Genomic DNA, 144,179 nt, shown 5'->3' with positions numbered 1-144,179 from the left:
CCCGGAGGCCTCCTGTTGGGGCCCGTGGGGGTACCCATGGGACCCTCTTCACATCCATGCACAGTGTGACAGGCACCAGGGGGTGCCCACCACAGGGAGCACGGTTGTCCGCAACCACCCATTTTTAGGTCTCGCCTTGCTATCGCGTAAGCAATCGTGAAGCGGTACTATTGTAAGGGGGTTTTAAAAGTGCTCCCAAAAAGCGGATTGCATGGCTAGCACGTGCACAATCACGCGCATCATGCCCTCATGCAATCCGTTTGGCATCGCACTTCAAAGGGTCCGCTCCCCCGCCTGGAATGCGCTCCCCCGCCCCCAGCTGCTATTCACATGCGCAAACGCTTGTTGTCTCTGCTCTCTCCTCGCTTGTCCCTTCGCCCCTTCCCCGCCATTGCCTGTCCTTGTTTTAACCTTCTGCTCTATTTGTTCCTCCCTCTCCCCGGCTCCTCTCCCACCCTGCCAATTGCTTTGCTTTTCCGCCCATAAGTTTCCTCCCTCGTTGCTCTGAGAGAAAGCGAAAGTAAGTGCCGGCGCATCCGTTGAACAAAGCGCTGCACCCCATGGTACCATGGTCTTGGCGGCAGCTGATTCAAACGCAACGGCCCGGGACCTCTCATTGCAGCTCAGCTGAATGTGAGCTGGCCTGAGTTAGCTCAAACGGCAGGTTACTAGACGAGCAGAGGCTGTGGGCGGCTAACTTGAAAACGCAGCTGCTTTTATGGCTGTCGCTGCAAATTGAAGTAAGTGTGTGCCCAAGGCAAGCCCTGGATACATAAAGTAATTTGTTGACGTTGCGGGCAAATGTGCTTGCCTTAATTCTGAACCTCTGCCTGCCAGTAGCGCCCTTTGTTAGTTTTCACAGCCATGGTTAAGTTTCTTATGTGCTGCTGTGCTTGTAGTCGGCATTCTTCGTGTACGTGTAGCGGCTAAAGTATTCAGTACTTCATGACTTGTTTGTGATCTAGATGGCAATCAGCAGATAAAAACGTTGATCATGAACAGCTTCACACATTTAACTTTTTCTATGCACTCCCAGTGTTTTGAAAGCTTTTGAATACTGCTGCACAGGGCTGGATGTAAAGTGAACAATCTAACTTCTTGACCACCACTCTCGCTACCTAGTCTCCCCTTCCGGTGCCCTTCCCCCACCACCACCTCCCGTCAATTTTTTTTCGTGCTCCTATTACATGACATCCTGCTTCCTTCTTTTCTAAGTGCACTGCAGGCTCATCTTTGGCTTTTTACCTGATCCGCCATGTTTTACTGTACAAGGTACACCACATCCAGCCACAACACTCTAAACAAAACACATAGGTAAAACACATTTCCATTTACAACGCCAAAAGCTTTAACTCTCACAAATGCGGATCATCAGATCTGACCTTTTGTTTCTCTGCCAAGCACCGCACTGCAGACCCATCGACGCGTCTTCTGCGCATCACATTGTTTTCCTTGGAGTGGGCCCGAGGGTCTTCGGAAACCCTTCGCAGCCTGCCATTCACATTCGGCTTGTTTTATAATGTCGTGAATCCATTGACATTCTTTAAATTCTAAGGGTTAAGCCAGTAGCGTGTTGTGTGCAAAGAATCCTAGTTGGACACAGAACCAAAATTCATTCCTCCCGCTCCCCCAGCCTAGCCCTGCCCTCGTAGAGTGCACTTATCGATCTTGTTTTAGAATAGCACACTATACAATTCAAAGCTCCTGCCTCTTGCATCACGTGTTAATTTCTCACTTCCAAAACTTTTACAATGGAATCAAAAAGGTGTATTGCTGTAGGGTTTAATATTTGACAAACCAATGCTGTTTTTCTTTAAAGTTATGATTTGCCAACAAAGAGTTCTAGCTGCATTTTGTACATTTAAATGTTGTGACCCTGCATCTCTGAACCACTCAGTATTGCTCAAACGACAATATTGTTTAAGCATGTAGCTGGACCTGCATTAATTAGGGTTTTTTGTAGAGCACTAGTAACGCTTTTAAAGTAATATCACTTGAGACAGCCATCCACTTCATTAAACAAAGAGCTTGAGTGGCAGAGTAAGGCCCACCCTGTCCCAAACGGGCTGGCAGCTACATTTACTATAGCTCAAAGTGCCTTCATTGAAAAGCATGCGAGGCCTGTATAGAAGTGACCAGTACTACCAGTTCTTACGTCCAGCACAGTGTTTCATCTGGTAGGCAGTATGCCAGTTTTTAGGTCTCGCCTGAGCCAGCGCTTTAGCGCTGCCTCGCGAGAGCTTTTGTAAAAGGGGATCTGGAAGTGCAAAGCAGTGCTTTCAGGCCGCCAACTACAGTGCATGTGCGCCGGGCGCGCGCACCATTTGGCAGCCTGCGTGATCATTTCGCGGCCGCCGCTTTGATGTTCTCAGTGAGCCGCGCGGCCACTGAGAACATCAAAGCGGCGGCCGCGAAATGATTACTTTCACTTTGCATGCATTCTTTCGTTGTTCTGCCGTGGCTGCCTGGTGAGCACTTTTCTTTATTGAGCTTCTCCTACTTTGGCACGATGACGACGTGCTTTGATTACATTCAGTAAGCTGGCCACGCCCGCTTTCACTTTCCAAGCGCAGCCGGGTCAATGGCGGCCGTTTGCAATGCCATTTTTCTAAAAACGTTTTCCAAATAGATCTGATGAACTGAAGACTGCAAGGCACCCGATTGCTCATCCTTCAGATGGTCGCCTGCTTTCAGAAACCACAATAAATGCCGGGGGCTCATATTTAAGAGAAAGAGGGTGCCCGGCATTTATTATCCCAATGTCCCACCCACCCCGTCGCTACAGGCAGCACATGGGCGCCCGCTTTCAAAAACAACACGGGCGCCTGGCATTCATTATAAAAAATACACCACCCACACCGTCGCTAATTAATGTCGCCCTTGTGTCTGGCCCCGCCTCCTTGTTTACTTCGGGATGAGTTCTTTGTCGTATAATTTACGTTATGTGGGATTTTCTTTGGGGCACACGTTTCCATCTGCACAACGCTAGTTTGCTAAACTCTTTTAAGCCTACCTTGTGTGTTGCCTTCCCTATCACCAACTAGGACGTCGGCTGGAATGGGGGAGCTTCCCTCCTGCATACCGCTAATCTTCATGCTGAGCTGCACAGCAGTGAGGGGCTGGGTGCCCCTCGAGGACTTCTACCCCTTCGGGCTGGAGAGAAGCAACGTGGTGACCTGTAAGCAGAATGATTGCGGCTCGGGTTTGCTTGGCATCTCGGTGCCCTTCCCCTTCTTTTGAAAAATAAATGCTGGACTGTATGTAAGTTCTGGTTTCCATGATTATGTAACTGTTAGTGATATTTGTTTACAAATCTCATCCTGATATACCCATGGGAGAGACAAGAGTTTACGGGGGCTATAGGATAGAATCTCAGTTCTATTGGAGGTGGAGTTTCTCTTTCCTCAAGGAAATAGTCATTTCTTTGAACTACGCCGCCAATCCTGCTCAGTGCGCATGCCTGCTCTGGTGACTTAGTGAGCAGTAAGTACTAACCCACCACTGCAGAGGGTGGTAAGATTTCATTCCACCCACAGCCTCGTAGCAGTGGCCAGGGCCAACCGAATTTTTTATGAAAGCCAGTTCAAAACGGAACTTACGACCCAATAGAGAAATCTGCCTTTGGCATTCTCAGTCTTTATGTTTTTTTAAACGCACAGAAAACATACATTTTCACACTGAGTTCGCAGATCAAAATGAAACCAGCGAAGCTGAACTGTGAATGCTGGGAATACTTGTCAAAAGTTTTTATTTTACTCTGACAATCCTTTTCTCATCATATTTCTTCCTGCTCAGTGATCCTCCTCGCATGTCAGGCCCATCACTGCTTAATAACATCTCAAAAGCAAACAACCCCAAAACAAGCATTTGCAATGCAATAGGTCTCGCATTTACGCAAGCTTAGGCTATTGGCTTTGTAAATGACAACGCCTTTTATTTAGGTTTTAAAAAGCAAACAAAACAAAAAAGGCATTGTCATTTAGAATGTCAATAGCTCAAACTCGGATAATTGCGAGACCTATTGCATTGCAAATGCTTTTTTCAATGGGAGCCTCTGTTGTCGGTCGGAAAATAGGCTCCCATTGAAATCAATGGGAGTCTGACTGAACGGTGTTTAGAAACATCGTAATCGGTCGGTTGAACTACCCAAATCCAAGTTGGTCAGAACCACTTTCGACAAGGAGTCGGGCGGAATACTTTCCAACCGACATTGTAATGAAGCCCTTTGCGGGATAAACAAGAACAGATGATAAATCACTCTAGATGCTACAATTTAATAAGGACATATGTGTTCCGGGAATATCCACAATATCTCTCCAGTCACGGCTGCGGCCAAAATCCAGTGGGGTGTGGTAGGGCAGCAGCTGCAGCGGTGGGGGGAGGTTCGAATAAAAAATAAACACCTGATCCTACGGCTGCCTCGCACTTCGGTGCTTCTTCTTGCCTGCAGCTGCCGACACTCCCTATGACAGTCTCCTCAACCAATCCAGACGCTGCTGTCATACTATGAGGGCAGTGCCTGGATTGGCATGAGCAAGCTGCAAAGATGCTCGACTCAGGCACTGGGAGTCTGGCACCTTTCTCCACACGGCTGAAGAATACAGCCATTTATTTTCGCCTATTATATTTGCTCTTTTTTTAGAGCCATCAACTATTGCTACAAATGGCTCCGATTAAACTTCAAGTGGACAATATAATATTGTTTTTAAGGCCAGGCAGCACTTGTCAGGAAAAAGTATTTGAAATCTTTTCTCTTTTCTAGATGTTGGGTACATACAAGATTATTAAATTAAAAACTGAAATAATACTATGTAGCTGCCCATCTGAACAATTGGTGCCTCAGCTCCAAATCTGTTACAACGATCGCTCAAAATACTACCTTGGTCAGAATGCTGCCACTAAAATAAAAACCACTACTGCGTAACGTTTTTCGTATAGCAGCTTTAAATAAAATGACAATACAGTCTATATTCGATTCTGTATTTCACAGTTGCACCCTGTGTTTTATATGCAACTAGGGAAAAAGAATCAATGATTTATCTTTTATGGCAATGTACTAGTTCCAGATTGATACTAAGCACTTTATACTGTTCTGCAGCAGAAGGAGGGCTAGCATTACAAAATTTCCAAATTTCTAAACTTATTAATATGCATATTTTGCATAATATTCAGCCACATTCAGAACAGTGCACTATCCAACTCCCTATTACGATAATGAATTAATGGAGATTATGCTAAAGGATGAAAACATAAAGGATATTTTCAGATCCACAAAATCATCAAAAAAGTGTATTGTATTGCAATTCAAAGGTTTCTAAAGATAAAAGTTCAGTTTCATAAGAATTTTGCTATTCCACACTTCAATGCTAATTATCATCTCATAGAATTGGTAAACAAAAATCTAGCGGTTATTGATCAGGGAAAATGGCTTCTCCATAATAACTGATTTTCTCTTTGGTAATTCTTAGACCTGTCAGCTTTGGGGTGGTTTTCCCCCATACATTTTGCCTTCCTCCTCCATTTTTGCTGATCTCATTTTTGCTGACCTTCGAACTCTGCATCCCTTACCACTGCTAACCAGAGCTAAAGTGCATGTCCTTCCTTCTTAAAATGTGGTAATGTAACTAACATTGCCTTACACCCAAGTTGCATATTTAATTTACTAGTGGGCATTCAGCACTGATTGTGTGCCACCCACTTAAGTAGTCCTTCAAACGTGTCTCAGGTCTACCACTGCAGTCTGCATGCTCAGTTTAAATGACCATTTTGACCTGGCCAAATAAGCCTTTTGCCAGGCCAAAAGCTTTCTTTTTAATATGCATAGGTCAACCCTAGGGTGGGCCCTAAACAGCCCAGAGGGAAGGCTTAGTTTTATATGCCCTGTGTAGTAAAGTGCCTCTTTTGACATGGTTAACCCCACTTTTTGCCTGTCACATGATGTTATTTTAAATGAAAGTGCGCTGGGTGACTGCTAACCAGGTTCCCAGTGCCAGGGCTTTTTCCTAAAACCGTACCATGATTGGCACGACTTCAGTAACCCCTGTAAGTCCCTAGTAAATGGTACCCCTGTTACCCAGGGCATTGGGACTGAAGAGGGTCCACAAGGGCTGCAGCAAGAATTGTGCCACCCTAGGGACCCCTCACCAAGATCGTGCAAACTGCCATTGCAGGCTGTGTATCATGGTGCAGAGAAAACTGAAGAGTCTACATGGCACAGATCCCTGTGTGCCATGCTTCCAGACCCTGCATGAGGTATGGGTAAGTCTCCCCTACTGCAGACCTTACTGCCCTAAGGCATGGTGCACTATACCACATGTGTGATCATATCTGCTTGAGCAGATATGACCCTACAATACCTAAGTCAATTTGTGGATACTGTAATTGCACAGGTAAGGGATATAGACTACATGGAATGGACACCCATCATTAACGGTTCCGCAGCACCATGATGGCGTCACTGTACCTACGGATGTTTGGTGCCAAACATCTCATCTTACTAAATCCACACTGATGCCAGTGTTGGATGTATTAATAAATGCACACAGAGGGCACCCTAGAAACCCACTGAAAACTTACCAAACTATGGTTTGGTCTCCGACTCGTCTTAGCCAGCCTGCCGCCACCAGACATGTTTCTGACCACATGGGGTGAGAGCCTTTGCTCTCAGAGGCTGGGAACAAAGCCTGCTCTGGGTGGAGGTGCTTCACACCTCCTCGAGGCTGGAATGGCATACCAAGTTAGGAAGCTTTAAAGGTGATGCCACCTTTAACATACAACCCAGACATCTCCACTTAGTGGAGGGTGCCAAACCCCCTGTCCTGCTCCTCTTTTGGCGGGAGAACAGGAGAGAAAATTTATTAGATTATAAGGTGGGCCCACATTTAGTCAGTGCCACTTTTCCAAATCTTTCATCTGGTGTTGGAGAGAATTAGCCTACCAGGATCAGGGCTATGCCCACTTTCCAACGGAAGCGGTTATAGACGGGTGTAGTCACCCTAAAGTTATGAAGTCCTTTGGCTAATACCCGTTACTCACTTTAAAACCCCTACATTTAGTATTTAGGTGGCATCCCCAGACCTTGAATTTTAGATGGACCTAAGAAGACAAACAGAGAAAAAAGAGCGGCTGCACTGAGAACAAAGTACATGCTGCAGAATTTTGGCACAAAACCCTGCCTGCTGCGTAAAGGACACCACCATCGTGGGCTGCTGTCTTGTCCTGCTACTGTGAGGTCTCCAAGAACCCTAGAGCATCTACAGCCCTTTGACAATCACCAGAGAACTCCCTTGAAGGCACTGAACCAGCAGAGTCCAGCTTACTGACTTACCGCTCTCCGGCGATGCTGATGCAGCAACACCAGAGGAGGTACACTATCTCCGGAGTGGCAGAAATATCCCCCCCACCATGTGAGAGGAAACCAGTACTTAGCAATACGTAAGGTACCTGCCCCCCTGCAACCAAGATGAAGAGTCCAATCCAGACTCCAACTGCCAAGGAAGCAAACACCCATTGAGGGATGTCGAGACACCGGAGACCTACTCAGTGAGTATTCCAGAATTGCCCGTGCAGCCTGCCTGCTCCTGACCATAAAGACCATCTTGATGCACAGAGCCTGGCTGACCTACCTGCTTTGCACCTAGCCTGCCTAGCAACAAACATACTGTGCTCCCGTGGTCCTGAGGCCCTTGCATCTCAATTCCTCATTTGGGGTCCCCTAGACTTACATGTAAATCCCCTTGTACAGCCTGTTTTGAGGAGGCCCCCTTTTCTGTAGTGCCTGCTACCAACCAATCTGGGATGTTCCCGACAATGTGCTGGTGGTAATTCAGACCTTGCCTTGTTCCCAACTAAAACCCACAGGTGAACCCCGAGAGCCCAGTGTATGATTTTCAATGATTGAACTATTTTTTCCATAGACTTCTATTGTGTGAAATTGCGCACAACTATAGGTGTCATTACGATGGCGATGAACCCGCCACCGGCAGCCTGGGAAAACAGTCCTCCACGGGCCCGGTGCAGGCAATCATTATGATTGCCTGGTGGACCCACCCTGCATCCAGAAACTGGTGGCGGTGCACCGTCTGCCAGATTAGGATGGTGCATCCCCGCCAGGCTGTGTAGGGTGGTTCAACTGCCATTCACAGGCTGGCGGGGATGTACTTTGGGGGCCCATAGCGGGCAACCCTTCAGCAGGGGCACTTAAGTTTTGCACTTGGGGAGCACCTATAGCACCCCCCAACATTTCCCTGCACCATGTGGCAGGCACCGTGTGGTGCCTGCCACGTAGTGCAGGTAAATACAAGACTTGCATTTTTACCATTGCGGCGGGTGCATTGTGAGTGCACTTGCGAGACTGCCGCCCAGGCACACATTTATGCATACTTTGACACACCCAGACACCCACTGATGCATACACAGACACAGTCAAACACATACTTATGCACACACTAACATACCCAGGTGCACTCTGACATATAGTGACACAGTGGCACATACACTAATGCATAAATTGATACACCCAGGCACACACTGACCTATACACTAAGACACCCAGGCACTCACTGATGCATACATGGACACACCCAGACACACACTGATGCATAAACTGACTTACCCAGGCACACAGTGATACAGACACTGACACACCCAGGCCGACACTGACACATACACGGCCTGCCCAGGCACATACACATGCATACACTGACACACCTAGACACACACTGACACCCAAGGCACGCAATCCTGCATACACTGACACACCCAGGTACACACTCATGTATACACTGACACTCCCAGGCCCTCACGGGCACATACACTGACACATCCTGGCACACACGTATGCATACGCTAACACACCCAGGTACATTCTGATGCATATAGTGACGCAGCTACACATAAAGGGGTCTATTAGGATGTAGGGCGGTGGCACCACCGCGGCGCTGGAGGTGCAGAAAAATTAATTTTTCCGCCTGCCAGCAGCGGACATCACGCCCGCCATATTAGTATGGGCAAACATAGGCCAATTCCTGACAGCCGCGGTGCGACGTGCACCGCCAACAAAGTGCGCCCGCCACCACGACGGTGGGAGCCAATGGAGACTCACCGCCGTGAGGAATGATGTCCGCCCCGCTCCACAAATTAGGATGACTCAAGCAAGCAGACGCACCGCAGCGGAGACTCCGCCCAACCAGAGATGGCGGAAGCTCGACAGCGGAGTGCGAAACCAGAGTCCCGGTCACAACCGCCATGGACCCAGCTCTACACGTCTTTCCGGTGCTGTACCTGCTACATCACCAGGAACTCATGGACCGCCGCGGATACCGCCGCAGGTACGCAACAACACAAACCCAACACACAACACATGGCCTGACACAGGGTCCAAATCCACATCAGACACTCTAGGGGGGACAGGGACACATCCACAAGGGCACCCACACATCACCCACCTGCCACAAAGTCACCCCACTGGATCCTGGACACATAGCTACTGCCACCATGCAGCAATGTCCCGGGCACGTCACCGCAGCGGCGAACACAAGCAAATACATGCGCACAATGCAGAAGGCAGGGCCAGTGCCAGGCATGGGCAGGGCACAAAGACCACAGGGCCACACCCACTCCCACCACACACTAGCACACCCCATGGAGGCACATGCCATGTGCCACTCCTGTGCACCCCATACACAACAACAAGTCAGGGCAATACACACCCTGCACCACACAACAAACAATCATAGAGACACACACTGCGGGAGTGGCTGCACAGGAAAACACAACACACAGCACAATAGCACAGGGCCAGGGAAACACACACAACACCACACTCAGGGAAATATAAATGAGGACAAGCAACAAATAAACACATACAAGTAATTAACAACCAAATGGACACAGCCTGCACAGTCACACATACAAATACTCAGACTGACACACAGACACATACACACCCCACATGCCAACAGCAATGGAGCACAACAAATAGGGAAACCAAAGTGGGCTGCACACAAATGGAAGGCCATGGAGACACAACAAGCATGTGTACATCACATCAACACAAGGAACAGAGCACAACACCCTCATACCATCAAAGCACACATGGCTGGCACAGTCAGTGAACTCAAACCACAGACGGCTCAGTGCAACAACACAGGGAGACAGCAAGGCAAACCACATACAGGCACAAGGATAAAAGGAAGGCCCTGAAGTCAAACTGTGAACAGCCACACATCCATACAACTACCCCACACGAGCACACCAGCAGCACTACACACAGGGCCCATCTACACACCTCAGGACTGACAAACACCAGTAAGAATCTACACACATACCCCTTTCACACCAGCAGCACACAACACCAGTGCCAAACACACTGAAGGCTGGCAATGCTTGACATTCAATACACACACAAACAACCACACACCCTGGGCTCAGCCACAGACATCACACACACACACACACACACACACACACACACAGGGATGCCACCACAAATGTGGAAACAAATGCAACAGACAAACACATAACCCAACAGAAACACACACAGAGCCACAACAACAACAACAGACATGCCATTTGCAGCTAAACTGGGGAAAGGCAATGGGAGCACAGACACAACAGGAACCTCATCACTCAGGAACAATGCACAGACAACATACCACAACACCCACAAGAAGTGCACCATCACAAAACAACACAGCCACAGCAAACAAACAGATGCACAGGCAGAACAATCACATAGCAAACACAGCAGGACATCAGGGAATGCACACCAGGAAATCACAAGGCAACATACACACACAGCACTGCATGCACAACAAGCGGTGTGTGCACACCAAGCATACCAGACACACACAGACATCAGTGACAGAACAGCAACCCACACAACACCATACAGCACAGCACAAAGACAACAGCACACCCAGGAAGTGAAGCAATAACACTAACAACACACATACATACAACACAACACCCAATAGATGCACAAGTCTGGGACACAAAGGAGGAAACAACTTGACCATAGGACTGGGCAGCACACACAGTCGAACTGCAATGGAGCAACCTTGACTGACAAACAGCACCAGAACATCACATATGGCCCATTGGGGAAATGCCCTGAGTGACAAATTGACCCTGGACAAAGAAGTGGACCACAAAGCACAGTGGCACAAATTAAGTCATGGGGAGGCACACACACACACACATCAAGGAGACAGCTCACACTAAAGTGAAGTGTACTGCATGTCAGTAGGGGACATGGCAGGAGTGTACCATACACAAAGAGAGGGAGTGCAGACCCACAATGGGTAGGCAGCTGAATGCACATATAGGGGAGGGCATGACAACACACACAACATGCCACACTGGAGGCAAGAAGGCACCATGTGAAAGCAAGGCATAGAAAACACAACCACAATGGCAGTGCGGAGCATCGGGTCTGCACAGTCCCCACAAACAGCAACAAGACACATGGATGTGCAACAAAACACAACACAGACTTGCCAGTAATGCTCTCTGCATACTTACAAGTGACAAAAACAACAAGTAGGAGTCAGACAGAACTGCAAGGACACACCAACACACTGCACAGTGCACAACATACAACTCACACATGGGCATACAACCACATCCACAGGGATGAACAATCAAAACAACAGGCACAGAACTCCCGGGTGACACATGTGTAGTTGACATTGCAGAGGCATCTACACATCAACACTCCCCACAAACTCACCCCCTTCACACTGCACACTACCTAGCCATCCAAGAGCACAAATGGAAAGTAAGCCATGGGACTAGGATGACTACCCATCACAAGATGACCACACACATACACCACTGGGCCCATATAAAGGAAGAACACACATACATGATGACCCTGGACAGCCTGCCTGCAATGCTGTGTGCAGAAACCCACTCTGTGCTGGCAGTGACCCCCCCCCCCCCTTGACATTTGTACAATAGAGCCAACATGAACCAATCAAGTAAACGACTACTGCTAACCATTCGAAATTGACACCATTGCCACCACAAGTATCTGGGTCAGAAAGAAATAAAGACCCTGTCACCCCTAAAAAAAGAGAGTAAGTGAGCCCAAACATTGACCATGTTGAAGTGCCACACAGACCATGTGGCACAGTAAACCATTTATACACAGCAAAATAACTTTATTCAGTAAGGACACTGACAAAATAGGCAACAGGAGCAACTGTCTTTATTCACATATTGCACAGATAGGTACCATGAGAAGAGCAAAGCAAGGCACAAGATGCAGAGCATGTCCATGAGAAGCTGCACAGGCAGGGGGCACACAGCAGTGAACGACAAGGCCAGTGGGCAGGACAAAGTGCAGACTGAGTCCATGAGAAGCTGCACAGGGAAGAGTTCAACACAGCAAAGAGCACCAAGGCCAGTGGCCAGGACAAAGTGCAAACTGAGTCCATGAGAAGCTGCACAGGGAATGTGTGCGACTGTACCTTTCCATGGTCAGCAACACAGTCAGGGGGCAACAATGTGTAGTACAGGGCCACCTGTGTGAGAGACAGGTGTGTGAGGGTGACTAACACTCAGACTTGGCTGTCAGGCGGACTGGGAGCTGGCTGTGCCTCGGGGACTGTCGGGGCACTTGACGGGGGAGAGAGCGGAACAGCTGAGGTAGAGCTATCAGTGGCTTGGCAAGCCGGAGGGCTGCTTGGACCAGGTGGTGTAGTGGCACGTGGAGGTGGAGTCATGCAGGCAGGAGACACGGTGTGGCTGGGAGATTGTGGAGGGGTGCCCTTCCACTTCTTGGGAATCCTAAATGGCTTGCCTGACTTTGGATCAATGGGAAGTTGTGTGGGTACAACAGGCACACTCACCACCACTGCTGCAGCAGGTGCAGGCACTGACAGCACTTATGGTGATGTGCTGGACCCAGTGGAATGCTTTGCCTTGCTTCGCCTCTGCCCCCCCTTCCCCTGTTTACTAAGTGTTACCCCTACTGTGCCCTCCGGCCCCTGCTTCACTGGACTTGGAATGGGAGTCGAGGTGGTTGGTGATACTGCCTTGGAGCCCTGTCTAGGTGTACCCTTGGCATGCACCACCTCCTTGGTGGGCACAGACACTGTACGATTATCTTTGTACGATGCTTTAGGGGCAGGACAGTCCTTGGATGGGGATGCCACTGAGGCATGTGTGCCTGAGGTCTGCTGCTTTGCTGTTTGTCCACTGGTGTCACCTGACGGGCTTTTCTCCCTGTGCTCTGGGGTGCCTTTGGTCTTCTGTGGGGATGGTGTCTGTGCCCGGGACCGCTTGGGTTGCTGCTGCTGTGTGCTCCGTGTGCTGTATCGTGACTTTGATATATGTGGACCTGGTCACTATTGTCAGACGTGGCGACTGCCAGGGGTGTGGACAAAGGGACTGGAGCTGGACTGTGAGTATGTGCCTGTTGCAGGTCAGATGTCACTGTTGATGACAAAGCCTGGACTGTCCGGTGCAGCCCACCCACGTCGGAATGTATGCCCTCCATGAAAGCAACCACCTGGGCCAATTTCTTGTCATGGTCAATGAAGGCATTGAGGAGAGCTGTCTGGCCTCCGCACAGCTGGCGCAAAAGGTCCACAGACTCAGCACTGATGGCAGCAGGGGGGACAGGGGCAGGGGCAGCGGTGCCAGGGGTGAAGGACACTCTTCCCCTCTTACTGAGGCAGACACGGGCAGCACCAGAGGAAGTGGCTGGGAGGGTGGGCAATGGCCGCTGTGTGGTGGAAGTCGATGCAGAGTCCCCGTTCCCTGTGCCCTCCAACATGGATGCATTCCTGCTGGCATCGGATGATGTGGTGCTTTGTGTCTCAGGCTGGGACTCCTCCAGCAGATTCCTGTCCCCCTCTGAGGCGCTGGTGACATCTGTGTCCCTGGGCTCCTGGGCAGCTGTGGTGCCAGTTTCACCCCCACTGGTGTCCATCTCCTGTCTCTCAATGACCACAGGAGATGCTGCATGAGAGAGAGAGAGATGTAGGGTCAGGTCAGTGACAGCAACAGAACAAACATATGCAAGCAATGCATTACAAAAGATGACCACATCTACATGTTGCACACCACCCTGTGCAATCACAGCGTGCCAACTCACTATATAGACTCAAGCAGTGCGTGGAAACTGGACACTCAGGCATGAGTGAGCCATGTGATGACCACACAGCACAACACCCTGCTTGTGGCTCTGTTCAACCAGACACACAACTAGCTCTAAGCACACCTAGGGACATAATGGGGGCTCACTACTTATTGCCAATGGCAGATCTGGATGGAACAGGAGGGGACAACACAGACGCAGACTACAACATGACAGTCCACAATGGACATTAGCCCATGCCACCCACCATATTGTATTGTGGGGACAAGAGAATGGTGCACATTGCTGTCAGATGTGGAGGCCTCCCCAATCTGGGTGCATGCAATGGACGCATTGATGTACACACAGTCAGATTGGGCACACTGCCGTTCCCTCCTATGGGATTCTCAAGACTACACCAATGCAGAAGAAACCTGAAGAGCACAACTCAGAATGTAATGTGAAGGCACAGCATCCAAATCACCTTTGTACGTACAGGTAGGGCAAATGGACGCCACAGGCACCCAGGCAAGCAGCCACTTACATGCCACAGCATCACACTACCGACATCACAGAGGCCAGCGCTGGCACAGGCTCTGTACATATGCAGCCACTCCCAGCCAAAGTCAGATTCCCCAAATGCTCACCCCTGGCTTGCTGCTGATGCTCCTTCAAACGTGCATCCAGCTCAGGCTGTGTCACCGCCAAGATGCACCCCATTAGTGGTGTCATACTGCGCCATAACAGACGCCCAGTGCGAGGAAGCAGCCCCAAGGTCATGTCTGCCACATTCTTTGCCAGCCGGCTGATGTCGTCCAATCTCTTGTGGCAGTGGGTGCACCATCGGTTTGAGACCCCCAGAGCTTGCACCTTCGCTGCAATGGCCCATCACACGGCCTTATGGTCGTGTACCTTGAGCTGCTGGCATGGGAGACAAGAGGGGGAAATGATCAGTGACACAGTGCCATGTACCGACATCTATCAGTATAGCAGCAAGATACAAAATAATCACATATCCAACGAAATTGGCAATCAGAGACTATAGTACAGCTCACATGGGACACCTGCATGGGAAAAGCTGATGTTATAGCATGCAGGTGTGAGGAGGAACACCGTCTCTGTACATCTCACGCACATGCAGGATGCCAGCACTGAAACACCCATGTAGCCTGCCCACACTCCAGTCCATTGTTGGCTTGAGCAACACATACATCACATGTCAACCTGTGTTTGAGGGTGAACTCAGTGTGTCCAAGACTGCGCAGCCATCAATGTCCCTGTCCTGTGAATAGATGAATGTGTCATGGTGGTCACATTGAGGCACACAAATACAAAATGTCATTCACAAGGGCAGTTGTGTGCAAAATAAAGTGCTGAGATGGCCCATAGCTGGAGTGCAATGTGAAAAGACTGATGTCATACTTTGTAAGTTGAGTGAGGTGTCCTTGTATTTGTAGGCGGGGACTGTGCAGGCCAGCTGGGCTCACACTGAGATGGACTACAGGGGCACACACAGCCATCCAGCCAAGCAATCACTGTCCTGACTACAGCATGAACAACCTTCTGTGTCACTGTATGGCTGACAACACAACACAGGTCACTCGTACATACATGTGCAGGGAGGGAAAGCTGTGGCATTGGGTACACACACCCTCCCACTGGAGACAGCATGTCAGGCAGTGCATGACACTACCCCACAATCCCAGGCACATACTGTATCAGTCTGTTAGAATTGGGAATCTCTATTTGGCACAGGTATGCACTTGCGACAAGCAGGGACTCTCAATTCTAAGTCAGAGTAAGGGGATCACCCTCTCAAATAACCCCTGCTCACCCTTTAGGTAGTGTGGCGCAAGCAGTCAAGACTATTCTCAGGGTGTCATAGGTTAAGCATTTGTGAACACATACAGTAATACAATGACACACCACAAATGGACACCAGTCAAGGTTATATCAAAAATAGGTTTCGTTATATAAGGCTTAGCACAAGACCAGAATAACGAGTAAAATGACCACAGTATTATTTTAAAGTTCAATGTTCTTGTAAAAAGGCTTAAAATACAAAAATAGGCTTCTTTTAGTCAATTCTGCTTCTTTTCAGGCTGTGTATGGTTCGTGCCTGGGTGAGCGACTCGTCCGCATTAAAAAACAAGGAAAGTATGAGTCAAACAATCGGTGCGGACTCCGGGGTCCGTGACGCGCACGCTGCGGTGCGAACAGAACAAAGTACCTTAAGTTTGTGGGGTCCGCGACGGACAGTGCGGGACAAGTTGATGGGTCCGGGTCGTAGCTCGGCAGCGTATTCGGATGCTGGTCGGGTCGCGGCGTCAGGACGCGGCGTTGGTACGGGACCTTCAGGGATACGTGCGGATGGCCCGGATCAGCTTGCAGAGTCCGTGGCGTTCGGCGTTCGAGCCGTACCTTCGGTGCGGATAGGCAGCGACACTTCTCGGCACCGTACAGCGTACGGGGAGGATCAGCGTGATGCGGCTTCTCGGCTTTGAGTACGGCACGATGCAGTACGTTAGCAGCATACGGACCGTACCTGCGGGACAGCGAAGCTTGAGTCCGGCGTACAGGGTTCGGCAGCCAGTGATGTACGTCTTGAATCGGCGGGGAAGGTTAGGTGCGATGCGGCCGGGAGGGATACTGCGCGTACTAATGCTTTTGGATCAGCGTAGACGCACGGTGCCGGGCGGCAAAGACACGGCTTCGCGGCGGATGGTGTATGAGGCGTACTGGGGCCAAATCTAGCGGGAAACAAGGAAGAATTGTCCAGGCAACTCAGTTTTGGAAGGCAGATGAGTCCAATGGTCCTGGGACTCAGTTCAGGGGGCAAGCTCTTCTTCCAAGCCCTTGGAGAGAGTTGAAAAACAAAGTGCAAAGTCTCTTTCAGTCTTTTCCTCTCCTTTCTCAGCAAGGCACCAACTGCAGGCCAATCCCCCAGGTCAGGGAAAGTTACTCCTCCTTCAGCTTCTTCCAGGTCCTTCTGGTCAGGCAGAGTTTCTTCGTGGTTCAATCAGGATCTGATTTCTTAGGAGCAAGGCTCCTACATTTATACCAATTTTCTTTTGTCTTTACAGGCCAGGGGGGCCTTTGCATAATCCCAGTCCAGTTCTTTTCAGTGAGGAGCACTTTGTTGTTGGGACTCTGGCTTCTTCTTTCAGCAGGCAGGGCAGAGACATCAGACGCTCCCCAGAGGGTGGAGCCAGCATTGTGCTGGCAGAGCACTGCCCTATTCAGAGTCAAGGTGCACTCCTCCCACCCATCCTGGTGTAATCTCTCTATTCACCACCTGGTAGCCCCAGCCTGGCTCCTGGAACTTCCCAGCCCTGTCACTCAAGCTACACACAAAGAAGATAGCCCTCCCCTCCAGAGGCGGACTGAGATGGTTAGGCACGCAAAGGCTAACTTTCTAAAAGTAGCATTTGCAAACCCAGGATATTAAAATAACCTTTGCTAAAAGATGTATTTTATTATTCAGGCATACTAAACATGAATTTCTACCATGCTTCCTGAGCCTGCTAGGATTATAGGGTGTTATAATCTAGCAGCCCATTCTGGCCTATGGAGAGCAGGTAGCCTTACAATAGTGAAAAACGAAAATGGCTGTAATTCACTATTAGGACATGCCACACACCTCAGGGCATGTCCTACCTTATCCTTACAATGCACCCTGCCCTAGGGCCTACCATAGGGGTGTCTAATATGAAGGTAAGGGAAGGTTTAGGGACTGGCAAGTGGGAACACTTGCCCAGTCAGCATGACAGTACCAGACTGCATGCAGGTTCTGCAATGGCAGACCTTAGACACATTTTACCAGGCTGCTTCTGTGGGTGGCACAACCAGTGCTGCAAGCCCACTAGCAGCATTTGGATATACAAGCCCTTGGCACCCCTGGTGCACTCTACTAGGGACTGATAGTAAAAAAATTAGCCAAACATGGAATCCAATGAACATCAACATTTTACCATAGGGAGAGCATATGCACCTTAGCACTGGTCAGCAGTGGTAAGGTGCCCAGAGTCATAAAACAGCCAACACCAGGTCAGAAAAAATACAGGAGGAAGGCAAAAAGTTTAGGGATGACCCTGCAAAAAGGGCCAAGTCCAACACAGTCCAACTACATGTGTGGCCCCCCTGCCCTACCACTGTTGAAGACTTACCACGACATTTGGGGCACCATATAGCCTTGGGTACTGTATGAGCACCTCGTCCACCAGGACCTCCAGCTCCTCGCTCGTGAAGGGACTTGCACGGATCTTCTCTGTCCTTGCCATCACTGTGGACATGAGACAACAGCGGCGGAATTGAATGGTGAGGGGTCTCCGGCAGCAGTCCCTGGAAGCAGCAGCAGGTGTGGGGTCTCAGGCAGCAGTCCCTGGAGGCAGCAGCAGGTGAGGGGTCTCAGGCAGCAGTCCCTGGAGGCAGCAGCAGGTGAGGGGTCTCAGGCAGACTCTTGGAGCAGTGGAAATGTGAGGCTCACTCCCACACATATATAGCTCCCTGGGGTCGTTTCAAAGGTGCCAAGCTGCAGCAATTGGTGGTCCAGGTCTGCCTCTTTCAAATGCATCCAATGACCGCCTCCGCGGTGGCAGAGCACGCCTACCGCAATCATGGCTCCCTTTGGCTATATGGGCATGCTCCATGGCGGTGACACAACACTGGGGCCCGGGGTGCGCATCCACAATTTTAGTGGCGGAGCATGCCAACCGCCATTTCCACATGTCTCCATGTCTATCACTACCGCACTTGTGTGTTGGGGGTGCTGGTGACACACCGCCATGGCCAGGCGGTAGCTACCACGATTTGGGTGCCATACATTGACACGAGGCTCCGCCATTCAGGCGGCGGAGCATGCCAACCGCCATTTCCACATGTCTCCATGCCTATCACTACCGCACTTGTGCTGGTGACACACTTCCGGGGCCAGGCGGTAGCTACCACTATTTGGGTGCCATACAATGGCAATGACCATCTGTCAAACATCAACAGTGCACAGTGCCAACATGTTCAATGGCACATCATTGTGCACACGATGCCAATGTTCAATTTACTCCACTGATGGCTACACAAGCCATGTTTGTGTGTGTGTATAGTAGATTGGCCTGTACCCACTCACATGTCACTTATAGATTTGATGTTGGTGTAGGCAGGACAGTGTTGTTCTGGACTGTACACATGTCAATTTGTTGAGGTCCAGTGACAATCACAGCGATACTCGTCTCAATGAGTGATGATCTATTTTGCATTGCCTCTCATGTTTGCTCATGAACACATTCGTCATTCCAGCACCGACTGTGGTCATTGTGTGGTGGATGTGTGCCAGGTTGTAATGACGCATTAAGGTGTGACCGGTACAGCAGCTAAGTATGAGAAAGTGGTTTTGATTAGTTACGCATATGCTGGATGCTATACTCCCAGGCGTGCCCATGTGAAATGTGGCCATATCCCTATGTGCATTCACATTGACCAAGGTGGTGTTTGAGGTACTTGTCTTGTGTAAGTTGACAGGTGTGGCCTTTGTGTACATGAAGGTATCCCTACATGTAAGCTGGTCTGTTACTCACTATAGATGTCAGTCATTGGTGTCGTTGTGTCATCCAGAACGTGATATGCTGTGCACATCTCATGATGTATTGCATTGACATGTGTCCATTGAGATGTCAGTCATTGTTGTCGTTGTGTCATCCAGAACGTGATATGCTGTGCGCATCTCATGATGTATTGCATTGACATGTGTCCACTATCATCTCAAATAGGAGGAGGCCAAATTTGACTCATCACTTGACGCTGCTGGAGGACATGGAGGATGTTGCGATCATACAGAAATGCCACCTGGACAGAGCCACCCTGAAAACCCTATGTGATCTATTGGAGCCCCACCTGCAGCCCCACAGGACAAATCCAACAGCTTTCACCCCTATTTATAAGGTGATGGCAGCCTGCATTTTTTTGCCACTGGATCATTCCAAGAGACAGTGGCCAGCTCTGGTGGGATGTTACAACCGATGTTCAGCATGGTGCTGCGTGATGTACTCTCCGCCATGGTGCTATACAAGGACAGATACATCCATTTCCCCAGGGGTGCTGAATTGCCAGCTGTGAAGGGAGAGTTCTATCCCCTTGGACTCATCCCCAATGTTGTTGGGGCCTTTGATTGCACCCATGTCGGTCTTGTGCCACCACAGGCAAGTGAGCACATTTACCGCAATCGCAAGCATTACCACTCCATCAATGTGCAGGTGGTGTGCCTGGCAGATACGACCATCTCGCACGTGTGTGCCAAATTCCCAGGCTCTGCCCATGACTCCTACATCCTGCGGAACAGCATAGTGCCCCAGATGATGACTAAGCTTCTTCCTGAGCGTGCATGGATTGTGGGTGAGTATGCCTAGTCGTGTGACGTGCTGTGTGTGTGACCTGCTGCACTGAGCCTCTATGACGTTGCAATGTCTATTTGTGTTTGTCATACCTAGGTGACTCGGCATATCCCAACCGTCCCTGGTTGTTGAGCCCACTGCGGAATCCCAGGTCCCCGGCTGAAGTCCGCTACAATGAGGCCCATTCAGACACGCCGTGTGGTGGAGTACTTTTGGCCTGCTCAAGTCACGTTTCTGATGCCTGTACAAGACCGGAGATGCACTGGCATACTCAGCAAGGAAGGTGTGTCAGATTGTAGTGGCATGCTGCATGCTCCACAACCTAGCCATTCACAAGGAGATTCCCCTGCTCCTGGATGATGGTGAGGACCCAAGGCCCCAGCCTGCAAACCAAGCCGTGTCCAGTGATGAGGACAGTGGAGAGGAGGAAGGAACAGCTCATCACCCACTACTTCACTTGACGGTGAGTGTCAATGTGCAACATACCCATTGTCTGATGATATTGCTGTTGTCGTGAAGGGGCATGTGAGAATTGTAGCATCAGCCAGTTGTAGACTCTCTGGTGGTTGGAAATGTTTCTGGGACATGTCATTTGGGAATATCAACAGGACGTGTATGTTGCCACTTGGTGGCAATAGTGACATGTGCATGTTGGGTTATCCTGATGGTAGGGGTTGTGTGATGTCTGTGATGCCACACCCAGACCAGTGACAGTTGTTCTGTTGTGTTTCCCTAGGTGCCTTCGACTTCTCCTTGCCTACATACAGCCCATGTTCCTGGTACATTGTGATCATGTTGAAGACTGTACATCCTGCAATAAAGACGGAGCAGACACGACAACATGTGTGTGAGGATACAAAATGCGAAGTGGGTCGCACACCGCTTGTCATACTAGCAAATAGCCCCATAGGATTCTGGAGGATGTAGTGACAGCGGCGGGTACACCTATGCCACGAGTAAAAAGTTTAAAATGCCATCCCTGGACACGTGTTTCGAGGTAATTGCCTCTCGTCAGCAGGGAGCAGGTACGTATGCGGGGTGCTGTAGACTGCCAAAAATTATCAGGTCTAGTACCTCTCACGGCGCGCGGGTGCGGGATCCGGGCTCGTCAACCCATAGCTCAGGGAGCTTTAAATACGAAATGCGAAGTGGGTCGCACACCGCTCGTCATACTAGCAAATAGCCCCATAGGATTCTGGAGGATGTAGTGACAGCGGCGGGTACACCTATGCCACGAGTAAAAAGTTTAAAATGCCATCCCTGGACACGTGTTTCGAGGTAATTGCCTCTCGTCAGCAGGGAGCAGGTACGTATGCGGGGTGCTGTAGACTGCCAAAAATTATCAGGTCTAGTACCTCTCACGGCGCGCGGGTGCGGGATCCGGGCTCATCAACCCATAGCTCAGGGAGCTTTAAATACAAAATGCGAAGTGGGTCGCACACCGCTCGTCATACTAGCAAATAGCCCCATAGGATTCTGGAGGATGTAGTGACAGCGGCGGGTACACCTATGCCACGAGTAAAAAGTTTAAAATGCCATCCCTGGACACGTGTTTCGAGGTAATTGCCTCTCGTCAGCAGGGAGCAGGTACGTATGCGGGGTGCTGTAGACTGCCAAAAATTATCAGGTCTAGTACCTCTCACGGCGCGCGGGTGCGGGATCCGGGCTCGTCAACCCATAGCTCAGGGAGCTTTAAATACAAAATGCGAAGTGGGTCGCACACCACTCGTCATACTAGCAAATAGCCCCATAGGATTCTGGAGGATGTAGTGACAGCGGCGGGTACACCTATGGCACGAGTAAAAAGTTTAAAATGCCATCCCTGGACACGTGTTTCGAGGTAATTGCCTCTCGTCAGCAGGGAGCAGGTACGTATGCGGGGTGCTGTAGACTGCCAAAAATTATCAGGTCTAGTACCTCTCACGGCGCGCGGGTGCGGGATCCGGGCTCGTCAACCCATAGCTCAGGGAGCTTTAAATACAAAATGCGAAGTGGGTCGCACACCGCTCGTCATACTAGCAAATAGCCCCATAGGATTCTGGAGGATGTAGTGACAGCGGCGGGTACACCTATGCCACGAGTAAAAAGTTTAAAATGCCATCCCTGGACACGTGTTTCGAGGTAATTGCCTCTCGTCAGCAGGGAGCAGGTACGTATGCGGGGTGCTGTAGACTGCCAAAAATTATCAGGTCTAGTACCTCTCACGGCGCGCGGGTGCGGGATCCGGGCTCGTCAACCCATAGCTCAGGGAGCTTTAAATACAAAATGCGAAGTGGGTCGCACACCGCTCGTCATACTAGCAAATAGCCCCATAGGATTCTGGAGGATGTAGTGACAGCGGCGGGTACACCTATGCCACGAGTAAAAAGTTTAAAATGCCATCCCTGGACACGTGTTTCGAGGTAATTGCCTCTCGTCAGCAGGGAGCAGGTACGTATGCGGGGTGCTGTAGACTGCCAAAAATTATCAGGTCTAGTACCTCTCACGGCGCGCGGGTGCGGGATCCGGGCTCGTCAACCCATAGCTCAGGGAGCTTTAAATACAAAATGCGAAGTGGGTCGCACACCGCTCGTCATACTAGCAAATAGCCCCATAGGATTCTGGAGGATGTAGTGACAGCGGCGGGTACACCTATGCCACGAGTAAAAAGTTTAAAATGCCATCCCTGGACACGTGTTTCGAGGTAATTGCCTCTCGTCAGCAGGGAGCAGGTACGTATGCGGGGTGCTGTAGACTGCCAAAAATTATCAGGTCTAGTACCTCTCACGGCGCTTTTACACTCGTGGCATAGGCGTACTCACCGCTGCCACTACAGTATCCAGAATCCTATGGGGCTATTTGCTAGTATGACGAGCAGTGTGCGACCTACTCTGTTTTTGTATTTAAGCTCCCTTGAGCGCGTTGGGCTGACGAGCCTTGGTACCGCACCTGCGCGCCGTAAGAGGTATTTTACCTTTAATATTTTGGCAGTCTACTTGGCACCCCTCACACCTACCTGCTCCCTGCTGACGAGAGGCAATTACCTCGAAACACGTGTCCAGGGATGGCATTATTTTTTACACTCGTGGCATAGGCGTACACACCGCTGCCACTACAGTATCCAGAATCCTATGGGGCTATTTGCTAGTATGACGAGCAGTGTGCGACCTACTCTGTGTTTATGTGTGTGAGGATATTTTATTTACAATGGTGCGATGTGAGGGGGGTGTACATTTCCATTGGGGGTGGGTTGGAGCAATTAGTTGACAGTTGTGGTAGATGAGATAGTCGAATAGTCACCACATTGGTGTGGTGACCCAGTCCATCATATGCAGTCCAGAGGCTCAGCTGTTCCTCATCTAAATATGCTGTGGTAGTAAACAGCACCACAGCATATTTAAATGAGGAACAGCTGAGCCTCTGGACTTCATATGATTGAGGGCATCTTACTCTTGAAACGCGTTATGCTACATTCTTTGACTGCTGTCGTTGGAAATAAAAGCAATTTTGACACTTACTTTCCGAATATTGGGCTTCTGTATGCTGCAACTACGGTATGACTTGCGTATGGAATATATATATATAAATATATATATATATTACAGAGTCAAGAGACCAGCAGCTGGGTTGCAGAAGACTGCACCGCCTACACAAGTCACAACAATAGGTTTAATATTGCCCGCCTCAGATGGCCAGCTGCCATATGACCATAAATCACAAAGTTATTCACAGGGGTATGAGAGGCAATATATTTAAGAGCTCTGTAGTATGTGCATCAAGTATACAAATAATTAATGAGTCCACGTCGTTGCTTGTATTCTTTCGTTTGTTTTTATTTGTGATGTGCTTCAATAGAGCCAACGCGTTTCGCCCAGATATGGGCTTCTTCAGGGCAAGGCAAGTAAAACGTTGGGGCGCCTATGGTAGAGTTCACATCAATGGTAGGTATGGTCCATTCTGCGACCAGAAGAATATGGGCTAAAGACACCTCCCAGCGGTATGACTGACGTGATCCAAGATAAAGAAGGACACTGTGTTCTGCTTCCTAGGGGCTGATCCGTGGTAGGGATATCGAAATTTATTTTGAGGAGCAAAGTTCTGTGTACGGGGAGCCTTCAGCGCCGGTCCGTCCTCTTAGGTCGTCACACTGACCTATATATATATATTTTGCTTCAAGCCTCTGTAACGAATGCCCTGCAATCCACACTGCGATCCAAGGGCAGACAGAAGAACGGCACAACAGAATCCTTTGCGACGAGGTGCTTTATTTAAGTTTCATAAGCAACCAAATGTCATGGAGCCATAAACAAGCAAAGTGCAGAGTGCATAACATCCAAAGCTGACCTACGCCTTCTACTGGGTTTTATTTTCACTGAATAAACAAAGTTTACAGGGATGATATAGTTAGGAAATAGAATTACAAAACCTTAGAAATACAATGGGAATAATAAAGGTTACAGGGACGTTATAGGCTGACATTTGACAGCTTTATTTAGATGAGATAACTATAACTTACACCCAATCAAAGTACTGCTTATGATCTCACATATGACATCACTCATGACATGGTCATTGACACCACTTATGATATCACTTATGACATCTCAAATGACATCACTGATGACATCCCATCCAGGGCACCCACTTAGCAATGTTGAGGACCGTGGGAGGAGCCTCAAGGCCTAAGGAGGGAGCCAGCATTGCATTGACACAGAGGGAGCTGCTAACATGCAGCTCACTCTGTGTCAAAGCAATTGTGCTCCACTTTGAGCAAGCCAGAGCAATACGTTCAAAGCAGATCACAGTGTGCTATGGCTTGGAGGGAGAGGCAAAGCTCCCACCAAGCCATAGCAAACATCTATGTCCCAGGGGTGGGCACCCCGGGACATAACAGGAGCCAGCCCTGGGGTGCAGGAGGGGGGCCACATGGCCTTCCTCCAATATTTACTTTAGCTCCGGGGATCTGGTGGTCCCCAGGACCAGGGGTCTACAACGGACCCCCTCCATTAATTTATTTGAGCCCTGAGAAGGTGGTGGTCCCAGGGGCTGCAGGGAGGCCACATGGGCCCCACAAATCTTTAGGTCAATTGCCCAGGGAGGTGGTGGTACCCAGGGCATCTGGATTGCCAAAAAGGCACGCCCCACATTTATTTAAAATTAAGCCCTGTGTGGGCCCCTGAATCAAATTTTTATGTGCCCTCTGGAGGTGGCAATCTCACGTTTGGACTTCCAGATTGATTAATAAACATAGCCCCCCGGGATCTGGCCAACCCGTGGGCTTCATAGAAAAGACACACAGAGCCCCTGAGTCTTTTTTTCCAATGTCGCCACGGATCCATGTCTCAACCCACAAATTTGTGCCAAAATTGAATTTAAAAAATGGCTTTAACCTGTGGAGGTGTCCATATCAGGAGTGTTAAGGTACTCGGCTTCTAGACAATTGAATTTCAGCAGGATTTGTGAGTCTCCTGAAAGGACTCATATCCCCAGATATCTATATTTTTTAAACTCACATATCTCTGAGACTACTGAATGGATTTCTACCAAACCTCAAAAAACAGTTTTGGACATACATCTAGCATTCTGGCAAATATGGTGTAGTTCCGTTATGCAGTTTGGACTGTAGTCATGTTAAAAAAATGAAGAATCCCCATAGACATAATACGGAGAAAAAAGGGGAGTTTTGTTGAAAATTTCGAGAAGATTCAACAAACGGCGCCAAAGTTATTAACAAAACAAAAACTATTTTCCTATGGAAACTTTGGTCCTAGCTATAACTACGTACTGGCTATCGCTCGTAGGTTATATATATCTATCCTTGCAATATAAAACTAGTAAGGTGCGTACTTCAGCAACTGTCTTGAAAGTTTTGGGGTGATTCGTCAAATGGCAGGCCGAGAAAAAGGGAGTCCCAAATGCGTTTTCCCCACACAATGTTCCATAGCGATTTTAGACACAACTACATCCAGAACTGCTGAATTGAATTACACCAAATTTGGCAGAAAGGTAGCTGTTGGTCCAGAAAGGAGCCTGTTTGTAAATTGGTGTAAATCTGTTCAGTAGTTCAGAAATATTAAGGCAAATCCAAATTTGTACATATAGGGTCACAGATCCTCCGAGGATCCGACAGACCTCATGCTCAAATCTGATTGGCTGTCAACCAGGAAGTGTTGGCAGCCATCTTGGGACAATAATTGTTAAAAAAAAGAGAAGGGGGTAGGCTAGGAATACCCTGACCCCCTAGGCCTCCTTGGGGGGAGGGGTCCCATAGGGAGCCCACCTAGGATAAAAATCTTTTTTTAAATTGTTTGGCAGGAGTCATACTGGATCCGCAGCTCCCACCGAAAAACTTAAAAAACTGAAGTGTGGGCTCCCGCTCTTCTAATATAGAAGCACTTACTTCTGTAAAGTACAAATCATTCAAGTATGCTTTCTCTGCAGTTCCACCTTATAAACGTATCTGGTGAAGACGCTCGAGGAACAATCAGATTGGCAAAGTTACAGACACACAAGGTCACTGGAAACATTTCCTTGGCGTCTTTTATGCAGCTGTAGTGTAGGACTATACATTTATCCAACGAGATAGCGCTTACTAATCAGACAGAAGAAAGTACTCCAGTTGGGTGGAGGAATTGCACAAAACAGGAGTGTATTCTTGGATAAATACGCTGGGCAGAATTCATTCTGGCATGATGCTCATTTCATTGAAATGAAACCTCAATGGGAAGCACTTACAGATATATGCTAAGCAGGTGCGCATGTTGAAGCTCCACTTCTATATAGTACCAATCATCCTAACTTCGTATGCATGGCCAAGGCAAAGCAAGTGTATTTTTTCTGCATTTCCACTGAAAAGTCATTTGTACTCTGAGATAGAGGTGTTTGCATCCTTGCTTTTCTCGAGAGCATTATCTCTCATAGTGTCTGTGATGAGGGGCTTCTTTCTTGTAATCTTCTGCTGAGACCAGAGATCATGTTCTAAACTGTTCAAAACTAGAAGTGTATAAATTTGCCTAGAAGCCTCCTCCAGTTGGTCCCACCCCAAATACATTAGTGGTATGCAACATCTTCCCGCCCCTTTCACGGGATGATGGACAACTTACTAAAAGGCCCCCTGACTGCATTTCCCACCGATTTTGGAGATGGGTTCTTGATGCATAGGAATACAATCGCATCACCACCAACAAAAGAAGCACTTACATCTGTAAAGTACAAATCATCTAAGTGTGTTTTCTCTGCAGTTCTACCTTGTAAAGTTATCTGTTGAAGATGCTCAGCAACAATCACATTGGCAAAGTTACAGACACACAATGTCACTGGAGAAATTTCCTCTGAGTTCTTAAAACAGCTGTAGCATAGTAGATGCACTATACATTTACCCAAAAGGGTAGCATGTACTAATTCGCCAGGAGAAAGTACTCCAGTTGGGTAGAGGTGTTGCACAAAATTGTGGCCTCTTCTTGGATAAATATGCAAGGTATGATTCATTCTGATTCATTCTGGCATGATGGTCATTACACTGAAATTAAACAGGTTACAGTTAGGAATTACATTTAAAAAATGTTGAAATTCACTAAAAAAAGCAACGGTTACAGGGACAGTATAGTTAGGAATTAGAATTTAAAAAACCTTAGACATTCACTGAAAAGACAAAAGGTTACTAAGATGTTATAGTTAGGCTCACATTTCACTCACACAAAACCAGTGAAACTAAGCAGTTACCTGAGCTATCAATAACTTACACCCCCGCAATGCACTGCTTATGATCTCACATATTACATCACTCATGACATGGTCAGTGACATCACTTATGACATCACTGACAACATTTCAAATGATATCACTCATGAAATCATCCAGTGAGTGTGTGTGTTTTCTAAAGGTTTGAGTGTTAAACTTAAACCTAAAGTTAAACATATATACCAAGGTACTACAAAACTTAAAATAGTATTCTTTCTGTACTACTACAGTAAAACTTTTAAAAAAAATAGGTCAATCCATTTCAGCTCCTTCCTGGAAAGTTTTGGGGTGATCCACCGAGTAGGTGCTAAGAAAAAGCAGGGATTCCAAAACACAACTTCCCAATGCAATTTTCCATAGGACAATTGAATAGTGATCCCTTGATAACGGCTGAACGGAATTACAACCTGTTCCAGAAAGCATACTTTTGTGATGTGGGATAAATCTACTCTGTGGTTTTTGGGAAACTAAGGTTAAAAAACTTTATACATCTGGATGTTTGGGATTGCAGTTCACTTGCAAGAGTCCAGGGATCATGCAACTTCAAATAATAGAGCAGGGTTTTTTTTCCTTGTCTGCTACATCACTCATGTGGAATCTCATCATTTTATTAGCTGTTTGCAACATGAAGAGAAATGTAGAAGCTACCATTGCAGGACACAGGGACATATTCCTTGTGTCCTGAGAATTTAACAAAATGAGGTATAAGGGGCAGGGTAAGAGTACCCTAAACAACTGGATGTTGTGAGGGGGTTCCAGAGGGATGGGGGATTCCATGGGTGTTCCTTGGCACCCAGAATGACACCTGAACTCCTCTGAGAGTCCCACGGGAGCAGAGGCCCCCACGAGTGTCTTGTAGGTTCAGAAAACAATGTACAAAAGAAGGTGGTGGGCCTGAGTGTCTACTTTGGGTTGCCACTGACAGATGAAAGTCATGCATGGCGGTGGGGTTGACTGTCTGCAGAGAGTTGAATGGGGTATCTGGCCACACTGGGGGTTGGCTGGCTGTAAAATTCACAAAAAAACAAAGGTTGAAGTGATGTTATAGTTATGTACGGTAATATTATCTTAAATAACTCGCACCCTCGCCATGCACTGCTTATGAACTCACATATTACAAAATTGATTACATGTTCTGTGACATTTTATTTTTATTTTATTTATTTATAAAGTTTTTTATAGCGCAAACAAGATCCCAGAGGATATCAGAGCGCTTTACAATAGGATGGAAGGTCGGACATAAATGCAAGATCGACATCAAATAATAATAGGCAACAAGACTGAACACATAATTACAGGACAATTGCGTTAGGGAGATTATTACATTAAGCAAGTATTTATCAGGTTACGAAGGGTGAACCAATATGCGGTAAGAAAGAGCAGTAACTAATGAAGGTACAATGGTTGAAGGATCAAAAACTTCGAGCAGGTGAACTAGCCCAATTAAGGTAAGAAATTGTTCATTAGGAATCTTTTGGTTTCCAGTTTGAAAGCTGTCGTTGAGGAGATTCTACCTACTTCCGGTGGAAGAGAGTTCCATATCTTTAGGGCAGCACCAGAGAAGGCTCGGTGATACGTTCTCTTTTTGCTAATCAAGTGTGGTTTCAGGAGGAAAGTGTTAGCGCTTCTTGAGGCTCTGTCACCACAGGATAGTTTGAGCGTTTGCGCTAGATATCTGGGAGTTTTGAGATGAAGGGCTTTGTGAGTCAGAACTGCACTCTTTAACTGAATTCGGGCTTCATAGGGCAAACATTTAAGTGACTGGGGATATGTCTATGATGAGAGGGGTGCAGTTGAAAGCAGTGAGGTGAGTTGATTCAGCCAAAGGTCTAGCTTGGGGATATGATTCGGAGGAGAGATGAGCAGGAACTCTGTTTTGGAGGTGTTGAGTAGGAGATAGTTCTCGGTTACCCAATTTTGCATATACGTTAGAGTAGTGTTGAATGAGATGATGTTATCCAGGGATGAGATTTTCAGATATAGTTGCGTATCGTCGGCATACATATGGAAGAATATGGCCGTGGAATTTAGTGAAAAGGCTAATGGTTCCAAGAAAAGGTTGAAGAGGATTGGCGATAGGGGGGCCCTTGGGGGACACCCATGAGTACTGGAGAGGGTTGGGAGAGGGAGTGGTTTGCCTTGACTATTTGTGATCTGTGGTGGAGGAAGGACAAGAACCATTGTAACACCAGACCAGAGAAACCCATACTGTTCTTCAGAATGGATAGGAGGTTGTCGTGATTAACCGTGTCGAATGCGAAGGAGAATTCAAGGAGGGTCAGGAGGCAGGATTCATTTTGGTCAAGCATTTTTAAAATGTCATCCAAAATGCGAGTCAGTGCTGTGCCCCCTCCGAAAGCTAGATTGATGCTGGTCCAGGAGTTGGAAGCTCTCAATGTGAGCACAAAGTTGGGATTGAATGTATTTTTCAAGGAGTTTGGCTAGGGTGGGGATGTTGGAGATAGGGCGGAAATTATTGAGGTCAGCTTTGTCTGCATTAGGTTTTTTAGTATAGGCTTTTAGGCAGTCGGGGATCATGCCTTGTGATAGAGAAGCGTTTACAATCCTTGTCTAGGTGGGGATGAGTACATTCTTGATTTCTTTGAAGATGGCCAGTGGCAACGGGTCAATGAAGTGGTTAGACAGTTGATATTCTGAAGGATCTTGTTGATGTCTTTTTCACTGAAGGGGGTCAAACTGTCCCATGACGCATTGTTCTTGGTATTTAGACTGATAGGTTTGTGCTTTACTAAGAGGTCAAGGGATGGGGCAGAACCAGAGGAAGGTAGTAGGGCCTTTTTAAAGGCAAGCTCAACGGTGATGAGTCTTGATTTCTCAGTGAAGGAGGCAGCAAGATCATCACATGAGGGTGGGCTGCCTCCAGAGTCAAAGTGGTTTGGACCCACCACTGATTGCTGTTTAACCAATTCGAAAGGTTTCTTAGGACGGTTAGCAGCTTGATCGAGTTGGAGTCTGAAATAATCTTCCTTAGTGCTCTTGATTTGTTTGTTGTAGAAGCTCCTAACCTCTCTAAGGAGTTTTAGTTGGTCCGAGGAGGGTGTGGCTCTCCAAGCTCGTTCAACTGCCCTAACGGTACGACGTTCCATGTTTAAATTGTCGTTGTACCACGGCTTGGACATTTTTGTTGATGCATGATGGTTGAATTGTAGGCGTCGGTAAGAGACTGAACCTCAACCAAGTCAGTTTGGGAGGAGGAGGGGGCAGATTTAAAATGGGCAGCTAGTTCATCTGAGTTTATTGATCTGAGATCCCTTTTCCAGGTTGTTGATAACATTACTGATGCCAACTGCATTGACAACAGCACTGTACAACCACATAGTATACTTAATTGAAATAACTATAGCTGTTAAATTTTACTGCTTTTTACTTTAAAATGTTAAGTTTCAACTGACATTTTCACCTAACTTTAATGTCACTTAAATCTTGCCTACCACTCTGCAAACAAACGTCGACATGTTTCAGCTGAAAAATAATTAAATTAATTATTACCCCGGCTTTCATCAGGACTTCACATGGAAAAAAGATCCCAAGGGTACTAACCATACCTCCTTAGTCCAGGAGCAGAGGGTAGAGACCCTTCTCAAAGAATACTCCCTACAAATGTCGGGATGATTTCCGTGGGGAACCGAGTTCTTTGTAATTCAAAACTTGAACTGGCGGGGAAGTGAGGACAACTCCCTATAGTCACACTTACATAAAGGTCTGTTGTCGCTGGCACACTTTTCCCTCCCGGTGCCGTGTAGCTTTCCCATTAATGTAATTATTTTTGGGCTGAAACATGTCGAAAACATGTCGACGTTTGTTTGCAGAGTGGAGGGGTAGGTGGCTCATTATAGTCTACCATACTACCATCCACAGGTCTAGCATTTGACCTTTCTTTTTAATTTAGGCAGGGAGTCCAAAATAGAAGTTAAATTGAGGACATCCTGGTTCCATTTTTAGATTACAGCTTCCGCACCCTTTTTTTCACGTATAAGCTTGCCTCTTTTACACTTTATGTGCTGTATTGTCTTCCTCCTGTCTATTGCTTCACCTCCAGCGTTGGCTAGCAAGGAGGTGTGTTAGCAGCCCTATGATGAAGCATGACACAGCGTGCTGTGTGTGAGGGCAGTTTTAGACACCTGGGTATCTTCCCCGTCACCTATTAGATTATAGCGATCTGGTTGTATGAGTCCCACTTCTTTGTGTGTGTCTAGTTTATTATAGGAGGTCAAAGTGGGACATATATTCCTCCTACCCCTTGCCTTCGTATGGTGAGTCAGGGTGACTACTCATGGCATGGAGTAATGTGTTGCCGGCAGTGGCTTTTCTGAATAACCTAGTGTGTAGTTTGTTGTTGCATACTTCTACCCTTGTATACAGAAATTCTACACCTTTACTGCTGATGTTACTAGTGAGTGTAAGGTTGTAAGTGTTGGAAATTAAGTTTCTTGATCAACTCACTGGCATCTGTCTCGGTGCCCTTCATGAACAGATCATCTATGTACATGAGCCATAGTGTCACTATGCTGAAATCTGCTGCTAAGGTGGAGTCCTTCCTGATGGTTTCTTCCCATGCTCCTGGGAACAGGTTCGCGAAACACGTCCCTTTGGCAGTACCGAGAGTTTGTTTGAATATACTACCATTGAACATGAAAAAGTTATTCATGAGACAGTATCTGATCATGTCATTGAGCATTTTAGTATGGTCAAAGTGTCTGACTGGCCTTCTAGATAAATATTTGCCACACGTACTGATACCTTGCTCATGTTCTATGATGGTATATAAGGAGTTGATATCCATGGTGATCAGCAGGTATACTATTTGCCATTCCATGTCGTGGATTTTGTTGAGAAAATCCTTTGTGTCTCTGACATGGGAAGGCAAAGTGATCACTTGATCCCTCAGAAAGTGGTCAACATATCTGGAAAAATTTTCCAGGCAGCTGCCTCGAGACAATACGATAGGTCTGCCTGGAGGGTTCAGTAAGTTCTTATGTACTTTGGGTAGAAGATACAGAACCGGCAATATATGGGGTAGTCCTTTTTGAGGAAGCAGTGTTTCTCCCATTCTCGAAGGCCTTTGTCCCTCCAATCTACCACCATACCCCATATGCCTGTGATGCTGTCACTATACTCAGTTTTACTGCTTCTAATGTGTGATTTGGGGTCATTCAATTGATGCATGGCTTCGTCAATGCACATGTTTCTACTAAGGAAAACAATAATGCCACCCTTACCAGCAGGCTGTATGACGATGGTGTTGTCATTGGCAAGGTCTTTTATGGCATTCTTTTGAGTCATGGTGAGATTGTGCGCGACCCTGTTGGACTTGGTAAACCAAGTTTTATGCCTAAATTTGAGATGCTGATCCGTTACCATATCCTGGCATGTTGTCAATGTTGTCATGGGTCGTGTTAGGAAGGAAAGTGGATTTAGGTTTAAAACTCGTGGATGCTGCTTTGTCATATGTGACGTGAAGATCATCAAGAACATGAAAAACATTATCTTTCCCATTGTTACCCCCACCTTCAAGTTCTTGTAGGGTGACTAAAGTGTCTATGTACCCAATGAGAAGTTTATTGCAGGTTGTATTGCCACCCCTATTGGTGGTTTCAAGGGTGGTTAAAGGTTTCAGTTTGTGCCATTTCTTCAACTACGCGTGTGTCGACATAGTTAGCGGGCACTGTAGGGCAGAATGATAGGCCTAAACACAAGGTTCTTTTCTCAAGGTCACTGAGCGGTCTATCTGTTAGGTTGATAATCGATTTATCATGTCGTCATCCATTCTGTGTTGATTTTGGGGCGAGTTGACGCGTGCCCCTTGTTGGCCTCTTTTCCTTCGCTTCTGCTTGAGTCTCTTCCTCCTCTTTTGTTTGCCCCTCAGCCCCTTCCTCTCCCTCTCCCCATCTGATTGGGGTTCTTGTCTTTTGGTCTTGGTTTTGGTGTCAGTCATGATGTTTGCCGGCCCCTGCGCAGGAACCGGTACTCGCCTAAAAAAGTCTTGGGCCGCACAGTGGTATCATTTCATCAAGCCAACTAATGGCTTATCGCTCCCCCCATCCATAATTGCACATTATTACATCTAGGCACAGGAAGGAAATCTGCCTATGCTGTGTTCTCTCACTCGACACAAGCCAGAGACCCTTAACCTCTCTAAAGGGCAATATAAATTATAATAAACCTGCCGCAACAACCATAAGGGAATTCTCTTTCCTAAGCAGTAATTGCCGGTCCCTCCCGAAGCATAAAACCGACATATTCGAACTTCTGGTCAATGACTAACCTGGTGCCTTATTCCTCACAGAAACATGGCTGCATGAGAGTTCCGGCCCAGATGTAGCTGCCGCCCTGCCCCCTAACTATGCTATAGTCAGGAAGGACAGGGGCCACAAAATAGGTAGGGGCATAGCCATCATTTTTAGAAAGGATTTCCAGTGTAAATTTGAGCCTTTAACTTTTACGAATTGTGAAGCAGCATTATTCAAACTGGCCTTAACCCCGAATTTTACCCTCTCTGGAATACTTTTATACCGCCCCCCCGGGCCCTCTGCTCCTTGGGCCTCATCCTTTCCCAACCTTATAACCCTCCTACTCATGAGCTCTGCCAATTTCTCAATCCTGGGTGATCTAAACTTACACCTGGACGACCCAGTATGTAAAATAAGCACTAATTTGATCTCTGATTTGGCTGGCCTAAACATAAACTTTCTCAATTCTGGCCCCACGCACAAGGCAGGCCACTTACTAGATCCTATCCTCACCAACCTACCCAGCATTTGCTGCTCCTGTGCGCTCCCCCTATGTTGGTCGGACCACTTTATCACCAGGTTCAATCTGGTACCCCCTGACAACTCTGTGTTAGCTACTCCTACCTTAAGGACAATAACAAGAGATTGGAAAAAACTTGACCTGACTGCCTTAAACAAAATCTTGTGCACTAACATGCCCATCACCAAACATAGGGTGAATATGCTTTCAGACATTGTGCAAAAATGGATCCTCGATGCCATAGACATTTGTCTTCCTCTTTCTAAAAAAAGGATCAATAATCATCGCACCCCAGCGCCATGGTTTACTTACACTCTCAAAATAGAGAAAGCCAAATGTAAAGCGTTGGAACGTAGATGGAGAAGGAATTATGCTCCCGAGTCTAAAATTATCTATAAAAAGGCCAAAAAAGTTTACCACAATCTCTGCAAATCTGCCCGTGCTGAGTATGTTTCAACAACTATCTCTGTTGCCCTGAACTGCTCAAAAACACTTTTTAGTACGGTAAAGGAGCTCGCTGATCTGCCACCTTAGCTAGGCACCCCCCCACTCAATAAACGACAATGCAAGGACCTTGCATCCTTCTTCGTCCAGAAAGTCAAAAAAAATTACTTGGATATTGTGAGCGCGTGATGCGACAAACCCCCTCCTGTGCAACCTGCTAGCTCCCCACAAACCGTATCTGCACTACCTGTAGCAGACTCTACCCTTCCTGGCCAGGACATGGGGCCTTGCGCCCACTCTAACAACCTGGACACTTGGCCCCTACTTAATGCAACCTCCTTTACAAGACTCCTTGATAGTTTAAAATCTGGATCACCTAAGGACCCCCTGCCTATCTCTGTGCTCAAGCAGCTTGAATTACCATCTCTGCTTGCCATTATGGACCTTTAAAATACCTCCTTACTGGAAGCTACAGTTCCTCAAGACTGGAAGCACGCCATGGTGATCCCACTCCTAAAAAAGGCCAACGCCAACCCCGATTTACCCTCCAATTATCGGCCTATCTCCTTACTACAAACTTTTTCCAAAATCTTAGAGAAACACATCCACTCTCAGCGCTCAAATTTCGTCAAAACTAATATACTCCTTCATCCATCACAATTTGGCTTCAGAGCTGGTTTCTCTACAGAAACAACTTTACTGGGGGTAAAGGAAAGGCTGCGGCATCATCTGGATGCTGGTGATATGGTCGCCCTCATTCTACTTGACCTAAGCACGGCATTCGACATGGTATCCCACACCATACTAGTAAAAACCTTAAGTTCTCTAGGCAACAGCTCTCTCCATGGGAAGTTCGGCCGGGCCATCCCCCCTGCAGCTTGGCTTGGGTAAAATTGCATCATGGATGCAGAATAACTCACTTAAGCCCAATGGAGAGAAAACTGAGGTCCGGATCCTTGGAAAAAACAAAGATCTCTGGGGCTCACAACTCCAGCCCGATGAAATGTGAGTACTCCCTCAGCCCTCCAGTCCAGTCCACAACTTAGGTGTCATCATCGATGACTCGCTCACTATGCACCATCAGGCAGTCAAGGTAACCTCCACTTGCTTTACCATCCTAAAGTGGCTAAAAAAGATCATCTGGATGCTGCCCAGAACAGTAGTCCAGGCTCTTTTTACTCCGAGACTGGATTACGGCTACGTTCTCTACCTCGGATCCAACAAGGAAGTGACTCGCAGGCTGCAGATGGTGCAGAACTCTGCGGCAAGACTACTCTACAGAGTCCCTAGAGCTACCGCCGTCTCTAGTCATCTGCTGGACCTACATTGGCTGGAGTGGAGAACCGAATCAAGTTCAAAGCCCTGAGCTGCATGTTCAAAATCAAAACTGGAGTTGCCCCTCAATAACTGCAGTCTCAACAGTTTCCTATGGAAATTAACACAGAGATAAAGTGTTTTCGGCCCCCCACTTTTTCTTGGCCCCTGCTTGATGGATCACCCTTAAACTTTCCAAACAGCTGCTGAAGTGAGTGGGCCATTAGTTTTGAAAATGTTGCAAAGATTCTTCAAATGGCACCAAAGATATTGGTAAAAGAAGAAATATTTTTTTAACAGAAACAAGGTCTTAACTATAACTACCTACTGGCGACTTCAATTGCTCTATTTCTGATTAATCAATTTGATTTATTAACTTCCTTTGCCCACTTGGGCGTCATTGAAAACTTTTCTGAAACTTTACTATGTCTATGAACCATTTTGCCCTGCAATGTGTATGACGATATAAATACACTCCATAATGGAGACTCACCTGTTGATGAATGCGAGAAGCTGAAACGCGTCCTGTGAGACCGTTTTTGTGTTTTGATACTGACCCGTGAATAAACCCCTTGGATAAGCTGTGAGTGCCCCACCTTCGTTATTGAATATCAGAAGGACCTGTGCAATTTTGGCATTGATGGCGAGGCGCGTTGTGAGGGACCACCCACGCTCAGGCGCAGTCAAGCAGAGCCATAACAGGAAGGAGACAGAGCTCAACCTGACAGCCCCGGCACAGCAAATCGGAGCGAAGCATGAAGGGAGCCAGCACCAAAGGTAGGAGGACCGTTAAAGGTGGTCGAAGGACAGCCGATATGGAGCATCACTGTTTCGGAGGGGAGTGGAGCCAGAGTGAAGAACTTCTACTGGACTGCAGAGTGGGCTGTAGCCGGTGAGTGTTTGATTCTGTACACTTCAGCCGCTATTGCTGAGACTTTGAATCTCGGGGAGGAAAATGAACGAGGCAGCAAAGGTCAGCCACGATTTTCTCCAGCACAGCTGGTCAAAGTACTGGTGTCGGCACAGGAGGTACACCGGAAAATAGTGACAATATTTACATACAATTCAGACTACTCGAGAAAATGAAAAAGACAGAACTCACCAAATGGTGGGAGTGCGAGTCCCTGCAGAAATATTTGGATGTAGGGAGAGTGCTGAGAGGACTGAGGATTTTGACAATGCCCAGCCACGAAAATCCCAATCCAGAGATGCTTAGAGAATGGGCAGAGCATAATGCTAATAGTTCTGCGGGCATGATAAAGATTCTCCTAAAATATGCTGCGATTAATAGTGAAAAAATATTAGGAGAGATGAAAGAGATGGAGGACAAGATTGAGAAGGACACCAATCAGGAGCTAGTCCAGTCCATGTTAAAAGCCATGAATTATAGGCTAACTGCAGTAGAAAATGACATTGTCCAGAAAACATTACGAAAATTCAACAGGGATAGAATTGACTATCAACCTGCCAGATATATACTTTTGCAAAATGTTTTGATAACTTGAGAAGACAAAAACTCAAGGGGTTGATTAAGTCTCAACAGGAACCCCCACAAAACGATGCAAGTACGTCAGATACAGACCACCAGGAAGGCAGGAGAATGGGTGGCCATACTTCTCTACAAGATGATTTTTTAAAAGTTAGACCGGAGAACAAACAACAGACCTTGGCGTGGAAACATGAGACAAAGAGGCAAAGGAAGAGGCAAAACAGACAAAGCAGACAAAGAAAAAGAGACTACCGAAGACAGCAGTGGGAAAGTAACAAGGAGCAACTGACGCTATTAAACAATCAATCTAAGACGGTAATAAACCTTTTGATATGAACTGACGGATGAAGATCAGAGAAACCTGGCTCTGGGATTATCCTTTTGTGAGCCTAAGAAATTTGACTATGTAGAGACAAGGATTGAACTTTTTAAATTAATTTGAAAACTTAAGTTGGCTAAATTGTATAAACTAAACCCCTGTGTCAAATTACCTCCACTGCTATGAGAATCCCTGAACAAAATCTTGTAGTAGGTGATATACAAGTTATGCAGGAGCTGTGGGAGCTAGAAGATGCACACTAGGGCCCTATTGAGCATGCCCAGATAGCAGAAAGGTTAGAAAATGAGGGGGTCTGTGTGTCCGAAGAAGGAGGTTCAAATCTTAAACCCAGATCTAAAGCCCTACCTCCTACTCTCAATGATGACATAGACAAATTATCAGCCAGTGTTACAGCTGAAATTAAGGAGCTGAGGGACTCCAGTGAGACAGAGAGGCACAAAACAAACCTCAGTTTGAGAGAAACTATTAAACAAATATCAGAGAATCATGAGGTTGTGGTCAGGAACGCAGACAAACGGGGAAATATTGTCCTATGGTCTAAAAAAGCATACATGACTGAGGCATATAACCATCTGAGGAACCGAACATGTGACAAAAAGGTAAACATTGCCCATGTTGAAGAAGCAGAGAGAGGATCACTGAGAGGCTAATTCATTGGAGGAGTGAAGGGCTCATCAGTAGCGATGAGTATAGCTTCTTGAAAATTGACAAATCTAAGTTACCAGCCTTCTATCTCATCCCTAAGATTCACAAAGGTGCCACTAGACCACCAGGTAGACCTATCATTGTAGCGCAGGAAAGTCTATTTGAAAATGTCTCCAAATATATTGACACTTTCTTGAGACCTTTTGGAGAAGGGTTACCATTGTATATAAAAGATACCACAGATTTCCTTAAGCATCTACAGAATACTCTGTGGGAAGAAGAATTTTTACATATGACATTGGATGTCCAATCTCTCTATATGAGTATCAAGTATGAGGAGGGCATAAGAGGAACCAAAAACCTTTTAAAGGAATGGCACATTAGGTTTAACAAACATAATTTGATGCTAACCAAAATGATGAGATGGTGTTTGATGCACACCATTTTCTTTTTCAATCATGACATATTTGAGCAGCAGCAGGGGACTGCCATGGGTACTTGCTTTTCCCCTAGCTTCACGAACTTACACATGGGATGGTGGGAGGACCAGGTACTGAACAGTCCCCCACTGGAGAAATGGAGTAACAGAATTGTTACTTGGCTCCGCTTCATAGATGATATTTTCATCATCTGGCGGGGTGATACAGGCACAGCTGAGGAAATTGTCAATGAAATTAATGACAACAGCCTGAATATCCAATTTACGAGCCACATAAGCAGGAGAAAAGCAGAGTTCCTGGATGTCAAAATAGAAGTGGTCTATAATGAAATTGTTACTTCTTTATTCCGAAAACCTAGTGCAGGAAACAGTTTGTTACATGCACGGAGCTTCCACTCTAGAAGTCAAATACAGAGTATACCACATGGTGAATACTTAAGAGCTAGAAGAATTTGCAATTCAGATAAGAGCTTCACCTTTGCGAAGGATGAGATGACACGTAGGTTTCAAGAAAGAGGGTACCACAAACAAGCTTTATCCAAAGCTAGTGAAAGAGTAGAGAGAATACCTAGAGAGGCTCTTCTATACAAATGTAAGCGTAGAGCAGAAAATAAATTGGAACACCGTTTCAGCACCACATACAACACCACACATGAAAAACTTAGATCGATACTACACAAAACTGCCATTTACTGAAAAGTGACTCCATCATAGGCATGGATATACCTACAAACCTATTGATCTCATATAAAAGAGCTGACTCGATCTGTGATCGGTTGGTGCATAGTCACGTGAGAATAGTAAAGAAAAGCTGGCTTCATCCTATTTAAGACTTTTTCTGCTGCAGCAAATGCAAAGCCTGCAAAAACGGGGAGAATCTCAAATAATTCAGTGTTAACAACAGATTCCAGAAGATCAGACAACACTACACCTGCAAGAGTGATTGTGTAGAATACACAATAAAGTGTGGTTGTGGGAAGACGTAAGTAGGCAGCACCACTCTACAGGTACATAGATGCATCTTACAACATCTGAGAGCCGTCAAGAACAATGACCAAAGTTATGCACTAGCCAAACATTGCCATACATGCCAGAATAATGATACTAAGAACATTAAGTACAGTGTGATTGATGGTATGAGTGATGAAAGGAGGGGACACAGAGAAAAAAGACTCAGGATACCAGCAACTAAATATATCTTGGCACTTCACAGTATGGAACCAAAAGGGCTCAATGCTGATGAGGAATTGTATGTTCATCTTTGACTACTAAACTGCTATAATGATGAATGTGCTGTATTTTGGAGAAAGTTTTGATTGCCTGGAACTGCTAGCAGTTTGAATTAGTTCCATTTTGAGTATATTGCATTGAGAAAAACTTTTCTACTTATTCGGTGATATGTCAACTAATTTGTTTATTATTTGTGTTTTATTTTTGCAGATTTTAGAGAATGCAAGTGCATTCAGAGTAGGCATGAAGACCAGAAAGCACCAAGTGAAGCTATTGCACTCTCGGGCCTTAAGTCACCTGCTAGCTATGAGTCTAGTAAGACTGACATTTACTCTTCAGCTAGTGAACTAGTGAGCTTTGTTGATTTTGTGTATGGACTCAACCTGTGTCGAACACCATTATGCCTACTTGGGCCAAATTGTCAATCTTTGATTGCTCTATTTCTGATTAATCAATTTGATTTATATATATATATATATATATTGCAAAGGTCAATATATTGTTTGATATTATATATCAAAACAATTCCCTTTCAGGCATAGAGTGACTCATAAATTATGCAAAAAAGAAGCAGAGAACTCTGGGTAGTTCTCAAGTTTAGGTGGAAAGCAGCTCCAGTATAGAGCACTCTCAACACCAGCGACACTCTAAGTTTGCTCACCTCAAATGTCTGCTTTTCTATCGAAGTACTTAAGCGTAGGATTAGGACAGTACCATCTACGCCGAGATAGAAAGGGACAAAGTCTTTTACCATTTCAACAGCAACGTTTTTAAGCATAGGATTAGCACAGTGCTATCCTTGCCGAGCTGTAAAATGGCCAAAGCCTTTTACCACTCCAGGTACAGTATTACAGCTTTGGATTGGTAAATACATTCCAAGCCAACCTGAAATGAATAAAAGCAACCCCTGACATGTGTTTCGCTCTCATTAGAGCTCTTCAGAGAGGTACAGCTTTGTCCAGACACAAGGGAGCACCCAGTATAAGTCAAAACAATTCCCTTTCAGGCATAGTGAGAGACGAAAAAAAACCTGGAGCTGCTTTCCACCTAAACTTGAGAACTACCCAGAGTTCTCTGCTTCTTTTTTTGCATATATATATATATATATATATATATATATATATATATATATATATATATATATATATATATATATATATATATATATATATATATATATATATATATATATATATATATGTATTACCTACTGGCGGTCGCCAGTAGGTAGTTATAGTTAGGACCACGTTTCCATAGGAAATCCGCAACATTCTATTTTGAATAACTTTGGCGCCGGTTGACGAATCCTCGCGAATTTTTCAAAATAGGTGGGGCGCTACGCTCCGCTCCTACCCTGAAAGTCTCGGGGGGATTCGTCAAGCGGGGGCTGAGATAAAAGGGGGGTCCCAAAACGCGTTTTTCCCATGCATTTTTCCATAGGACCTTTAGACACAGCTACAGCCCGAACGGCTGAACAGAATTACTTGAAATTTGGCAGAGAGGTAGTCCTCAGGTCAAGGAAGTGCCTTTTGTAGGTTTGGTGTAAATCTGTTCAGTAGATCCTGAGAAAATAGCATTTAAAAGCATATATATATGTGGGCGGAGCCTAACCACACATCTCATCCTGAGATCTGATTGGCTGTCAGCACTTCATCCAAGAAGTGTTGGCAGCCATCTTGGGACCAATATACATGATAGCACCTCATTAAAAAGCATTGCAGTTAATAGAAGGTTTTAAGACTTTAGTTACATTATAAATCATTTGTTGATGGTACCATACTCATTTTAGGAATTGTGGTATGTTCTAAGGTGATTTCACCATGTGAAAAAGACTTCTGCTGGGATATCATGATTGAGAGAAAAATATTTTCTCATGCTTTTACCACAGAGGTTTGGAAGGTGATCTATAGGCTAAACTGAGAGCTTATTTTCTGTAAATTCACATTATCTTTCTCAGTCATGTGAGAATGAAGTCTGACATTCTCAGTAAAACATGTACATCCAACAAGGGCAGAGACTGTCAGTTGATTCCTTTGTGTTCTACTGCAGCTTCCCAGAGTGTTCCAAAGAACTACTAGAGCGCTAACAGTCCTACTTATGATAAACGTATGGCACACCTGAAGCCATCTTGCTTTGATTAAAGTGGTAACTCTTAAAACATTTAATTTAAAAAGGAACAAAATGAGGGGGTTCATTTTTCAATAAAAAGTATGATTAGTGCTGCAGAAAGAAAAATTAGGGAACATTTTGAATGACTTCTCAAATCCTCTTCTATTTCATTAAAAAATTCTGACATGCAGACTGAAACATGCACTTTCAATACCAGCAGCAGTTTTCCCTGGTGAGCAGTAGCTTTACTACAGTGATCTAATGAGCAAAAAGAGTGCTAACATTCTGAATTTATGGCAAATGTGTGACACATCTGAATGCCTTCTTGATGGAATCAAAGTAAAAAACTGAAAGTATTTCCTACTGAGGAGACTGCAGTAAATGAGGAAATTAGGAAACTTCATAACAAATAAGTCTCCCAAGATGGCCACCAGAGACAAAAGAGCCCAAATGTAGCCCAAATATCACCCAGATGTAGCCCAAGTATAGCCCAATGACAGAATGTCCCAGAATGTTCTTAAAAACAACTAGAGCGCTTACTGTCTTCATTATGACAAAAGTATGGCACACCTGAAGCCATCTTGATTGGAATAAACTGGTAACACTTAAAACATTTAATTTAAAAAGGAACACAATGAGGAGGTTCATTTTGCCATAGAAATTATGATTAATGCTGAAGAAAGAAAATGAGGGCACATTTTGAGTGACTTCTCAAATCCTCTTCTATTTCATTAAAAAATTCTGACATGCAGACTGAAACATGCACTTTTAATACCAGGAGCAGACTTCCATGGTGCAGTAGTTTTACTACAGTGATCTAATGAGCAACTAGAGTGCTAACATTCAGAATTTATGGCAAATGTGTGACATATCTGAATACCTTCATGATGGAATCAAAGTAAAAAACTGAAAGCGTTTCCTACTGAGGAGACTGCAGTACATGAGGAAATTAGGAAACTTCATAACAAATAAATCTCCCAAGATAGCCACCGGAGACAAAAGAGCCCAAATGTAGCCCAAAATCACCCAGATGTAGCCCAAATATAGCCCAATGACAGAAGTGTGCAAAACACTTATTATTTTGTGTTTTTGCAGTGTTATATAGTGCAGACTTGTCAGGTATTGGAGTGCTTTACATGAGCATTGGTTACATCACACAAGAACACATTCATTTTGGTTGTAGACATGGGGAGACTAAGTGATTTGACCAGAATCACAGAATGCAGAAACTTCAACCTGGTTCCCCAGTTGCAAAGTCTGCAGTTCTGGAAGTAACACCACATCATCTCCCCTAAGTGCAACATTTAATCAAGTGGTCAACTGGATAAAAAAACATAAAGATAACAAATAATTTAAAAGTGCTTTGTCGCTATTTGAAAACTCAGAAAATATGTCCTTATTTTAGCCTTTTAGAGCACTAACCATAATTTTGATGCCAATAAGACCCTCTCATATATGTAATTTCTAAAGGAAATGCTCTAGGTATTACAGTTTTGATTACATCAAGATGATGTCAGGCGTTCCACACTTTTGTAATAAATATAGAATGTTAGCAATCTAGTTGTTCATTAGGATACTGTTGAGAGGCAGAGGCCAGGGGCACGGACTCTGAAAATTGAAGGCAGGTAGGAGGGTGCAAAGGCAACAATTTAACCACACTGAGCAGGCAGGAAGGGCCGTGGAAGCACAACAGACTATGGAGGGCAGTGGAAAGGGGGGCAGGGGCAACAAACCAACAATACAGGACTTGCAAGAGAGGCTGTTGGAGGCAAGATCTATTACGGGTCAAGGAAGCTAGGGGCGGTCCCCAGATCCCCGGGAGCCACCACAGAACTGAGCAGGAGAGTGAGTCAGGGACAAAAGGGGCACCTTAATTTGAGCCGGGGTGCCTAGGAACGCTTGCTCCAAAAATGAAGAAAACAGACATATGAGACATGGAATTGGAGGCAGAATACAATGGCAGTTTAATGAGAAGATGCAACTTCAAAGAAACCGCAGAATAGAGACATAAAGTACAAAATACAGAATCCAGATAATCATACAGCTGTCATGATATTCTCTGTATCTCAATTAATGTACTGACAGAGAGAGAGAGAAAACACATCTATAAATGCATCATGAGAAACAAGTTACACCAAGGAAAAAGTTACCTAGGAACACTCACGTTTACTCTTAGAGCAAGCATTCCTGCAATTACAATACAAAATCTTTTAAATGCAAAAGTAAAGAGAACAATGGTTAAACATAACATGACATTTCATATAGGTAAAATAGAATAAGATACTTCAAGCAAAGCAGAGCAAGACATTTTAAGCAAAGGAAGACAAGAGCTCCCAGCTCTTGGGGAAAACCTGCACTGCCTGTTAACCTACATACAGACGGCGAGGTAGTCCGTCGATATCTGTGGGTGCTCCCTTTTTATATCATTTTGTGGGCTCCTTTGCACGCTACATCTACCTACGTATGCTACCCAAAAGCTTCGTCTGCAGATTTTACCAGACATTTCGTCATTTACCCACTTAATGCTGACAATGGACTGGGTGAAAAGGTCAGTCTCTCAGGCCAATCGCTTATCGTAAGTTCCATAGAGCAAGCAGAAAATAATGGGTATTGTACGGGAATTCAATATATTCATGTATAAAATCTCCTCAGTTCTCCTAACTTGACGCTCTGCGGTTGCCACTTCCTTAAAATCGGGAAACCTGCCCAGGAAGCAAGTACCAGTCCAGGATGCAGCCTACTGTATGTCGACAGCTTCAGGGGGATGTTGAACTTTGATACCGAGCACGGAGCACTCGGGTAGGGTGGGGGCTACTGGTTTGGAGCAGAAGGCCTCGCAGACCTGCCTTCAGACTGCTATACACTAAAATTGCAGAGCTATGGTCAATTTAACAAAGAGGCCTACATATTGAACAGAAGGGCCTACACAGGGGTTTTATACTGGCTGAGTGGTAAGGATGTCTCAGGATAATTATATAGCAACACAGGACCCGCTGGTCAATTTAATACGGCCTACAAATGCAGCTGGCAGGGCAAGGACAAGGGTCTCATACTTCAGGTGTGGACAGAACGGGCCAGGGGCCCCCTGTGATACAAAATCTACCCTCCTTCAAGCCTGTGGCAATGTAATAGACCATTGTGGGCAGAAGGAAGAGGCAATGGTAGTACAACCATACATGCCAACAGACCCGATTCAGCCAGGAAACGTCCAATGTTTTTAAGCTCAAATGGGCTTTATTTGATCTGTCTCCTGTCTACAATATCCTCTTTTTCAATGTAACTCAAAGGGGAAAATCAATACCCCAGTTTTTTTTCAAAATCTCCCTCTTACCAAGTTCAAAATGTTCGCAAGTATGGTACATTGGATCATGGAAGGAAATGGGATAGGGACATGGACTTGGATAACAGAGGACAGGAGGGACATGGAGAGGTGCACCAAACTGACCCTGCAGGGCAGGCATCAGGGTTTGCAGCAGCACAATACACCACACAGGGCATGCAGGATGGGAGTGCAGCACAACAATCCATAGAAAGCAAGAGGGAGGGGACAGGACCATGCACATGGACAACAGAGAACAGAGGGGCAAGAGGCAATGGTAGCTAGCTGACCATAATGGACAGACAGGAGAGAAAGCTGCAGCATAACAGACCATAAAGGGCAGGAGGGACGGATCAGGGGCATTACAATGGAACAGACAAGCCAGGAGGGAGGGAGTAGGGCTGGGGGCAAGGGGGCAGGGCAGGAGCAGCAAGATAGCCATGGAGGTCAGGCAGGATGGGCACTAGAAGCAAGACACACCATGAAGAGCAACAGTGAGACTGTGATGGCATACACACAGACCATGGAGGGAAGGTGGGAGGGGGTCAGGGGCAGCTAACTGACCACACAGGGAAGGTGGGAGGGGCCATGGCAGCACAGAAGACCATGCATGGCAAGTGGGAGGGTTAGTGGCAGCACAATGGCTATGATGGGCAAGAAGGAGGGTGGAGGGGCATGCACAAAGGACGATGGAGGATAGAAGGGAGGGTCAGGACCTGTGCACAGACAAGAAAGTTCAGGGGAAGGGACCTCACAACAGACCACACGGGGCAGGCAGGAGGAGCAGCTGCAGCACAACAGACCAGGGAGGGCAGAAGGGTGTGGCAGTACAATGGACCATGTAGGACAGGAGGAAGAGGATAGGGGCATGGCATGTGGACAGGCAGGGTGGAGGTGGCAGGGACAGGTTACAGTCATCTGACAATGCTAGGCAGGTGGGAGGGGAGTGGCAGCTCAACAGAACACTCAGAGTAGATAGGAGTGGCAGGTCCATGGGACATGGTGGGCAAAAAGGATGGAGCAGGGGCATGCACAAAGACATCGGAGGGCAGAGGGAAGGAGAATAGGGGCAGCAAGCTAAGCACAGAGTTTATGCAGGAGGTCAATGATGGGGCATAGAATTGGGCAATGGAGGGCAGGAGGAGGGGACTGGTACATCATACTGAGGGCAGTGGCAGCACATCAGACCATGCATGGCAGGAGGGAGGAGGCTAGTCCATGGATTCACACAACAGAGGATAGGGAGGAAGGGGATGGGGCAGCAAGCTAACTGTTCAGAGAAGGCGGGTATTAGGAACTTTATTGTTTTTAAAACATTGTGTCTGTGCGAACTACTTAAAATATGAACAAGTATGCAGCATAATCTCACTTTTATTCAGGAAGAAGAGGACGTTTGTGACTGTGACTCCGGGCTCACTTGGCAGAAACACCCCCTGACCCTCCACCCCCTATCGCAAAATGTAATGCCCGTGAAAAGGGTAGGTGAACACAGTGTTATATAGAACATAGTCCTGAGAGCACGATTGAAAATGAAAACTAGATATAGTGTATGGTATAAACTATGCACCAAAAAGTGTGATATAAGATGAACCGGGCGTGAAATATAATATGCAATACATTGTGCGCAATGACAGATTCATTGGAGAGCGCGAGATAGCACAGGCACTAGCGCGTGCTATGCGATATGCGCCTTGGAGTGTAATATGCACAGGGCAGTGTTGTGTAACCTAACTAGTCTCTAAAGTTGTAATATAAAATATGTGCTGGGGAGTGTAAGGTTGCATATGCACTGTGACAAAGATATGGATCCCAGATTGTAATATGTATGGCATAGCACTGTGCGTTATAACATAGGCATCGAGAAAGGCACGTTAGATGGGGCAATATAACCCGTGCGAAGACAAGTGTGGCATGACATATTCACGGGGTGGTGTTACAGTGCACATGGGCTAGAGAGTGTCATAGCATATGCATTAGCTAGTGGAATACAACACAGAGGTGTGTGGCACACGGCAGGCAATGGTGGGTGTAACACAGCATTGGGCTCTGTCAGGAGCGCGCTGTGACTCTCAAGTGATGTTCGTCCCCTTTCCAGAGAGTAAAATAAAAAGTATTACACATCCGGCAGTGGATGTGTGTTTTATTAACCGTGAGGGGGGTTTCTTGCATAGTTTTGGTCGAATTTATGTCGAATCCTCTTTGAATGGCTTGGTGTGCATGTGTATTAAATGTGCCCGTCAATAGCTACCCATGTTTGTATAAATAAACGACAAGGGTGTCTACCGGGATTAGGCACGGTAGGGCATCAGACATGTCAGAGCTTCACTAGTGGTGTAAATACATTCCACGTGGATTCATTGCATGCATAGTCGCCTTTTAATGAATATCACGCAAATCGTCATGGTGATAGGTACGTACGGTTTGTCCAGCATGTCCTAGGTGTGTCTATAAATATATATTTTATAAAAATAATAAAAAACAGTGGCCGGCCCTGGGGATTGGGGTCAAAAAAATATAATTAGGAGACTGGCCCTGGGGGATGGGGTCATCAGGGCCAATAAATTAGAATAAGAAGGGGAACCAAACAGCCCCCCTTCTTAAAAAACTAAAATAAATAAAAGACTGGCATCGTGCCGGAGGCCATGCCCCCTCCGTGCAGCACTCTGCAAACGCGCCCCCAACAGGTATCTCCAGTATGCGCCAGGGAGCTGCGCTGCAGCCAGGTGTTCTGAGGCCAAGCCCCTTTTTACACCTCTCTGCAACGCAGCTCTGTGGCGCTTACTGGAGGTACCTAGTGGTCTAGTTTGACCCTAGGGACCCTTAGGATTCAAGGGGACTTAATCTCTCAACTTAGAACAGCCACAGGGCGCGTTTACACAGTGGTGAAGGGAGGGGACGGGGCCTGAGGTGACGTGTGCAAACACGCACTATGGCACGTTTTAAATTGGGGATATAATTTCCCTTCAATACTGAGGGCCCCTGGGGGCTAACTAGCCCACCAAGTGCTTCCAGTAAGCGCCACTGAGCTGCATTGCAGAGAGGTGGTCCAGGCCGTGCCACTTTTTACACCTCTCTGCAACGCAGCTCTGTGGCACTTACTGGAGGTACCTAGTGGGCTAGTTGGACCCTAGGGACCCTCAGGATTCAAATGAACTTAATCTCCCAACTAAAAATGGACACAGGGCGTGTTTACACAGTGGTGAAGGGAGGGGACGGGGCCTGAGTTAACGTGTGCAAAAACGCCCTGTGGCCAGTTTTAAGAGGTAGTTTTAATCCCCATGCCCTCTTATATACTAGGGGCTTACAGAGGAGGTCATGCTAATCACAGGGGGACCCCAACGCATAATGTTCCCTAGTGTATGTAGGTGTTTTCACTGTATTCTAAGTGTCTTTTAACATAGCACTGGCTCTAGGACTGGTTAGTCAGGCTCAGTTACCACCAGTATCCGTCTGAAAAAGTTGAGGGTACAGGATGATTTTGCAACAAGGCTTCTTTCTGCTCTTCTTTTTGTTCTTTCTGCACGTTATCCTTCTTCCTGCACTTATCTTCGTATTTGAGGACTTCTGTTGCTTCTTTCTGCACTTCTTTTGTTTCTTTCTGTGCATTTTTTCTTCTTTCTTCACATGTCCTATCTCTGTAGGCATAGTTAGAAATTAGCATTTAAAAAACCTTTGAAATTCACAGAAAAAACCATAGGTTTCAGGCACGTTATAGTTAGGAATTAGCATTTAAAAAACCTCAGAAATTCACTGAAAAAACCATAGGTTTCAGGGATGTTATAGTTAGCTGGACTTTTCACTTGTACAAAACCATTGAAATTCCCCCGTTATAGTTAGTTCAGCTAACTATAACTCGGGCGCCCGCAATGCACTGCTGATGACGTCACATATTACATCACTCATGACATGGTCAGTGACATCACTCATGACATCACTGATGACATCTCAAATGACATCACTGATGACATCACTGATGACATCATCCTTGTGATAGAGTGGCAGACCTCCTCTCACCCTAATATAACCTTTGATACACACATTCAAAAATAGAGACTAAAATTTTCAAAACAATGGACATACCAATACCAGTTACAACAACCTCTTCAGTAATTCTAAGATCCACATACACATCCACTCATTCACCAACAGTCCTATACAGTCACTCATACATGTACTCACTCATCATATGTACTCATACACCTATACATCCTGTTACACAATGCCACTCATCCATAGAGTTACTCACACACATAGTCACTCATGCTAATAAAGAATCAAACATACATTTACTTGCATATACAGTTATACACACACCACCATACTTACTTCTACGGAAACTTACACATACTTAGTCTTTTAAACAATCACTTATAGAAACACATACTTATTCATACAGGAACTCTTTCAATCTCTCACTCTCACATATACTCACATATATACACCAATAGTCACATATACTAGTTTAAAACATATGTAGTTACTCATAAAGACACTATTGAGACAGTCATTCACTCACTAACACACCCATACACACACTCATCCACCCATACAGTCCTGCACACATGCTGTGTTCAAAACATACAAACAGTGAGTCACTCATTCATGCACCTATGCACTACGTAATACCCCCCACCGAACCATCCAGACACTCAGACTGATACTCAAAAAACCAACTAATAACCTATATAGACACCCATGTAGCTACTCACCAACCCATGCAGCCACTTATACACAAAGTGAGAGACTGATACAGATATTTACATATTTAAACATTACTCACTAAGCCATGTATTCACTATGATACACATAATCAGTCAGTTACACAATCAATTTTTCAAAAACAAATCATCCATTTAGACACTTATATACCCATTTATTCTTCCATCGACCTTGAGATATACATATATAAAACATATTTAATTTTCAGAAAAACACACATTCACTGGATGATGTCATCAGTGATGTCATCAGTGATGTCATTTCAGATGTCATCAGTGATGTCATGAGTGATGTCACTGACCATGTCATGAGTGATGTAATATGTGACGTCATCAGCAGTGCATTGCGGGCGCCCGAGTTATAGTTAGCTGAACTAACTATAACGGGGGAATTTCAATGGTTTTGTACAAGTGAAAAGTCCAGCTAACTATAACATCCCTGAAACCTATGGTTTTTTCAGTGAATATATATATATATATGTATATATATATATATTTTTTTTTTTGAATAGTCGATTCCTGGTCAAGGAAAGAATCCACACGAGCCCACTTAGTCAGCAAAGCAGTTTATTCCTCACAGGGCAGAAGAGGACGACGCGTTTCGACCACGTCCGTGGTCTTGGTCACATGACCATAATCTCCATTTGCACCAGTTAAGAAGAGTAAGTGCACTTTTTTTAAACATAGACATAGAAGAAATAAACAAATCGTGTTTTGCTTATGTAAATAAATCATATCAATGCAATTTGCAAAATAATCATTTAGAAATGTACAGAAAGTAATCTAACAATACAATTCATTTCATTGGTAGTTCATATTATTAACCAGTTGGTGCAAGAGTGTGGTGTTGAATTCATTTACAAACGATAAAGGACTAGTGCCTATTGGTAAACTATGTGACAGATTCAATATGCTTTGTTAAAGGAAGTTTTTCTCACAAGTTGAAACGAACAATGTGATGAACGGTCTAGTGCCCTTTAACAACTATCCAAATGTCGACTTGGAGTAGAGGTGACTCCGGTGCTCGTAATTTTATCACAGATGTGAGATACAGGAGGATTCATAGTGGTGTTCCTGTATAAGATCAAAAAGACAGATCTAATTAATAACAAAGTTTAACAAACCATAAACAGACAAGGCTGTATTTTACTCACACTGGTTGCATATGGTTTTCTATAATTACTCAACCTGTACATTCAATGAAACATAAGCAGAAAAAAGAAAAAAGTACATTATTGTTTTTTTGAAGTTTTTAAAACCAAGGGAAGGGAGGTATGGACAGGGCGTGAGTGGCCTACCAAGGTTTCCATATTTCAGTATGAGATAATATCTCATTAAAGGTGGGAATAAAGTTCCTCGTCCTGATTCAGGCCATCCGGAAATTTGGTGCCTGCTAGGAGGATGAGACGTGATTATAGTTTGCGTAAAGAGGCAATACGGTTCCCTCCTCTGGGGTTGGGTTTGACTGTATCCAATCCAAAATATTTGGCTTTGGTCCAGTCGGCCCCATGTTCCTTCGAGAAGTGTCTTGCAGTGCTGTAAGTTTGATCGCAATTTGTAATTGCTCGCCAGTGTTCTAGGATACGTTTTTTGATCGGAAAGGTAGTCGATCCGATATACCATAACTGGCAAGGGCATACTATTGCATACACCACAAAATCAGTATTGCATGTAATGAGTTTCGGAATTTTCCAGAGTGTTTTAGTTCTTTCAAGTGTGGCTTCTAGTACATTGTTACTATTTCTACAGGCCTTACAGTTCCCACATTTTCGGAAACCCTTCGTTTGTTGTAGCCAGCTTGTTTCTTTTGTTTGTAAATGGCTATGTACTAGCATGTCTTTGAGAGATGGACTTCTCATGAATGTAACTGATGGAGTGGCCCCTATTTCGTTTTTCAAGATTGGGTCCTGTTTCAGGATATTCCATCTGTTTTTGAGGATACTTTGCATCTGGTTGGATTGACTGCAATATTTAGTTATAAATCTTACTGTTTTTTTAGGAGTGGTCTGATTCGTTGAAATCTGTTTAATTTTGTTAAGGATTTCATCTCTCGATTGACTGTCCACTCTTTTTTCAGCCTGCAATATTGCTTTCTTGGGGTACCCTCTTTCCTTGAATCTCATTTTCATATCCTGTTTGGTGTTTTCATACAGTGAGTTCGTACTACAATTACGCTTGGCCCTCAAAAATTCACTGTAGGGGATTCCCCACCTGAAACTCGGTGGATGTGAACTGGCTGCATGCAGGATAGAGTTTCCTGCTGTTTTTTTCCTAAAAAGATTAGTGCTGATTCTGCCGTTATCATTACTGAGTTTCAGATCAAGGAAATCAACGCATTCTTGGCTATAATGTCTGGTGAATTTGAGATTGACATCATTCTGATTAATACAATCAATGAACAGATTAAGTTCGGTTTCTGTTCCTTCCCACACAAAAAAGATATCGTCGATGTATCTCAGCCATTTTGATACACATAGAGTCCAATGTTCAGTTTGTTCATTCCAGAGCACCTGCTTCTCCCACCAGCCCACCATGAGGTTGGCGAAGCTGGGAGCGAAGCAGGTGCCCATAGAAGTGCCTTGTAGTTGTTTGTAAAATTCTTTCTCAAACATGAAAACATTCTCCTTTAGACAGATATTGATCATGTCCAAAAGCATGAGTGTGTGTTCCAAAAATTCTATTCTTCGTTTTTTGAGAAAGAATTTGCAGGCTTTTACACCCTCATCATGTCTGATGCTGGTGTATAATGCCTCTACGTCCAGACATACCATCCAATGATTTAATCCTAATTTAACATCCTTGATTTTGAGTATGAAATCTGTGGTGTCTCTGAGATAGGATGAGAGGTCTTCGACAAAGGGAAAAAGAAAGTGGTCTACATATGTGCTAGTATTTTCAAGTAGACTATTTTTCGATGAGACAATAGGTCTCCCTGGAGGTTCGGTCATGTCTTTATGTACCTTTGGAAGAAGGTAAAGTGTCGGGATTGTAGGAGTATTATTCGTGAGGAATTGTTTCTCATCCCATGAAAGTAGGTCTTTGTCATGCCAGACTTGGAGTTTGTCATGATAGGTTCTTTTCAGATCATTAGTGTATTTCCTGTCTACTTTACAGTAACATGTTGGATTGTTCAGTTGGCGTAATGCCTCATTAGTATACATCACTCGTGTCATAATGACAACATTACCTCCTTTGTCGGAGGGCTTGATCACTATTTCCTGGTCTTTTTGTAAACTTTTGACCACCCCCCACTGATTTTTGTATATCAGATATATATATATATTATCTACTGGCGGTCGCCAGTAGATAGTTATAGTTAGGACCGTGTTTCCATAGGAAATCCGCAACATTCTATTTGGAATAACTTTGGCGCCGATGGACGAATCCTGGCGAAATTTTCAAAATAGGTGGGGCGCTCCGCTCCGCTCGTATCCTGAAAGTCTTGGGGGGATTTGAAAAAGGGGGGGTCCCAAAACGTGTTTTCCCCATGCATTTTTCCATAGGACCTTTAGTCCAAGCTACAGCCCGAACGGCTGAACAGAATTACTTGAAATTTGGCAGAGAGGTAGTCCTCAGGTCAGGGATGTGCCTTTTGTAGGTCTGGTGTAAATGTGTTCAGTATTTGCTGAGAAAATAGCATTTAAATCAATATATATATCTATAAGCGCGCTCCGAGCGTGTACGGTAAGCTTACCGTACGCGCACGGTGCCGTGCGCAAGCTTAATTCTGATTGGTGGTTACATGACTGTAAACATTCGAATCGGTCGAAATCAGGAAGTGTCGGCCGCCATTTTGTGTGTCTCACACTGATAAACAAAGGTGGAGAACGTGAAAAGGGGGCAACGAAGAGAGTTGCAGACCCCCTAGCGTTTGTCAGGGGGTCCAAGAAGGTCACAAAAGTATGAAAAATACATTTAAATGTTTTTTTTTAAAAATCGCGGGGTGCGCGTACGGTAAGCTTACCGTACGCGTACGGCAGAAAAAAAACGATAAAAAAAATAGAAGTAAAAATCAAATTTAAGTGTTTAGATATTAGGGGGCTCTAAAAAGAGCCGTTGTGTTTATGAAGTGTTTTTTTGTGGTACTTACAAGTAAGTACCGATGCAGAGTCTAAAGTTCAAGAGGAAGACTCTGTTGCCTTCATCAGTGAAATGTACACCGTCTCCTCTATAAATGCCTTGCATGTTGTAACGCAAGTTGTTGTGGTATATAGAACCCATACCATAGTCTCTGAGGAAAGCAGAAATAGATTTGTTGACGTGCTTTCTTGCTTTGTCAATCTGCGGACAAAATTGGTTGGACCAGTTCCACTTTTGCCTTTGGCATATGTTAGAATATACAAAGGCAGATTGAGGAAAAAGCGACATCAATTGCACAAAGGTGTCCTTAATAAGCATTTCCAGACCTACCCCAGTTAAAGTGCCTAGGTCATTTCCACCACAGTGCACAATAATAAGGTTAGGCTGTGGGAGATGTCGAAAGGTTTTCACCAAAGGCATTAATTGGTGTCACTTTAACCCTCTCTGACCAATCCATTTAATGTCTACATTTGGCAAAGCAAGGTCTCTCACCATACTTCTTTTTTCTGCATACTTTTCACTCCAGAAGACATAGCTGTGACCTACAATCTACACTGTGAACATCTTTCAAGGAGATCTGGATGCACTCAGGAGGTGTCTTTCAGTAGAATGGCAATATGAAATGAAAGACAGTTGTAAAATGGAGGCATACATATTTTTTTAAAATAAAAAGAACTCATTGGCTGATTCAAATCATTTTACAGTTAAAACTAGGCTGTATGTGTACATTTTTAGAAGCATGTTTTGTATTGGTTCAGAAAATTGTGTTCCCACAGAAGATTAATTTGGATTTGCTGTTAGGTTTGACAGGTGAAGCACTCTTGCTCTTTGGATTTGAAACATTGTGTGCTGAACTTCTGACCTCTCTGCTCACAGCAGTGTTCCATGAGCTGTTGCTATGGTAGCAGGCAGAAGTCAAGTTGGGGGAAGGGTTCATTTGGAAAAGGGTTGAAGTTTTCAACCAATAGAAATGCGTGATTTCATTTGAAAAAATGTTTGAAGCACTGAGATTTGTAATTAACATGTATATGTGTGGAAAAGAGAGGGAAACATTGCCATTTACTGGTTCTGGAGAGAGGAGAGAGGTGTAGAGCTCTGATATTCTGACTCTGATAGTCTGCTGTTTGAGTGCCACATTTCTTTCTCAACTAAGTAATTTTAAAGGTGAGATATGAGTTTGAGAGAGGATGTATGTGGTGATTTTTGATATAAATATTAGAATTGTGATTCTTCTTTAAAAGTTATGTTTTACATTTTGTGCTTTGGGAGATATTTAACTGTCTTGAACTAGTAAAATATTATGGAGTGTGTTTTCACCATAAGTTAAGGTGTACTGGTATCACTGAGGAATACTGTTTTGTGCCTAGAATCAACCCATGAGTCTGTGTGCACACAGGAATTGTTGTCAGAGATTTTAATAGTGATGGTCCGGTTCTGTAAGAATGGCATTTGTAGGAAAGGGGCAACTTTCTTTTTGTAAATATGATGGTTTCCATTCGGCATAAATCAGTAACACACAAATGGGAGGCAAATGCTAACACATTTGAAATTGATATAGCTGATTTTACTTCTAATCATGCAATTGCTGAGCTTGGTCATACATATACAAAACTGCAATTAAACCTTGCCACACATGTACTTTTACATACATTACTACAATGTTTATGCTGTTATGGATGCATGCATGCATATGTCTCTTGCAACTGAAAATACACAGTCTGCAGAAGCAGACTCTTAGCACACACCCAGCTGTTTATCCTGTAGAATCATGCTTAGTATTCACAAGTGAGTGGTGTTTCAGGTAGCAGTGAGTAACGCTAATACATTCAACATCACTAAGGCTGATTTCTTTTGCTGGAGTGTAGTCAGTCACCAAGGTTACACATGTTCATGGTCTCAAAAAGCTGTTTGCACATGTGCTGTTTTCTGATTCTGAAAACTGTAATGAAAATGTATCAGACTGTTAGAGTACTTATCACTTGCAGAAAAAAACAGTAGTAAGTGTGATTTGAAATTGGCTAGCAAATTTCGTTTTCTGCCTAGAATCACACCATGAGTCTGTGAGCACACAGGAATTGTTGTCAGAGATGTATTTCGTGTCACTCTGGTTCTTTTTGGATGTATCCATGCATATGTCTCTTGTAACTGAAAATACACAGTCTGCAGAAGCAGACTCTTAGCACACACCCAGCTGTTTATCCTGTAGAATCATGCTTAGTATTCACAAGTGAGTGGTGTTTCAGGTAGCAGTGAGTAACGCTAATACATTCAACATCACTGAGTCTGATTTATTTTGCTGGAGTGTAGTCAGTCACCAAGGTTACACATGTTCATGGTCTCAAAAAGCTGTTTGCACATGTGCTGTTTTCTGTTTCTGAAAACTGTAATGAAAATATATCAGACTGTTAGAGTACTTATCACTTGCAGAAAAAAACAGTAGTAAGTGTGCTTTCAAATTGACAAGCAAATTTCGTTTTCTGCCTAGAATCACACCATGAGTCTGTGAGCACACAGGAATTGTTGTCAGAGATGTATTTCGTGTCACTCTGGTTCTTTTAGAATTGCATTGGTAGGAAAGGGGAGGTATTGGATGTTGTCAGAGATTTTATTTCTGTTGGCCTGGTTCTGTAAGAATGCCATTTGTAGGAAAGGGTCAGCTTTTTTTTGGGAACTGTGATGGTTTCCATTCAGCATAAATCAGTATCACACAAATGGGAGGCAAATGATAACACATTTGAAATTGATATAGTAGATTTTGCTCCTAATCATGCAATTGCTGAGCTTGGTCCTACATATACAAAACTCCATTTAACCCTTGCCACACATGTACTTTTACATACATTACTACAATGTTTATGCTGTTATGGATGTATCCATGCATATGTCTCTTGTAACTGAAAATACACAGTCTGCAGAAGCAGACTCTTAGCACACACCCAGCATTTTATCCTGTAGAATCATGCTTAGTATTCACAAGTGAGTGGTGTTTCAGGTAGCAGTGAGTAACGCTAATACATTCAACATCACTAAGGCTGATTTCTTTTGCTGGAGTGTAGTCAGTCACCAAGGTTACACATGTTCATGGTCTCAAAAGCTGTTTGCACATGTGCTGTTTTCTGTTTCTGAAAACTGTAATGAAAATGTATCAGACTGTTAGAGTACTTATCACTTGCAGAAAAAAACAGTAGTAAGTTTCCTTTGAAATTGGCAAGCAAATTTCGTTTTCTGCCTAGAATCACACCATGAGTCTGTGAGCACACAGGAATTGTTGTCAAAGATGTATTTCGTGTCACTCTGGTTCTTTTTGGATGTATCCATGCATATGTCTCTTGTAACTGAAAATACACAGTCTGCAGAAGCAGACTCTTAGCACACACCCAGCTGTTTATCCTGTAGAATCATGCTTAGTATTCACAAGTGAGTGGTGTTTCAGGTAGCAGTGAGTAACGCTAATACATTCAACATCACTAAGGCTGATTTCTTTTGCTGGAGTGTAGTCAGTCACCAAGGTTACACATGTTCATGGTCTCAAAAAGCTGTTTGCACATGTGCTGTGTTCTGTTTCTGAAAACTGTAATGAAAATGTATCAGACTGTTAGAGTACTTATCACTTGCAGAAAAAAACAGTAGTAAGTGTGCTTTCAAATTGACAAGCAAATTTCGTTTTCTGCCTAGAATCACACCATGAGTCTGTGAGCACACAGGAATTGTTGTCAGAGATGTATTTCGTGTCACTCTGGTTCTTTTAGAATTGCATTGATAGGAAAGGGGAGGTATTGGATGTTGTCAGAGATTTTATTTTTGTTGGCCTGGTTCTGTAAGAATGCCATTTGTAGGAAAGGGTCAGCTTTTTTTTGGGAACTGTGATGGTTTCCATTCAGCATAAATCAGTATCACACAAATGGGAGGCAAATGATAACACATTTGAAATTGATATAGTAGATTTTGCTCCTAATCATGCAATTGCTGAGCTTGGTCCTACATATACAAAACTCCATTTAACCCTTGCCACACATGTACTTTTACATACATTACTACAATGTTTATGCTGTTATGGATGTATCCATGCATATGTCTCTTGTAACTGAAAATACACAGTCTGCAGAAGCAGACTCTTAGCACACACCCAGCTGTTTATCCTGTAGAATCATGCTTAGTATTCACAAGTGAGTGGTGTTTCAGGTAGCAGTGAGTAACGCTAATACATTCAACATCACTAAGGCTGATTTCTTTTGCTGGAGTGTAGTCAGTCACCAAGGTTACACATGTTAATGGTCTCAAAAAGCTGTTTGCACATGTGCTGTTTTCTGTTTCTGAAAACTGTAATGAAAATGTATCAGACTGTTAGAGTACTTATCACTTTCAGAAAAAAACAGTAGTAAGTGTGCTTTGAAATTGGCAAGCAAATTTCGTTTTCTGCCTAGAATCACACCATGAGTCTGTGAGCACACAGGAATTGTTGTCAGAGATGTATTTCATGTCACTCTGGTTCTTTTTGGATGTATCCATGCATATGTCTCTTGTAACTGAAAATACACAGTCTGATGAAGCAGACTCTTAGCACACACCCAGCTGTTTATCCTGTAGAATCATGCTTAGTATTCACAAGTGAGTGGTGTTTCAGGTAGCAGTGAGTAACACTAATACATTCAACATCACTAAGGCTGATTTCTTTTGCTGGAGTGTAGTCAGTCACCAAGGTTACACATGTTCATGGTCTCAAAAAGCTCTTTGCATATGTGCTGTTTTCTGTTTCTGAAAACTGTAATGAAAATGTATCAGACTGTTAGAGTACTTATCACTTGCAGAAAAAACAGTAGTAAGTGTGCTTTCAAATTGACAAGCAAATTTCGTTTTCTGTCTAGAATCACACCATGAGTCTGTGAGCACACAGGAATTGTTGTCAGAGATGTATTTCGTGTCACTCTGGTTCTTTTAGAATTGCATTGGTAGGAAAGGGGAGGTTTTGGATGTTGTCAGAGATTTTATTTCTGTTGGCCTGGTTCTGTAAGAATGCCATTTGTAGGAAAGGGTCAGCTTTTTTTTGGGTACTGTGATGGTTTCCATTCAGCATAAATCAGTATCACACAAATGGGAGGCAAATGATAACACATTTGAAATAGATATAGTAGATTTTGCTACTAAACATGGAATGGGTGAGGTTGGTCCTACATATACAAAACTCCAATTAAACCTTGCCACACATGTACTTTTACATACATTACTACAATGTTTATGCTGTTATGGATGTATCCATGCATATGTCTCTTGTAACTGAAAATACACAGTCTGCAGAAGCAGACTCTTAGCACACACCCAGCTGTTTATCCTGTAGAATCATGCTTAGTATTCACAAGTGAGTGGTGTTTCAGGTAGCAGTGAGTAACGCTAATACATTCAACATCACTAAGGCTGATTTATTTTGCTGGAGTGTAGTCAGTCACCAAGGTTACACATGTTCATGGTCTCAAAAAGCTGTTTGCACATGTGCTGTTTTCTGTATCTGAAAACTGTAATGAAAATGTATCAGACTGTTAGAGTACTTAACACTTGCAGAAAAAACAGAAGTAAGTGTGCTTTCAAATTGGCAAGCAAATTTCGTTTTCTGCCTAGAATCACACCATGAGTCTGTGAGCACACAGGAATTGTTGTCAGAGATGTATTTCGTGTCACTCTGGTTCTTTTAGAATTGCATTCGTAGGAAAGGGGAAGCTTGTTTTCTGGAAATGTGATGGTTAGCATTCAGCCCAAAACAGTATCTCAACTAAGAGGCAAATGCTAACATATTTGAAATCAACATGGTAGATTTTTCTTCCACTCGTGCAATGGGTCATGTAGTTGCTACATGCTAAAAACTCATATTAACCCTTACCACACATGTAGTCTTACATACATGTTTACAGTGTTTATGCAGTTATGTAAGGGTCCATTCAAGTCTCTCTTGCACCTGCCAGTAGACAGTCTCCAGAACCACACTCTTAGCAGAGAGCTAGCTGTTTTTCCTGTACACTCATGCTTACTAATCAGCACTGTGTGGTGTTTTAGGTAGGAGTGAGTAACGCTAATGCATTGAACATCACCAAGGCTCATTACCTTTGCTGGAGTGTAGTCAGTCAGCCAGGTTACACATGTACATGGTCTGAAAAAGCTGTTTGGACATGTGCTCTTTTCTGCCTCTCTAAACTATAAGGAAAATGTGTCAGACTGTTATAGTAATTTTCACTTGCAAAAAAAAACAGTAGTAAGTGTGCTTTTGAATTGCAAATCAAATATTGTTTTCTGCCTAGAATCACACCAAGAGTCTGTGTGCACACAGGAATTGTTCTTAGAGATTTAATTCGTGTTGGTTTTATTGTGTTTTTCACTTGTAGGAAAGGGGTAGATAGTATTATAAGATTTGAAAAGCTCATAAAAAATATAGTAATATATTTAAATTACAAAAAGGTCTTTTTTTTTAGTTTCTTTCAGGTATTGCTGCAGAGCAGTGAAGGAAATATAAGATGCCTATAAAATCAAGAAAGCGAAAAGAACAGAAAAAACATGTATATTTGAAGACAACTGGAGGACCCAAGTTAGGTGAAGATGCTCATGTTGGAAAAAAGAAAAAGTCTTCTGGTAAGCAGACAAAGGAATTCTTTAAAAATATATTCAAAAAAAGGAAAAATGTAAAAAATGTCCCCACTGGAAAAACTGTTTCAAGTAGAAAACAACAGGACAAAAGTGAGAATTTACTAAATGCTAATGTACAAGCAGAAGCAATAAAGATTGACTTAAAAAGAAAAACAGCATTTAAAGAGATCCGTAGAAAAATGTTTCAGAGAAGAGTGATGTCCAATTTGCTAAAGGATGTGAAAAAATATAAGAAAAAAACGAAATTTTACAAGAGAAAAAAAGATATTGAAGCCATTGTAGCTAAGGCTTTAGAATTAAAAAGAAAACTATTCATTTTAATTTTGAACAGGATGCGTACATTAGAAAAAATGGTCAATGTAATGAAGTCACAAAGCAAAAAGAAAAGAGTAGTGAAAAGAAATAACTTTTGTAAAGTGTTTTTAGGAGAATGGATGCATAGTTCAAGTACTGAACCATTTTTTAATGAAGAGAGTTATCTTCAAAGTAATAGTTTACTGCATGCAGTTGACACCACTGGACGAGCTTATGAAGTGAAAGATGGTTGTATAATGGAAAAGGAGAAAATGGTTCCAAGAAATGAGGAAGAAGTGATTGCGGATGAGGTTATGGGGAGACGTCCTAAAGCCCCCGTGTATACTTGGAATTGTAGTAGTATTTGTACTTTGCGACAGGAATCTATTGATAAATTACGTGAGTTTTTAAGAGAATATAGTAAAAAGAGTGTTAACCAGAAGATTAAGGTGCTTCAAGGACTAGATCCATGCAGAGTGAGAGAGAATACTGGTTTGCAAGGACACTCTCTGGCTTGTCTATCTAGGAAAGTTTGTCAAAGTGTTTTTCACCATTTTAGGATGCTGGCAGTTCATCATACTGAAATTAGAAAATTTGTGAGAAGATTGTATTTTGCTAAAAGTCCAGCACTAAAATTAAATGAGTTGAATAGGGCTCTGTTCCGTGGATGTTGAGAAGGTTACTGATGAAATTCAGTTAAGTTACTTTGGTCCGGAACAAGAAAGTGCAAGGAATGACACAGTTATTGAGGAAAATGCGGAAGAGAATGTAGAACCCTCCGTAAATAAGACATTTGAAGATCAAATAACAAAATTTGCTATCATCTCTAATGAAAGACCAAATATTACTTGTATTTGTTGCCGGAGAAGCCATTATAAAATCCAAACAAGGAATGTTGATCTCTACAAAAAAAGTGAAGAAGAAGATAATTTTAAGTGGAAGGATTTTGCAACATATATATTTCTTGAAAATTGTTTTGATTTGGGTGAAGATCATCGTATTTGTAAATACTGTTACAACAAGTTAGAAGAAAATAAAATGCCAGCTAGAGCTGTACATAATAATTTAGAATTGGTTGAAATTCCTGCAGAACTTTCTGATTTAAATACGTATGAGTCTATACTCATTCAATGTGTTCATCCGTTCCAGACCATAGTACGTATGGAGCCCAAAACTGGTAAATTACCTCCTTCAGATTTACAGAGAGGTTTAAAAGGAAGAGTTGTCTATTTGTCGTTGGATTTGAAAAAAAATATGGAAACTATTGATACAGATACTTTGGAAACGGAACCATTAGTTATTCTGGTTAATGGTGTACCTACAAAGAGTAAGAAAATTTGGCAGGAGCTGGTAGATGTACGGAAAGTACAAAGAGCAAATTTATATTTGAAAAGGAATAATAAATGGTATGAATCAATTTATATAGATGAAGATGAAGAAGATTTACTAGGAGACACAGACACACCAACTGGGGAAATTGAAAAAGTGGACAAGTCAAAAGAAGAAGAAATTTATGAACATTTCAGCATACATCCTCTTCATTCAAAAGAAGTTATGGCAAACACTATTGATCTGTTTCAGATGAAAAAAGCCAAAGAAACTCCCGTAAGTGTATGGGAGGAGAGTTTGGAAGCTCGTTGTTTTCCCCATCTGTTTCCTACAGGAGAAGGTGGACGATACGATGAACGTCCAGTCCAGATACCTGCTTCTGAGTATCGGACTACAAGATTATATGCAGAAGATCCCAGATTTCGTCAAAGTATTCCTTATTTGTTCCATCTGTTATTTGAAAGTGACTTGTCTGCACTATCTTATGCAGTAAATCACATTTTAAAAAGTGGAGTACATCTACATAATGTGTCTGCTAAGGATTTTATGAACAAAGTGCAGCAGCGAGATGATCATTTGGAATCACAATTGATCAATCTGATGGCTTGTCAGCGTGGGACAAATGAATATTGGTACCGACGCCATGGAGAATTGAAATGTATGTTACGGAATTTAGGAACTCCTACATGGTTCCTTACCCTAAGCTGTGCAGAGTACGCTTGGGATGATCTTCTGGATTTTCTTCGAGAGGCAAATTCAAACATTAAAAACATCGAATACAAGACAGCAGGAGAACTGTGCTCATTGGATCCGGTTAATGTTTGCAGATATTTTAATCATAGATTTGAGGCTATGATGTCCTTCATCTGCAATAAAAAAAATCCACCTCTTGGAGAAGTTGTGGATTTCTTTTGGAGAAAAGAGTACCAAGCAAGAGGTGCTCCTCATATTCATATGCTGTTGTGGATCAAGGATGCCCCAAAATTTGGAACAGATGCTGATGAAGCAGTTTTATCTTTCATCGAAGAATATGCAACATGTGCTATACCTAAAAGCACAGAATAGAAAAAGTTAAAAGACCAAGTTTTACGTTTCCAAAGTCATCGGTGTGGAAAATACTGTCGACGGAAGTACAAGAGCAAAGATAAATTCTACACAAAATGTCAATTTGGATTTCCCAGACCTGTTCTTTCAAAAGGAAGAGTAAACAGTTTTATATCAGCTGTGCGACATACTATTACAAGAAAATCGCCTAAGAATACCTACAACCTAAGAAGAAAAGAAGAGTCAAAATATATAAATGACTACAACTCAGTCATTTTATCCATGTGGAATGCTAACATGGATATTCAGTATGTGGCAGACAATTCTATTGCTGTTGCTCGGTATGTCACATCGTACATTACTAAATCTGAGAAAACGGAATTGAAGGAAATGTGGGAAGAGATTTCTCATGAGAAAACTGTCAGTAAGAATCTATACAGTTTCAGTTTAAAGATGTTATCGCATCGAGAAATTGGATCTTACGAATGCTCAGATAGGTTATCATCTGCAAGTCTGTACTCGAAATCCAGAAGAATAATTTGGGTAAGTTTAGGCCTTGCAGCAATGCGAAATCGGGTACTGAAAGCTGTTGCAGAAATTGAATATTTGGCTGAGAACGACCCGGAAAGTACAGATATTTTGAAAACAAACATGTTGGACACGTATTACCCAAAAAGAAGTTGTCATCTTGAGAACATGTGTCTCTATGAAGTGCTGCAAAACTACATTTTTTCACGGAAAGCCACAGAAGACATCAAAAATGGAAAATATAAAGTCATTGGTGAGGAAGGATGTTTGGTGAAGCAAACAAAAGGAAGTTTGATTAATCATAGGAAGCTGAGTTGCGACACTACTGACAAAAAGGAATTTTACTACTTGGCACTTTTACAGCTGTTTAAACCATGGCGTACAGAGGACGAACTACTTGGAGAATTTCAAAGCTATGAGGATTCATTCAATGCATGTAAAGATACGATTGAATGCAGTACTTTCATAAATTATGTGCAAATGTTAAATGAAGAAATTGAACAGGAAGTAACAATTGCAGCTGAAGTAGCTAGAGACAGTTCTCAAGACAGCCAAAGTTCTGAAACGCTCAGTCAAGATCCCCTAGGACAACCAATTGTAGAAAATGAAGCTGCAATAGCCATGAATGACGTTGAAACAGCTATGAATCAAGCTCAAGAAGATTTAATAGACTTACCAAATTTGGAACAACAACTGAATGAAGAACAACAACAAATTTATGAAGAAGTCAGAAAAAAAATTGATCACGGATTACTACATGAAAATAAAGAGTGCACATGCACATCATTTGAACCAATCAGGATGTATGTGAGTGGACAAGCTGGAACTGGAAAAAGTTTCCTAATTAAAGTCATCAGAAGCTACCTACAGCAAAAACCAGATTCAACTTTGTCTTGTGTTGTTACTGCTCCAACTGGGTTAGCAGCATATAATATAAAAGGAATTACCTTACATCGCTTGCTAATGTTACCAGTGGAGCATGAGAACAAAATAGAATATCACAAGCTTACAGGAGAAGCATGCTTCGAAGTTTCAAGAGTGTTGAAGAAGATGCAAGTTCTCATTATTGATGAGGTAAGCATGGTATCAAACTTAATGCTTGCCTTTGTGCATTTAAGAATGCAGCAAATTCTAAAGAGAGACTATGACGTGTTATTTGGAGGAAAACATGTTATAGTTTTTGGGGATCTTCTACAGCTTACTCCAGTTAAAGGACAACCAGTGTTTAATACTGTGACACATGAAGACACGAAGAAGTCATTAGGAAGCATTGGTAATGCGAATATTTGGTCGTTCTTTGAGTACAACGAACTTACTACCAATATGAGGCAAGCAAACGATGAAGATTATGCAAGTATTCTGAAAGATATCAGAATTGGACTACTCACAGAAGTGGCAGAAAAGCATTACAGAGTCGGTTGCTACATAATTTATTTCCAAAGGAAGAAATAGTTGCAGAGAAAATATACAAGAATATTGCAGAAAATAATACTGTAATCTGCTTAATGCCAACACTACGTGAATGCTCGATATTCAATGAGGAACTTTTGAAATTGGAAAAGGAAGAGATTAAGAAAATGGAAGCAGTTGATAAAATTCAGCATGAAGGAATTACTATTACATTAACAGGCAAACTGAAAAATAAATTGGATTCTCTAGAGAAGAACATTTCGAAAACAGCTGGATTAGAAAAAAATCTATATCTTTGCATGAACTGTCGAGTATTTTTAAGGAGAAATTTGGATGTTGAAAAAGGTTTAGTGAATGGAGCTATGGGTAAAGTTGTGGGTTTTGTGAAATACCAGAAAAAAGATGGAATTGAATTTTTACAAAATAATATTTGATCAGATTGCAGAGGTTAAAGAGATTAGTCGTTGTTTAGTCCGTTTTTTGCTTGTAAAAGACCTATATGTACGTAGGAAGCAGTTTCCATTTTCTCTAGCATATGCTGTAACTATTCACAAGTCTCAAGGATTAACTGTAGATAGTGCTTTTGTAAACATTGGTTCTACTGTGTTCAAAGAAGGTATGGCATATGTTGCTTTGTCAGGAGTGAAAACATTATCTGGTTTATTCATGATAGAGTTTGATGACTCAAAAGTTAGTGCAGATGCAAATTGTGTAAAGGAGTATAATAGATTAAGAAGAAGCTATGCTCCTCATTTAGGTCAATATCCTGTGTTGGAAAAACGTGTTGTTTCTCGGAAAAGGAGATTTGAGAATATCTGTAATGAGGATGTAGAGAAGAGAAAACAAAAAGAGACTCATGTGATTGCAAGCAAAAAGAAAAAGGATAATGTTGAAGAGGTTGTTTGTTGTCATTTTGCAAATAGCTCTGGTGTCAACTGCTACGCTAATGTAGTGCTAAATGTTGTATTTTATCTTGAACGTTTGCAAGAGCAGATAATAGTAAGTCATGATAAAAGATTCTGTTCTGTGCTAAGTCTCCTTTATGAGAAGCTGAGTATCGATAAAACTAACATAGAAAGTGCTACTGGAATTAGAAATCTTTTAGATGTATGTTCAGGACGTACACAGTTTACTCAAAATGTCCAACAAGATGCACAGGAATTCTTGATGTATGTCCTTATGGTACTGGAAGATGAAGACATAGATATTGAGAATATGTTCGGTCTCTCTTATAAATGGGAACATACTTGTGAAAACTGTTTCTACACATGCAGCTCTAATGTTGATTCAGAAAGGTTTATCTATTTAACATTGCCAGAAAGTAAATCAGTGAGTTTTAGTAAATTAGTTCAAGATGCCAATCATAGTATGGAATGCTGTGAATGTAAATCTGACATGTTTTCAACGTTATTTTTAAAGAAATATGGACAGTATGTAATTTTAATGATGCAACGTTGTAGAGCTGATGGTTCAAAATTGGACACTTTAATAAAGAAGTTTATAGGACAGCAATTATCAATTTCAGGAAAAACTTTTGTTACAGTTGCAATAATTTTCCATGATGGACCTAGTGTAACTTCTGGTCATTACACAGTTTATCTTAAATGTGAAAAAGGCTGGACACTGTAATGATTCTCAATTGGTTTTTAAGCAACGTTTGCCTTTTGATTTAGCAAATTCCTATTTAATTTTTCTGAAACCAAAATTTTAGATAGAATTTGCAACATCTGTACAAATCATTTTTGCAATTTTATTGGATTACCATTGGAAATTTCATCAAAAAAGATTTTAAAAATTACCATTTGGCCTAAAGGAAAGGTAACAATTTGTATTGTGGACTTCTTTGACACATATTATTTTGGTGATTATGCTTATGCAACAAAAATTTTAAGACGATATTTAGTGGAAATAGTTATTGTTCTTAGATGATATATGTTACATTTCTATAAAGGTATGTTTTAGTGAGAAGAGATTCTGGGCTTTTTTTAAACAATCTTTCAGATTGTTATTTTTTTTTTCCCGCTGTTAAGTGATGAATGCAATTGCTTTCACGATTTACAGTGAAATGCAATATATTCTGAAAACAGCAAAAAAAGGGCAAAAAATTGTTTTTAAATATGAAAATATGTGTACTGTATTCAAAATTTATTATTAAATATTAATACTTTTTTCTTTTTTTTCAGATTACGAAAAAAAAATTACGAAAAAATAAACCTTTTTTCTAGCAATTTAAATGAAGCATTTATTAATAAATACGTTATTTTTTGGTCATACAGACATTCACACAGATGAGTCACTAGTCTGCAGTAAGATACATTTAATGACTCACTTATAGAGTCAGTTACGCACCAAAGAATCTCATCCATTTACACACTTGTACACCCACTCATTCTTCAACAGGCCTTTCCATATATATATTAAACATATTAAAATTGTTAAGAAACACAGACTCAATGGATGACGTCATCAGTGATGTCATCAGTGATGTCATTTTAGATGTCATCAGTGATGTCATGAGTGATGTCACTGACCATGTCATGACTGATGTAATATGTGACGTCATCAGCAGTGGATTGCGGGTGCGCGAGTTATAGTTAGCTGAACTAACTAGAACGGGGGAATTTCATTGGTTTTTTACGAGCGAAATGTCCAGCTAACTATAAAATTTGTGAAACCTATGGTTTTTTCATTGAATTTTCAAGGTTTTTTAAATGCTAATTCCTAACTATAACATGTGTGAAACCTATGGTTTTTTCAGTGAATATATATATATATATATATACACATGTACACACATATATATATATAAATATATGCACATATATATATATATGTATATATAATTATATACATATATTTAGAGAGGCAATAAGAGAGGGAGGCGAAGAGAGTAAAATATTAATTGGGGTGGATGGTAGTCTTTTTAAGGTAAAAACAGTTTCAATCTTTTACACCTGAGCTCAACTCCTAGTAGCTATGTCACTATGTCTCAGAGCCGACAGGCTCAACTTATGAAAAAGAGTAAAATATTTAACAGTAACAAAACAGTCTAAAAGTCAAAACAAATCACAATCAAACTCCACCAACTCTTTTAGAAACAATAGAGGAATATCTTGTGATTTACATGACACGTGAGTTGAAATCCTCTGGATGGGCAAGGTTACAAGCTGTAGCTACCAAATTCCTCTCAAAGCTGGATAGCCACTAAATGGCATCCTTCTGAAGAAATTGGTTTAGGCAGGAAAAGCACAGAGAAGGAGAAATTCAGATTTTGGGTCTGTTGAAGCCGTTGCATCAGATGATTAGTTTCAGCGTCTTCGCCCGCTCAAGATTTCCACCTTTGGGTTTAATATTTATTTGGGCTAAAGATGTTTCCAGTGCTGCAAGTCTGGAGCTGTTGTGCTACCCCACCCGCAGCCTCACTCACTGCCCCACCCACAGCCTCCTGCGCACGCCCCTCTTGCTGACACACGGCAGCTGGCGAACGCAATGCTTAAGTCCTTCAAAAGGGGGTGGTCCATCATGGGAATGCGCTTTGCGTTCCGTCACTGAGCCCCGCCTGGCCTCCTCTGGTTTTCCTGTGATTACCCTGCATTCCAGTGACCGCTTCGGAGAGCAGGAACATCCTAAGCATTCTTTCCCGATAGCTTCAGTATTCTTTTCTTCCTGGTCACCGCTCCTCTTCCGGGGCATTTTTGCAGCGTCGGCGTTCCCTCGCCGGCCAGCCTCGTTACTTCTCCTCACAGGCAGCTTTCCCTAACACTGTTCTTCATGTTCCTGCAAGGGAAAATATACATAGAGAAATATTTAAAGAATCATAGTTCCCAGCCTACAGTAGGATGAAATATATGTATGCATTTTTTTAAACTTATATACTTATCTGATTCTTCACTTCTTCAGCAGTGTGGAGTTAATTATCTGCTGCTTTTTCTCTTATACTGCAAAATAAGAGAATGGTATTAGTTACTTATTCGTGAATTACTTGGTTAACCTATACTGACCCAGCACCTTGTTGTGCTTCTTTTATCCTGTTTAGGAAAATAGATTTTTTGTTTTTTCCCAAGTTTTTCAGGATAGTATACGTTTAATGGGTCTAATGAATCCAGATGGTTGTCTCCATTAAGATACTGTGTCAATCTCAAGTTCTAGTTGTTCATATCTCCTTGTACTACCAGCAGAACATTCAACAGGTATAACTCCTATATTAGCCACACGTTCTATATAGCACTCTCGTATTTCTAGGGTCATACTTACCTTTTGTACTTTTACCCATTAGGAAATGCATGCAACATCACACCGGACGTACCACTGGATTCTACTCCTTCTCCCTTTCCTTGTTTTGTTTTCCCCTCTTTCCCACCTTCTCCTCTTTTGCTTTGATCTTATTGGGCGAAGGAGGTGGGTGAGGGAAATTGGGATCCAGCATCTGTTCCTTTCACTTTGCCCCTGCGGAAACACAAGGCTAGCCTCACAGGAGCTCTTTCAGAGAAAGTCATCTCGAAATTGGCCACTCTTGCTGTGTGGTCCAGCTCATGTTCTGGAGAGACTTTGGAAGTCCCAACTTTTCAGATGTACTGGAGCAGCGCCTCTTAGTCACTTCTGAAGTTCTCATGACACAAGGGACAGCAGTTGTAGTCAGGACCCACTCCAGCACAGGGTGCCACCATAGTCCATTTCAGTTCCATTTGCTACTGGTCAGCTGAGAATGCCAGGGAAAAAGCCTACTATGTCTTGTTGTGTGCCTCTAGCCCAATAATAGATCAGTCAATTGACCCTTGAAGTTCACTTTTTAGTTCTGGGTTCAGATGTCTATAAAGGCCTCAAACAGTAGGTACAGTCCTTTTTTGGTCTTTCACAGGTCCCAAGGGTGTTCTGATGAGTTGTAAGTAGCGTGCCAGCATTGGTAAGTTTTCCTAATCAGTAGTTGGGGTGAAACATAGACCCTCTCTAGCCAATGAGAAAAAAGTTCCCATGTGAACCTCTTCCCGCTTTTCCAGCCCATCCTGTTTGCCTTACTGTAGACCTTCTGACTGCACTATTCTGAGGCAAATCCAGCATGGCAGAATCGTTTTGCCCTTGAATGGAGCTTATTTGCAATCCAGTGATGTGTTTAGGGAATTTTGCTGTCCCTTCCTCCTCATCTACACAATACTGGTTCTGGGACCAGCTCCCCCTCCCACTGGGCTTGTGCCAAACTGGCTTGAGAGAGCCTCCAGAACAAATAGCATCTCTTACCAAGTCTCTATTTACACTTCATTGTGAATCGCAGGTTTCATCTGGTCCCATCCAAGCTAATAAAGTTTCTGGACCCTCCACAGCTCTTCTTCCTGAGCTAATATTAGTCATGTACCTTGCAGCCAGGTATTTAGCAAGATCTGTGAAGAGGCATACGGCATTGTTCCTTCTCTGGGAACAGCTTTCACATCTCATTAAGTGGAAGCACTGCCAGGGCCATCTGTCAGCAGGTTAATGCTAATTAGCCTAATTGATGCTCAGGCAGGTAAAGTGTAACTTTTTAAAAGTAACTTTTCTAAAATATTTATTTATAAGTCTGACCTCTATCCCAATCCAATGATAACAGACTTATTATTTTACCTGAACTTGGACAGAGCTATAATCCAAAAAGTCAAATTAGAATTAGTGTGCTAGTCACATTAAACTCTTGTATATACTATTTTTAAATACTAAGGACCCTATCTTGTGGTCTAAAAGGTCTACTTACTTAGTCCTACTTAGGAGTGACATATTTAGTGTTTAAAAGTAGGTTTTTTTCAGTTAAAAAGTTTCATTTTGACAAGTTCACCTTCAGGTTTGAAAGCTGCAGGAATCAGGCTACAGAAGTAGACCTGAAGTCACGTTTCCTTTGTTAGCTTAGTCGATGCACTGGGGACTGAAAAGCATTGGCTAGTGTGTAATGCTCAAAAATACCAGAAAACATAAACAGCAAAAAAAGGGGGATGACCACATAAAAAGAGACACTTACTCATGTATATGTATATATACATGAATATACACTGAAATTAGCAAAGATTAAAGTGACATTATAGTTGAATGATAGACTGAGACAAGAACCAACGTTCAAAAGCACCAAAAAACTAATGAAAGTCACCATAGTTTAGTGAACCAATTATACGTTGCACCCCCATATTGCACTGTTTATCTTCTCATATATAATACACACAACATATGATGGGAGGAATGCTTGCAATAATTCTACCCTATGGCATTTTCGAGGGGTAGTATTCTAACCCATCAATGTTTTGCATGCCATCCCAACAAAGATTAGGCCCAGCCATTTGCAAATCAATCTTGGTCTCATAGGAACAGTTAAGCCCAAACTGCTAAAACAGGTAATCCCTGAACCAGAACACAAGCCTGGCTTCGGCCTGATTGAGCCTTTTTTCTGTTAGGTGTAGCTTGGGTCCAGTATCACTGAGAGCAAGAGATCCATTCCTGGGCATAACCTTGGCCACATAGGACATTACATCAAACACACAAAAGGTATTGGAAAGAATGCTTGAACTATGTCTAACCACTGACAATCGCTTGAGGTAGCATTCCAGCCTATCGTTCTTTTACCCACCGTCCCTCCTCAGATTCGACCCAGCCATATGCAAATCAGTCTTGGTCATTCGCCAATAAGAACAATCTAGCCCAAACACATGGCATGGACAGTTAAATATCACCGATGGTCTACAACATTTATTGTGTCACCTACTAGTGTGAGAGGGGAATAAAAGCATTAGCCCTACCGGTGTAGCATGGTTGCTGCAGTTTAAACCTGCGGTTAAACCTGTCAAAATAACTTTTTTAACAGGGGAAAAGCTTTCCTTTAAATATTAACTACCCATCCCTATGTATGCCTTTATTCTACAAGGTAGGGTGCATGTTATTTAATGCTCCATGTTACTTCAGCCCCCTAAAGTAGTTTTCATTGTGTAAGGTTCTGGCTGTCCTAAGGGAAAACTAGAGTGCAGATTAAAATACTAATTCTGTATTTTGGGTTTAGGACCGCTAGAAAAATAATGCGAACACTAAATATTTATTAAACACCCAATGCAATGGTCAAGTGGGGTTTTAATAAATACTTATGAAAAATAACTTCTAAAAAGTTACCTGTTCCCTCACTGAAGCCCCTGGAGGCTACTTTCATTTAACTTTCTAGGAACTGCCAATCAATATCGATTTTATTTTTCAGATGGCTTTACATGTGCTCTCTCCTCTGTGCTGCAAATGAACTCTGGCATTAGCACTGATGCCCAATTTGCATGTTCTACAAATGCCAAATCCATTGGTTCTCACACTAAGGGGTCGATTACGATACCTGTCAGAAAGCATTCTGACCGAATCTGTCTCGGTATGGTTTCCCACCGAATCGGATACAGGGAGTCCGATCGATTGATTACGATGCTTCCGGATATGATTCGGTCTGACTCCCTTTGACTACAATGGGAGCTTGTGTTCCGACCGAATACACAGGCTCCCATTGAAGAAGGGGTAGTTGGGAAAAATCGTGCACACTGTGTTGGGCACCCCTTGGTGCCTGCCACTCTGTGCATGGTCTAGAAAAGGGGGTCCCATGGGTGCCCCTGCGGGCCCCATTCGGAAGGCTCTGGATGAAGGGGAACATGCTGCAGGCCCCCAAAGTCAGATGCCGACAGACGATCTGAGTCAGAACAATCAATTCGGAAAGGCTGTCTGTATCTGACATCATAGTCGCTCAGTCAGCTCCAAATGACTCAGTTCATCCGAATGCCACCCTGAACTGACTCAGAAAGTCCCAACGCTTTAATAACATCATAAGCGGTCGTTTGGAAACCTTTCCAAATTGGTCGGAAAGATGTGCTCCGAATCAGATTCGGAAGACCCGAATCCAATTCGGAGCCTTTCTGAACGTCATTGTAATTGACCCTTAAGTAAGAAAGCTTTCACTATGTCCTATGAAGGCAAGGTTCAGCTGCTGAATGTTCCGATTTAAAATATGTAATCTAGACCCACTTACATGTTTGTGAAGGAAAACTGGGTTAAATTATGTGTTATCAGTAAATGTGGCAGCAGCTGCGCACTGTAATGAAGACCTGCAGATCCTAAAAGTCTACCTTATCTATTGGTTTGGAAATGTGTAAAAATCCATTCTCACAAGATATTTCCAGTTTGCCGATTGCTACTATGTGATAGTATCCTGGCAGCAAAGTCATAATTGCATTCTCTTATATTTCCCTTCAGCTATCAAATTCGCAAATGGCCCGCTGACGACTCTCCCAAGACAATAGCATTCATGGATCTCACTCCACTTATCTGGAACAGCTACTACCTAAAATAGAAGATGACCGATGAAAGGTCGGGCAAAGATGTGGAAAATAGTTTTGGAAATACTTGACAGACTAAAAAGGGGCATCACCAAATGCCAGTCCACACAATTAGGCATCCTGCCAATTGTGCTTACAACTACATATCTAAAAATTAGAACAAGGGGTTTCCATAGACATGGAGTGCCAAGAATGTGTGTGCATCACCTCCTTGATCATGAAGGTTTTGGAGACATGGACATCAGAGTTGAACAAGGAAGCCAAGAGAGTAATTTACGGCTATTCTGTGAAATTTTGAGAAACTTGGAAATGTGATGATGTGGGAATAACTTTACCATAAGTTGCAGTAAGAGATGCAGGAAGAGTTCCTGGACTTTCTGGAAGATATGAATGTGCTCACAGGAGTCCCATGTTATCCATGCAATAGACCAGGAACATGCTATAAATTTGAGGAAAGTCACTCTTTATATTTGTGTATGGGTTGATTTCTCAAAACCCATGTTGTATTGGCGCTGGAAACTTAACCAACATTTGGATCACCTCGATATATGAATGGCTGGAAAACCTGAAAATATCGAGGGAAGTAAAACCTTGTTCTCATCAACACTTGATGCTTCAGAGAGGTTGGCAATACTAAAGGGAGCTATTCAGTGAATTACACCACCAAATGAGGCTCTTGTTTTGACAAAGAATGAAAAATAATGCTTTCATGAGATTGCTGTTATTTTCTTTCATGCTACTTTTTTTCTTAGCTTCTTCCCATCGCTGGCTGAGTGACAACACTATGTCTTGTAGTATTATCTTGTAAGTAGTGCATATTCTCCGGGCAGATGTACAAAGCTTATTTACATACCCAAACAGCCCTATTCACAGAATCTGGCTGTTTGCGAACACAAAAAGTCATTTTAGAATGTACAAAGGGTCACTTGCAACTTGATAACCTCTTACTAAACTGCAATGTGGGTTTGCGATTCGGTATTAGGAAGGGGCGCGTTTAAGGTGTTCCTTCCTAATAACGAATTGCAGTGGCATATCTAAATGTTTTGCAACCAATATGCAGTCTCAAAACATTTGTAATTTACCACTAACTTCAAGTTGGTGTTAACCCAGTCACAAATGGGAAGGGGTCCACAAGAGACCCCTTCCCCTTTGTGAATGTTGTAAAAACATTTTTTGAGAGCAGGCAGTTATTCCACAGACCACTGCCTACTCTTAAAACTTTACATTTTTCTTTTTGAAATGCCCCCTCTTTTCCTTTAAGGAAAATGAGCTGCATTAAAAAAAATGCTTTATTGATAAACAGTCACAGACATGGTGGTCTGCTGATCCCCGCAGGCTACCATCCTTTTATTTTTGTGATTCCCAATGGGTAACAAACCAAGACCTACTTCATTAATATTCATGAGGTAGGCCTATTTGTGACCCACTGGGAATTTCAAAATGTGTAGCTACAGATATTTGTACATGGGTGTTTACGATTACCAAATAGCGAATCACAAAAATGTTAAACGATTACCTACGTACATCTGCCCATTAGTTTTAAACTCTGATTCTCTACTCTGGTATGTAATATTATTTCATGTCTGTTGTAGTTGTATATTATGTGCTGGGAGGGCGAATGCATTTCAAAGGGCTGCTAATAAAAGCACTAGTGGAAGGCTTGGATTTTCAAGGATCAAGAGTACAAATTTGGCAATAAGGAACGGCAGCCCTGGAAGCCAGTTTTCCTTCTATGCTGTTCAAATACTTCATAACTCCATTTGGGTTAGTGAACTTTACTTCTGGAATAATCCTAGAACCTGATTATTAAATTTACAAGCACAATGACTTGGAACACAATGCAATTGGAATCTGGTTCAAATTAGACCCTATAAAATGCATAACACTGGGGGCCTCATTTATGTGAAAGGGCATGTATGTATGAAATGTGGTACATTTCTATCCTTTCCCCCTGCTCTGGCACACAATTTGCTGCCTAGCGCCAATGCAGGGACCCTTGAACCATGGTGCAAGGGTGTCTGCATTGCATGCAGGATTATTTTTGTGCAGGAAGGGACACCTGCATGAACAAACAGAGAGGCATTTTCCTCTTTCTATGTGTATGGCACAATGCAAGATGTAGTATCTATTGTGAGGAAGGCCAAGGTATTAGCCAGGTGTGCCAAAGCTGTGTTAGTTAAATTTAATAATTTTCAAAACCAATTTGTTTGTAGAGCCAAATATAATGAAATCAATAATTTCAAGGAATGTAAAGGAAGTAGGAAAAAAAGAACAACAATTAAACAGAAAAGTCTAAAAAGAGCAAAGAATTGCAGGGCTGACAGTATAGGTGTGGAACAACAGACCATTTAGGTTTTTTTAGTAAAAATAATCTCTGTTACCAATCAAAATTGTTATGAATGCAGATTTATGGGAGGTTTTGCAAGAGTGGCTCAGAAAAAACAACTATGAATTCCAAATAAGTATCAAGTCAATTGAAAGATGAGGAAATGTTTCAAATTACAAACTGTGTGTTGAGTGTAAGAGGCAATGTGTTAGGGTTAACATAGTTCCAAGAACCATACCTATATGCAAAAAGAAAATGTGTCATTTTAAGATAAATATAGTAACAGCTTTTGGGCCATCCTCCACCACTATTGTCAAAGGTATGTGGAAAGAGAAGTTTATAAAGAAATAAGGGGGGCATTGGAACTTATGTACATTTTTAACCCAAGAGTTTTACTTGATATCATATAACAATTAAAAAACAGGAAACCATATGTAAAACTGTAAGTAGCAGAAAGGGGACCTTTTGTTTCTGGCTGGATTGACCTCTGATCACTTCGCAAAATCTTCAACCCCCAAAATCCTGAGGAAGTTCAAATATTGGAGGAATGTATAAACACTAGGGAGAGAATTGTGCTGTTAAAATCGGTCAATTAGAAGGTTTTTTGAATGAAAGTATATTAAAGGATAATGCCAAACTACATTTTGGGAGGGCAGAAATGTACCTATGGCCTTAACAATTGACTTAACAGAAGAGTTAAAATAAAAAAGATTTTATGCCGAACAATCAAATAAACAAATATTGTGGCATAAAAACATCGAGACCCATAATATTGAATTTTTTAAACCCCCATGTAAATGACAATATTGACTGTAACAATGTTGTTATTAAAAACATTGGAAAACCTACATTAGCGAAAACATAAATATATACTATCCATATATAAATGTTAAAAACAAATGTAAAAACAGAACAAATATCGACAACAAACATTGACTATTTTAATGCTATTATACATATACTTTAAACAATAAAACGTACTACGGTATAAAATAAAAGTAAAATAATAAAAATATTGTAAATACAGCATAATATTTCAGATATGGTGAAACCTATCCTGTTCAAAACGAAATCATTAACAAATATGAAAATCTAACTAATTCAAAAATAGTATAAGTACAGACTATAAGAAACACATAGGCTACTGAACAGCTAGCCCACAGCAAAGGATCCTGTGGCTGTTGAGTAGAAGCCGTCCAGTGTCTATACCACCACTCAATCTCAATTACCTCTACATAACTACAGCCCAGTTAATTTTCAATATCATAAGTTATTATAGCCAAAGATTGTATGAATAAAATGTTAATAAGTACATTTTTTAACCTCATGACCCTATTTAATTGGAAAATTAAATATATTTAATATATATTTCTAATATTTGTATGATTCACATATGCCAAAATGTCCATTACAGCTACACACAACCTCACAGAAAGGGAGACTACTACAAAACCACATGGGTAATACATTCACTTAAGCCAACACAACCAACAAAAAAACTCACAGTAAGTATACTAAGAACTACTTTGATGGCTAGTAATGTCATGTTATTACCATTAAAAACATTATTTAAAAACTGAAACAATATAGCCCTCCTCCTAACAGAGCTGAAGTACAAGTTTGTAATGTAGTGTAAGAGTTCAAAAGAGCATATCCCTCGCATGTTATACAGCAGAAACATTTTCTTTTCCAGTATTGCAGATGACCCATTGAAGTCCACTGCACTGATTAAAAGAAGCAAAGGAGACTAAATAGAAAAAACAGGATGGAGAGAGAAGAAGAGATGGGAATAGGAAAATAGAAGCAGCAGCAAACAGAACAGTATGAGAGTGGCAGTGGGGACAGAGGTTTGGGAGGCTGGTGCAGAATACAGAAAGTAAGAACAAGCCTAAAGGAGCAAAATGAGAGCTAGGTACACATAGAGAAATGGCGATTGGGAGATTGTAAGTGGCAATTACAGATTATCATGTTTTAACCAATAGACATGGTCCAATGTGATTTCATAGCACAATTGCACATTTTATTTTCTAGAAGGGATTTCAGTGTGAAATTCAAAAATCACCTTGCCTAGTGATAGTTAAAATCCGAATAAGGTCTAACCATTGTTACTTGATCCCCATTTCTTTTTGCAAATTGCTTAACAATGGCACCCCCTTGAAGTGCTGACACCTACTCTTTTAATGCACATGAGCCATGTCTACATATGCCGCTATATTCCCTGGAACGTGCAACCTACTTGCTGAGAAGTCCAAGTTCTATTAAGGAGGTGATTTGGCTTTCTAGTGTACATTTAAATATTGCAGTCTATTTACTATTTCATAACATGAAGCTTGACTTTCATCTGCACTTGTTGTTATGCCAAACAATACTTTTGCATGTAAATATTTTCCATTTCTGGTAGATATGGCAGGCTTCCATGCTTTCTACAGTCACCACACAGGAAAGTGCACTCTCTTCAAAGCAATGTTAGTCACATACTTGAGAATTCTATGCAAGAAATCTACTGCATGTGAAAGAGTAGAGAATGTCCATGATTATGTAAGTGGACAACTCTGTAGCATCCAAATGGGACACACCATGCAAGAAGCATCAAACAGATATGTTATCGAAGAGCAGGATCCTAGATGCAAACTGTGAAAGCACCATTCAGAAATTTAGAGGCAATGCTGCTGCTTGCCCATCTACGGCTCCTTTAACTAGAGATGGAACTAGTGTCTTCAGCCAGGCCACAGGCTTAAAGAGACCCGTCCCAGACTCACACGATCACCTAACCTTTACCATGCCTACTTGTCTTGCTGGTGAATGTCTAATGAAGGTCTCCTTTTGTACAACACCTTTAGCAAAAACTGCCTGTAACTATGAGGGGTGTATGCTAATGTCAGAGACTGCTTCAAGTCCATACAGTTTTGACTAGTCCTTTTGATAAAATTTAATTGAATAATTTTGTCATACCCTTATAGTGAAATTAATTGTGGGACCTTTTCAACATTCCCGGTAAAAATACATTTAAATTCCATTTAGTTTCACCATTGTTGCAGCCCTATAATATCTAAAACACACTGTTTGCTTCTACTTTCCCAAAATGTTCTTGATGGATATGTTTCAGCTCTCTGTAAAGGTATTTTAAATTAGTGGGGAGTTAAATTAAAACTTCACCTCAGGCATTGGTCTGAATTAAGAAATTCCATAGTTTACGAATCAGTTGAAATTTCCTAGATTAATGTGAGGTAAGGTTTATCTTTTTGGGCCTTCCATGTGTGATTATTTCCGGATGCAGAATATCCATGATAGGACATCCTCCAGCAAAAATATTTTGAGGGTGGAGGCTGGACATCCACCACAAGAGGTAGGAAGGGCTTTGGCTGAGGACAGCTTATCCTTTTAAAATAGAACTTGATAAGTTTTGCATTGCACAAAACTTGAACAGTTTAGAAAATACACAAAGTTGCAAGTCAGCCTACTCTACAAATTTACATCATTCTACTTTAAATCCCTTCTAATTGATTGAATTTAAAGTTGGATTGTGAAAAGTTGATAGACTTGCGAGAGTTTAATATATACCCTACAAAAAGCCACTCATTCCTGGACACAAAACCACGTGGTGTGCACCTGAACATCGAAGTCACAAAATATTAAAGACAGACCACTGAATCTAAAAGGCCAACAAGAAAGTATCGTTTTTTTTTTTAATCCTTACTCCACATATATGTAACTACGGGATACATATATCTTCAAGGTATATAGATGTGAAGTTAAGAATAATAATCCTATACTTCCCTACATATACTTACCTTTCAATATTCTGTCCTCATTATTCTTATCACTCAACAAGGAGAGGGACTACAGGGCTTTTTCAAGAGGTCCAGCATACATGCCCTACCACCTAAAGGTATGCAGTTCCTCCAAAAGTTCAGACCAATGAGGCAGGGGTAAAGGAACCCCCTGTTGGAACTAGAGTCCTCACACACCCAGCCAGCTAGGAGTCATGCTTCATCATATGGACCTGGTCCTCATCGGGTCGGCGCTGCAATACCCGACGGGCACCCATAAAGGGGCTCTTTAGCGGAGATCTTTTGTTCCTTGCCGTATGGTGCAGTGCGTGTGAGGGGTCTAGATGGTGTTGATGTGTTGAAAAAGTGACTAAGATAGATAGGATAGTCCAAATAAGACTTTTATTCTGGCTGGCTATCCACATAATTAAAAACAATAGGAGTGGCAGCTCCCTGACATTAAGGTCCAGTTAAGCTATGCTCTACTCTAAAGGTCGAAATGTTTCATGCCTGCTGGTCGGTATGATCCGTGACAATTCTTCAGGACCTGGTAAGTGAACTATTTACACACAATGGTGGGTGAAAATTCTGCCTACCATGTATAAGGGCTGCGAGCAAAGTGTCCTGCAGTGTCATGAAGTGACCTAGAAAAAAGGGGGTTACAAAATGTAATCTTAACTGTATCATTAGTAGATAAGTCACAGTATAACCATCTCTCTCTCCAATACTGTACCACTCTACTCGTGGACTGGTGTCTTCACTGATGCTTAATCTTGTGAGTCAACCACCCACAGGAAAGTAGGTAGATTTACCGTCTGAAAAGAAGAAGACTGTGTGGGCAACAGAGAATCACTCATTTGAAAATCACAACAGTCACATGAGTGGACAAAGCTGTCAATCCACTCACCTATCTGTAATGTGAGTGTCACTCAATATGGTGTCCGGTGGTCAATAGATACACCTGTGTTCTGGTGTCCTGGGAGTATGAAAGGCAGAAGAATAACGAGTAAGCCTAGGCAATATTGTCAAAACACCCTAGCTCAAATCACATGACTTAGTGTTAGTTGGTGGGGAGCAAGCGTTGCAGTCAACAAAACTCGATTGCATCTCGACAATGGCAGCGGGGTAGGATCAATGTGGTAGTCAGTATAGTCACCCAAATGCTGAAATATCACCTGGAGGCCCCCTCTTACAGGTCTAAAGCCGCCCTGATGTCGGCATAAATGACCTACACCAACATCCCACCATTCATCCGCCAACACACTGTCGGGCGCAAAAGTGTGGCGTCTACCGTCTGGCGTGAACATCCCAACAGCGGCCCACTCTGCAAGAATGAAGTGACACAGTGCCCGACAACATCGGCTGGCCAATATTACTCGCCAATCCAACTGTGGCTACGGGCCGATAAACTTACCCTTCTCCGCCGGTACCAGGAAAGTGCCAGGCTGCCCAGCATTGTCGCTGAAATGCTTGGTGGCAACTAGTGCGTAGAGGGGTGGTAGTACTTGATAGGGCATGTATGCTGGACCTCTTGAAAAAGCCCTGTAGTCCCTCTCCTTGTTGAGTGATTGTAAGCATGGGTGATCCCCGTGGGACAACACAGTTTAGGTTTAAGTTAATAACACGTATTGGCCCATTTTTTCACAGGCTACCTCTTCCCTGAGTAACTGGGTAGGGAGCTGTGTGACTTACCAAGAATAGAGTAAACCCCGGGCTCAGTTTCAATGATGAAGCTGTAGCCGAAATTTTGAAAAATCCCCCCCTCCTTGGGACGGGAGGAAGTGCGGCCTCAGGGTTGCAATCGGAAGACTGGACTTCTTTAACATCGATGAAAAGAGAATGGCTCAAAATCACGCTCCATGGAGCTTTAATGACCGAGTACTTGCGAGCTATCATTTCTCCCAGTGGACTAATAGTAAACATCCTCCCCAGAATATTTTTGGAAGACGTAGCATTCAAAAAGGATTGGTGTCAAGTCTCTTGGAAATGTACTAGAGATCTCCTAGTGCTAATCATTACCACTGTGAAAAGACTAGCTGATGCCTTACTTGCTAGGATACAGATAGCCGAAAGAGCTTTGAAATCGACTACTCAAACTACTGCGTTTAAATCTAAACTAGCAGAGATCAACAGTGAAATCTCTGATAATAGAGGATGCCTATTGAAACAGAAAATTGCCAAATTACAGAAAGACTTACAAAAGTTTGAGAAGGAGAAAGTCTATCCTTACCTAAAGGACCACTACTCGGCATCAAAAAACAGCTATTCCTCTGATGAAAGCACAGACAACAGCAGGAGGGGATCCTCCAATAGTGACTCCAGTACCAGTAGCTGGGGAAGCAATAACCAGAGAAGGGGTGGCTACCCCAACTACAATAATGCACCGACCTACCAAGGGCCACCACCACCCCCTTTCTGGCAATTCCCCTATGTACCCACAAGGCCAGCCACAGTTTTATCCCATGGGCAACCCACCTTTTTTAGGCAGATGCTGGGGCAGAGGAAAAGGGCAAAAAAGAGGGACGCACAAAGGAGTGCAGTGGCAAGACCAAACGCCACATACAGTAGAGACCGGGACCAGGAGCAGGGGAAAAAGGAACTAATAGTCAATTTATCACACAGAACATTAACTGAGACAGAGAAGATAGTACTCGAAAAAGGATTAGGATATGTACCCACTCCTAGATCCGACAGATTTAGAGACAATTGTGAGATACAGGAATTCTTTAGGAAAATTCGCCTTAAAGCTTTTGTCCAAGACAAGCCCCAGATAAGTACAGGTGACTCTGGTCTACGGAATCCCTCTACTTTCACCCCCAACAATAATATGATTCCCCCAGAGTTACTTACTTTTGAAAGAGCAGTACTGAAAGATTTGGCAATGATCCCGAAAGGGAACCCCTTCCACAATCTTTCCAAAGCAGAATTAACAGCTGCACGATCCTTGGCGGATGACACCAGCATTACCATTAAACAGGCGGATAAGGTTGGGGCCACGGTGATCCAGTCCACTGCTGACTATGACCTTGAGTGCAAGCGCCAGCTTGACAATACCAAATACTACACTCCCATATCTGAAGACCCTCCTAGACTCGCGTCAGAGATTGCAAGTATGGTATTTGAAGTGGAAACCAATGGCTGGATTTCTAAGAAAGAGGTGGGCTTCCTCATAATGAAAGATCCTAAAGTACCTTACTTCTAACACTCCCAAAAATTCATAAGGGCACAACACCAGTCCCTGGTAGACCTATAGTGTCAGGAATAGGCTCGCTTCTCGAACCTTTGTCAAGATTTTGTGATCACTTTTTACAACCTTTGGTGAGAAAGATACCCTCCTTTGTACGTGACACAAATGACATCTTATGCATCATAGAGGAAGTACAGGGCCCGGCTGAGATCAACCTTTTAGTCACACTTGACGTAGAAGCATTGTACATGAATATTCCTCAGCAGGCCACCTTGACCGCTTTTGAGTCATCTCTTATGAAAGAAGAGTGGGTCTCACCCAACCCAGTTTCCTTCATCATGGGGTGTGCCACCTTATTTATTTATTTATTTATTTAGCGATTTGTAAAGCGCCTGGTGACCCAAGGGCATCCCCGCGCTATAAACTTAGCTGTCCAGAAGGGAGGGAGGAAAGAAGGGGGAAGGCCTTATTTAGGGAATAAGAGTGTTTTCAATTTTTTTCTAAAAACTAGATAATTGGATTCCAGTCTAAGGGTGCGTGGGAGGGCGTTCCATCCAGTGGACGCTTTTACTGAGAAGCGTCGACCTCCAGTGCGAGTCTTTTTAAATTTGGGGATGTTGGCTAGGTGCTCACTCTCAGACCTCAGGGATCTGGAGGTTTTATATGGAGTAACCAGGTCGCTGAGGATCGAAGGGCCACTTCCATTGATCAGTTTAAATGCCGTGCACATGGCTTTGAATTCCACTCTTTGGCGCACAGGGAGCCAGTGCAGGGCCTTGATAGCAGGTTTCGCTGACACTCTGGAGGGAAGGTTCATGAGTAGACGGGCAGCTGCATTCTGTGTTCGCTGCAGTTTCGCCAGGGTGGCCTCAGGGGCTCCCAGGTAGATCATGTTACTGTAATCCAAACGTGATAGTACGAGCCCTTGGACCAGTAGTTTCCTGGCTGCGGGGGGGAGTAGGGGGAGAATCCTGCGGGTAGTACGCATAAGCCCAAAACAGGTTCCTGCGGTTTTGGCCGCTTGCGTTTTCATGGAGAGCTCGGGTTCTAACCATACACCTAGGGTCTTAATTTGATGTTTCGGGGTAGGAATTTCTCCGAACACGTTCGGCCAGACCGCTGGGGGGATGGTCACCCATTGCTTTCCCATGAGCATCACTTCGGTCTTTGACCCATTTAGTTTTAGTGATGACTCACACATCCATCCGTGGATTTCCGTAAGGCAGTTTGCCAGTTTGTCTGGGTGGTCGTCTAGTTGGGATAGGGAGACGACCAGCTGTGTATCATCAGCGTAGCTCACTATTGTTATGCCGAATGGGATCACCACGTCTTCAAGGGGGGCCATGTAGGCATTAAAAAGCATTGGGCTCAGGGAAGATCCCTGAGGGACCCCGCTCATGAGGGGAAGAGTGGACGAGCGATGGTTGCCGTCCCAAACCTGGAACGTGCGCCCAGCAAGGAAGGACTCTATCCATCTGAGTGCTGTCCCGGTCAGCCCTGCAGCCGTCAATCGATTGAGGAGGACACGATGGTTGACTGTGTCAAAGGCTGCACTAAGATCCAGGAGGATCACTGCCACTGACCCTCCTGAATCTAGTATGCGCCTTGCCTCTTCGATGACGGCGAGAAGGGCAGTATCTGTACCGTGGCCCGGGCGGAACCCAGTTTGGGATTGCCGTAGGATGTTATTTACCTCGAGAAACTGAGACAATTGTCCGTTGACCAGTTTCTCGGCTACCTTGCTGATACCAGGGAGGAGTGAGATTGGCCGATAGTTGGCCATATCTGCTGGGTCTAGCTGGGGTTTTTTTTAGGAGTGCCTTCACCACTGCACTCTTCCAGCTAGCGGGAACCGAACCCCGGGCAAGTGAGCTATTAATAAGCTCCGTGATCGTGGGAATGATGGCGGGGGTAACAGTTTTAAGGAATCTCAAGGGTACAGGGTCCAAAGGTGATCCGCTTTTCATTTTGGTCAAGGTTGCTTCTACCTCGTTACAGGTTACTGGTCTAAATGTCGCAAGTTGAGGGCGTAAGCTGCTTCCAGACTGGTTGGGGGGTGGACCATTGTCCGTATAGCTAGAGGGACATGAAGGAGGAAGGGATGCTAGGATACGGGCAATTTTGTCGTTAAAATAGGTGGCTAATTCGTCACTTCGGTCCACGGGGGGGCTATTGGAGGGCTGAGTGGTTGGTACTCTCAGAAGCTCTTTGACAATTAGGAAAGATTCCCTGGCTGAATTAGTGGATTCTTTTATCCGGGTGTCATAGTGAGAAGCTTTGGAGCGCCTAATAGCAGTTTTATATAATCTGACTGAATTTTGGTAGGCTTCCTTGCTGGTATGCTGCCAGTCTTTCCTCCAAAGTCGTTCGGCTCTCTTACAGTTTTTGCGTAATAGGCGAAGTTCCGGTGTATACCACGGGGCAGAGCCTGGTTTCCCATTTTTGTCCTCCTGAGTCCTAAATGGGAGTACGAGATCTAGGGAGGTAGTAATCCATTCTCTATATTTACTGTCGGCGACATCCGGGTCTTCTGCGTAGGCAGGGGTGGTTGACTTTAGGATCCTGGCCCAATCTTCAGTGGGGAGCCTGGACCAGGCCCTGTCCCTGGTATAAGTGGGCGGTTTATGAGGTTTCCTAAAAGTTCCCGGAAGTTGGAAGGAGACTAGAAAGTGATCCGTCCAAGGGAGAGGAAGGGACTCACTAGCTATCATAGTGAGGGAACTAGTGAACACAGGGTCCAGCAAGTGACCCTTAATGTGAGTAGCTCCAGAGTTTAGAAGGCGGATGTCAAGGGCCGCCAGATCAGTGATCAGGTCGATAGCCCCTGGATCTGAGGGGTCGTCGAAATGAATGTTCAGGTCTCCTATTATCATAAAATTAGTGATGGAGTGGGCTTGTGTAGTTACTGAGTCCAGGAGAGAACTAGCAAAAGGACCTGGATGACCAGGGGGGCGGTACACTAGGATCCCAGAGAGAGAGTTAGTCGGGTCTAACTTGATTGTAAACTGCAGGCTTTCAGAATCAGGAATATGTGCGTCATTAGTATTGCAGAGGAAATGGTCCCGATGAATAATGGCGACACCACCACCCCTACCTAAGGGACGAGGTAGGGACTGGATGAGGAAGCCCGGTGGGGTTGCTAGCACCATATCTGATTCTGAGTGGGAAGAGAGCCACGTTTCCGTCAGGAAAAGGACGTCTATGTCATGGTCTTCTATGAGGTGGTTAATCAGCGTCGCATGTTTAGGGAGAGAGCGACAATTCAGCGAAGCGAGTTTGAGGGCTGAGAACTTGGAGGCTCGAATAGGGAGAGTAAGCTGGACTGGATGGCAGTGAGTACAGCTGATGAATGGACCATTCAGGTCGTGAATATACTCACAGGAGGGGGTAATGGGGGGTCTGAGACTTAGGAGGTCCCGACGAGAGTAGCTTACCTTCGGGGCAGCTTTATCCAGCAGGGGTTCTGGCCCTGGGCCCGGCCGTGCGCGGACAGGCGCAGACGGGCTTGCCTTTGGCGCGCCTTCGGCGCGCCGGTGGCGCGCCCGCTGCGCGCGTCCGCTGCGCGGCCAAAGACACCGTCCCATGATAAAGGGGTGGTGGAGGGCGTGGCCGAGCGTCAGGGGGCGTGGCCAGGCTCGAGGGCTTGTCGGGATGGCGGCAAACACCGAGGCAGCTCTTCGATCAGCTGTGCGGTGTGCGGGGATACCGGTGTGCAACAGGAGTGACGGTGAGTTTTAAAACAGAACAGGTTAAAACAAATTACAAGTAAAACTCCCGGCTTCCGCCTCAGGAGATAGCAGCAGTACTAATGCGCGTAGGAGCGGAGTCGCGCTTTAAGTAGTGTGATGGTGGGCGTGGCCGAGCGTCAGGGGGCGTGGCCAGGCTCGAGGGCTTGTCGGGATGGCGGCAAACACCGAGGCAGCTCTTCGATCAGCTGTGCGGTGTGCGGGGATACCGGTGTGCAACAGGAGTGACGGTGAGTTTTAAAACAGAACAGGTTAAAACGAATTACAAGTAAAACTCCCGGCTTCCGCCTCAGGAGATAGCAGCAGTACTAATGCGCGTAGGAGTGGAGTCGCGCTTTAAGTAGTGTGATGGTGGGCGTGGCCGAGCGTCAGGGGGCGTGGCCAGGCTCGAGGGCTTGTCGGGATGGCGGCAAACACCGAGGCAGCTCTTCGATCAGCTGTGCGGTGTGCGGGGATACCGGTGTGCAACAGGAGTGACGGTGAGTTTTAAAACAGAACAGGTTAAAACAAATTACAAGTAAAACTCCCGGCTTCCGCCTCAGGAGATAGCAGCAGTACTAATGCGCGTAGGAGCGGAGTCGCGCTTTAAGTAGTGTGATGGTGGGCGTGGCCGAGTGTCAGGGGGCGTGGCCAGGCTCGAGGGCTTGTCGGGATGGCGGCAAACACCGAGGCAGCTCTTCGATCAGCTGTGCGGTGTGCGGGGATACCGGTGTGCAACAGGAGTGACGGTGAGTTTTAAAACAGAACAGGTTAAAACAAATTACAAGTAAAACTCCCGGCTTCCGCCTCAGGAGATAGCAGCAGTACTAATGCGCGTAGGAGCGGAGTCGCGCTTTAAGTAGTGTGATGGTGGGCGTGGCCGAGCGTCAGGGGGCGTGGCCAGGCTCGAGGGCTTGTCGGGATGGCGGCAAACACCGAGGCAGCTCTTCGATCAGCTGTGCGGTGTGCGGGGATACCGGTGTGCAACAGGAGTGACGGTGAGTTTTAAAACAGAACAGGTTAAAACAAATTACAAGTAAAACTCCCGGCTTCCGCCTCAGGAGATAGCAGCAGTACCTTGGCTTTGACTGAAAACTTTTTCGAGTACAAGAAACAACTTTTCCACCAGTCCCAAGGTACTTCCATGGGGAGTACCTTCACCCCCAGTGTGGCCTTCCTGTACATGGCAACTTTCGAAGAAAATGACATCATGCACCCGAGTAATCCTTACACCAATAACCTGACTGTGGAAAAGGTTTGTTGATGACATTTTAATCTTCTGGAAAGGTGATCTCTCCATATGTGAGGAATTCTGCCAGTGGGTAAACACACAAAACGAATTTCTAAAATTCACACATACTATCTCAAGTAGGAGCATATCCTTCTTGGATCTGAGGGTGAGACTTGACCACACAGGACTGAGCACAACACTATACAAAAAACCAACAGACAGAAATAATCTGCTACTGTACAGTAGTCATCACCCTAGGGCACTCAGAGACAACCTACCCTTTGGGCAGATCCTCCGCATCAGGAGGAACTGTAGTACACTCACAGATTACAAAACCGAGGCCAAAGGACTGCAACACAATCTGAGAGAAAGGGGTTATCCTGAACGACAGGTCAGGAACTAGTTTGAGAGGGCTATGAATAACCCCCGGGAGTCATTACTTCAGATAACAGCAAAAGAACATACTGACACCCTGACATGTATCACATAATTTAACCCAGACTCCACACACATTAAAGGGATAATCAAGAAACATTGGGGTATTGTGAATACTGGACATACCCACACCCAGGTTTGCCTTTAAACGAACAAAAACCTTGAAGGATATCCCAATACACACAAGACCATGATGGAGAACAATACTGTCCAAAGAACACTCTGGGGTTTCCCTCCTGTCACAGGGCATCATCCTTGCAGTACCTGTTCAGTCTGTGAACAAACGAGAACCACCAAAAAGATAACGCTCTCAGACACTTTCATTTGGAAAATAAAACGACTCACTAACTGCAATACTTCCCACTGCATATACATGGTGATGCGCCCTTGTAATAAGAAATATATAGGGATGACCATGAGGGCAGTTAGAACACGCATCACCGAACACAAGAGCAACATTAGATGCTTGAAAGTTACCACTAAGATGTACACCCAATATAAAGATCTGATACACCCCTGAGTCCCTAGAGTGGCTGGTTCTTAAAGCCCACCCTAAAATCACACAGCATGCTCTTTTCAGAATAGAACAACGGTGGGTGCACCGTTTGTCCACTGATCAGCATGGCCTTAATGACAACATAACATGGGCCTCCTTAACTGACAGAAAACGCTGCCATGGTCAGGATCTCCTGAAGTAATTCTGTTCTTAACACACACTATAATGAGAGAATTGAGTGATTAAACTACCCACTTGATGCGACTGTCACTGTATGCACAACGGGGATAACAGCACGGTGCATGCTAGACGAGACGAAAGATGTGAGCCCTCTGTACATGAGAAAACACATAATACTCACATTGATATGTGAGCACGATTTGGTGTTGATTAAAATGTTTACAAAATTTAAAATGTTAAAATGTTGATCTTGCAGGTGATAGTACGTTAATACCTTGTTGTACCCATGAATACAAGATCTGAGGCTTAGTCGAGGAAGAAGGAATAACTATAATTCCCTTTGGGTCATACTTGGATCTGTCCCCGACTACACTACTAGATGGCTGCCATTGCAATCCCTTTCAGTAGAGAGGTCCATTTTTAACCGATCATGTGACCCCTACGTGACCCGGGAGCCGCCCCCTCGACTCACTAGTTGCCGGAAAGTATTTCAGCGCCAATGCTGGGCAGCCTGACACTTTCCCGGTACCGGAGGAGAGGGGTAGGTGTATCGGCCCGTATCCACAGTAGGATTGGTAAGTAATAGCGGCCAGCCGACGTTGTCGTGCACTGTGTCACTTCGTTCTTGCAGAGTGGGCCGCTGTTGGGATGTTCACGCCAGATGGTAGATGCCACACTTTTGTGCCCGACAGTGTGTTGGCGGATAAATGGTGGGATGTTGGTGTAGGTCATTTATGCCGACATCTGGGCTTTTTTAGACCTGTAAGAGGGGGCCTCCAGGTGATATTTCTGCATTTGGGTTACTATACTGAATACCACATTGATCCGACCCCGCTGTCATTGTGGAGATGCAATCGGGTTTTGTTGACTACAAGGTTTGCTCCCCACCAAGTCACACTAAGTCATGCGATTTGAGCGGGGGTGTTTTGACAATATTGCCTAGGCTTACTTGTTATTCTTCTGCATTTCATACTCCCAGGACACCAGAACCCAGGTGTCTTTATTGACCGCCGGACACCATATGGAGTGACACTCATATTACAGATAGGTGAGTGGATTGACATTTTTGTCCACTCATATGACTGTTGTGATTTTCAAATGGTGATTCCCTGTTGCCTTTTCTTCTTCTCTTTTAAACACAGTCTTCTTCTTTTAAGACGGTAAATCTACCTACTTTCTTGTGGGTGGTTGACTCACGACATTAAGCACCGGTGAATACACCAGTCCACAAGTAGAGTTGTATAGTTTTGGAGAGAGAGATGGTTATACTGTGACTTATCTACTAACGATACATTTGGGATTACATTTTTTAACCCCCCTTTTTTCTAGGTCACTTCATGACACTGCGGGACACTTTGCTCGCAGCCCTGATATGTGGTAGATATAATTTTCACCCACCATTGTGTGTAGATATTTCACTTACTAGGTCCTGAAGAATTGCCACGTATCATACCGACCAGCAGGCATGAAACATGTCGACCTTTAGAGTAGAGCATAGCTTAACTGGACCTTAATGTCAGGGAGCTGCCACTCTTATTGCTTTTAATTAGGTGGATAGCCAGCCAGAATAAAAGTCTTATTTGGACTTTCCTACCTATTTTAGTCACTTTTTCAACACATCTACACCATCTAGACCCGTCACAAGCACTGCTCCATACGGCAAGGAACAAAAGATCTCCGCTAAAGAGACCCTTTATGGGTGCCCATCGGGCATTGCAGCGCCAACCCAACAAGGAGTAGGTCCATATGATGAAGCATGACACCTAGCTGGCTGGGTGTGTGAGGACTCTAGTTCCGACAGGGAGGATCTCCTCCCTCCTCCTCTCTCCTAATCCACTTATCGGTTCATACCAACAGGGGGTCTCTTTACCCCTGCCTCATTGGTCTGAACTTTTGGAGGAACTGCATACCTTTAGGTGGTAGTACTCATTATTCTTATACCATGATATTCTAGGCTTGATATTTAGTGGTGCAACCAGTATTTAGAAAAGTATGCACTTATAGAGCAGAGCTTTAATGTTTAGTCATAGCTGAGGGCTATACGCCCCTAACAATATACTTCTGGCTACCGGCCTGTCTTTTAACATTAATATGTCACTATCTTGACTCATGGCAGTGACAATTTGTTCTAAAGACATGGCATACGGTGTGCTCTATTTCACAATAGAATTGATGTTGGCCTCACTTGTCTTAGATAACGTACCTGGACACTGTAATGGCACTCTTGAAAAATAATTTGCAGGATTTTTATCTTTCCCTGGACAAGGGGGAATTGTATAGCGGTATTCTTGCAACCACAGACCTCAACTTTCAATTCAAAGAGGCATTTTGGCTTTGGAATTGCGAAATATCATAACCAGTGCTTGATGATCAGTCACTACTGTGAAAGGATTTCCGTACAAGAACACATGAAAATATTCACAATCCCAGACCACTGCCAAACTTTCTTTCTCAGGTTATGAGTAAGCTCATTCTGTTGGTGACTGGCTTTTTTTTAGCATATGCCACAATATGTCTGTAAGCATTTGACTGTCTGCTGTGCTGTACCAGGATTGAGCCTAACCCAACAAGGCTAGCATCAACTACAACCTCTGTATGATGTTTGGGATCAAATTAAGCCACTTCAGTGGCATTCTCAATAGCTCATTTGATTTTTTGAAAGCTCTTCTCAAGTTCACGTGACTAATGAAAGGACACATTCTTTTTTGCCAGGTCTTGTAAAGGTGCACTGACCCTAGCAAAGTCTTGTATTTATTTAGAGCTGTAACTGTCTGTAGGAAGGTAGGATCCTTCTGCATGGTTACCCCCACTTTTTGCCTGGTGCTATGCTGGTTTTGACTAGTCTGACTGGGGTCCTGCTAATCAGGACCCCAGTATATCTGCTTTCTCCCTTAAATTGTTGTGGTTAATACTTAGGTACATCCCAGATTGGATACTGGGGTACCCTTCTCAGTCCATAGCATATGGTACTAAGGTTTCCAGGGCATAGGTACCCCAGAGGTCCACCATTGGCTGAAGCATGCATTATGCCATGGGAGACCATTCAAAATGGAACTACTGGCCTGCCATTGCAGCCTGTGTAAGTTGGTGCTAGCACCACTTACTATGGATGTAGGTTTCCTATATCTGGGGTCACTGCACTTAAAACATATAAATCACCCCATATCAGGCCTTTACAATCTTGAAGGCAGGGTGCTTGGTTCTAAGTGAGAGGGTGCCCCTGAATGAGCAGGACGCCCCTGCAGCCTACGGAGTCCATTCTCCTGGGTTGTCAGTGAAGCAGCCATCTACTAAATCGAGAGGCGCATAGTTACGCGAAACTGGCTGCAACAAATCCTTTTGGATTCAAACATGTTGGAATCATACCCCCTCACACCATGAATGGTATGGGAGGAATGATTCCAAGCCCTGGAAGAGCCCTCCGTTAGGATCTCAGTGTTCCCTGTACCAGCCTTCTTGACCCGGACAGCACAATATGATTGCTGCCGACCAGAGACACGATTCTGCCCTCCTGCTGCTTAGCCAAGCTTGAGCAGGGGAAGGCAGAACAATAGGCATCCTGTCACAGGGAGGTGTGACCACCTCCCAGACAGGATTTTGTGTATTAGGGCCAGGTGGGTGCTCTTGCCAGAACCACTTAGTCTGCACGAGGGGCACATTTGGTGTCCCCATGCATAGTCCTGTTCAAACGAGTACTGAAAGCCATTGGCGAAACTGGACAAAGGACATGGGCGTAACCTCCCCCCTGTCCAGACGCTCCCCTGGGAGGAGCACCTGAATCTTCCCAACACTTTCCCTACGGTACTTAAGGGTTTAACTGGGTGTAGGTCCCTAGATTCATTGTGGGATAAGATTGAGATCAGACATCACTTCTTCTTCTACTGTTTGGGCACTCTGGACTTCGCTGGAATTCGTTTGGGCCTGACTTCATCTCCCTTCCAGTCTCCTGCATAGTCTATGCCTGTGCATCATACAGGAACCTACCAAGGCCTGCGAAGCATCAAAGACACTTGAAGGAATCTCCCTTGAAGTGAAGGAGTCACTCCCCTGCATTTGCAGGTACCGCAACTAAGTCGACTGGTATGCTGATCCTGAGCTTCTCTGGACTCCAAGGCTCTGCAACACAGGTGGTGATTTTCCACAGCTCCCTAGGCCGTCCCTGCCCTCTAACCAAGTTTGAGGTCAGTATCCCTTGTGGGGGGTGCAATAACAAAACCCCTGTGCATCACGCAACTTGCAGTTGGAAAGGCTTGTTGACTTCTTTCCAAGAAGAACTTCGGGCTCCAAGTAGTCCCAACCTCGAGCACCTCCAGTGACCAGAATCTTCAGCCACACCTCCTTGTGGGCATCGTGACCTGCATCTTTTGGTGAGCTGCTTGAGGTCTTCTCGTGACTCCAGTGCCTCTGGCCTGTGGGTCCACTTGAGGGTCACACTTGTTTCTTTTGGGGTCCATAGATTGCTCAGGGCCTGCCCAGCCTACCCTGCTTGCGGTGAGTCCCCTGGACCTTGCTGGTCCCGACATTGCTCTTTCTTCACTTCCTGCATTGGTTGCATTTGCCAGGACTTGTTGGTGCTCCTGCCAGACACCGACCCCTCAGCACTCGACATCCTTCATGGGACAGCCCATGCATGGCTCCTCGTCCTCCTCAGCATTGCCTGGTTCTCACAGCTGCAGAGTCAAGGTCATTGTCACCCATCCTGCAACACCTGACATCTTTCAAGTCTCCTGGTCACTCCTGAGTGATATACACTCTGTCCCCTCTTCTTGCATGTACCTCTCATCTAGAATCCACCTTCAGATTCCACTAGACACTTTCTCCTTCTTCAGCAGTGGCACTTTCCTGAATTCCTCAATTGGGTTCGACAGTGGTTTACAACACCACTTCACACGTATGCACCCGGCTTCCCTGGTGTAGGTAATGTGGGTACTAGGGTATCCACAGGTGGGGTGGCTCTCCAACATTATGTCATCCGCGGGGTTTCTTCAGGGTCCTCTGGGAAGGGTCCCTAATCTTTAAAAATCCAACCACGACTTGCACATAGAGTTGTACGGAGCACTCAGACGTATTTACACACTGCACACGCTCTCCGTGGGGTCCCTATCTACTCACTTTGGGTGGTTCTTTGGGTCCCCAGCACTTCTATGTCCTCTAGACCCTGTCTTGATCTGAGTCCTGGTTCTTATCCAACTTACTAGTATAAGGTTTGGTCCCCCCTGGGGCCCACTGTGTATTTTGTGCTATTTACAGTGTTTTCTTTGCTAAAGTATTGTGTGCATTGTGCATATCTCCGGGTAGGAGATATTTCTATGTGTCAGAGAATATTATATAATAAATACATATTTTTATAAATACTTTGGGCCTCATTTATGAAAAGTGACGCATCACTGCGTGAAAACAGTGATGCGTCACTTTTCACTGCGCCCTCCCTGCGACTCCAATGATGCGTCATATTTACAGTCTGACGCATCATGTCGCAAGGAGTCACAGATACGTCAGTATTTCTGACGTATCTGTAGGCGCAAAAGTGACGCATTGCTGGAGTGTGTCACAAAAGTGACGCAACTCCAGCAATGTGTCCTTACACATGGGGCAAGCCCCATGTGAAAGGGCCTGCATCAGTCTTACGCCTCCTGTGAGGCAGGCGCAAGATATTGACGCATTTGCACCCTAGAAGTGGCGCAGTGAAATCTCGTAGATTTCATTGCGTCACTTCTACGATGCTTACTTACGTGGGAACGCCCACCCTGCATACATTATACCTGACGCAGGTATAATGTAGCGCAGGGGTTTACAAAGTGACGCATCTAGGTAGATGCGTCACTTTGTAAATATGGCGCATCATGGCGCATGTTTTACGCCACTGGTGCGTCACAAAAAGTGACGCACCGGTGGCGCAAAAGTGACGCAGGGGCTCATAAATGAGCCCCACAGTGTGGTTCTTTTTCACTTAATCTATACTGTAAGATTGCATTCTGGTAAAACAAGCTGCTTTACACTCCTTCTTGACTAAGCCTGAAGGTTTTTCTCCACAGCTACCACTTAGAGGGTGTCCTAAGGTTGTCTAAGACCTCTTAAATCACCATGAGGTTTGTCAGGACAGGTGCAAGGTGCCCACTTACATAAGTGGACATCATATACCAGGCCATTCCAAGAAATGATGGTAACATGGAAACGTCTTGTGGGGGACTGGCAGTAGACAATGCTTGCACTTTAGGTGGATCAGGTTTCATAGCTCCATCGGAAAATACATCACCAAAGAATTTCAAGATTTTCTTGCAGAATTCACTTTTGTCAGCACTTAGAGATAAACCTACTTCATTGACATAATTGTATAGGAGCTCCATCATGCTCTTTCTGTGTGGCTCCTGAAAAAAATCTCTCATTGATATAGTTAAATGCATTTACTACAGGCTGTATGACACATCGAATGATGTCTTGGAAAAGTTCTGCAACAGAGGATACACCAAAACCCAATAGTTTGTAGTGAAACAGACCAATATGTATAGAAAAGGTTGTAATGTACTTGGATTTTTCTTCAAGCTCCAATTGGTGATATTCTTTATTTAAGTCAGTGTGAGAGAAGAACTTTGCACTTTTATTTTTACTGTGGTAACACTACCTTATCAGTAGACTAACACTGGGTTGCATTGTTAGACTTACACTTAATAAGTGACACCTTCAGTATGGGAAAAGATAGATAAATACTTCTTTCATTTGCATTGTAATTTAAAATCCTCTTTAATGATAAAGTCAGATTTTATGTCACTATTCTGAAAATGTCACTTTTAGAAAGTTTGCATTTTCCTGCCTAAACCAAATGTGCCTTCTTTCAGTGTCCAAGGCCACATGACTGTGACTCACTCTCCTGTGTGGGTGGTGTATTACTTTCAGACAGTGGGACAAAAGGGCCTCGGGTGTGGAGGTGGTGGTTCATCTTCTAACAGGATGGCAGGGGGGTTGTGTTCTGCCCTTCCTGTGCCTCAAAGTGTAACCTGAGGGCTGTGCCTACCCTCTTCCTGATAAATGCAGCTGACAGCTAGGCATGTCTGCCCTTTGTTTCCTGAGTCAGTTTGGAACCAGACTCAGGAAAGGGGGAAGGTTAGACAAAAGAGCAGCCCCTACCCACAAGCTGAAAACAAAGTGCTCTTTGCACCAGTCAGTGAATGCTCGTGTCTCCCACCAACGTGAATTTCCAGCGAGGAGCTGCTCCTCGCACTAGAAACAATCTCTTCATGGCCTTGGCAAACTCAAAGCTCCCGCTTAGGCTCCTCACATAGATTTGGACTCAGGAAAGATAAAGTCTTCATTGAGACAAACATGGTCCATGTATCGGACCCACTTTACTTCATGGTCGGCCTGCACTTGTGACTGTGAACCATTCTTCTGCAACCTGATATTTGCGAGTGGCGCTATGTGCTTTGTAGTGCTAAATTCACCTAAAGAAAATATAATAACTGTAGTACTTATTGGATTTCTGTTCTTTTGCTTTCATATTTATTAAATTTCACTCTATTTTTCTAATTTGGTTTGTGGTTTTCTTGTGTTGTGTTTTCACATTATCACAGGTTGAGTTCTGCATTAATACTTTACCCATAACCTCTAAGTTAAGCCTGACAGCTTTTGTACCAAGCTACCAGAGGGTTTAGCACAGGTTTATTTAGTGACTTTTGTGGTTTACCCTCACAAGGATCGTGTGTATTGCTTGAGTTAGACTCTCAACCCTCTCAACTAATATACCAATTTCTTACAGATATGCTTTTGGCTAAAGAAGGAGGTGCCTGTCATGATGTAAAGGTTCAGTGTTGCACATATATTTCGGCTAATAGTGAGAGTATTAACAAATATAATGATTACCTAACGTAAATGAGATTTAGCCATTAGTAAATCTTCTGATCGGGACAAGATAGGTTCATGGATTGGTGGGATATACAAGTTATACTAAGAAATATTATTGTTATTGTTGATAATAGTTATAGAGACAATCAGTGTTCCAATATTCTAGTTAAAGGCTTTAGATGTGATTGCAGGAATAAGAATAAGAACACAATTGATGAAGGAAAAGATTGCTATTGATGAACAAAAAGCTGACATCACCAAAAACGGAAGGAAAACCCAATACAATCAAGAAAGATGACTGAGATATTATAGTGTGATAATTTGAAAATGATCATATGAGTGAATTGTGAAAGTAAAATGTTTTATAGACAATAATGCTTAATGCAGGGTTCCTTTACTTAGCACGACTACCCTGCATTAAGAAGAGAGCTTGTGAAATTGCTTAAAAGTGCATGTTTATTTGTTGTGAATGAACCACACTCATTTATGTATTTTATTTGTTTTCAGAAAATCTTCAAACTTCAGCTGCAAACCATGGGGCATATTTATAATAACTGACGCATCCCTGCATATCAGCAGGGATGCGCCAGTTATTGTGCGCCCCAGTTCCGCCATCATGGATGCGCCGCATTTATAATGCGGCGCACCATGGGGCAAAACGGCACAGATGCGTGACGCATCTGTGCCGTAAAAGTGGCGCATTGCTGGAGTTGCGTCGCAAGCGCGACGCAGCTCCAGCAATGCTCTGGGGGGCCCTATCTGCACAATGCTGCGTCAATCCTTACGCCTGCTTCAAGCAGGCGCAGGGTTTTGACGCAGCATGGGCTCAAAAGTGACTGAGTGAAATCTTGTAGATTTCACTCAGCCACTTTCAGGGGGCGTTCCTGCGCCAGAACGCCCCCACCTGCCCTGGAACGCCTACATGTGGCGCAGGGCTTTACAACGTGACGCATCTCCCAGATGCGTCACGTTGTAAATACCCCGCACCATGGCGCAGGATTTGCGCCGCTGCTGCGTCACAAAAGTGAAGCAACGGCGGCGTAAATGAGGCGCAAGTCAAACATAAATCTGCCCCCATGGTCTCTGTCCTTTGTGAAAATGTAGCTTATTTCTAGCTAACTCAGGAAGGATGCACTTAAGTTGCAACATTGCACGGTTAGGAGTGATACCTTCAGTGACATTAGTGTGGAGAAGCAGCTCTTTTTTGTGTGTTTTTACATTAAAAAAATGTTTGATTTCATCTGCGCAATACAATAAATAATGTAATTTTATGCCAATGAGAATAATATGCAAGTACTTTGTTTTGAATTTAACAGATGATTGGTTTTCTGTGCAAGTATCATTTTAGTGCTGCCCAATTACGTACAATTATGCTGTGAATTTGTGTATTATCTTTGTTCAGAGAATTATAAAAAGAGGTAACTTTTAGGGAAGAGCTAATGTTCTTAAACTTTCAGACTTTCCTGCTTGTTGCTCAGAGAGGGATAGATGATCTGGGGGCATGTTTATCAAATGATCACACAGCGCAGCAAGCCACCTTGCTGAAGCTGAGAGATAGGGAAAGGGCAGGAATGAGCTTCATGCATTTTTCCAGCACTGGCGCACAAAGTGCTGTCTAGCACCAATGCACAAACCAAAGGAAATGATGGACGGAGTGTTGAACATTGGAAGCACTCACCCCCAGTCAACTGATCTGGGTTTAATCCATCACTGTTCTTTAGCCCACTCTGCCACCCCAGTTCAGACATGGCCATATGCAAATCAGTCTGACCCTGTGCCTCATGGGAACAGTCCAGCCCCAATGCAGGCACCCTTGCACCACGGTGCAAGGGTTTATGGTGCAAGGGTTACTGCTTGTAAGCAGGATTCTTTTTGTGCAGAAAGGGATACCTTCATGCACACAAAAATCACCTGAGACATGTTCCCCATAGAAAGAGGAAGTAACGAGGAGAAAGACAGATATTCTCCAAGTTACGCCTCACCTGGGAAGGCATAGCAAATCTGGGAATGCCTCAGAATCCATAGTTGGATGTGTTGGAACATCCACTCTCCACCCATGGAATGCCTTCCCAGGGCAGAGTAACACAACACAGTGGTTTGCGCTGCATTGCGTTAGTCTGGATTTATCAAGACATTCAGGGCCACGAAAGGTGACCTTGCATGGCTTGATAAATTAAATATAAGGGCCACGTTGCTTTTGTGTCCCGTTGCGTGGCAGGAAAGCGTCGCAACCCTTTGATAAATATGCCCCCTGGTACATTTCTGTTTTTAGGCCTATTTACTATTAATTAGATTATTTGCCAAAGGTGCTGTGGCTACTTAATTTGTTAAAGACTTGTGGTATTTTACATTAATATAGTTTTAGATTTAATGCAAATTCCCTTGACTCTAATAACTTTTTTAATTTCTAAAAAAATACTATTATCTGAATAAATCTACCAACATTAAGAATTAAACAGCCTTATTGTGCAGGTTTTCTTAATGCCCTAACCGCTTCTGGTGTTGCTTGACTGAGGGGGGCATTAACTCCACCCTAGGCCGTTAGTTTCAGCCAAGTTGTAGTCATACAGCAGCGCTGTTTCTCATTACCACGCGACGGGCCTGGGTGGCGCTGCTTTCCCGCTGGGAGGTCACTGCCCACGGAATTTGTTCTAATGCTTTCTGTCAGTATCCCAAGCTACTGGTATTCTAGGGCAAGGTGAAAACATGTTTGCTTTCCCTCAACGTTTATGTCCTTATTTATACTGATTTGTTTTTGGCAGCCTGCGTTTACTGGTGCTTTGTTAATTTGCAAGTGTTCTGTCTGTACCGGCAGAATTACTCCTAATTTATTATGTTTTATTATTGCAAGGCAGTTAAAGACGTTAAGGTCTGGAGGGCACGGTACGTTCAAAAACTAGACCAATAAAACAATATGGTTTTAATTTGCCTCCTACTATGTGAGACAGAGTTGAAATAGAACATGAAATCAAACCAGGCGAAAGTGTTCTTGGGATCTCTGTGAGTGGCCACGAGGCGTCGCTGTTGCTTCACAACTTGTGGATTTACTGGCCATGCGTGAGTGTCCTGGGACATCCAAGAGCAAATCTACAGCAGCCCTTTTAAAACCAACTCGAAAAATATTTGCAGTTGGTAAGTGGCAGAGCAATGCTCATTTTTTTTGCAGGGGGCTCTGTGGTGGTCTTCTGTCGCTTTCCGAACCAAGCTTGAAAACAGCTCTGTTTTTGGCAAGGTTCTGAGGGCTAAATGAAACCCTTTTAAGAGCGGCCCTGACGAACCAGTGGCACAACAAGTGTTCATTACATTGCTATGTGGGAGATCAGGGCTCAGAGGCAGACAGCATAGGCTAAGGTGATGATTTCAGACTGGCCGAGGTGCCAATCAGTCTATGCTCACCAATGCACAGGAGATCTGCCCATGCCTGCATCATCTGCCCTGCAATGCACACTGTTCTATCGTCCCTGCCCCCACTACATCAAAAAAAGATCCTTACTTGCTACTTCTGCTTTGAGACTACAAGAGCACATTGCATTTCCATGGAGCATGTTAGTATTAAGACTTGCAAATTAAGGCATTTCGAAGGTCCAAAAGACTTGTCAACATTTGCATTGCAACACCTCTCTCAATCTTGCCTTGAAAAAATAAATTGAATACTTTTTACATAAACCTGTGGGCAAGCGTTTCCCATGGGGTGGAGACGCTCTTTTTTATTCTTATTTTTTACATCAGCCCTGTTCCCCTGTCATCAGTCTCTTCACTCGAAGGCTTCGAAGGCACGCTGGTATAACACGTTCTCGTGACATTCACTTATCCTCTTCCCATCTAGTTGCACCCATTCTTGCATGGCTGCACAAACATGAGTAAAAGCTCAGTTCTTTTATTTTTAGATTACATATGAAAGCGCATCTTTGTAGTAGACAGAACCTGGAGAACCTCTGTTACTAGTGGCAGATATGAGGCTACATAGGGGATTGGCACATGAAAGTCAGCCCTCAGAAGGACTGGATTACTCTTAAAGATGTTCTTGTATAAAAGCAATGAATGGAAAAGAAACTACCAAGAAAACAAAATCACTGTGTACACCTATATACAAATATAAAACTGTGAATCTATCATTGGACGCTTGTTAATATATTCTGCTTTCTCCCTTTTACAGTTCTATTATTTATGATAACGAATTATGCTAAATTAGTATCTCTTTCTATTCATTCACATATTTTAGTTAGGACATTGATATTCATTTCTTGATATAGAATTTGACCACCGCAGATTTCACCGGTGCAAACAGCAAAAGTGGCTCCTCGGACACACTGGTGCTAAAAAATCAAATGTACTGCACTTTGTAAAGGAAGGGATGGGAGCTTCACCTCCCCGCAACCCCAGATGATTTTTCTTTGCTCTCTAATACTGCTGCTCTCTACTGATGACGGGCTCTACACAGAAACATGTGTCTATAGATATACAGCAATGTCTGCACCAACTTTGGTGAAAAACTCCAGCTAATTTTGAAGTAAGTTTGACCTGTGTACTGCATTTACCAGGATGCAAAGGGGCGAACTGTGCTGGGACTGTGAGGCAGTGTGCTCCAACCCCCCATTCTGTTTAAAAAACTCCCTTGAGCCAGCAAGCTGACGAGCTTTGGAGATGCGCAAAAATACCGGTAGAACACGGGGGTCAAAGGGAAAATTTAAAGACCTGCACGGAAAAAATTCCCTAGTATATATATCAGCAAGTTTACCACTGGTCAGCTTACCCGTCTTGAATCGGGAGTATACGCCTACGCTCCTGGTGACAACTCAGGGCGTGAGGCAGCGCTCTGTTAAAACAAAAATAAAAAGCAACCTGGTATAGAAAAAGATCTCATGGATGGTAAAGTGATCTTCAAACCAATGCAACTCAAATGAAGCTGCAGCGCGTGTGCATCAAAAACCCTTAAAACAGCAGAGATACGACTAGAATGAAGGTGCCCCGCAAACAAGCTCACAAAGAGCTACAAATGTATCTGGCTCTTAAGAAATAATGAAGCCAAGTGGGGCACAGAAATTGTAGTATCCTGTTTGGTACAATATCAATATTAGGCCTAATGTTTAACAATTGAGAATAAGCGTGGAGCCGCGCCACGTGTGGCCAAAGCTTCGCAACTGCAACAAAGGTGGCAGAACTCACTTCGGGTGGACTAGTGGCTGTCCCTGTGCGTGGGCTATAACCTCTAAAGCCATCGGAGAATGTGTCATACACATGAACCACAGAGAACACTCATATGGAGCATGCTGGAAACTGCGCCTTGTAGTCTCGAATCGAGAGTAAGCCCAGCGCTAAGCGTCTTATGCTGAAGCGGACTCGCTTTGGAGATGCACCTGTGTGCCCGTGAGTGGTACTGTGACCTGAGAGAAACTTGGCAGCATTTCCAGCAACCCCAGATGATTTTTCTTTGCTCTCTAATACTGCAGCTCTCTACTGATGACGGTCTCAACCCAGAAACATGTGTCTAGAGATATACAGCAATATCTGCACCAACTTTGGTGAATAACTCCAGCTAGTTTTGAAGTAAGTTTGAACTGTGTACTGCACTTACCAGGATGCAAAGGGGGAACTGTGCTGGGATTGTGAGGCAGTGTGCTCCCAACCCCCATTCTGTACTGCACTTTGTATACCAACTCACACCATTGCTACAGAGCAAATTGTTTTTATAAGGAAACCTGGTAGGCAACATTACACAGGAAACCTCTCACTCGTTTAGCTAGTGCAGATACACAAATAAACCACATGGGAGTATTACATAATGATGCCAGACCTCTGTATTTTGTATATGCCTTAAATGTGTGGCTCTGAATTGTGAGTATATTGCACAGGACATAAAGGATAAACTGAGTATTCGGTTTAATTCTGAATGAATGTGAAGTTACCAAGGCAGGCTGAGAACCAATTCAAGAGACCAACGTGCATGTGCACTGCGCATAATGCAAATGGAATTATGAAAATCCTCATGCACTGAAATATTAAGCCATGTTTACACAGACTTCAGATTCCGCAAGATAGCCACTAGATAGGCCACAGATAGTCATAACATTATTTGGCAAACCACAAATTTGCATAATGGACCCAATAAATTGCAAGAGCGCAACAGAAGTAAAATCTCTTTGACATGGACCAGGTAGGATATAAAATAATGAATGGCACATAGCAAAAAGCAGTTTCTAAAGCTAGATCAAATCCAACAAGGCTCAGTCTCATAGACTAGCAATACCTCAGCACTCAGATGACCTGATCATCTTGGATCACACCAAAATAGGTATGTAGCATGTGCTGGACCAACTAAATCACTATAACCAAAATAACAAGCTGAGGTACGACGATAAGCATAAGAAAACAAAGGTCATGGTTTATGGAAAATAGAAAAAACAAGTTGCAGCAGTCACGGAGACTCAGACAAATAAAATTGGACGCACACCCAAATACAACCACTTAGGAGTATGCTTCACACACAAGGTGAATACGCAACAGGAGCCCTTCACTAGGAAAATATCAGAGGTTACTTATGCACTATGGAAACTTAACAACCACCTTCAAAGTTCTACAGCCGGAAGTGATCTTAAAAGAACATGAAACTGAGGAGTGGACCTAAAGCCAGCTATAGTACCCACACCGTTATGTCCCTGTAATCAAGACAGAGTTTTAATAATATTCTATATCCTGTTTGCGGATGTATGACATTACAACGCGGGTTTTTACCACGCGTGCAGTTACATCGCATGCATTACAACGCATGCGATGTTACAACGCTATGCCATTCCAACGCAAGTCTTTACATTGACTTGCGCTAGATGGCGTGCTAACATTAAAAAAGTGTAATTTACTATTCCAACTCCAGTCCACTTAACAGTAGGGAAGGTGTTGGGATAGTAAACTACACTATTTGTAATGTTAGCACGCCATCTAGCGCAAGTCGATGTACAAACTTGCGTTGTAATGGCATAGCGTTGTAACATCGCATGCGTTGTAACGCATGCGATGTAACTGCACTGCGTGGTAAAAACCGCGTTGTAAGGGCTGTTCCCCCCTGTTTGCACTACTCTGTATACACTTTCTGCCCACAAAGTACTCCCCTCACTGGGCAAAAAGACCAGAGATGCACCGTATATGAATGGAAGAAAAAAAAAGATAAGCACATAAATATTTCGTAGTTAATAACAATAATTCTCGAGCAGTCTGGTGATATTCATCATTTATTAGTACTTCAGATAAATGTTCATAAAAAACCAGCCAACGTGTTTCGTCCAATAGACAATGGACTACTTCAGGGCATGTATCATTCAAGTGGAAAATGTTTGCCTACATGTAAGCTATTTCTGATGCCGCATTACAATGGGTGCTGTGTGACAGCGAATACGGTAAGGGACCTCCGAAAGTTCGGTGTCCAGTACAAAGAAGCTTGATTATATTTTCTTTGTGTAATTTGTGGTGCTTCTTTGGTCTGTGTATTTGTGATCTTAAAAGTAGTGCAAGCTAATCTGCTGTCAACTATCTAACATTCACATCTAGACTACTAGGGACATTTTCTACCGCCGTAGACAAACTTCAATGAAAAACCTACAGAATAATTTTTATTTTGCCTAACCAAACGCGGCAATCATTACTGCAAATTGAGTTTGGCCGAATAGCCACGTCCTGCAATGCAAGGCATCATCCATTAAGTACTACCACTTGCTCGCGGTACCTAATCCTGGAACTTGAAAGGAAGCAATTTTGGAGCTTTTTAGAGCATCAAACAAACCCTGGTAAACATATCTAACAATTTTGGCCAATGAATTGAAGGTAGATCCTGAAACATTAACATTAACAGCAGCAAACTCACATCAGGCTATTAAATTAGTTCTCTAAAAAACAGGTGCAGGCACTGTCCAGGAAAGCTGACTTGGAAAAGATTTGGAACGCCCCATATGCGTATTACATTATACATATGCTAAAGCACCTAAAATAGACCGTAACCAGAAACTATAGACATCTACTGGCATATTTACTAGCCTCTTGTGCCACCAGAGCGGCACTTTTTTGACGCTCTGGTGATGCTGTGTGCTGGCGTTCCATGGGTGAAATGAATGAACTCGATTGTAGAAAAGAATTAGTTTAGTGGGAGGGGGCTTTATTTTGTGGAGTAGGCTCATTTGGACCCAAATGTCTTAAGCCTTATTGGTAAATGTTCCTTAAAGGAAACATCTGAATCTGGGGAAAAGCTCAAATATTTTGCACACATTGAGATGAAGGTTGAGATGCCCTTCCGACACATGCTACTGAGCCAGGGATAACTTGCTGATGCAGTCCTCATCATTACTTGTATAAACTCAGTTTTGGTTGGGTTACGTGTGATGGAGCAGGTAGTGCAAAATTTTGTATACCTCCTCTATTTTTGCATGAAAATACTAATTATTAAATCTATTAATTATAATATTATTAAACAAGTGTTGCATGTATAATAATCAACATTATTAATACTAAAATACACATGGGATTTGCTAATTGCATGGCTAAATAACTCTTATAACTCTGTACGCATATTAACAATAGTATATGTAGTAATAGAATACTGCATGATATATGTTGCTTTGTGATGTTGCACCCTTGAGGAGGATCGAAAAAGGTGAATATAATTGCTTTAAATGTCGCTATATGCTAGATAAATACAAGCACATAGAGGGATTAGCAAGGGGTTAACATTAGGATCACCATTTCCATGATTTAATTATTCTTTAGTGTTTGTTTCGCTTAAGTTGGCGTTTGGGCCTAAATCCAATATGGCCGCTGTCGCCACACGCAAAAGTGGCCACTGTCTCATGAGGCGCGAAGTAAGCTGCGCATGTGCAAGAGATCTCCTAAACCTCGTAGCGACCTTTGCACAAACTGTCCCTGGTCAAGGAGACGAAGCGGGACACTCGCCAAGACAGGGGAACAATCAACCTTACAGTAAACCGGAACAAGCCTATTCTTCGCTAACCAATAACCTCACCCGTCGAACTGTACTGAAAATCTTGAAATATTGGTCATACGATCTCAACCAGCCAATCACGACTGCTCTAAAGTTTAAATTTGTATCTTTTATGACTTGTTTTATTATAAAAAGGCTAGTAGAATAGGGAGGGTACAGCGGATGATGATCTCTCTTTCTTTCATTCATCATTTTTGCACGTTCGTTGTGACGCCTTTTCTGAAGATCCAGATGCTGCCCGACCGCTTGATGACTGCAAACTTTTTCTAAAAATCCACGGGCTATGATATATGCTTGCACGATTTCTGGTCCTTTGATAAATTGGGACTGTAGCGTGCTGAGCAGAGGACTTTGAACTTTGGCCTGCTTTTCGGACAATTTACGACAAATTTTGGTTATGCAGAGCCAATGAATTAGAGGACTTCAAATAGCCAAATTAGGTAAATATGATGTTCTGCGATTTATTTGAATTAATCTAAAACCCTAAACTTTGACGAGACAAATGCAAATAATAATCATTATGAAAATGTAGATAAACAAATATTGATTAACAAGAAATATGAGTTTGTGGTTTCATTGAGGGAAAAAAGGATTCTGAGTCTTAAATTGTGTTTTAGCTGGTTCTAAATCACCATCAACCAATCCAACTAAAATGGTCCATTGCCCATGTGGGTGGAGTGCCTTGAGGTTTGAGACTAGGGATCTATAGGCGAAAGATATTAATGTATATTTTGTAAAATAATTTTTCTCTCCCTATAGGTTATATAAGGTATTTCCCCCCACATGTCCAGCGCTTGAATTATTCATTCCTCCTGTGTGCAGACTCTTGAATGGAGTATGAGTGCTGGTGTTATGGGCCCCACCAATGACTGCATGTATGAATGAGTGTGCGTGACGACGGGTCTGCGACGCAGGGAGGACATCGGTATATGTTGTTCCCCATTTCCCAGTCTTGCGCTGGATCACATGTAAGGTAAATTGTTGTTGTCAAGTCATTTCCCGTGCTTACAGATGGCACAAGCAAATGAAACTTTAAGGTAAAGATGAATGCCATTAGTATTTTGATGATGGGCAATAATTGGCTGAGTAGCACTACCAGTCTTCATATGGCTATTGAATATCATGGGATTAAATATATAGCCCTGTGGAAGACTGCAGTGGGTTGGGATGGAGAAGCCATATGGAAAACATGTTTTCTCTCAGAGAGATAGGAAGTGATCCATTTTAGAACATTATCTTCATTGATCTTACATGTGGAAATGTGTCAAATTATGCATGATGAGAAATAGTTGTAATTGCCACTGGAAAGTTGTAGAACACTAGGATGCAAACCTCACACCTTCTCCCTGATTCCAAGGCCATTGTTACCTACCTGAATTCTGTTAGTTTCAGTGTTGCACCATGGGCAGCATCATGATTGGTAGGACTGAAGTAGATGTACTGGGAAGATGTTTTTGACTAGGGGAGGGGGCATAGCTTGCATAATTTAGTGTAGCGTAATTATGCAAAATTAGCACAGAATTAAGTGAAATTACCTCAAAAGTACGCAAAATGTATCTCTCACTCAAAAAAATTCAAGTTGAGAGTGTAAGTTTTGAGTTGATTTCTGGTTGCTCGCATATCATGTAAACAAGAACACGGCCTGTTTGATTCAAATACAACATTGGAAATAGGGTCTGTGGTATAAGCCACAGCACTTCGATCCCTTAAAGCAATGTGGAACTATCATCAGGACTCTGAGAATGTCGAGCCTGAGGGGGAATCTAAAATTGGGAACATAGCTTAAATAATAATGAACAGAAAGGAATTTACATACAGTATTTACACTATTACGTAGGCCCAAAAGAAAAAATTATGAAAAAAGAATCTGAAAAAAAGAGGTTGGTCACCACATTGATAACTGAATCCCACTAGAAAGTGTTGGGAGAGGCGATTCCAGGGCACCATAAAGTGACAGGAGTAATGCTTATGTGGGGAGAGAGGGACTAGTGAGTCAAGGTTTTATATAGATGCAGCGAACTGGGAAAGTACATGCACAAGTGCCACATTACCTGTACTGGATCCACAGGTAAAATTGGACAAGCTAGCTAGGCTGTTTTTTCAATTTGAGATATTGGGTTATTAATGTGGGAGGGGGTTACCCTCACTTAATTTAACACAATCTTGCAAGGTTACAATAGAGAGCACTGAGAAAAGTCTCCGAATTACTTGGTAGCTATGGCAAAAGCAGCAGGCTACATTCTGGAGAAATGTGTTAGTGGTTAAAACAGTAACGAACTCCATGAAACTTAAGGACACAGCACAATAAAATTCCCAAACTAAATTAAAAAAATTTTGAAAAGACTACTCAATACAAAAGTAGGTAAAAGTGGTTTAAAGGAATCAACAATATGGTTACATAAACCTTGCCGATCTCAGCAGTCAAAGGTTTGTCTTTGGGACTTCTTGAATCACTTCCACTAAAGCCTTCAGTATTGGTGCCAAAAGTTCTCAATGGGACAAAGCTGAATTTCATAACTGTTGGGGTTGCTTTGTTGCTTGGACTAATTTGTCAGTTAACCACAATCCCAGTCCAATGGGTTCTTAAGGATTTCTTTTTGGGAGTTTGACAGGATACTCCATCAAAACTTGACGGATATCCCATCTGCAATACTGCAATAATTTAAAAGTGCCACAAAGGGTATGTGCCACATTTGTAAAAGAGTCTCCTGTCTGACAAACTCTAAATAAGGCCCTTAGGGGCATATTAGCAAGGGCTTGCTCGCCGCTTTAGCGGCACTTTTTGCCGCTATAGCAGCGACTTTTTTATCGCCCTATCATCAAGTCGTTGCTAACAGCAGTTAGCGACAGCTTCCAGGTGATAGCGACCGGTTTGGGGCCCGCTTTGCATGTTAGCGATATTTATCGCTAATGACATGCAAAGTGGGCGTACCCAAACTGGTAGCGACTGAAAGCAGTCGCTAACAAAGCTATCGCCTATTACCAACGCAGGCGAAGCGATAAAAAAAATCGCGCTAAGCGCGATTATTGCTGGTATTTAACACCTGCTGGAAACCTGACTTACCTGTATTTCTCAATGGGAGGTAGATCTTCAGGCTAACTCCACCATGGCGTTAATGCGTGAATATCACTGGATTTCCAGCGATATTCAGGCATTTCGCCGCTAACGCTGGATATTTTAGCATAGTGGAGATAAACGTTGCTAATATCATGTTTTCTTCACTAAAATATCCGGCGATAGGCAGCGATAAAAATGAACGCGATCGCATGTTATTGCTAATATGCCCCTTAGTTTTATTTTCTAGTTCTAGATTTGTCCAGTGGGGCAAGTTAGAATCTTGTAATAGATGAGGACTCCAAGGGGTCAGATAATTCTTTGCGGTGGTCTTGCAGAAGCCTGAATCTCTGACGGAAAAAGCACTTAGGGGCATATTAACAAGACGGCGATATGAAATTATCGCCGCTTTTGCGTCTGTTTTCAGGCAAAACGCAACGATAATTTCATTGCCTTATCAGCAAAGACACGCTATCGCGTGTTTTGCTGACTTAGCGCCCGTTTCCAGCAGGCCTAACTTCGCATCACTAATGAGATGCAAAGTAGGCGTGGCTGTGAAACCAACCAGGGAAAATATCGCGAAGGCAGCTTCGCGATATTAACAAGGAAGAGTAGCGATTTTTTAAAGTATGCCTTAACGCAGGAATTTAACGTCTGTTAAATTCCTGACTAAGGCATACTTAACATGGGGGGTGGATTCTGTGGCTAAGACCACAGGCCCTATCATCTAGGATATCGCCGTTTTCCACCATGGGAAACGGCGATTTCCACACTATCTCTGGATTTTTTATCGCCTCGGCGATGCGCGTTGATAACGCGCTAAGCGGGCGATAAATTCCAGAGATAGCCGGCGATAAATATGCAAGCGCTAAGCGCGCTTTGCGATATTTATCGCTGGCCCTTGTTAATATGCCCCTACGTGACTCCTAACCAGAAATCCTTCAAACTGTGAAAATGCACTTTTCTTGTAGAGCAATGGACGGAGCACTAATTAAGACTTTTGTGTGATTTAGGCAGATGCAAGAGGCAAGCCCGCTGATCTTTGGAAAGCAGTACCAATCCTTTGGCTCGATTTCTGATCTGCATTGTGTAGCACGTACAGTAGTAGGTTTAAGGAAAAATTGGGAGGAATTTAGGGAGGCACAGGCTACTACAGACACCCACCACAAAAGAAGAAGCACACTACTATTTACAAAGTACAATTCTAAAGTTACCACGATCCTAAAGGTGACTACAGGGTTGTAAATATACTCTAGCCCAGTCTTAAAGTAAGTCAAGCACCACACATGGCCATTCACAGGCACTGCAATGCATTCCAATAGAAAATAACGGCGACAGGTGCTTAGAATAACACTCTATAGAAAATAATGTGAAATAGATAAAAATGAATTTGATTTTCAAAATATGAATACTTATTTGTTTAATGTTAAAAATGTAATGTACAGATTGATATTAGTATATGTACAGACTAATATTTTATTATATGAACATTTAATGAACTAAAGTATAAAATTAAATACAACATAAATGTGCATAATTTAAATTAATTTCACACAACGTTTTGCAAAAGGTAATACTTATTAAATAAATATAAAAATGTTACTAGGAGAATGATTATCTTTGTTAATTCTTCCGTGAGAAATAATATTGATAAATTAAATTACATATTTAGTACATATTGAACGTAATGGGTTAATGTCCTGTAACTTTTCTTTCCAATAGTACTATGTTAAAAATAAATATTATTTTTATAATAAAATAATTGTGATAAATATTTAATGACTAATAGGAGTTTCCCTATACTTACCTATTGGGAGATCTCCGCTCTTCCCTCTTCCTGATTTGGGAGTAGCTTTCATTCCTGCTGTGAAAAGAGATGAATGTTTAAAAGAACTTCTTGGATAAAAAAGATTTCTTTTTCTTGGGCTCCTTTGTGGTATCTCAAAGTCAAAATGTGTCCCTTTGTGATACAATCTGTTAACGTCCCTCCCAAATGACTCATCCCAGCTAAGTGATTGCTACACTTTCTGCCTTTAGAAGTTTGTGTATTTATTCCTGGAAGCACACTCTTCGCGACTAATTGGGATGCTATTTACTGGCACTAAAGGGAAGTCGAACCCAGGATGACTGGTATAATCACTGCTTGGTTTACAGGCAGAACAAAATATGATTTAAAAGTAGCTTTTGTACTGTAGATAGCACAAATGTACTTTCAACACTGAACTAGATTTTGTTGGTTATTGACAGGAAACCTGTAAGCATTTGCCAGCCAAAATTGGACAATCTTTACAATGATTTGCTTTCCATGGAAAAATGCTTCTTTTTTGTACTATTGCAAATGGCATTTGGCAGCTGTTCGCTATATGGAAATATTTTTCTTTATACTTTATTCTATCCCACTTTTATACATTAAGAATTTTATCCTGGCCCCCATTACTAGTCTTGCAGAGTGGTCTCGCTAGAAGGATACTACTCTGTCAGATCACAAGTGACTCAATGTTCCCATACCTGCACTTCCTGGGTGTGAGAACCAATCACAGTGCCATAAAGATTAGTCCTCACCTATCCTTTTTCTAAACCTATGGATGGGAGTGAAGGAACAGAAAATGTATTCTTTACTCTACAGAAAGCCAACCAAGTTAAATGCAGTACTGTAATACAATAGTCACAATCAAGACACTCGAATTGTGGCCATTATCTAGCATGCAAGTATTGTATTAGTACTAAAATATTTACACACAAGAATTCTCAATTCAATTTGAACAATTTTACTATCTGTAACTCACAAGAGGTGATTTTGCACTATTGCAATTGTAATCTGATTTATATAGGTCCCTTGAAACAGAAGATCAAAAGTTAGATTCTACAGCATTCAATGTGCAGTCATAGGAGCACCGTTAGCTGATAACACACAGAAGAAAACAAGTCAAACTTCGCCCCAGAGGTGGAGATAGTCAGGTTTGTTGTCATGTAAGGAGTTAAAGTAGATGGAGAAATTGGACTCTATTACTAATGGACTCAATACAGTGGAAGACTGAAGACAGGCTGCATTTCTTTGAAATGGAACAAAGTTTTGTGGAGACTGTGCAGAAACCTTTAATATTGTATTTGAAATGTTTAAGGATATTTTAGAATGTTGTTAAAATAATTTGTTATCCAAATGCCCATTGTACTTTTACTGTTCTAGTGAGGATGTTTTCTATTTCCATTGTGGTCTTTTTTCCGAGCAATTTGAAACTTCAGTTTCTTCTCTGAATCCTTTACTACACCCCTATTTTTTGTCTTTAAATTATTGGGGATAGCAGTGCTAATATTTTACAAATTAAGCACTTGGGGACACAATAGCTTACGCCTCAAGCCAAGTCTATCTGTAGATGGATCGTGCATGTGTAAACAGGCAGCCTTTCTGAAAGTGAGTGTCTGCCTGTGGCGCCGAGTAAATACCACTCTGTATGTACTAGATAGCAGAACTTTTTTCACATTTGTTTTGTAACTGCATCTTTACCAATATTTCAGCTTCATTAATAAGTATATTATTTAGGCAATTGTGGGCTGCTGTTTACCAATCGTTTAATGGGAACTGATACCAGTTTTTTGGGAGGCATCATTCTCAAACCCAATTAGATGAGTATGTTTGCTGTTCCTCTCACTATCCAATAGAAAGGACTCACTTTAATGAGTAGGACAGCTGTTTACCATTCAGCTGACGAATAATACAAACCTTCTTTTACCACTTAATCCAGCACACCCACTGCACAATTTTTATACCTATTTTTCCCTATTTTCTCTCTGTTTTTAAAAACATTTTTTTCACAGTGGTACCATTTATTTTCCCCCACTGGGTGCAACACTAAAGTTATTCTTATAAAAGAGGATCCATGTGACATAGGTGGAGCACTACCTTATGTGGCTGGAGGACAGATGATTGAAACACTTTGTCCATTGTTGCCTTTATAGTGCCCGACAACTGCATTTCGCATTAATCCATTTCTGGTATTGCCATTATTTCAACCTCTTTCTATGATATCCTGTTTTTCGGTCATTGTATTCATAGAAAGGTAAATTCATTTGGTTCATTTTTGTTGATGACGACCCTTTCCACAATTGATTTGCTAAGTTCGAAATGTTTACAACTATACTAGCAGACTGATATCAATGATGTTAATGTTTACAATGTACTTTCATTTTGAGTTATGTTAAATATTTCTGTATGTCAGCCTCTGGTACTGTACATATGCTTATATATACCATCAGCACCCTTTTGTCGCACTCATCACCATTCACTTTTCACTGTTCCATTCTTATTGGAGCACCTTTGTTGGAATGCAATGTTTTACATAACAATGACAAAATCATTCATTCTAAGCAGTGAATAAATCCATTTGTATTTTTTTCCAAAAGTATTTGACTTCTTGTATATAGCTAACCATGGAAGTATGCTTCCTCTGAGTGGACCATTGTCTTCTTTGTTTCATGCATCATTGCTATGCCCAACGACTAGATATTACTTCAGTACACCAGGACATCTGCATCCATGGTGCACCAAAAACCAGTGACGCTGATCACATGGGCCTACTTCCATAAATTTTACTCCTGAAGAGCTGCTCAGACTACTCTACGTAACAGAGATGACCACTGGGCTATCAGTTATCTCTAAATTTTGCTGACTGAGTACTGTTGGGATGACAGAGAACATGTCCTCTGCCATCTTGATGGACATTGCTACTGGTGTTAAACCCGAAATCAGGTCCTAAGTAATACCACAAGGCGCAATAATGACAACTCTCTTTCCCAGAACCTACTTTTTTAGGGAAAGGATTAAAAAGATTGATCTTAACTTTTCAATCAGATCACTAATTATTTCTTTCCATTTTTGGAGGATAATTAATTTTCTACATCAAGATCCATGTTGGATAGATTTAGGTCTTTACCTGAGATGCAGGTTAGTAAAACTCTGAAGATTATCAAATCAAGTTCCCCTGGGGAACCTTGCTCGCACCATGTTATAAAATTAGCAGAATTTTTTTTTTACCATATCCTTACATTCAAGAAAGTGCAAAACTGCTATAATTACCCACCTTCTCAAGAAATGTTTGCTGGCCCATAAAAACCTACCAATCATCTCCTTGCTTCCTTCTGCTGCTTAAAATTTAGAAAAAAACCTGTGAACATTCAGCCATCAAATTATCTTGAGCAAAATTCTGGACTTGACATCTCACAGTCCAGTTTTAGACCTTTTCAGAGTATGAAATCTGTTCCATATTATTATACTTGGAGATATATCACTGGTGTAGTTATGGTTAGGTGAGAGTTTCCATAGGAAATGTATCTGCATTAAACTTTACAAAAAGGTTAGGTCATCAGCTTTGCGTTCTTCATAGCAACTCTTGAGCAGAGGGGGGTGCCATATATGGTAGCTCCCATTTTAATTCCCACTCGATTTTTGAGATCTTAGATACAGAAAAAGTGACTGTTCGAATTTACACCAAATTTGCAATGAAGGAAGAATTTCACTCATGGAAGTACCTTTTCTTGGTTTTGTGTAACCTGTTCAGTGATTTTTGAGAAATTAGCATTTAGAAAGGTGCTCAGTTAGGGCATGAAGAGGTTTTTGGAGATATTAGGACAGTTAATTTAAAAAGTATCCATAGTACTGGGACCTCTTCTGGTTTAAAACTCAAAAATACTTAGATATGATTACTTGAGGAAGCTTTTAGTCCTATTGGCCTATTCAGCACTGACGATCCTTTGATTGATATGTGGTACTGGAATACTCTGATTGGCTGGATGTAACACCAAGGGGAAAATGTGGTATTGGCCTTTACAGGAAGTGGGAAATTTCTTCCCACATCCTGAAAGTTAACAAAACTTCCAGGCCTGTTTGTGAGCGGGAGGGTCCCAAAGGAACCCCCATTGTGGTTAAAGTAGAAAATAAATGCTGTTGTAATGGAATTCATGGATTTCAGTTTGACCCTTCAGTGCTGTGGTATGAGTCTTGGTTCTCTAATTTTGGGAAGTTTTCCATATCTAGTGCCGCAAAACCAGGGCAAGTTTCAAGGATCTATGTTATCCTATTGTAGAATCAGCAGCTCTGCTACTTCTGCATAAGTCCTTCAAGCTTGGCAAAGGCTCGACTGTGTGGCACTTGTGGCTAACTTCTGCTGCACATTGTAGTCAAAGGTCATGAGCAGTGGGGGTAGGATGCCAGCAGAAGGTGCTGCATTGCCATCTCTGCTGTGCATGTCCAAAAGCCATGCATGGCAGAGGTTGGAGGCCCATGGGCCATGCAAAGTAGTGGAAGGAGGGTGTGGTGTAACTTCTTGCCAGACACCCACAGAGGGTAGGACACTATGCGGCCCACCCCCACTGCAATGGAGTAGTCAGCTGTGGCTGGTATGAGGTAGGGCCTTGCCTGCAACCAGGCCCAGTGCCTACATCTTGCTGCTTAAGTGAGTGGTGACATACTACATTTTTTGGCCATTTATTGGATCTATGGATATTCCATGGAACCTTAAGGGAGCTGATACAAAACATTGCTTTAAAATGAATTTGCCTTTGATCCCTGGTTTCCATCAATTGCATGACATTTTTAATTAAAAACAAAATGCATTTATAATGTAAAGTGGCTCTGAAAAGAACCTGTGTGTTCATGATATGCTTTGCCAACTTGGAGAATTGTATGTTTTCCTTCAGGTTGCTGAGGAAGTTCCTATTTATTTCTGCTGTAAAATGTGCTCTATCTCTTTAGAAAATTCCAGGCATGGCAAACTAGATGTTAATCCTGTAAATGGATCCCAAGGCCCATAGGACGGCTGGAAGCACTTTTTTAGCATGTAGGAAATGACCCCTTTTGTGTGGTGTACCCCAGATGTTTTTGTTCCTCTGTGTACATTACCTCAGCTTACTGTTAATAGAGTGGCTGTGCTCCTTCTTTTAGCATGGTTGCATTGATATATTTAACTTACCTATAGGTCCATAGTAAATAGTGCTAGGTGTTCCCAGGGCCTGTAATTTAAATGTCACTATTGGACTGTAGCAATTATTGTGCCATCCACTACAGTGAAAATGCAAACATGGCCTCAGTCCTATCATTGTAGCCTGACTGGAGCAGTTTGAAAGTGCAATCCTACCTATCAAATTTAAGGTTTTTGGCAGGTCAAAAACATCCTTTTAAATGTTAATAAGTCACCTCTAAATAGGCCTTATAGCCCAGTTAAGGCAGAGTGAATTGTATTTAGAGTAGGACGCACGCGCGCAAAGGAATTCGTTTTATTTATTTAAATGTGTACTTACCTCCGTTCATCCATATTCCGGTGTTTACATTTCCCCACCCTGCCCCTCCCCGCCCCGCCTCACTGCCCCACCAAACTCCCTCCACGGACCGCTACTGGTGAAAAGTAATGTTAAACAAGTACTTACAGTGACTAGCAACTAAAAGCTATTTTCACTGCTGTAATGCTGACAGTTCCATAGAGAAACAATGGGATGCACTTTTAAATGTATTACTGATAACTTGGTTACAAAAAAGCTAGAAATATTAATTCAAGAACTCTATAATATTTATTAAAATCCCAAATCACTTTTGAATACTGATCTTTAATAAACATTAGGGGAAAAGGCTGCAGCCCTCCAAGTGCCCAAGTCCCAAATGATATGTGAAACTGCTCCCAAACCAGAAGCAAAGGCTGCGTGTGGGGAGGTGTTTCTGTTCCTCTGGCAGAATGAACATTTGAACAATGTCAGGATCTTAATTTCCTTAAAAGGGGTCTCTCTTGTAACAGGCAGATGTCAGATGACACCTGGACAGGCCCTTTCTTTTGTTTCCCCAGTCAGTCTGACACAAATCCCAGTGAGGTAGGGACTCCCCTCAAAACAGGTTTGAGGTGACCACAGAGTTGACATTGCCCATTTCCCTGACTACACCTCTGAGGGGGGCACATAAACTGCACAAGAGGAGAAGGTTTTCACCATCTTGGATATCAGCAGAGATGGGCATTGGGAGATTGCTTGCAGTAGGGCACACACAAATGTTCTAAATGTGTGCAGGGTAACCTCTGGAAATGTTTACCCCATTGGTAAATGCCTTGACCTGCTGGCGAAATCCAGGCTCTAACAAGGTGGTTAAGCACGAGTGAAGAAATCTTGATTGGGCAAAGGCACCAAAAGTATCCATCTGGGGTGGGACATTCCCTGTTCACGGAGGTTTCCCACCAAGAAGCAATGGCTTCATCCAGACCGCATGCAACAGCAATGTAACCTTGCAGAGCCCTTCTCTGTTACAGCCTGCTGCCTTTCTCCGCTGAAGAATTTGGGCTTTCATTTTTGAGACTAGGGGGCTGATTATGATGAAGGGCAGACTTTTGTCTGCCCACTACCCTATTGCAAAAGGGACAGGCTGTCGGTGGTCCCGTCGTAGGCATTACGATGCGACTGCCACCACGCCGGTCGCAATGCCTATATGTTGCATTGTGGCGGGTGCTGTTGGCTGTCTGATGCATGGAGGTCGGTGTTTCCGCCCGTCATCACACCGTTGTAATATGCCGGACAGTGAACCTGTCTATGATGGTGGTGAGACCCCCAAAGGTGGGCTGTCGGTGGCCATCTCACCGCCATTGTAATCGGCCCCTAAGTCCCATGGTAAATCCTCTGACTGGGTCAAACCTTGTCCCTGCGTCTGATCTATGCTTCAAAGCTGTCTCAAATTACACTCAGATCCCCGCGTGCCGCGGTCAGTTGACTGCAATTGGTGCTTAATGCATTTTGGCACTACTTGTATTTAAAATTCAAAAATTCTTATGTCCAGTTCCCCAATTGCATTTTGTAATTTTGACCTTAGTTATTAAAATTGACTAAACCAGCTTGGGATTTCTATTGTGTTGTGTTTTTGACTTTATTACTGTTTTTGGTACTGCATAAATACACATTTCCCTAAGTTAAACCTGCCTGCTCTGTGCCCTTGCCACCAGGGTGTTGAGTCCAGGTTAATTAAGTAACTTTAGTAGTTCACCCTGACAAGGATTATGCTTGTTGCTAAAGGTAGTTAGTCACCCCCCTTAACCAATAACCTAATTTCTTACAATATGTCATGTGGGATTTGTCTAATTAAGGAAAGAAATGGTCAGACTATTTCACTTTTGCCTGTGACTGAGGGTGCAAGGGTGAAGAGATGCTGGAACAAGGTGCCCCCTAGGGTGTTGCCGCGCTGCATAGTACTGCCGCAGGATAGTAGCGCGTTGCGCTAGCGAAGTACATATTTTAAAATAATAATTCCTAATGTTGGTATTTGGGTGTCATATAGTTTATTCTACCTTGATTTTAATTGCGCTGTGATCGCGCACGCCGCCCCCCACTTGCACTTTAAAAAATCGCATTGGCGAACAACTCACCGCTTCTAGAGCGGGCCCCGGATCAACTAGGACGCCATATTAGTTGAGGAAGCGCCGTTTTCCAGCGCCATCTTCTTCAGTAGAGCTCTAGCGCTCACGCGCTTGGGAGGAGAGCCTACATAAGCCGCAGACTCAGGTGGGTTCAGCCTGGAACAAGGTGCCCCCTAGGGTGTTGCCGCGCTGCATAGTACTGCCGCAGGATAGTAGCGCGTTGCGCTAGCGAAGTACATATTTTAAAATAATAATTCCTAATGTTGGTATTTGGGTTTCATATAGTTTATTTTACCTTGATTTTAATTGCGCTGTGATCGCGCACGCCGCCCCCCACTTGCACTTTAAAAAATCGCATTGGCGAACAACTCACCGCTTCTAGAGCGGGCCCCGGATTAACTAGGACGCCATATTAGTTGAGGAAGCGCCGTTTTCCGGCGCCATCTTCTTCAGTAGCGCTCTAGCGCTCACGCGCTTGGGAGGAGAGCCTACATAAACGGGTCATGAGGACGCGCAGCGGTAACGCGCAGCGGGAGTGCCTGATGAGCGCCGGAGGAGCGCCAGAGGAAAGCCCGTTTGCGCCCGTTCGCGCACGATCGGGCCTCGGGCTCAGACACTCTGCTCAGGTAAGAGTCTATACTCGTGATGACCTTCTAGCTTGCAAGGGAACAATCATTTCCCGGTGCTTACATACGCTAGAACTGACGAAAGGCCATCAAGCATGCAATCATTGCCCTTTTCAAGTAACGGAACAGGCTTTTGACGAAGCTAAACAGACTACAACCCTGAAGATGGCCTTACTTAACTGTCGATCCCTGCCTGGACATAAGGAGGAAATCTCACTCTTAATCACCCTCGGAGATCTCGACGCCCTGTTTCTTGTGGAGACTTGGCTAGGAGCACATTCTGGCCCAGATCTGGTCGAGGCACTACCCCCAGGATATATAGCACAGCATAAAGACCGTCCAGGGAGGGTAGGAGGAGGGATTGCAATTATCCATAGGGAGAATATAAGCTGCCGACTACAGGATACTAGGATTCAGGGATGTGAAAGTACACATTTCACCCTCCATCCCTCATGTGAGAGCTCGAAAGCAGGGATGTTAAACTATCGACCACCAGGCCCCCTTGGCACATTTCACGAAAGCTTGCTGGAGGCGGTGATAGGAGGGGTATGTACGGTCACGAACTTCCTGCTATTAGGAGATTTCAACCTCCATTTTAACAAGCTAGGAGATAGGGCAGCTAAAGACTTAGAAAATGACCTAGAGAGCTATAACCTTAACGTTAAGGTTCGGCGCCCCACGCACAAGTCAGGAAATACTCTTGACCCCATTTTTACTAACATTGCGACTATAACAGTCCTGGAGCCTTACCCTGTCCCCTGGTCGGATCACTCGGTGATTCCTTTTCACTGGAGAATTTCCAGGACGAGTACTACTACTTCCTCAGACAGAGGACTAATAAGACCTTGGACAAAACTTGACGTGGACGAATGGAAGGGACTGTTAGAAAGCAGTAAGCCACCGGATAATCCTAATGTGGAAGGGGCTGTCAATAATTTTAATCAGTGGATCACCCAATCCCTAGATACGCTTATACCGAAAAAACCCTCAACAATTAGGAAGGGAGAGCTGAAACATCCATGGTTTACCTTAGACTTAAGGTTACTAAAACAAGAATGTAAAAGGGCAGAACGACACTGGCGGAAGGATTTTAGCGTGGAAAGGAAGACCAGTTACAAAGCCACACTGAAGAAATACAAAACCACTCTTATTACCACTAAAACTGCATTCTTTGCGAACAATATCGAATCCGCCGCCAATGCCCCCAGGGAAATGTTCAAGATTGTAAAGCTCTTGACAAAAATCCCAGATCCCCCCGTTAAAGCAGACGAGCAGGACACAAGATGTGATGACATGGCGAACTACTTCCAGACCAAAATACATAAAATTCTTGAGACGATCCCGGTATCGGACCTGGCCTCACATCATAGTGCACCTCCCCCGGAGGAAAGAAGTGAATGTCCAACACTCTCCGAGTTTGCCCCCCTCACGGAAGAGCTTCTCCCCTCTCTGTTGAGGAGTATAAAAAGTGGATCACCACGAGACCCAGTCCCCATGAAAATACTTAACCAGGCACTTCCAACCATCAGCGAACCCGTAATTAAGATGGTTAACACCTCCCTGGAATCGGCTACGGTCCCAAAGGCATGGAAAGTGGCCATGGTTAGATCCCTGATTAAAAAGCCGAACCTCGACCCAGGAGACCCGGCTAACTATCGACCAGTATCCTTGTTACCTGGGATGGGGAAATTGACCGAAAAATTGGTAAACATCCAATTGGCGGCATTCCTGGAGAAGTACAATCTTCTCCATCCATCCCAGACGGGGTTCAGGAAGGGACAAGGCACCGAGACAGCACTGTTGAGGGTGGTAGAAGAGGCCAGAAGGATTTTGGATGCAGGTGGCAGCACGGCCATTATCCTTCTGGACCTCAGCGCCGCCTTCGACACGGTAAGTCATCATCTGCTGCTGTCTCGACTCCGGAACATTGGGGTAACCGGGAAAGCCATGGAGTGGTTGAGATCTTTTCTCGTGGAAAGATATTTTCAGGTGTTTGAGGGTAACAACTGCTCTCGCCTGTTAGCGTTACAGTGTGGGGTACCACAGGGGTCTTCCCTTAGCCCCACACTGTTTAATGTCTACATGGCCCCGTTGGCGGAACTAGGTGCTCCGTTTGGCATCCAGTTAATAAGCTACGCGGATGACACCCAGCTGGTGTTTTCCTTGCAACAAACAGATGCTCCCCCGAACAATATGGCTAATTGTTTGGAGGTGGTAGTAAACTGGATGAATTCGTCTCAGCTCAGACTTAACGGAGGAAAAACCGAGCTGATGCTCTTAGGAAAGCAGGATATCCCCGACTGTCTAGCTTGGCCCACTTGTATGGGTGCCATACCACCACCCAAACCAGAAATAAAAAGTTTAGGCTTCTGGCTCGACAACGCGTTGTCCTTCGAAACACAAGCCAGAAAGACCTCTGCAGTTTGTCATGGGATACTCAAATCCCTGCGCAAAATCCTGCCCCAACTCCCTGAAAAAGCAAAGAAGACCGTAGTTCAATCCTTGGTTTTATCACGAATTGACTACGGGAATGCTATATACCTTGGGGCACCGGCATCCACTTTTAAAACCTTACAAGTGGCTCAGAACTATGCCGCCAGGATTTTGACTGGAACTAGTCGATATATGTCGGCGAAGCCAGCTCTAAGATCACTCCGTTGGCTCCCTGTGAAGGAACGGGTGCGATTTAAATCCCTATGCATCACATACAAGATCATGCATGGAGAAGGCCCTTCCATTTTGGAAAATATGATAAGTCCCTATAAGCCCCAACTTAATCTCCGCTCGAGTGACCACAACCTGGCAATCATTCCCAGGATAAAGCGAGCCCGCTCGGGCGGTCGGCTCTTTTCTCTGCAAGCAGCAAGAGAATGGAATGCCCTCCCATGCAACTTGAGGCAGGAACAGACCTTCCTTCAGTTTAGGAAGAAACTCAAAACCTTCCTATTCCCCAGAAATTAGCTTGCAGTAGGAATGTAGATCGGACTAGCCCAGGGTCACCGTTGCCAAGAGCGCTGGGATGCCTACGGGTAGCCATGCGCTATATAAGTGATTTTTACAATTATAATTACAATTACAATGCATGCACTTTTGTTTCCAAAGGTTTCCCCCATTTCGAATGATAGAGCAACACCAGTAACTGTGTCTAAATCATTTCCTCTACAGTGCGCAATTGTTACATCTTGTTGCTCACAATTTGAAATGCATTTCACTAAAGATAGAAGATGATTCCATTTAATTCCACAAAAGCCAGACCATTTAATGATCACACCAGGCAATCCCATATCCTTGCCAATCTCACATGATCTAGCATAGGATTTGGCATAGTCACAAGCCTAGTGGACAGAGTGAACAACTATCTATACACAAATCATGTTGCTGGCGTACGTGTGAACCCCACAGAAGGAGCTTTACAATCAGATGACTTCAACAAGAAGCTGTGTTTGATAGACAAATGATTGCTTTAAGATAATTACATTGTGATTGGCTGCTGTCTGTGAAGTAGAATAAAATGTTAGGCTGCCAGTAAAGGCACAGTGAGTGGTAGCCAATAGAATGTGACTAAACAGATTCGCCTTATCAATTTTGCAAATGGAACTGCGCAGTACAATGCATGGATTTACAGTAATTTGAGTAAACTTCTAAGGTGATAAAAATGACACCTGATTATTATAAAGTTGCAGTCTCCTAAAAAACAGGCTTTAAATGTTGAACATTTGACCTCACTAGAAAAGGGGAACATGTGCTAATCTGTTAGTTGAGGAAACTGGTGTACAGAAGAACGAGACGTTTTATTATTGTGTAAAACTATGAAGGTTCTGAATAGTTCCACCTATGACTTTGCAACAAGTAATTCAGCAATCCTCATTTCTAATTAGATATTGCAGCTTGACCCTGAAGAATCATATGAGGGTAGAGTTCTATAAAAAAGCTGAGATTAATTCACCAACTATAGAAGAGAATACGTGTGGTTAATTGTGCCTATCAATGTTTTAATTGGAATATGTCCACGGCATTCTTGAAAGTGGTAGAAAATCTGTAGTTCGAGAACTACTTATGTTTTATTTAAGTGATTTATTTTCATACAATACTACCTGGGTTATTTGATGCATTGTTAAGGGCAAACTTCATTACGCAACACGTTAATATGATAATATATGAGGAAAAGTACCTGAGGGCAACTGAGTGATGTATTTTTATAGTAAAAACTGTAATGTCGACTACTGTTAACTGTAATATCGCGAAACACAGCAGCAGGTGCTTTAACCATGCCACTACATATTTTAGAAAGAATATCAAGAAAGATTTGGCACATACACGTTTCGGTGGGATTCATTTATGGTGTGGTATGGTGCGAAGCTGCACTGTTACTCAGTATGTAGTTTCAGATGGCTACTCCAGAGCATACCTAGATGGATGCAGCAGTGCCCTTAGGGACGAGTCTGGGAACATACAGGGTTCTGCTGCCCATCACAGAGCTCCGCGTGATTGACAGTTCTAAAGCTAGATTAGAGTTATGTCTTTTCATACTGAAGGTGAATAGGAAAAAAAAGCTCAAAGTGCCAAAGTGCATAGAAACAAGACTAGAATTTTGTATCCTCTTTGGGACTTGTTGAGTGTGCCTAGGACTATGACTCCCAGAATCCCACTGGAGGAGGAGGCAGGCATTTTCTCTCAGTTCTTCATTAGCACCAACATCACCCTCATGGTGGGGTTTGTTAGGGCCACTTAGGACTACAACATCCAGAATACCACCGGAGGAAGAGGTAGGGCATTTCCTCTCAGTACAGGGAATACTCTGAGCACTGCCTGGGCAAAGGCTGGGCCAAAAGCGGGCCCGTCTGCTCCCATCAGAGCCGGGAGGAGGTTGGACTGGCCCATTTTCAATAGCCCCATATCTCAACTCTCTCAGTAAGTTACATTATTTTTATTTTCTTTGGATAATTAGGTATTGCTATGGGGAAACAGTGTCAGGCTTTTGGCAGTGTTTGATTTGCCCCGTAGTAGGGAAAATTGGAACGTCGCTCCACAAATACCTGCCCCCATCTACCAAGCCTTATTTAGGTGCAGGTTTGGCTTGTGGGAAAGCCCACGAGGCTTCTATGTTGACATGCTGGTGGCCATGCTGCTCATATAGGTCCCTCTGAGAGGCCTGTGTTACATGTACAATGTGTACAGTGCTAGTCCATCCTTTTGATGTCCCTTTGATGCTTTTTTCCCTTTTTTAGGGCAGGGTAGTGGCTTTGGACTACATATCCCAGTATCCCCGATGGATGGCCATCTTGAGTGTGGCTAAATGCATAAAAACAGCCCTGTCCTGAGGGTCGTATACACTATTCTTCAGTCGCCGATCCACACGGACCTCCCAAACTGACTCCAGTGAGAGAGAAAACATTTCTGGTGATTGAGAAGTCACGATCATCATCATAAAACTTTTATTCGATTTTGGAACAAAATCATACAAGTACATTAAAAACCATCATGATAAAAACAGATTAAAGATTTTATGACATACAGTGCCACTGGGGGTATCCTCTATTGTACTGCTTTGTAAACCTCAACAAGAAACATTGATACATTATAACATATTAACTGTGAGTTTAAGAGTTGTAAAAATAAGAAAGGTGGCCTGACCTCATCGAAAACATGAGTTAAAAAAAGAGGTTTTAAAAATGTATAATGAAGCTGTGCAAACATAGGACAATCATCACAATGTGCCAAGAATCACATTATAAGACACGTTACAGGAACAATATGGACCATTAGTGTACTTAAACCATGTTCCCTCCGGATACAACAGGTGGTGAAATAAACCTAACCTAAAAAGTTAAAAGAAGACGCTGGTGAATAGACATCTGATTCAGTAAATATGGCTAATGAATTTTCAAAATAAGGGTTTGGCCAGTGATAAAGCTTCTCTCTCAGCTGCCATTCTCTTTTAGCCAGGCCACATCCTGTTTAGTAATATTAGCTGGATTAAAAAATAACTCTGGTCTTCCTAAATTTATAAAATTATCTCTGATATAAACCAGCCATGGTATGTTCCAAACATTGTTTAGCTTCACGCAATCAATTATGATTGCTCTATTCAGGCTTAGAACTTCTTTTAACCAAAAGGGAATGTGAATGAATATAATCTTTGATATTACTGATACATAGAACCTCATGTAGAATTTCAGTGAGGATATATTGTCCCAAATCCAAAAGCCCTCTAAGATATTTATTCTCCACTATCACAAGAGGATCTATGTTCGTGTAACCCCATATATCACTGCCAAAAGTCGAGATTGGTATACAGTTGGCTTTATATACATCCAGCATGATTTTCAAAGGCTTATGACCCAGATACGAAGAAAAATCGTTAACCCCAGCACATGCTCTCATGAGGGACTCCATATTCTTTTTAATTAACAGTTGCCAACTAAGTTTAGAGTCCAATAACATACCTAAATATGTAAAATTATCCAGCCTACTTAAAATGTGTCTCTGAACTAAAAAAAAGTAGTACTTTTCATGTTCTTTGGTCCCAGTATCATTACATGTGACTTGTTGAACTTAGTGTGCAAATCCAAGCTACTCATAAAATCAACAAAAAAGGTTAAAAGTTGCTGTAAAGATCTTGCTGTGTAAAAACAGCATCATCTGCATTTAAAAGGTCTGGGAGCAATCTGTCACCGCCACTTTGAACACCTACACCCGTTACCATAAGTGCCTTCTCAAGACGGTTAACGTACATAACAAAAAGATATGGGGCCAGAATGCTGCCCTGCCTGACCCCCTTGCTAAGTGCAAAGTTTTTGTACCTTCACCATTACTGCTGAAATGGACTGAAGCTGTTAAACCATGGTGAAGATCCCTGAGAAAATTAACCAAAGGCTCATGCACCCCCATGGACCCCAAAGCTGCCCAGACTTTTTCCTGGTTGACCAAATCAAAGGCGGAGCTGAGGTTCATGAAGGCTAGTTGGAGAGAACCTTCCTTTGCATGTACATATTTATTGATTATAAGAAGGAGATTAAGATTCTGCTCAGCAGTGCCCCTCCCTACGGCAATTCCATACTGAATATCAGACAAGGTATTCTGTTCCTCGGGCTACTGAGGCTGTCTATTCAAAAAGACGATGTCTAAGATTTTAACTTCAATATCCATTAAACTAATGGGCCTATAATGGAAAGGGTCACTCTTTTTCCCCTCCTTATAAACCGTAACAATGATGGAGTGTCGCCATGATTCACAGAATGTCTGCCCAATAGCAGCATTGGGATACGATGTGAGGAGGGGAGCTCACAAATCCACACAGGCTTTGAACAGATCACGTGGGATCCATAACCCCAGTGTAGTGTCCTGAGAGATGGGGCACGAGGGCACTAGGACCTCGGAGGAGGTCAGAGTGCCGGACAGGTCACCGGACACCAGTTCCGGTCAGGGGGGAACAGGGGTACACGGGAAGCAGGGGACGAGGCAGGACGTGCAGCATGCTGGCTGCAGATCACATACAATAAAGAATAAACAACTTACTTGGTGTCGCTGTGATTACTGCGACGCGACGCGACAACTGGCGACGAAGGTGGGATCGAAATCCACGCGTCGCGGCGACTGTCGGAGCCCACCCGGTCGCGGAAAGAAGATCGGAGCCAGGAGCCCACCCTGGTCCGAAGTGCCCAGCAAGAAAAGAACATCGTTGCGGGAGCCCACCCCGGCGCTGCTAAGAGAAGTAAGAGCAGCGCGAGACTGAAACTGATCAAGCAACTGAAGGAAAGATTAAAATCCCTCTCGCGCGTGAGTTTCAACGAACTCTCGCGAGAGGTGGCAGCCATTTTGAAGTCAGGCGAATTGAGCCAATCAGCGTCCAAGATAGACGGCGGCCATTTTGAAGGGTCAGGCAAAGCCCCGAACAGCACGAAATCGCGCGAGAGTGCGGCGGCCATTTTGAAGTCAGGCAATTTGGGCCAATAGCAGCACAGGAAGGCCGGGAGGCCATTTTAAGGTCAGGCAAAAAGGAAAATTGACAAAAAAAGGTCTAAATAAAAGAGAAAAGACAAGAAAAAGGTGCCAAAGAAGGAAAATAGCACCAGAGGGACAAGAAGGAAGTAAAAAGGAACAAATAAATAAATTAGCAAAATAACAGAAAGGAAGGATATGGGTGACGAAGAGACAAGGAGCACACAAGCTGTGTTCCGCAGGCCACTGCCATTCAACATATCGGAACCGCAAGCAGGCATCAGATGGGAGAGATGGCTACGACAATTTGAACGATACATGCGCGCAACGGACGTCGTAGAGAGCAAACAACTAGATTTGCTGGTCAACCTTGCGGGAGACGAAATAGAAGACCTAATGATGACACTACCGAGTGAAAAAACGGCAGGCGCGAAAGCGTGCCTCACGGAGAAATTCGACCCACAACGCAACATTGATTTCGAAAGATACACGTTCCACACAGCATGCCAGCAACCAGAAGAGAGCATGGACGACTTCGCGACAAGGTTGCGGAAGTTGGTGACGTACTGCGAATTTGATAAGTTTGACAATGAAGAAGCAATACGAACGCGCCTCATCGTAGGGTGTTTGTCAGTAGAGTTCAGAGCACGCATCCTAAAAGAACCAACGACACTTGAAAAAATACTGACGATGGCCCGCACAGAAGCACGGGCCACGGACCATGCCAAACAGATACAAATTGGCAAAGAAAAAGGAACAGCGATGGCGCATCGGATGACGGAATATTTCAAAAGGAACGACAACAGGGGGCAACAACATCCCAGGAAACAAGCGGTCACATGTTACAGATGCGGCCTTGACTTCCCACAAGTTGGCACCTGCCCAGCAATGGGCCAGAAATGCAGAAAATGCAACGGGAACAACCACTTCGCAAGCACCTGCATGAGCCGGCAATTTAGGAATGAGAGGGGACGAACAGCTAGACCAAGGACAACAGGCACCAGGCATGCCAGACACATGGAGACAGAAGAGAGAGGATCGTCGGATGAGTCGGACGGACAGACGACGGCTGGGAGAGAAGCACGGCTATACCTCATGTCCGACACACCAAAGGAAGGAATACAGCAGGAACACATCCAGCTGGTGGAGAAACAGCAAATAAAAAAGACGGCCACAGTAGACATCGACGTCGGGCGCCACAGAACAAAATTTGTGCTAGACAGTGGTGCCACATGCAACATAATGTGCATGTCAGAATACATGAAGATGAGAACAAAGCCAAAGTTATCGCCATCAAAAGTAGATGTGTTCACGTGGGGTTCAAAGACACCCGTAGAAAACATGGGCAAGTTCACTGAAACATTAACATATCAGGACATGACATATCAAGAAGAAATACACGTCCTGAAAGGGGACATCCCTGCACCCTGCCTGCTGAGCAACGTCACGGCACAAGTCATGGGGCTGTTGGCTATGACATATCACATGACAGAAAAAGAGAACATACTGCAAGAATATCCAGAAATACTGCAAGGACTGGGGAAGCTAAAAGACAAACAGGTTACCCTACACATAAACGAAGCAGTGAGACCAGTGGCACAGCATCACAGGAGAGTGCCAATTCACCTACAACCGCAAGTGGAAGAAGAAATAAACAACTTACTGCAGCAAGACATAATTGAGCCTGCAGATGGGCCGACACCGTGGGTATCACCGATTGTGGCACTCCCGAAGAAAAATACGTCCAAAATACGGATCTGTGTGGACATGAGAATACCGAACACTGCAATATCGAGGGAACGTCATCCAGGACTTCATCTGAACGACATGATCAGCCGGTTGACAGGGGCGTGCCGATTCTCAAAGCTAGATCTGTGCAAAGGGTATCACCAACTAGAGCTGGACCAACAATCAAGGTACATAACGACATTCTCCACCCACCTAGGACTATTCAGGTACAAACGGCTCAGTTTTGGTATCTCGTCAGCGGCCGAAATATTTCAGGAGACAATAAGACAGGTGATACGACCAGTACATAACAGTTTCAACTACAGCGACGACATCCTAGTGTTTGGGAAATCGGACGGAGAACATGATAGTGCCCTAAGGCAAGTGTGCAAACAACTAAAGCAGGCTGGATTAACACTGAATGGAGAAAAGTGCGAGCTAGGGAGGAGAGAACTGATCTTCTTCGGACACATATTCTCGGAAAAAGGGATGAGGCCTGATCCCAGCAAAGTGGAGACGCTGAAGAATACAAAGCCACCGTCAGATGTGGCAGAAATAAGATCATTCCTAGGCCTGGCAAGCTACTGTGCCAGATACATACAAGACTTTGCCACGGTGAGCACGCCGCTGAGAGAACTAACGAAACAAGGCCAGAAATTTGTCTGGTCTCAACAATGCAATGAATCGTTCAAAGAGATCAGGAAGGCCGTGATGACTGTGGAGCACCTCGCATACTTCGACCCGCTGCTTTGCACCGAGCTGACGGTCGATGCCAGCCCAGTGGGTTTAGGTGCAATATTAGCACAACACCTGCCGGGAAAGGAGTCACCAAGGAAGATTGTCTCATACGCCAGCAAAAGCCTGACAGACATTGAGAAGGCGTACTCTCAGCCGGAAAAAGAAAGCTTGGCGGTGGTATGGGCATGCGAGCATTACCACATGTTTGTGTACGGGAAGCCGTTCACCATCATCACAGACCACCAAGCACTAGTAACAATTTACGGCAACCCAGCAGCAAAGATGCCGCCCCGCATCGAGTGCTGGGGCATCCGATTAATGGATTACGATTTCAAAATTGTCCACAAACCAGGGAAAGAACATAATCCAGCAGACTACATGTCGCGACATCCCCTGCCGCACGCTGAAAACAAGGCCTCAATGGCAGAAGAATACTTGAACTTCGTGTTAAAGCAAAGCACGCCGGCACCGGTAACTCTAACAGAAATAGAGAGAGAAACGGGAAAAGATGACACTCTTCGAGCGGCCAGAGAAACGATGAGACAGCAAAGGTGGAGGCACGTAAACAACAACTGCACTTGGAAGGCAGGAGTAAAGAAGGAGGAGATGCTGGCTCTACAGAAAATCAGCGGGGAACTGTCGGAGACCAACAGTGGAATTGTAATGCGGGGCACCAGGATAGTCATTCCAAGCTCACTACGACGACAAGTGGTCAACATTGCACACGAGTCACACAGAGGCATAGTAGCGACAAAGAAGTTGCTGAGAGAAAAAGTGTGGTTCCCTGGATTAGATCGTCTAGTAGAAGATACTATTGCGGCCTGTCACCTCTGTCAAACGACAGGTCCACCTGCAAGACAAGAACCACTACAGATGTCGGAACTGCCAAGGGCTGTATGGACAACAATGGCGGCCGATTTCTATGGACCTCTAGATGCGGGAACGTACCTACTGGTCATCATAGACGAATACTCCAGATTCCCCATTGTGAGATCGGTCTCCTCAACGTCAGCAGCCGCAACATTACCGGTTCTGGACGACATATTTGCAGCATGGGGCTCGCCAGAGACACTGAAAACGGATAATGGTCCTCCGTTCTCAGGAGAGGAATTTCGAAGGTTCATGGCCTACCTTGGAATACAGCACAGAAAGATAACACCACTATGGCCGCAAGCAAATGGCATGGTCGAAAGGTTCATGGGAAATATCAAGAAGGCAGTTCAGAGGGCGAAGTTGTCACAGATTTCCCTGGGCCAAGCACTATGCCAAATACTGAGAGACTACAGAAACACGCCTCATGGGTCTACAGGGAAATGCCCGGCGGAGCTAGTACTAGGGAGGACAAGCAGAACGAGGCTGCCGCAGGTAGAAGGACTGACAGCACCAGGGCACGACAGCGTGGCAGCAAAAGATGAGGCGGCCAAGAAAAAAATGAAGGAATATGCTGACGGAAGGCGACATGCCATCAAATCACACCTCCATGAAGGAGATACCGTTGTGGTACGACAGAGACAACAACGAAAGTCGGACAGTACATTCGCCCAAGACCCGCTGACGATAACAAAGGTAAAAGGAACAATGGTAACAGCAGAGTCAGACAGCCGACGAATAACAAGGAACAGCTCCCATTTCAAAGGCCTAAAAGAAGAAAAGGACGAAGAGCAAGTGACAGGCATCGAAGAGACAACAAAAAGGGAGAGCAAAGAAGCAGGTACAGAAGAAGCCGCCAGGCCAAAGGAGGGCCAAGGACTTGTGACGAGGCCGAGGAGAGACATTGTGAGACCAAAGAGACTAATAGAAGAAATGTGAGCTGCCACCCTAGGCAGCATCTCGCGAATAACATCTATCGACATTTCACATTTGCAACAGACTATGCGAAAGAAAGTGTCCCATTTCTGATTACCAACGAATGCTACTGTTGTAACTTTTTGTGACATAAGGGGGAGATGTAGTGTCCTGAGAGATGGGGCACGAGGGCACTAGGACCTCGGAGGAGGTCAGAGTGCCGGACAGGTCACCGGATACCAGTTCCGGTCAGGGGGGAACAGGGGTACACGGGAAGCAGGGGACGAGGCAGGACGTGCAGCATGCTGGCTGCAGATCACATACAATAAAGAATAAACAACTTACTTGGTGTCGCTGTGATTACTGCGACGCGACGCGACGCGACACCCAGGAGCCTTGCCCCTAGGTAGAGATTACTGCATCTCTGACCTGTTACCAGTGCAACGCTAGTTTGTCTACCTGAAGCCTTGGGGAAGCGCCGTCAGCCGAACTCTCATTCTGATATAGCGCCGAAAAGTGATCTTCCCATTTCTGAGAGGGTACCAAAGCCACTAGGTCTGCCCCCCCTCTTCTTTAAAAAAGGGATGATTAATCACTGTCCAAAACAACGTACTGTCCTTCCTGGTACTAGCTAAAAATAAATCCTCCCACATCTCTGTTTGTAGTTCCTTCTTCCTTTGGGTAATTGCTGCTTTATATATGGCCCTACAGAGTTTAATTTTGCTCCTATCTCGAGGCAGTAACTTTAACTGAGATAAACGTACCCTCCATGCCCTAGTCTTGTTGAACCAGTGACAATGAAGGATCCTGCTTTGCCTTGATTGGAAGGGCTGTATTAATGTAACTGCATATCTTATTTAATGCAGATACAATACTAGAGTCAGGGGCCTCTGCATCCAAGCAAGATATAAACAGTTCCTTTAAAAACAACTCAGGAACAATTTTCCACCATTTCAATCTGTGTCCCTGATTGGCGGCCTTCACTTTATTCCACAAATGATAATAAGATGCAACTTTTTCCGATATCCACTGAAAACTGATAATCAGCGGTTGTGATTGCTATGCGCATTTCAGCCCACAGAAAAGGAAGAGTAGATATAAATCCGCAGATACGTAAATATAGTCAAAGAAAGAACCATCTCCAGAACCCTTAAAATTGGGAGTAACCCTGTCATCGCACAAACTCTCCCACCTCAGGAGGTTAAGCAGATTATATTATGTTGTTAAAATATTCATGCTGTGTCGCTGTTGGGTATGCTAAAGATGGACATGGTCCTGAAGGTAATCCCCATCTTCGAAACTCCCCTCCTCATGAATATGACAACTACTACAGGGGTGGAGATTAAAGTCCACCAAAAGAATTATAACAGTGTAAACGCTGGGATGACCAGAAGAAAATGCATGCAGGTAAGTACTAAGTGTAGCTAGAACACCTTCAGACTCCCTTGCATGAACAGCTTTGTATATATTGAAACACAGGACCCTAGTAGAGTTCTTGAAAGAAAGAAAAACACCTGAAAGATGCATGGAGGCACTCTTAATCTCTTCCATTTTGTGACACAGAGTTAATTTAACAAAAGTGTCAAGGACCCCCTGGGTCTTCCACGAACAGACGGGGTGGCATTATTAATAAAAGAAACATAACTGTCCATTTGGTGTCCTCCCCCCATGTCCCAGGTCTCCTGAAATGTTAAGATATTGTGTAACGCAAGTGACCTGGTCCATCCAGGATCTTCCAACTTAGCCCTCCAGCCTTCTATGTTCCAAAACAAGTGGCTTTTTTTTTGTAGTTTTATATTGCGCAAACTAGACCCGAAGGTATCAGAGCGCTTTACTTGAGCACCAGTTGCGTTACAGAGAGACACATTCATTTTTATTAAGCACGGGGAGATTAAGTGATTTGCCCAGAATCACAAGATGTTGAGCGTCCCTGCTGAAACTCGACCCTGGTATCCCAGCTCCGGAGTCGACCACTCTTGCTGTTAGGCCACATCCTCTCTTGGAACTATGCATCAGGGGTTACACAAGTGAAATGCATTTTTGTCTGTCAGATTTGATCATCTTAACCATTTAAGGGTTTGTAACGATAATGATTAGACACAGCACCATTGCAGGCTATATTTGAATCATTATCCACCCCTGCAGATCTGGGGGCCTCCATAGAGGAAACCCCCGGTGGTACAAGGGTTTATAAAAATTACCCAGGGGTAAGGCTATAATACCACAGGGGGATCGTAATCCAGAGCCAAGTTTGCTCAACATAAATCCAGCCCTGAAATTATTGAATAAGCTAATTATAAAACAGTCCACCCTTAAGGTCTTCAGACATTCCCTATTCAGCCTACCTTACACACAATAATTATATCCTGAAAGGGCATCGACCTAATTTTTGGGGGAGCCCAATCTACAAGCCAATGCACCAACCTATTTCTTAGATTCTGGAAATCTTCTTGAGCATGATGTCCCTCATGAGGGACATTAGCCAGTACCAAGATGTAGGGTGTACAGGCTTGTGGGAGATGTAAAATATACGAGGAGATGAAACGGATCTAGGTCGAGCCTGCTGAGGATGAAGCGGAACTCCCTACTCTACACGTTCTGCACAGTCTGAACATTTTGTTGGACTAGGCTCAAGTCTATGGCTAGTTTTCGCACATTTCTCTGAGTATGGGCACTACTCAGGCACTAATCCAATCATCCTGGCATTACCCATACACTCATGCAATCCCTCAGGCACTGCCCATGCCCTCATACAATCACCCAGGCACTACCTATGCACTCGTACACTCATCCATGCATTTGCACAATCACCCAGGCACTACTCATGTACTCATCCAATTATCCACGCACTACCCATAGACTCATCCATCCAGTCACCCAGACACTACCCAGGCAATCATCCAATCAACCAGGCACTGCCCATCCAGCCATACAATTACCCAGGCTATACCCGTGGACATATCCAATCACCCTGGCACTACCCACAAACTCATCCAATCACCCAGTCACTACTCATGAACTCATCCAATCACCCAGACACTACCAATCCACTCATATAATTATCCAGGCAGTTCCTATGCACTTATCCTATCAACCAGGTACAACCTATGCAGTCATACAATTACCCAGGCACTACCCATGCACTTATAGAATCACCCAGGCACCACTCTTAGTATCATTCTAACATCCACATACCACTTATGCACTCATTCAATCATTCATGCATCACTCGTACTCATTCAAACATCCATGCACTGCTCTTGCACTCATTTATTCACTCAACTTTTCTTTTTTTATCTAGAAAAAGCGGTTCTGAGAAGAACAATTGTTTTTAAAACAATTTTTTTTCCTCATTTTTATTCTTTTTATTTTTTCAGAAACTAAAAAAATGTGCTTGAAGTCCTGCAATAAAAAAGCAAAAAAAAAAATTAACAATGATGGCTTTTCACATTCTGTAAAATTACATCTAGAGTGTTACAGTCCATTCAGAGGGTAGCAAAATGTTTTAGGTCTGGTGACATTTCACTGCATCTTCTTTCAACTTCAGGTGGAACTTTGTTACCAGGAGGAGGGGCTGGTGGACTGGAGGCTGATGATCCCTCTCCTCCTCGCTCTCTATTTTCAGTTTTAAGTTGCTTTCTGTGGTCTGTTTGTAAGAGGTACAACATTCTTGTTGCACCACATGAATATTTTTTTGCTGTGCCTCAAGATAATATCTTCTCACACAAGCTGCACCTCACCAGTTTAGCTGTGGTCTTCAATTCACAAGTTGGAATAGTGAAAAAATCCCAAGCTATTCTTTGTTTCTTTATTGGTGGTTCTTCATCTGAAGACTTATCTTGTGCAGCTGGGACCTCCTGCTCCTGAAGAACTTCAGCCAGTTGTAGATCTTCCTGTGGTAGTTGTGATGCCATTGTATTTTTGCAAGAAAATTGCCAAAATAGCCAATAACAGTACAATGTAGAAAATCAGTTTAGGACAGCTCCTATAATAAACTTACCAGTACTGGAAAGTTCAAGAAGGGAGAAATGAGTGTGTACTTCCTTTCATAAAGGCAAGTGTGTAAACCAATGAAATGTCTTCATTTGGAAGTCACGCGCTATTCGCGAGTACCGTAGTCATCGTGACTTGAGGCGTCACCACGAAAATGGAGAGTTATTTTTGAGAACTGCTGATTTTGGCAAATGAGTAAAGAAAATAAACTTACATCAATATGTTACTAAACAGGTACTCTCAAACGTATGTAATTATATGTATATATGTGTTGTACACTCCAATGAAGACATACTGTATTCGCGGCCACCGATATCGTCGCGATTTCCGGTGTCGCCACAAAGAAGTAAAATACATTTTAGATGTACTTTTTTAACAAATGTAAACAAAGGAAAAAGTTAAATCAATATCTTACTAAATAACCGGACTCAAACTTACAATAAAACATGTCTATATATGTGTTTAACACTTTACCAAAAACAAGCGGTATTCGTGACAACGGACGTCATCACGACTTCCAGTGTCACTGCAAAGACGGAAAATTAATTTCAGATGCGTTTTTTTCGAAGAATGTATACAAAAGGGAAAGTTAACTCAATTATCTAATCATAGAATCAATCTCTAATTATAGAAAAATAATAGAAGGATGATATAGTTATGAAATAGTATTTAAAAAAAAACTTGGAATTTCACAGAAAAAATCAAAGGTTACAGGGATGTTATAGTAAGGAAACAGAATTTTAAAAAACTTAGAAATTCTATGAAAAACACATGGTTACATGGACCTTATAGTTAGGCTTAAATTTCACTGGAACAGAACCAGAAAAATTCATAAGTTGTAGTTAGCTGACCTAACTTTAACTCGCGTCCTTGCAATGCACTGCTTATGACCTCGCATATTACATCACTCATGACATGGTCAGTGACATCACTGAGGAGATCACTGATGACATCATCTGCAGAATCTCCGACACACCAACTCATACCCCAATATAGCCATTAATACACCCACTCCAACTTTCACACTACCATTGTCAAAACCATTGACACACCCAAACCAGTACTCACTCCCTCACTCAATGAATCATAGGTCTACACACACAACCACTCAGTCACACATACAGCCATTAATATAGCAACTCACTCACAAAAACAGGCACTGATATGTCCATCCATACAGCCACTCACACACTGTCAGTCACTCATAGAGCAGCTCACACACCTACTAATTGACCTAGAGAGTCAATCACACAGCCACTTACTCCACTATACAGTAATACACACACCTACTCACTTATTCATACAGATACTAACACATTCTCATGAATCTTTACAGTCACTGATATAAGCACACTCTCATCCATACAGCCTCTATCACCAGTAGCGGCTCGTGGAGGGAGTGCTGTGGGGCAGTGCGGCAGGGGAGGAGCAGGGTGGGGGGTAGTAAACTATGGAATACGGCCGAACTGAGATAATTAAACAAAAAAATAAATAAAACGAATTTCGTAGCCTGCGCTGCATCGCATTGGGCAATGCAGCGCGTGCAATGAATCTCATTTGAATTATTTATTTGTTTACTTTCCTCTGTTCGGCCGTAGTTTACTACCCCCACCCTCCTCCTCCCCCGCCCCGCCCCACTACCCCACAGCACTCCCTCCATGAGCCGCTACTGTCTATCACAATCCCTCACTCACACATACAGTCACTCATATACTCCAACACTCACCTACTCTGCTTTTTGCATATGCAGTTTGTAGGAGAGTAGGATCTGCTTCACATGTTTACCCCCACTTTTTGCTGGTGTTTCACTGTTTTTCGACTTTAGTCTGGCTGGGTCCCTGCTATTCAGGGCCCCAGCCTAGCTGCTTCCTCTCTAAATTGATTGCATGTACTTTAGGTACAGTTTAGATTGGATCTGGAGTGCCCTTATAAGTCCCTAGTATATGGTATCCTATGTACCTAGGGCATAGGTACCCCAGAGGCCTACCAGGGGCTGAAGCAGGTATTATGCCACCTCTGGAAAGCCAACCAAAATGACACCACAGGTCTGTTACTGCAGCCTGAGTAAGGTGGTGCCTGCACCCCTTACTGAGATATAGGTTCACTATATCTCACCATATACTGCACATACAAACCTATCAGTCACCCTTATGGCAGGCCTTATCAATCCTGAAGGCAGGGTGCTTGGTTATATGTGAGGGGGTGCCCAGGCATGATCTGAGCCCCTCTGCAGCCTTTGGAACCTCTTCTCCGGGGTTGTCAGTAGTGCAGCCTGAACATATACTCTTAAGTGCATTATAACCAAGCGGTAGATGCTAACTTTGGACTGACTGCACTGAAACATGTTGTGTTTGGTGTCAAACACCTTAGAATCATACCCCCACACCATGATCCCACCCTTCTAGAGGGAGAGACATGGCAGCACTGGTATACCCGGTAGAAACCTAATAGAGCCCTGGAATCACAAAATGGATGCTGCAGCCACAGACACAAGCCTGGCCTCCTACTGCTGACCGAAACTCAGGCAGGGGAGGCCTGGACAATAGGTATCCTGTCACAGGGAGATGTAACCACCTCCCAGATAGGATTATGTGTATTGGGGCTGGGTGGGAGCACTCTCTGAGTGCTTTGAAGTCCTGCACTGGGGGCACATTTGGTGTCCCTGTTCATAGTCCAGCTCAGACCGGTTCAGGGGCTTCCAGTCCCTGCTCTGGCATGAAACTGGACAAATGAAATTGGTGTAGCCACCCCTCTTTCCAAACCCTCCCATAGGTGGGTCCTCAGAGCTAGTCCAACCCCTTCCTTGGGTATAAGTAAGGAACCTCTGTAACCAGAACTTTAGATTAACCTGGATGAAACTCTGAAGCCAAATCCTGGACCTTTGATGCTCTGCTCAAGACCAGAGGACTGAAGAAATCTCCCTTGGGGTCAAGGAGTGACTCCCCTGCTTGGCAGGCACCAACGAAGCAATTTGCCGGTCTGCATTTCCGAAGCTCCCGCCAGACTCCGAAGTATTTGCAGCCCAGGAAGAGGATTTCCAGACATCTCAGAGGCTGACCCGAGTCCCCAGCAAAGCTAAGACCCGCAGCCCTCGTGAGTAGCATGGAACCAGAACTCCTGGTCACCATGCATTTCTGCAAGTGCATTCATTTCTCGACATCTCTTGAAGTCGTGCTTGGGCTGCCCTGTAGCTCCCATCTCGAGCACTGAATCCACAGAAGATTTTTGGCCTTGTCATTCCGAGTGACCCGTGAGCTGCCATTTTGTGTTTCGTCTTGAGGTCCCTTCGCGATCCCTAGTCCGTTGACTGGTGGGTCCCTGAGGGGGTAACTTTGAATTTCCTTGGGCCTCCCTGGTTGCTCCCGACGTGCCCCGATTCCCTACCAAGTGGTGAGTCTCTCAGATCTTGCTGGTCTGCACCGAAGCATCTTTCTTGTTTCTGCATGGGTTGCTGTTGCCACAGCTTGTAGTGTCCAATTCGGGCACCGATGGTGCAGCACTTGACATCCTTTGTGGGACAGCTTGAATCCAGCTACTGGTCATCCTCGATGCCTCCTGGTCCTCGTGGCTGAAGAGTCAACCTTCACCTCTTTCACCTGAAATCATCCAACATCGGTGGGCATCTGTCCATCGCCTTCCTGGTCACTGACTAGTGACCCAGACTCTGTCCCCTCTGCTTTTGGGTTCTTCTCATCTTCGATCCAGGCTTGGATCTCTTCGAACACTTCGCATCTTCATGGCAGCAGCACTTCTTCACCAGCTCCCATTGAAATCGATGACGCGATCTGGCACCAAAAGACACCTATGCTCCCGGCTTCCCTGGATGTGGTAACACGAGTACTCCGGTGCTCCCGTGGGTGTTCACCCTAGAACTTCCTAAGTCCAAAAGGGTTTGGTCATGACTCATTTCTAAGTGTCCCTTATCTTTAAAAATCTAACCGCGACTTTCCCCATAGAAGCTAACGGGAGCTCGCAGATGTGTTCACACACTGCACACGTCCCCCGTGGGTGCCCTGTGTCACTACCTTGGGTGGTTCCTTGGGGTCCCAGCGAATCTACAGGCTCTAGGCCTTGTGTCTAGTTAAGTCATGGTTCTTATACCACTATTTTAGTATATGGTTTGGCTCGCCCCTAGGGCCTGACGTGTATTTGTGCTATTTTACTGTGAATATTGAAGTGTAACTTATGTGTTTTGACCTCTAGTCTCATAAAGAGACTACGAGGGTGTGTTTAGTAATAAATACATATATTTTATATATATACCTGGTGTGGATATCTTTCATTTAGGAACTCAAGAGATTATAGACTGGTAAAACAAGCTGCTTTACATTCCTTCAAGACTTAGCCTGAAGGCTGCTCTCCATAGCTACCACTAGGATAGCTTTCAATAAAGGTTGTCCTTAACCTATAACCAATAAGGGGTTGCTTGGACTGATACAAGGTGCCCACTATAACTAGTGGACAGCATATATCAGGCCAACTTCTCACACAGTTACTCACCCAGATACCCTGAAACATCCATTCGCTCAACAACACAGCCATACACACATTCAGTCACCTATATAGCCCCTCACTTATGCATTCAATAACCCAAACAGTCACTGGCTCACCCACTCACTCATACATACAGGTAGTCACATACCCTCTCACCAACCCACACAGGCACTCATACACCCATACAGGTACTCAGACAAGCAATCAGTCACCCATAAACCACTCAGGTACTTACTCACCAACCCATATAGCCACATATGGCCAGATGTACGACCCTTACACTTTGCGACTCGCAAATTGCGTCACTTTGTGTCTCGCAAAATGTAATTTACAACAGTGTCTCAGCCACTGTTAGCGATTCCTAATGGGGCCACAAATTGCGTGCCTCATTAATATTCACAAGGCAGGTGCTATGTGCGACCCCTTCAGTTATGGCTAGCACTCCCAGGGATGGTGGCCTGTTTAAAAAAGCAGTTTCTTTTTTAAATGCAGCCCATTTTCTTAAAGGGAAACAGGATGCATTTAAAAAAGAAAAATGAAACGTTTCTGCTTCATTTTTGAAGAGCAGGCCGTGGTCCCTGGGATCACTGCCTACACTTAAAAAATATTTTCGCACACACTCAAAGGGGAGAAGGTCCCCCGGGGTACCCTTTCCCATTTACGAGTGGCTTATTACCTACTTGAAGTAGGTGATAAACTGCAAGTGTTTTGCGACCTCAAATGCGGTCGCAAAACAATTGTAGATTGAAGTGCGAGTCACTATTAGGAAGGGACGCCCTTGGCACATTTGTTCCTAACAGCGAGCCGCAAACGCTATTTTGCAAGTCGGTAATAGCTTACCGACTCAAAAAATATGGTTTGTCCATGGGGCAGACCAATTTTGAGGTTGCAAATGGGCCGAATTCCCGTCTGCGACCGCAAAAAACGTTCTTACATCCGGCCTTAGACAACAAATGAAAGACTGATGCAGACATTCTCAGGCCACAGCTGAAGGTATAGGTGTGATACTTAGGATTCCTGTCTTTTAATGTGTATATTTAGATGCCTCCCTCTTCCATATTCATTCCATTCATTGTATATAGAATATTTTAAGAATATGATGTTTCAGTGTGTGAAACTAATCTACTGGGATTGGTTTGGTCCTCAAATAGCTCTGTAAACAGATTTAGAGTACATTTTACATGATTAAGCCCTTAATGAAAGCATCAAGTATCAAAATGTTTGAGATAAACATTATATCCCCACAATGTACCTTTGTTGTTGGTTTCATGATAGACCATGGGCACTTGCCCCGGATTTAGGTCGAACAGATTTGAATTGGTTGTTGGTAATGTATATGGCTGGCATGGGAGAATGAAGATCTGGGCACTTGTCCTTGATGTAATTTAGAAAATGTGAAAGTTTGCACAACTGATCAGTGTCAACTGACCGCCTATGTGTCCATCTATCGTCCATAGAGCAAAAATCTGAAAAAAATACTTTTACACTGCTTTTTGTAAATTGTTATTGTTTATTAAATATCTGATGAAAAACAACCATAATATTACAAGTGATAAAAAAATCATGGTACAACAAGTATGCACTGCAAACTTATTATGAATAACTAATCATGTTCTAATTAGATTTCATATATAGCACATAGGAATTGATTTGTATATATGCAAGCATTATGATGATATATTGTTGCCCACAAATGTATATGTTTACATAGAGAAAATAATTCGCTGAAAAAATTGAAATTAAACCCAAAAAATATTTATATTTTGTATTAATTAAAGAGACATATTATAAACATGTTAGTTTGTTTGTTTCACTATATGTAGTCAATTGATTGTCAGGCATGGTTGTTAGTTGTTAGTATAATTTGAGGTTTCTTATTTAATTGGGAGTCAATTAGCAACTATTGTGTATCCTACACCGTGCCTGGTGTTCCCCTTTTCCCCATATTAGGTTACTCCCTGCTTCGGTTTTATATCAAGTTAGCAGGGGCCCCGTTGCTTTACCAAACATGCACAACTGATCTCTCAACCCTCAATGAGTAATGAGTATTTGTCTAGAAATTAGTGTTGTGGTTATTGATTTCAGTATCCACAATAATTTTGTATGTACCACGGTGCAATGGGAGTTATGGGCATTTGCCTAAAAGTGATATGTCACACATCGGTTGTCTATTATTATTCAATTTGAACAATTAGACGGTCTATTCTTTGACTGATATTATATGTGGAATGGTCCCATTAAAATATGCATGGGAGTGTACTATTAATTAATTGACTCTCACCAGCCATTTTATACGAGCATTGTCTGGATGGAATATTTACTACCTCTTGATTCACAGTAGAGCCCTTGTATTCCTATTTATGGTAATATTAAGATTTTGTGAGCAACAGAAGATTTATGAACTGTGGAGTATTTATATATTTTAATCATACATTTTAAAATACTTTTATGGATATCTGTTAATGCATATTTTGCACATTTTTCACAGTTGTTTGGCACATAAACACTTTATAATTTTATCACGAGCAATGTAGAAATTGTGGGACAGATTATGTTTGTTGATATATATGTATAGTCAATGACAAAACTAAAGGTTACGGAGATGTTATAGTTATTCTTACATTTCACTCATACAAAACCAGAGAAATTCTGCAGTTAGTGTCCCATATTACGTCACTCATGACATCACTCATGACATCTCAAATGACATCACTGATGACATCAATCAGTGACTGTGAGTGATTTTTTAAAACGTTTATGAGTGTTGCATATATATATATATATATTACCTACTGGCGGTCGCCAGTAGGTAGTTATAGTTAGGACCTATTTTCCATAGGAAATCCGCAACATTCTATTCCCAATAAGTCTGGCGCCGGTTGACGAATCTTCGCGAAATTTTCCAAACTTTTGGCCAGCTCCAGTCCGCTCCTATCCTGAAAGTTTTGTGGCGATTCGTCAAGCGGGGGCTGAGAAAAAAGGGGGGTCCCAAAACGTGTTTTCCCCATGCAATTTCCCATAGGACCTGTTGACGCAGCTACAGCCCGAACTGCTGAACGGAATTACACCAAATTTGGCAGAAAGGTAGACCTTGGTTCAGAGTCGTGCCTTTTGCTTAAATGGTGTAAATCTGTTCAGTAGTTCCTGAGAAAATCAAAAGTAAAATCACATACATATCTGGGCGGAGCCTAACCACACATCTCATCGTCATATCTGATTGGCTGTCAGCACTTCATTCAAGAAGTGTTGGCAGCCATCTTGGGACCAATATACATGATAGCACCTCATTAAAAAGCATTGCAGTTAATAGAAGGTTTTAAGAGTTTAGTTACATTATAAATCATTTGTTGATGGTACCAAAATCATTTTAGGAATTGTGGTATGTTCTATGGTGATTTTACCATGTGAAAAAGTGTGTAGTCGAGTGGTAGAGAGTGAGTGGTAGAGTGTAGTAGAGAGTAGTAGAGTGAGTAGTAGAGAGTAGTAGAGAGTGACTAGTTGAGAGTGAGTAGTAGAGAGTGAGTAGTAGAGAGTGAGTAGTAGAGAGTAATTGAGTAGTAGAGAGTGAGTAGTAGAGAGTAGTAGAGTGAGTAGTAGAGAGGGAGTAGTAGAGAGAGAGTAGTAGAGAGTAGTAGAGAGT

The 144,179-nt window shown here is 43.6% G+C and overlaps 1 protein-coding gene across 1 annotated transcript; it reads right to left on the bottom strand.

Moving 5' to 3' along the window:
• Positions 1–51,953: 51,953 nt before the first annotated feature.
• On the bottom strand, positions 51,954–127,600 carry LOC146810201 (uncharacterized). Its single transcript, XM_085614413.1, has 3 exons — positions 127,379–127,600; positions 111,665–111,721; positions 51,954–52,080 (listed from the first exon to the last, which is right to left on the bottom strand). Exons 1-3 carry the CDS (start codon positions 127,537–127,539, stop codon positions 51,984–51,986), a joined length of 315 nt encoding a protein of 104 aa, XP_085470539.1. The 5' UTR covers positions 127,540–127,600; the 3' UTR covers positions 51,954–51,983.
• Positions 127,601–144,179: the final 16,579 nt, after the last annotated feature.

Source organism: Triturus cristatus, chromosome 7 (assembly GCF_964204655.1).
Source record: "Triturus cristatus chromosome 7, aTriCri1.1, whole genome shotgun sequence".
Lineage (NCBI taxonomy): Eukaryota > Metazoa > Chordata > Amphibia > Caudata > Salamandridae > Triturus > Triturus cristatus.
This window is presented reverse-complemented; position numbering and strand designations above follow the sequence as displayed.

Excerpts from the sequence above, each read along its gene's own strand:
- LOC146810201 (XM_085614413.1), bottom strand. The coding sequence starts at position 127,539 with ATGTTCTTTTCTTGCTGGGCACTTCGGACCAGGGTGGGCTCCTGGCTC. Across the intron at positions 111,722-127,378 it reads AGTAATCACAGCGACACCAA|CAGGAATGAAAGCTACTCCC; the intron begins GTAAGTTGTTTA and ends CTCTTTTCACAG. Across the intron at positions 52,081-111,664 it reads GAGCGGAGATCTCCCAATAG|GAACACCACTATGAATCCTC; the intron begins GTAAGTATAGGG and ends GATCTTATACAG.